Source organism: Oryctolagus cuniculus, chromosome 8 (assembly GCF_964237555.1).
Source record: "Oryctolagus cuniculus chromosome 8, mOryCun1.1, whole genome shotgun sequence".
In the NCBI taxonomy this organism is placed as follows: Eukaryota; Metazoa; Chordata; class Mammalia; order Lagomorpha; family Leporidae; genus Oryctolagus; species Oryctolagus cuniculus.
Window position 1 is genome coordinate 54,976,145 of NC_091439.1, and position 144,179 is coordinate 55,120,323.

Here is a 144,179-nt window from a genome sequence, read left to right on the forward strand (position 1 = left end):
ATGGGATGCTGGCATATTGTAAAACCTGACGCACCACAACACCAGTCCCTGCACATCCCATTTTTGTATATCCAAAATCTTGGCTCTTTGAATCCTCATAGCTTTAATAGCCACAAAATGTCTTCAAATGAATTGTTGTTGGTGTTTTATCTCATTTTTCTAATTTTCTTTTTTTTAAGTTTTTTTTTTTATTTGAAAGTCAGAGCTACACAGAGAGAGGAGAGGCAGAGAAAGAGAGAGAGAGAGAGAGAGAGAGAGAGAGAGGTCTTGCATCAGATGGTTCACTCCCCAGATGGCCACAACAGCCAGAGCTGCACTGATCCAAAGCCAGGAGCCAGGAACTTCTTCCAGGTCTCCCACGCGGGTGCAGGGGCCCAAGGACTTGGGCCATCTTCTACTGCCTTCCCAGGCCATAGCAGAGAGCTGGATTGGAAGAGGAGCAGCGAGGACTAGAACCGGCTTCCATATGGGATGCCAGAGCTTCAGGCCGGGGCGTTAACCTGCTGTGCCACAGCACTGGCCCCTCATTTTTCTAATTTTCTCAGCAAGAGGTTTCTGATAATTTAGACTTTCTGTTAGACCTTCCATATGGAATTTTAGAATCTGTTAGCAAAGTTTAAAAAAACGAGATTTTAATTAAAATGTTACTGAATATATATATATATGTGAGATATATATATATATGACAATTTTATAACATTAGGACTTCCAGTCTATTAACATGGTATACCTTATTTAAGGTCTTCTTTAATGTCTTTCCATTTTTTTTTTTACTGTAATGGGCTACCACATATATTCATGGTATTCCTGGTTACTTTACATTTATATTATTATTATTATTTATATACTTACATTTAATTGCATTTTATAGTTAATATTACTGATATATACATTTTGTTACTGCTTGCAATTTAACTACAATTTTGTGTTTTGTGGACAATTATATCATAAAAAATAATGTCACTTCCTTTTTAATCCTCACATATATTAAAAATCTATCCTTAGTGCTTAGTGTAATGTCAGATTATTAAGACTTCTACATTATGTTGAATATAAGTCACGACAATATGGCAGTCTTGTAGCCCTGATCTTAGGGCTAAAGGGAACGCTTTCAACATTTCATTATTAAGTATAAGGAATTTAACTTTTCTTTATATTTTGCTAATAAGTTTTCTTGTGAATCACTGGATATTATATCATAAGTAATTTATTATAGACATTAAATCTAACAGAATTACAAGAAGAGTTGGGAAAGTAAGGTCCAGAAATGGGATTTGGAGGATCAGAGAAAAGTCACTTATCAGCACACAACAGGATGCATGGAAAGGTTGGCATTGGCAGTGAAACTTACAAAGCCAGGCACTTCCAACTTCCCACATGGGAGCATGAAGTAGAATTGGCAAAGGCTATGAAAGGCAGTTACATCTGTGCCTGCTGATGGGACTGGCATCACTGGTGTGCATCACATCAACAGTCAGGAAAAACCAATGGGCAGTGTGGACAGTCTGCCACCTGATAGCAGCTCCTAGAGCAACAATGAGGATGATCTGTGTTAGCATCTGTATGTCACTGCGTCTAACCACCATGACCGACTGGATCACACACACACAAGGATGAGCTTCTGGGAGCTTCAGCTAGCCTCACTGTCACAATACAAGGCATGTAAAGCCAGTTGTTTTCCTTGTTGATAGCATATAGGCCTTAGTTACAGAAACCCTGTCAAGTTTACAACAGGACAGTACTCTGCTTCAGACTTGTCAGCAGCTGAAAAGCTCAGGATGAAACATTAGGGAACCAAAGCAAAGCCTAAAATCTTGCCTGTTACTGCTACTTAATTAAGCTGATGGCATTTTCTGTTTCTACCAGCCTCTTTTTATTTGAGGCTATAAGTTGTTTTTTTTTTTTTTTTTTTTTTTTAACGATTTATTGTATTTATTTGAAAGGCAGAGTTACGGGTTGAGGAGGGGAGGGAGGAGGAGGAAAGAATCTTTGATCCACTGGTTCACTCCCCAAAAGTTGAAATGGCAAGGGCTGTGCCAGACCAAAGCCAGGAGCTTCTTCTGGGTCTCCCAGGTAGGATCAGGGGCCCAAGGACTTGGGCCATCTTCAGCTGCTTTCCCAGGCCATTAGCAAGAAGTAGGGCAGCAAGGATTCAAACCAGTGCCCTTATAGGACACCGGTATCACAGGCATCAACTTTACCTGCTACGCCACAATGCCAGCCCCTAGCTATAAGATTTTTAAAGAATTTATTATTTACTGCTGCTATCACATTTTCAATTATCACACAATAATCATTTATTCACATGAAAACTACATCAGTTGAAAATCAAGGTTAATGGGCAGAGGTGAAATCACATGATTTCAAAAGAATTCAATGTTCAAAGCTTTCATTGGGTTCTAGAAAAGAGGGAAGAATGCTCATTTTTCTATGTAGAAGGTGACATTTAGTCAAAGAGAATTTCGATCAGGCATCGTGCACAAGAGCCCTGAGAGTTGGGAAACATGATCAGTCTGGAAAACATGGAAATCAAATACCTTAGTTGAAAATGTTCTTTGTAAACCTAGACTTTTAAAAAAGGAAAACATTTCTGATAGAGAGGTGAAGTTGTATGAAGGGGAGATGCCTCTTCATGGTGACTTGTCAACTAAAGACTACAAGATGTCTTTTTCCTTCAATCTGACCAGGGAGCTAGTGGGATAGTCTGAGCAAGGACTTAACACGGTGCCACTATCTATGGTGTCCCAGTCATCAAAAAGCTCAAAGGACACAGGGGATTTCTGGTTCAAAGATAATGGTACATTATGAGTTCTTGTGGTCTCATATAATTTATGTGGTGATTTTCAAAATCCTAAGAGAAAGACGTGCTAAAACACTAAAATGTAATCTAAACCCTTAGAGTTTTAGTTCACTCACCAGAAATAAAAGACAGGTCTTCTAATCTTCCAAGATATCAACTATCAATTATAGCAAAACAGAATAAAGAAAAGTCTAAGTTAGCTGGCCCACTGATTTAACAGCCATAAACCTCAAGTCATCATCCCCATTGCCACTGCCAAATCTTTAGCGCCATTTCTATAAAGCATTCACTAGATACCATGTGCTTCAATTCCTTTTTATTTTGTTTTCTTATGTAACCAGAGTCCAAGGAGTTGAGGAAAAGTAAAAGATAAAGGCAAGCAAAGGGACTATTTAATGTATAAACAAGGCAATCCCAAGTCTCAAACAATCCAAAATTATGAAATTGGCAAGTTGTGTTATCTGTAGAAGCAATGCCTTTGCTGCAAGAAAAATACTGAATTAAAACACCAGGTGAAATTTTACTTTATGAAGCTATAATTTTCAATTGAAAAAAAATTACAATAGCAAGCCTGACAGATTATTTTGGTTTAAGTTTGACACCTCTTTGGATTATAATTGCTTAACCAAGTATACAATAAAATGTTTATGTTTTATGTTGACTTTATCTTAATAATTAAAGAAATTACTGCAATCCAAGATAAAAAAATAAATCAGCAATTTGCTTACAATTTCATATATTAGGAGACAGGTAAAAATTCCACAGAAACACACCAAAAGAGAATTTAGCATTGTCATTGGGGAAAATGCAGTTGGGGGGAGGACAGGAATAACTATGAAACACAATGTTTTCAAAATTAAATCTTTTCAAAGATTATAAAATAGGAAAAAAAGGCCACTTAATTCTGAAGAAATCAGGTTCTAAGTTATCAGATTCTTCATTGATTTAATCACAATTCGTTCTGCAAAATTACTAGCATGGACCACATCAATGTGCAGTTAAAGCTCACGAAGTATCTTAACAGTAATTATAATAATCCAACAATTTCATCAAATGGAGTTAAATGTTCTGTACAGATCAAAAACGGACTTTATGACTGACCAAACCACTGTGATTTCCTGTTCTAACTCCACATTTCTTCTGAGGCTGCAGGAAGGAAAAAAAAAATCTATCTCTTGACTGTTGAAGACAACACAGTTACGAAGCACTAGCATTCCCCATTTTGGCTACTAATGAGTTACCGAGTGGTTCTCCCGGTTACTTTTATTTGAATACCTGCAGTGGGATTGCTTGAAGGAAGAAACAAAAGCCTAACTACACATCTGTCTCCAGGTGATCTATTGTAGAGATTAAGGAACCAAAATCTGGAGTTTTCCTCTACCTTTTGAAAGGAATCATGTAGTCCATAGACATGTTTTGTTCCTTTTGACCTTCCTTTTAATTCCAGTTCTCAGTGATTTGGCTCAATTTGGTGTGGGGAATCTGGGGCCCTTTGCTGCTATGATGGATTAGCAGACAAGAGAAAATGGGGCTTTTCAATTCCCACAGCAAGAGGCTGTGCCCCGTAAGATGGTCGATGAAAGCTTCGCTCCATTAGCTGGGGGCCAGACCCCTTATCACTTGATGGTGGAGTCGAGTGGTCTTGCTCCATGCCTACTCCATGTATCTGGGGCTCCTTCCTCCATGGAGTCATTTGCAGGGACTCTATACAAGAGAAAAAAGGAAATTGAGCATTCACATCATTCACCGTGACCAGCAAGAAAGATCCTAATAGTGGTGGTTAGAGAATAGGTCTGGAATGAAAGACACAAAAGCAACCCATTTTCAAACTATTCTAAACCCAATTTTTAAAAAATTCAAATTAGTCTTGACTGGTAGAGATGATTCAAAGAACTACACTATCTGACAAGACTCTTTATCTTTCCCTATGTAACTCCTATCTTCCCACCTGAACCATAGGTGACTTAAGAACAGAACTCTAGTTTTAAATGCATTTGTGGGAGCCAGGGTAGTGATATAGTGGGTTATACCATTGTTTGCAACACCAGTAACCCATATCCAAGTTCTGGTTTGAGTCTTTGCTGTTCCACTTCTGATCCAGTTTCCTGCCAATGCCCCCTGGTAAGGCAGCAGAAGATGGCCCAAGTGCTTGGGCACCTGCCAATCATGTGGGAGACAAGGAAGGCATTACTGGCCCCTGGATTCAGCATGGCCCAAACCTGGCTATTGTGGCTATTTGGGGAGTGAACCAGCAGATGAAAGATTTCTCCTTCTTCTTCTTCTTTTTTTTTTTTTTTTTTTTTTTTGACAGGCAGAGTTAGTGAGAGAGAGAGAGAGAAAAAGAGAAAGGTCTTCTTTCCGTTGGTTCACCCCCAAAATGGCTGCCATGGCCGGCACACTGCACAGATCCGAAGCCAGGAGTCAGGTGCTTCCTCCTGGTCTCCCATGGGATGCAGGGCCCAAGCACTTGGGCCATCCTCCACTGCCTTCCCGGGCCACAGCAGAGAGCTGGACTGGAAGAGGAGCAACCGGGACAGAACCAGCCCCCCAACTGGGACTAAAACCTGGTGTGCCAGTGTGGGGAGCAATCCGGACTAGACTAAGTTACTCGAATTAAGACTTATTCTATGCATCTGCTCTCCCACAATATGGCGCTGGGAGAGAAGTAAACAGCTTCCGCACAGCTGCCTCCAGTTCAACCAATTAACTGTAGGACTTGCTCCTGATTGGAGAGCAGCGTACTCAGCCGAGTTGGGATTGGCGGAGGAGGACTATAAAGGAGGAGAGAGACGGCATGCACCGGGAACATCTATGGGGAACATCTAAGGGAACCCGTGCAGCCCCCGAAAGAGCCGGCCGGCGGTGTGCCGCTCCCCTGCGGAAGTGGGGAATGCGGCCAGGGGGAACTGCCCTTCCACGGAGGTGGAAGGGAGAGTAGCCAACCCGGGAAGAACCAGCAGCAAACCCGGGGAGGGCCGAGCAGACGAAAGAACAGCGCAGGGTCCTGTGTCGTTCCTCCGCGAAGAGGGGGAGCGACATAATGGTGCCGTGACTCGGATATGAAGCCTAGGCAGGGCTTAGTGTCGTTCCTCCACGAAGAGGGGGAGCGACATAATGGTGCCGTGACTCGGATATGAAGCCTAGGCAGGGCTTAGTGTCGTTCCTCCACGAAGAGGGGGAGCGACATAATGGTGCCGTGACTCGGATAGGAAACCTAGCTCGGATAGCAAACTTAGGAGGGAAAGAAACGGGAAGAATTGGGAAAATATCGAAGAGAGAGACTAGCAAACAGCCTAGGGAAAAGCCGGCCGAAAAAGGTGCCGGAAGAAGCTATTGAAAGCCTAGGCATAGACTCAGATACGGACTACGGACTACGGGGGGAAGCTGGGAGAAATCTCTAAGGTCGAAAGCGAAAGTGAAAGCTAGAACAAACAGACTCGGACGCGGACTGTGGGGAGAGGCCAGGAGAAATGAGGGAGGAATATCGTTGGAGGAAAGCTTGGGGAAACATACCGGGTAGAGAAAAATGTTAGGGAAATTGAAGCCGCGGGGGGCAGGCCGAGGCGGAAACGAAAGCCACTTTGGGGTTCTCAAGTTAGCCCGGGAATAGGGGGCGAAAAGTTGAAACCAGAAGCTGAGACGTAAGCCAGATTGGGATCCGTCTGATTAGCCCGGGGAGCAAAGGACGGGAAGCCAAATCGTGGGGCGGAGACGTACGCTGGGTTGAATTCGCCAGGCTAGCCCGGGGAACTTAGATTGAATCCTAGTGGCGGAGACGCAAGCTACGCTGTGTTACTCGCGGAAGCCGCCGCGTGCAGAGAGAGCACGGGGCGTGAGTAGATAGGGAACGCTGGCGTAGGCCGTGGTTCAGACGCGAAAGGGTTAAGCGTGGAGACCGCGGAGCGCGCAAAGCCGGGAAGCTGCGCAGATGAGAGAGGCGCGCGGGCTGAAGCGGCGCAGAGCCGGGAACCCGCCGGCGGGGCGAGGTGCCGGAAAGCTGCGGGGATAAGAGAAACAGAAGTTTAGAAGTAAAGTGAGAGAAATAGGAATGCTGGCAGACAGAAGTAAAATGGGAGAAATAGAAATGCCCGGAGATAGAGAAATAGAGAAAAATAAGGCTTCCCCACAATGCAACAATTAGGAGGCTTGGATTCGGTCTGCCTGATTTAAGGCGGTAAGCGCCAGCAAAGCTCGACCAGAGTATGAGCTGCAGGTCACCGAAGATAGGCACAAACCAACACTAATAAGTCTCCCCCACAATACGGCAATGAGAAGGCTTGGATTCGGTTTGCCTGATAGGTTTTGTAAACACCTGCAGGCAGTTCTAGCAGAGCAGAGTATGCGCTGCAGGGCACCGAACACAGGCACGCATCAGCGCCTAAAAACCTCCTCACAACATGGCGAAGAGAGGACCCGGATTCGGTTTGCCTGATGGATAGGACTTGTAAGAGCCTGTGGCAACTCTAGCAAGTACAGCAGAGTGTGTGCTGCGGGACACCGAAGACAGGCGCGTATCAACGCCAAAAAATAAAAAGAAAGGGGGATCTGTGGGGAGCAATCCGGACTAGACTAAGTTACTCGAATTAAGACTTATTCTATGCATCTGCTCTCCCACAATATGGCGCTGGGAGAGAAGTAAACAGCTTCCGCACAGCTGCCTCCAGTTCAACCAATTAACTGTAGGACTTGCTCCTGATTGGAGAGCAGCGTACTCAGCCGAGTTGGGATTGGCGGAGGAGGACTATAAAGGAGGAGAGAGACGGCATGCACCGGGAACATCTATGGGGAACATCTAAGGGAACCCGTGCAGCCCCCGAAAGAGCCGGCCGGCGGTGTGCCGCTCCCCTGCGGAAGTGGGGAATGCGGCCAGGGGGAACTGCCCTTCCACGGAGGTGGAAGGGAGAGTAGCCAACCCGGGAAGAACCAGCAGCAAACCCGGGGAGGGCCGAGCAGACGAAAGAACAGCGCAGGGTCCTGTGTCGTTCCTCCGCGAAGAGGGGGAGCGACATGCCAGCGCCGCAGGTGGAGGATTAGCCTAGTGAGCCGTGGCGCCGGCCAGATTTCTCCTTCTCTCTCTCTCCCTCTTTGTTGTTCTGCCTTTCAAATAAATGAATAACTCTTTAAACACACCTGCACTTGTATTCCGGTTCCCTAGCATAATCCTCAGCCCTGAGTGGGGTGCTCTCCCCTTTCCTGTACCAGTCGATGGTAGCAGAGCTCAGTTATGATGGTTCTATGGATCTACCACCACCACTTTGTTCTAACATACTTTCCAAGAGCAAAAAAGCTATTGGCTCAAAACCAAACTTGCATTTTATTTTATTCCGCATTCTACTTCCCCACCCAATCTCTACCTGTACTTTCACCCCAGGCATTTCTAGCATACAGGACCTGATGGGGATGTGATCACTTGTCCGGAGGCAGATACATGAGAGGGCTCCAAAAAGTTCATTATAAATGCTAATTATGAAAAAAACTACACATAGATTTCAAATTATTTTTATGCCCAAATAAATGTATCTTTTAATTCCATTTTCCACAACATCTTTGAAGTATACTCATAAGAATGGCCTACAGAGAGCATCAAATTGTTTGCAGTAGAGTGAGAAGGAAGGAAAAAAGGAAGGAAGGGAGGGAGAGAGAGAGATAAACATTCTATTCTCTTCATGAATACTTGGCCGACTATCATAAGTCCTTAGTTATTTTCTGAGTTTAACTATAATCTTACACAGAAACCACTGTGCTATTGATTAACTTGCAAAATTATATATACCTCTAAAGTGGATTATCTTTATAAGACTTATGTGCTTTCAGTTGCTCAAGGTAAAGTAGTATGTAACTACAAGCTATTCTAGCACTTTTTTTCCATTTTCAATTCTCTTTATATACAGAAGATCAGTTTAGCATATATTAATTTCAACAGTTTGCACACACATAGAAACACAAAGTGAACAATACTGTGAGTACTAGTTATAGCATTAAATCACAATGTACAGCACATTAAGGACAGAGATCCTACATGAGTAGTAAGTGCACAGTGACTCCTGTTGTTGACTTAACAAATCGACACTATTGTTTATGGCATCAGTAATCACCCTAGGCTCTTGTCATGAGTTGCCAAGGCTATGGAGGCCTTTTGAGTTCACCGACTCTGATCATATTTAGACAAGGTCATAGTCAAAGTGGAAGTTCTCTCCTCCCTTCAGAGGAAGGTACCTCCTTCTTTGAAGACCTGTTCTTTCCACTGGGAACTCACTCACAGAGATCTTTCATTTAGGTTGTTTTTTTTTTTTTTTTTTGCCAGAGTGTCTTGGCTTTCCATGCCTGAAATACTCTCATGGGCTTTTCAGCCGGATCCACATGCCTTAAGGGCTGATTCTGAGGCCAGAGTGCTGTTTAGGACATCTGCCATTCTATGAGTCTGCTGTGTATACCACTTCCCATGTTGGATCGTTCTCTCCCTTTTTTATTCTATTGGTTAGTTTTTGCAGACACTAGTCTTGTTTATGTGATCCCTTTGACTCTTAGTCCTATCATTCTGATCAATTGTGAACTGAAATTGATCACTTGGACTAGTGAGATGGCATTGGTACATGCCACCTTGATGGGATTGAATTGGAATCCCCTGGTATGTTTCTACCTCTACTGTTTGGGGCAAGTCAGCTTGAGCATGTCCCGAATTGCACATCTCTTCCCTCTCTTATTCCCATTCTTATATTTAACAGCGATCACTTTTCAGTTAAGTTTCAACACTTAAGAATAACTGTGTATTGATTACAGTATTCAACCAAAAGTATTAAGTAGAACAAACAAAAAAATACTAAGAGGGATAACGTATTAAGTTGTTCATCAACAGTCAGGGCAAGGGCTGATCAAGTCACCATTTCTCATAGTGTTCATTTCACTTTAACGGGTTTCCTTTTTGATTCTCGGTTAGTTGTCACTGATCAGGGAGAACATATGATATTTGTCCCTTTGGGACTGGCTTATTTCACTCAGCATAATGTTTTCCAAATTCCTAACAGGGATAACTTTTCAGTTAAAATTTAAACACCTAAGAATAATTGTGTGTTAATTACAGAGTTCAACCAATGATACCAGAACAAAAAAAATACTAAAATGGATAAAGTATTACATTGTACGTCAACCATCAGGACAAGAGCTGATCAAGTCACTATTTCTCATAGTGTCCATTTCACTTCAACAGGTTTCCCCTTTGGTGCTCAGTTAGTTGTCGCTGATCAGGGAGAACATATGATATTTGTCCCTTTGGGACTGGCTTAATTCACTCAGCATAATGTTTTCCAGATTCCTCCATCTTGTTGCAAATGACCGGGTTTCATTGTTTTTGACTGCTGTATAGTATTCTATAGAGTACATGTCCCATAATTTCTTTATCCAGTCTACTGTTGATGGGCATTTGGATTGGTTCCAGGTCTTAGCTATTGTGAATTGAGGTGCAATAAACATTAATGTGCACACAGCTTTTTTGTTTGCAGAGTTGGAGAGAGAGAGAGAGAGAGAGAGAGCTTTCATCCACTAGTTCACTCCCCAAATGGCTGCAGTGGCTGGGACTGGGCGAGGCTGAAGCCAGAAATGACAAACTCCATCCAGTCTCCCAGTTTGGTTTAGGGGCCCCAGCACTTGGACATCTTTCCTCGCTTTCTCAGGAACATGAGTAGGGAGCCTGATCAGAAGTGAAGCAGCTAGGACTTGAACCAGTGACCATATGGGATACCAGCATTACAGGCAGAGACTTAATCTGTTGCACCAAAACACAGGCCCTGCTGTTGCATTCTAATAGTACTACCATTAACACCACCACCATCGGCAACTTTTCAAAGTGTTGAATGTTTCATTATTCAGGAAAAAGTTTTATATATATATATAGTTATATATTAATCCTTATTATTTAGGAAACTATATAAATATACATACACACATATATTTAATCCTTAAGTAGACCCTAATATTCAGGCCTCTCTCATACTAGGCAATAAAATTCTATTGAATTCAATATTTTGGATTGCATGGTAACTTATTTATGAGAGAGGAGTTTAGAATGAATTTTGCAACACAAGAAGCCCATGTTCTGTCTACAAAGAAATCGGAGAAGAGGTGGTAATAATCACATTGATGAATGATAAATATCAGAAAATAGAAGTGGAGTTGACATTTAATTAGCTCCCATCTTTAGCAGAGGAACTGTTTTTGTTGGCTCAAAGTTTATCTAAATCATACCAAAGGTTTCTGATACAAACCATGTTCAAAAATATCCTCTGGGTTGTGAAATAAAACTATGATATCTGAGAACCAACCCAAGAGGTTTATCATAACCCAACTCTTGGCAAAGGTATTACGTCAAAGGTTATCTAACTCCATTTCTACCTGTAGAAGACCGAGTTCCAGAACAGTCTGAGAATCTAGGCAGATTTTATGGTCTCTCCCTGAGTGGCTTGGCTGGACTTCACAGATAGCTAGGAGTCCGGCTAAGGCCTAGTCTCTGAGAAGACCTGAATAGTCGGGAATCCCAGATCAATTCCCAGAACAACTTAAATTCACAGGCACCCTTCCTGCTAGAACACGGAACATGTTTTCTTAGAGCTATTTACAATTTCACCAGAACCACACTTAAAGCTGCCAGTATAGAACCCCTAAGCCCGCAGAATGATCTCAAAACCTTATCTAATTCAAAATAAAGAGTCACTCGGTGCTCAAAGTGACACAGAAGATTGCTATAGGACTGGAGTTTTGAGTCAACATGGTAACCTCATATAAGACATAAATCCACTCCAAATCTATTTTTCTAAAGCTCTATGGCATTCCAATACAGCCCAGCTGCTCCCATAGCTTATACAATTTAACTATTGCTTTTCTAGTTACATAAGACTTTTCACTGGAAAACATTCAGGATCTAGGTAAAGATAACCACTCACCAGGCCTCAGGGAGGAAAAGTGCCCAGCATCTGCTGCCTGGCCATCCTGGCTCACCACAGGCTGACTCCCATTGCCGATGTCTTGTTCTTTTACAATGACAAACTGCAGAAAACAAAAGAGAAAGGAAGGATATTGTTATACTTCACCAATTATCTCAATATATGTTACATAAAAAACTACAGTTTTATCATGTTCATCTTGTGGAAGTTGTTAGAGGAAAGGCCCTGTCAAATGTGTCTCTTCGGCTAATAAGAGATTCCATTTTCAGTTAAGAAGTTTACATTATATTCTATTAAAGCAACTAGACACTATCAGTATCTTTACTAAAGAACTGCTTCTAATTCTGGAATCTCAACTTTTGGGTCATGGATCCCTGGGGATTCCTGTTGTACTCTAAACAACCCAAGACACCATAAGCATTCTAAGCATTGCCCATAAACCAGACATTTTGGGGCCAGTGTTGTGGCATAATGAATAAAGCCACCTCCTGTGAGGCCAGCATCCTAAATGGACACTGGTTCAAGTCCTGGCTGCTCTACTTCCAATCCAGCTCCCTGCTAACGTGTCTGGGAAAGCAGCAGAAGATGCCCAAAGAGCTTGGTGCCCTGCACCCACGTGGGAGACCCAGAAGAAGCTCCTGACTTCAGATTGGACCAGCTACAGCTGTTGCAGCCATTTTGGGAGTGAACCAGGAGATGGAAGTGCTCTTGCTCTCTCTGTCTCTCTCTCTCTCTCTCCTTCACTCTCTCTCTAACTGTGCCTTTCAAATAAATAAAAATAATTTTTTAAACAACCAGACATTTAAAATAATATTTCATATGCATGTATGCTACGGCTTTAAAAATATATGTATATATTTTAGGTAACAAGACTCATTTCCATGTACCACCAAGTTCTGAATAATCTGACCATGAATAAGCACTCAGAGGGCGCTGATAGTACAATCACTATTTTGTAGGCATCCGCCACTTGCTTTCTCGTGGTTGAACAGCTCTGGAAGCAGAATTCTGAAAGGGAGCCCTAGAAAATAACATTATTTCTCTTTGGTCAACAAAGTGATTATTTTTGTCATCATTTCTATGTCCAAAATTGATTGGGCAGGCTGACCACAGTTCACTAGCTCACACTCACCCTAGAGATATTAGGTATAAACATAATCAGTGATAAATGTAAAGAAAGGACTCCATGCTCCAGGATAAAGGACACAGTTTGGTGAGGTCCTTCCTTGTCAATCAGTAACCCAGCAACAGGACTGCCCCACAGTTTTGGCTGATGGAGCCAAATTCAGAATTTGATTCAGAAATGAGCTCTGCACAAGAAGGAGCCCACAACTCAGAAACAACACAAGGAAAAGAAAAGAGAAAAAAAATCCCTTTGCCTACGATTCTCCTTGAGCAAAGTGTAGGACGGGATGAGTGGATTAGGAGAGAGGGAGGGAAACATTTGTAATTGAAAGGTGAATCCCATGAACATGTTTTCATTTTCTGATTTTCCACATTAATCACCTTTCACATCTCCTCCTCATTATAGGCCTCCCTGCAGCACCACATGGCAAAATCAATGCAAGACCCACGGCTTAAGGGCACATGGCCGTTATTTCCAGCTCAAGTCAAAATCCAGCCCTCTGCACTGCAAATTGTCCAGTCATGTTACTGTCTGCCAGAAGAACACGGCTCTCACAATGCTGGGCTGGGGTGGGGAAGGCAGCTGCCAGGGCCAGCTTTGTTTCTGCTGCTTCCCTTCCCAGTCTGGGTGCTCAGCTCTGGCCTACTCTTGTTGCGCTCTGCTGCAGCAGCCGCTGTGCATGATGGTTAGGATGGCTGGGAGTGTGAAGCTCAGCAGCCCGGGGTCTTCTAACAGTTCCGACAAGCTGAGATGAGTTAAATCTGCTAACCACGCTGGAATTAAACACCTTGTAGACTAACACATGCAACCTGGGTAATTTGGAAGTCCACAAAGTTAGGAGGCCTCGGTGGAGACAGCACATTCTATAGCTATTTAAAACACACACTTAAGAATTTACAGAGAAAGAAAGGATCTTAGAAATCATCTGATCCACAGCCTTTGTTGTGCTGAAGAGGCAGCAGAGATATGCAGAGGTTAAAGGATTTGCTGAAGAGGAGGGTGGCAATTTTTGAGAGGAAAAGGCTAGAACTCACACTTCTTATTTTACTTCTATACTCAAATTCAACCAAAAAATAAGTTAACACCAAATGCCTGTAACAGGTAAGAACATATAATCGCTTGTTAGTCAGAAGCACACCAGCAGGAAAGCTATTCTCTGGTAGGGTTCCTAGGAGTGGGTGAAGTGATTCCAGAAGGACCCCAAACACTGCCTTTGCCCCTCTTTAACCCCTCCCCAGTAACTCTTCTTAAGGTTTCAGTTCCCCATGGATCTGTCAGATATTCAGGTCTCTTCCACAATAGATACCATAGACAATACCAATACCACACAATAAATCAATCAAGTTACCTCTCTGACAGAGTTCTGGAAATAGAAATTCCCTTAAGAATTTCAAGAGAACTTAGCTTGTCCCAAGTCTGCCCCCTAGTGTTCCATTATCAGTTACTGAAGAGTGAGCTATGAAGCATTTTGACTTTCTCCATCCACTGAACTTTAAAAAAAAAAAAGTTTCCCAGATAAAATACAGAAAAGCCAGTTAAATCTGAATTCGAATTTAAACTTGAAATTTCATTATAACTATTAATTTAAGAAAGAACTCTGCATTTTTATTTGCTGAATCTAATAACTATTTTACTATAGGAGGTTAAGGACTGAAAATGTATGTGAGAAAAGTCAACCCTTAATATCCATGGGTTTTGTGTCCATAGATTCAACTACGAACAGAAAATGTAGTTAGGTCTATGAGGGTTATATCTGTATTGAACAAATATAGACTTCTTTTTCTTATCATTACTCCCTAGAAAACAAGCACAACAATTTTCCTATCATTGACAATGTATGAGGTATTATATATAATCTACAGTTGATTTAAAGTATATTGAGGAGGATAGGAATGAATTATATGTAGTACTATGCCATTTTATGTAAGGTACTGGAGCATTCAAGGACTTTGGTATCAACAAATTGGAGAGGTCCTGGAACCAGTCCCCCTCAGATACCAAGGAAGGATTATATTAAGAAAATCAGAAGTGTTATATATTTTTAAGACATTCATCTGCATTGGCTTTTAAGACATTCACCTGAGAATAGGAGTTGGGAAAAACTCTTCATATAAAATACAAAAATCTAAGTTTTAGGAAGAAGCTGGTAACAGGGGAAAAAATCCATAAATTTCTTGCACCATTAAATTATGGTGCTACTTTCACTTGTCTGATGCCCTTAAAGACATGGTTCCCCCATCCTCCCAACTAGGACCTCCCCAGCTGATATGCTGGCCAATACTGTTACCAGTTGGAGGCTATAGTAGATTCCAGTTACTGTTACTCAGTGAAGAATGAGAAAAAATGGATTCAGGTTAATAGCAAGTCAGTTCCTTGGTTCATCTACTTTGGATGCATTACCCAAGGTTGAGGGCAAGAAGATATCCCAGCCTCGCCATCAGTAGGCCTGCTGTTGCTCACATTTCTGCTCGACTCTTCATAAGGATTCTTTGGATGCTTCAATAACAGCTTCTGAGTCCTGCAATAAAGCCAAAATTTGAGACAATCTCAAAACACTCTCTTCACTCAGTGATGGTCAGGAACAACTACCTTGTCAGAAACAAGCAATCCTCCATGCAAAGGTAATCAAACACATAGCTGAAACTTTCCAGTAGGGTAAGAATTGTTAGGGAAGATACTTTAGATGGGGGCCAGTATTGTGGCGTGGCAGGTTCATACTGGAATGCCTGATCAAGCTGGCTGCTCTGCTTCCAATCCAGCTTCCTGCTAATGTACCTGGGAAAGCCCAAATATTTGGGCCCCTGCCACCCGTGTGGGAAACCTGGATGGAGCCACCAGCTCCTGGCTTACCCTGGCCCAGCCCTGGCCACTGCAGCCATCTGGGGAGTGAACCAGCAGATGGAAGATCTATCTTTCCCTCTCTCTCTGTCTCTCTGCCTTCCAAATAAATATATCTTTAAAGAAAAAAACATACTGCAGATTCACTTATAAGCAGTTTTACTATTCTGATTGCATTTCAGCAAAAAGAAAGGGTTCTGCTGAGCTTTCTTTTTGAAGAAATAATGCTAGTCACAGTCAATTTTTGCCATATGGTAGTAAGAACATGAAGATGTTCCTACTGGTATGTGATGCCTATAGTCATCCTTCTGAAGAGAAGGTCTTTGAAATTCAAGACAAAAATCTCACAACTCACCATTCCCTTTCAAACCAGATCTCTGAAAAATTTCAATAGAACACATCAAAATTTTGTAATATTTAATGCTATAATTTATGTCTATATTAATAATTTTATACACATAAACTTAAATGTATTGCTCCCATGTGTTTCCACACGATTTGCCAAGCATCTACCTTTCATTTGGCATTCTGAACAATGGGATCAATCACTAATTATTCAATATTCTTTTTTTAATATTCTTTATACAAATATCTAACATACTGAAAGCCAGGCTAAAAAAAAACTAATTGTTAATGATAGACCACTAAATTAAATTTTTAAGTTTGTGCATGAGAATACAGTCTCTCAGGAGGCAGCAAAAGAGAGCTTGGAGTATATGACACATTTTGGAAAGATTACAGTTCATAGAAAATCGTAGTCATAACAACAGATGACTTTTGTTAAATACTACATGACAGACCTACACTAAACCTTTTACTGAGATGAACTCAACTTATCTCAGTACTTTTCTCATCCCTCTTTAATAGCAAAAGAAACTAATGAATACAGAGGATAAGAAACATGTCTGATGGCATTTAGACACCAAGTAGGATTTGAACCTGTGCACTCTGATTCCAGAGCTCAGGCTCTTAACCACTACATCAGGATATAGCAGGATTTCAGACAAGTACAGCTTGGCTGATATGTTGGATTTTCCAGAGTACAGGACTGCTGCCACTTGAGTGGTTGTGTAGCACCTGTAAACGTGCTTGTATTTTCATCTGCAGGTAGGGGGTATTCTGTACATTCCCAGAGAACTGCGGCATACTTAGTAATGTGGGTCATAGGTTCTTCAGCCATAGGATGATGAGACTGAACTAGATAATTCTATAAAGTCCCCTACAGCCCAGAAATTTTACGACTCTCAGATTTTGTACTATAAGAGTAGATAAAATGTTTTTTGGATCTAGCACTGTGGGGTAGTGGGTAAAGTCACCGCCTGCAGTGTCGACATCCCACAGGGGTGCTGCTTTGAGTCCCAGCTGCTCCACTTCCAATCCCGCTCTCTGTTGTGGCCTGGGAAAACAGTGGAAGATGGCCCCTGCACACATGTGAGAGACCAGGAAGAAGTTGCTGGCTCCTGGCTTCGGATCGGCTCAGCTCCGGCCGTTGTGGCCATCTGGGGAGTGAACCAGCGGATGAAAGACCTCTCTCTCTCTCTCTCTCTCTCTCTCTCTCTCTCTGTAACTCTCTCTTTCAAATAAAATAAATAAATCTTTTTTTAAATGTCTTTTTAATATTGATAAGTAGAGAACACTATCCTACTTCTTAAGAAAATGGAAAATAGGCAAAATAGTGTGATATCCATACTATTACCCTAATGTTGAGTTATTTAAAAAATTAAACATAAAAATGTTATTGTTCTACAACTTTTAACTGATAACTTGAAATGACTGAAAACATAAAATTCAAGGATCAGAAACTTCCTTTTAAGTTGGAGAAAATAATGATTTTCTTTAAAATTTTCTCTAAGATTTTCTTGTCAGAAATCAACAGAAAGTAACCATGAAAAGAATACAGTTATGCTGATTAGGAGTGGAACAGTAAGAAATGCTAAAACAAGAAAGTAGAATGCAACGATGCATTATGTTAACTAACAACCACATTTACCACACAGGTGCATAGAAAAGATTAGAACAGGGAAATAAAAGCACTAATAAATTAGTGCAAGGATAGCTTAGGTCTTTTTTAAAAAGCTATTTTTGCACTTTTAAAAATTTAGTATTATTTATTTATTTGAAAAGCAGAGAGAGAGAGAGAGAGAAACTCCTAGTCTAACCTCTGGTTCACTCCCTAAACACCCACAATGGCTGGGGCTTTGCCAGGATCCAGGAATTCAATCCGGGACTCCCACGTGGGTGGCAGAGATCCAATCACTTGAGCCATCACCTGCTGCCTCCAAGAAGCTGGAATGGAGAGCCACAGGCAGGACTCAAATCCAGGTACTCCAATACGAGATGCGGGCATCTGAACCACTGACCCAAACGCCTGCTCCTATTCATCTTTTTAAATGTAGTAAGGGCACAGAAGTTCATCTCAAGGAGGCAGGTGTTCCCCTAGAGAGGGGTTTAATGTACCAACAGAAAGAAAGGGTCACCTGTAGGAGTGAGCCCCCCACAGGCCCAGGAGGAGCAGTAGGACCAGCACCACCACACAGACAGCCACCACAGTGATGTCCCGCTGCCGTCCACGGCCAGTGTGGCGCAGTTCCCACCACTTCAAGTCTCGATGCTGACAGCGCTCCCCGACGTAGCCAACCACACAGCTGTGACAACACACAAACACAGGTCATCAGACTGCTGGTCAAACACACTTGATATTTTTCAGACTCAGGCATCTTTCAACCTTGGCATTTTCAGACTCAGCTCTATGGAAGTACATGGAAAAGTCCATCAGGGATCAGTTGAAAGCAGTGTGATTTACAAGTTCCTGTGGCATGGTCTTCCCACTTCGGTCTATTTACACTGGGAGGGAAGGGGGACTATTTGCATACTGCCTCTACAAGGCATTACCAGACATTGATTAAAGATCAATTTCTGCTAGGCTAAAACTCCTAAGGAGCCGCTACCTTTTAAAACCAACAAAGTGATTCTGCCCTAAGAGCCCAGGGAATTCAGGAAGCAAATGTTTACAGTTAAGAATAGGTCAAGGGGTTGGTGCTGTGGCATAACAGGTAAAGCCATCACCTGCAGTGCCAGCATCCCATATGGGCACTGGTTCAAGTCCCGGCTGCTCTACTTCCAACCTAGCTCTCTGCTATGGCCTGGGAAAGCAGTAGAAGATGGCCCAAGTGCTTGGGCCCCTGTACCCATATGGGAGAACCAGAAGAAGCTCCTGGCTTCTGGCTTTGGATCAGTGCAGGTAGCCATCTGGGGCATGAACAGCAGATGGAAGACCTCCTTTCTCTCTCTCTCTCTCTCTCTCTCCCCCCTCCCCTCCCCTCTCCCCTCTTTTTCTCTCTCTCTCTGCCTGTGCCTCTCTTTAACTCTGCCTTTCAAATAAACAAATAGATCTTTTTTTTTTTTTTTGGGAAAAAAAAAAAAAAAAAACAGTAGGTCAAAGGAAAGAAAAATCTTGAGAGCAGAGTCTCTCACTCAAAACCAGGCTGTGCAAGAAGAATGTTGTCAGGTCCCTGAACAGGAAGCACAACCCAGCCTGTGAAAGAAGGACTTTTCCCACTTATCACTACTGGCCAGGCGAAAGAGGTCTCAGTGGTGACACAGGCATTTTGCAGTTTTCTTCAAAGCAGGGAAAACTCTATGGAGGAAAAAGGGGCATTCACGTACAAACACTCAGCCGTCTAATAAATGACATTGATACTTGAATTGTTAGGGACCGATTTATTGTTGAACCTTTAAAGTCAATGAAACAATGCTGCCATCTACTGGGAATGCTCATTTCTAAAAACTACCAGGAAGTTGGTTGACAATTGTGTCCTGTGATTCTTTGCGAAAGCACTGACTCTAGAAACACCATATTAACACTTTGCGGTGCTTGCTTATCAGGAATTCCCTGGCCCTGAAACAGCTATCTGTCCATCTAGATCCCCTGCTTATTCCAAAAGGACTTGACGGAACGAGTACAGAGAATGGATACCAGCTCCTGTGGGAGAAGCAGCAGCACAGAGAAAACACTGGAAAAGCTCCAGAAGATCCGGGTTTAAGTCCCAGTTCCGTTAGCTTGTCATGGGAGTTTTGGAGGAAGCAGGAAAATGAATGAACATTTGTCATGTATGTTGTGTGTCTGACACCATGCTAGGGACGTTCACTTCAGTGTCACAGTCCCATTTTACAGATGAGAAAACAGGCTTGAGGAGGTAAGTAAGGTCACACAGCTAACGAACAACAGGTTTCATTCAAATGATTCTTCATTGTCAAAGCCCATGCTCTTTCTACTACACTGTGCTGCTTCTGAAAACGGATTACAGGGCTATTCACCTCTGAAAAGTTGTTCTTCTAGAAGTGAGCATGCAAGAGATGGCTGGATCTGAGTGTAGACATATGGGACTATCAGGTTGTTCAAGACTTTCCTGGGCGTTGTCTTAATTCTAGCTACCTTTGGTTATGGCCACTTCCCATCAATGCCTAGCAACCATTCTTAAACTGCTGGATGTTAATGGACCACACCTCTGATACTCTCAGAAATTTAGAGATCTTGTGGGGTAGGTCAGTCACGTGTCTAAGAGTCCTCAGGAGCAAAGCCAAGCTGCAACAGTACAGCCTCTCTGTATATTATGGGAGAGAACCTCAAGTTCTTTGGATTGTTAATTAGTTGTTCTGTTAAATCAAACCAAAGATTCCCTGACCAAATGTGTTTGACTTTCCATAGTCAAGTAAGCTAAATAATGGTAAATAAGACTTGTTAATGTGTTACAGTGCACCATGCATCAAGAACTGAAGGCTAGAGTATACGGCATTTCTCAAACTGATACAACCACACAACATGGGTTGGGGGATCTTGGTCTAAACACCTTCCCAGAGAACTGTTTGACTCAAAGCCAAAGTAGATGGTACAAGGACCTCTTCTGAGCTCGAGAAGTCTGGAGTCAGCTGAGATGCTGCACACCAGGAAACCTCCAAGAAACATATTGGGCATGTAGAATTCCTGGTCCTAATTCCTCCATCTCTCAGGGAAAGTCTGGGGTTCCACGGATTTGAGGGTAATGTCCATTGCCTCCAAGCTGATTAGACCACTCTGTAGAGAATGTGCCTGGGATGTATTTCTAAAAAAAAAAAAAAAAAAAAAAAAAAACCTGGACTCATAAGCACTCCCTAGAGGTTTGTTGTTTGGGAATTAAAAAGGCATAAGGTGAGGTCACCAGGGCAGGGGAAGGACGAACTGAATACTTGATTAAATCACTTGCATTAAATGCGCAATTCAAAAACAAAGTTACTTGATTAAATCACTTGCATTAAATGCGCAATTCAAAAACAAAGTTACGATCCCTATTGTAAACTGATGTTATTTTAAATATTGCTTTAGACTAATGGTCCTTGGATTTGAAGGCAACCTCCAGTTTAATTATCACTTTGTAGCAATTTGTGTTTAAAATATTAGCAAGTACATATGATATTTTCATCAGGATTTAATGACAGGAAGAAAAGCAATGTGCTAACGAGCTCATCAATCATTAAGGGAATCACTTCTATCGGATCCGCATGAAAAGACTGTGCCAAATACAGTATAGAATCCTGCACTACCCTCTGTTTATTACACTGATTTTTATAATTGAAATTTAAGGTATCAAGGAAGAAAACAATCCTGACCTAATAAACTATAACACTTGTTTTTGAAATTTTATTGTTTGTGATGATGAGAAACAATGAACAGATAAAAAACTGGTTGTTAATATTAAAGCTAAAGATAACTATTGTAAGTATTAGATCTATCTTAGACTAGAAAACTACAGCCCGTAAATATGTATGTGAAAGCAGAATTCCACTAGAAGTCAGTCGGTCCTACTAATTCTTCAGGTCATTTCCCTGACTTGTGTCATATGAACATGGTTTCTAATGCAAAGCCATACACTTGGAGAATACAGCTTACTCTAATTTTCGTTTAGACTATAATTCTGCTCATTATCACTGATAACATCATAAAATCTGTTCTACTTATAACTTCAATTTGTGAGAGTCAGATTATTCTGTGACTCGTTATTCCAGGCACAAAGTATCAAGGAGTCAGGACTCTAACCCCCAGAGACCTATTTATTTTTACCCTCAGTTTCTTCCTATGGCTTTGAAAATATGAAATTAATTCAGGGAAAAAATCTGATACATATCCAGATACTGTCGGTTCGAGTCTTATTAAGGTCTCCATGGAAAGGTCTTCCAAGTGAGCACAGTGAGGGCACCCCATAATTTCAAACCTCCCTCAGATCTCCTTTTCAGGTTGACGCTACCCATGGGGAAACGCCTTGGCCCAAAAAGAGCAAAAATGGGAGTTGCAGAATCTGGTAATTGTCACTAAACAGCAAAAATGCAAAGTCAACTGTTAGGAAGTGAAGTGAAGAAATGTGTGTGTGTGTGTGTGTGTGTGTTTAAAATCCAAGGCAAGAAACCCAGTGTGAATATGTACAACTTTTTGTAAATCTAGACACATACTGTGGATTGTGAATGCTTTCCACATATTTGGCAGGAAATAAATCACAGTTTCAAAGAATTCTCTCACACACCTACGTTTTCCAACCAGAAAGAGAAGTGTAATCCCCAGACTTTACTAGTAATAATGTCAAGGTATTTAAGTAAAACGAAAATAACCACCAATTCTTTACATTTATATTTAAGCATTGGTGGTTGTGTAGGGTAGGGTGTTGTGACACATAAGGAGGATGCAACGTGGCATGCACATGGGTGTGTGGTACACAAACACACAATTTATGCGTGTGTATATTTTCCTAAGGATAAATCTAATTGTAGAAAAATTTCTTTACAGTAAATTTCACAAGTTTTTTAAAAGTTATGGACTGCAAGACAGTGACTTACTTGCAGGCATAGTTGTCTACTGCTTCAATATACATGCACACGCCACCATGGAGGCAGTACCCGTCATGTGACGGGGGGCATCCCGGGAAACTATTTCTGCCTGGAGAGGGCTCATCTTCCTTGAGCTGAAATGGCGGAACAGAATCTAGAAGAATCAAAGACATCACTTTTATGTTTGGGAGTGATCCAGGTCTTTCAGGGACAAGTTTCTGTGAACAACTTGTGATACAGTATTCTTAGTAACAGTAGAACTACCAGGAGTGACAAAAGGTTGACTTTCCTTAACAGACCTTATGTCACCATGAAACTAGATATAAAGCACACTGGAGGCAAGTAAGAGGATGGCCAATCACAATATAAATCCAGTCAATGATTTCGTTATAAAAGCCAATCTATCACCAATAGAGGCATACTAACTCTGTGAAATGACTGCTAGCTTTAAGAAGTTCTCATTGAACCAACCGTTATCTTTGTATGGCTTAATAACTACCCACAAATACACAGCCTACTCCCCTCAATATCCTGAGAGTCTCAAAAATTTCTCTCATACAGTGCCTTCTTCTAAAAACTATTTAACGATCCTGGGAAACCTCAAACACAAGACTGTAGCAACTTGGACAGGAAGGAAAAGGGAATGGCAAAGTGATAAAGTCTCCTTTATTTGAATGGCTCACTGCTCTTTAAAACATTAGGGTGTAGCACTAGGCTAATCCTCCCCCCCTGCAGTGCCGGCACTCTGGGTTCTAGTCCCGGTCGGGGCGTCGGATTCTGTCCCGGTTGCTCCTCTTCCAGTCCAGCTCTCTGCTGTGGCCCGGGAGTGCAGTGGAGGATGGCCCAAGTTCTTGGACCCTGCAACCACATGGGAGACCAGTAGGAAGCACCTGGCTCCTGGCTTCAGATCAGTGCAGTGCGCAGGCCGTTAGTGGCCGTTTGGGGGGGTGAACCAACAGAAGAAAGACCTTTCTGTCTCTCTCTCACTGTCTAACTCTGCCTGTCAAATAAATAAATAAATAAATATAACACATTAGGGTGTATAGCTGATGATACAAGTATCAGTTGTTCAGTATCTTCAAGAACAACATTTTTTTTTTTTTTAGAATAATAACATGCTAAAAAGACAGAGACCAGGTAAACACAGAACTTTCCTTTCTCAGGGGTGGTGGGATGGAGCCCTGATTTTGGCTCCAGGGTCAAGATGAAACCAGCTTCCTTTCTGGGGTGCTGATGGTGAGAAGTTTTAAGAAGCACAAGGTGATTTTTATGAACATTTTAAAACAAAAAGAAGACCAGTGGAGTTCTAAATGAGATCAAGAAGTGCTGACTGTTTGAAGTAGTATTTTAAAATCCTTGAAGGCAATTGAAAATACTAGGAGTCCAGACATACTCATGACCTGCCTAGCCCTATAAAGTTTTTCTCCAGGAATCAATATTACATACTGGGAGGTTAGTTGCACAGTTAAAGAGAACCATCTGTGTTGCCACCTTTATTGAACTGTGAATAATAAAAAAGGATTTATTCCAGATACTATTCAATGAATGAAGCCTGGACCATTTCAAGTTCTCAAGCAGAGCATCAATACACTCAAAAAGTTCAGTTTTCCAGGCTGACCAAAAGAAATGATTTCTAGGCTAAAACACACACTGGGGTACAGAATTTCCCTAAACCAAGCGCTTCCCTCTCCATCCAGACCACCCACCCACCTACCAGGGCAAATGAGTCCAGGTTCAGAAACACTGCCAGCACACATGCAAGTGTAGCCTCCCTCCGTGTTTGTGCAGTTGGCATTCTCTCCACAGCTATGTATCCCCAAGTGGCACTCATCAATATCTGTCAGACAAGTGGGGTGCAGGGGAGGAAAGAGGGTTACACACCAAAATGTACAACATTCCAGAAGGGGTGCATCCTCAGCTTCAGTCATGCTGCATGTTCTTAGGAAGGGGAAGAGGGAGAGAGAGGAAGAGAAGGAGAGAGGGGAAGAGGGAGAGAGGGGGAGAGGAGGAGGGAGAGGGAGAGACTGGGCTCCTCAGGCGCATGCCATTCAGATGTGCCAAGCTTCTGATAAAAGGCTGCAAGTCTTTCTCCCGCTTGGAAGGAAAATAGACTTCCCCAAATCACAGACTGGAAAACTACTCTAGGCAAACATTTTAGCAGTACAGATACTAACAATTCATACTTCACTTTTGCGAATAGATACCCAGCCATTCACACACATGTTACATTGGACATAACATTTTTGGGATTTGAACTGCATAATTAAATCAACCTTTCTTTTCTATTTCCACCCACCTTTTCCTTTCTCAGTTACTTCTAGCCTAACAGTTCGTTCTTTCCTTCCTCTCAATTTGACATCACAACAAAAATAGCCTCATCCCATTCCTGCATCCCAGGTCTCCTCCCTCCAACGTAAACATCAGTAGCCAGGTGGTTCTCCCTGGATCACAGTGATGATTACACCATCACAAACTCAGATGCTGCCAATGGCTCTGTCTGGTCCCTACAGTTGTGCCGTCCCTGTAGCCATCACCATACGTATGAACCACCGGAAGTACATTAGTCCATACAAAGATGCACTTATGTATCAAGCACATACCAGATTCTGAAGACTTAGAATCACAATTATTAAGAATGTAAAATATCTCAATAATTGTTACACTGATTACATAGTAGATGTCAATATTTGAGAGACATTAGAATAAAAAAATTATGAAAATCACTTTCAGCTATTCTTTTTACTTCTTATAATGTGGTTACTAGAAAACTTAGGACAGCAGTGACCAGGAAAAGTAAAATCCCAATGACCGGCCCTCAGATTCCAGTCTTCAACAAGTCCTAATACAATGGGACTGATGTCCTGATAGAAGGGGAAGAAACCCAGAGTGTCGCTTGCTCTCTCTTTTCTCTCTTGTTCTCTAGCTGGCACACTCTCTATCACTCTCATTCTCTCCGGACGCTACAGATAAAAAGTTGTATAAGTTAACAGTGAAAAAGAGGCCATGTACAAGCTAGAAGAGGATACTTCAACAGAAACCAAACCAACTGGAATGTTCTCTGGGACTTGTAGACTCCAGAACTGTGAGGAAACAAATTTCTGTTGTCCAAGTCACTGGGTCTGTGGGACTTCGTTATGGCGTGTATCACCTCACCAGCCTCAGTTTCTGTCCTCTCTGTATATGACCTACACTTACTGCTCAGCTAAGCTACTGTCTATTCCCTGTGTAAGACACAGGGTTTGTTTATGCCTGGAGTACACTCTGCCCCTTCCCATTTCCACCTAATGAAAATGTACGCATCTCATGGTCCCCCCAAAATGACACTTCTTCTATGAAATCCTTCCTAACACCTCAGATATTTCTCCCAGTTCTGAACTTTCATTGTGGTTTTAACTTCTCTTTCATCACCACTGATCACAACTATATTTTTTTGGCAGCAAGGATTGCCTTTCCCATCTTGCATTCCCCACAATTCCTAGCACTGTGTCTAAAAGGGACTAATTAAATATTCATCCCAGTGAATCACTATTCTGAACGGCCCACATTAACTCCTTTATCTCAATGAACCATCACCTTGGTAGAGAAATAGATAGCTTTCCCAAAATGCAAAAACAAAGATGTATTCTTGGCCAAGAAATATAACTATTCTTGTAATAACAACAACTCTTTTATATAGCAGCTATTGTGTACAGCCCACAGTCCAAAGCATTATATCTATATATCTACAGGAAAAGAGAGAAAGAAGGAAGAGAGGAGAGAGAAAAAGAGAACAGGAATAGGGATGAACCCACTGTTTCAGTGGCAGCTCAAGGAACCTGTGCCAACTAGGCAGGCAGGGTCATGATCTTTTGTTGCATGTTTCACACTGGAAGGGCTAGGTTAGTAACAGAGAGCCCAGAGGCGAATGAGTTTAAACATCCACAAAAGGATATCTTCTCTCTCTTCAAAGGAAATTAAGAAATCTGTCTAATTATGAATGTGCTTGCTTAATTAGAGTAGTGACATTTTCCTGACTGACAGCCAAAATAGGTGCCTACAAGAACATTGCAGATGTCTGGACTATACAAAATGAATGAGATAAAGGGCTGATTCAAACCAACTCCATCTAGAAAAGTGATCATTTTTACTGATATTTCATCTTTCACCTTAACACATGGGAGAAAGCAATATCATCTGAATTTGTTATCAGGGCATGTGCATCTCAATGTGAAAACTTTTGTTCCCAGAAGAAGGAAAAGAAAATACAAAAAGAGAAAGTCTAAAGCTTTGTCAAACTGCAGATAACCCCTTGATTAGGCCATGGATAGCTTCAGGCAGGCCTGCACTTGCAGGGTGATGCTTTGCTGCAAACCTGGCAAGTTGCAGCCACCAGGTGAACTCCCAATCAACAGGCCAGAGCCAGCCTTGGCCAAGGATGGTGATTATGAAAGAGTTTTTAATCATTCTTTTCATTGGCACCTAAGTGCCAATGGCTTGAATCTCCCATCTGCTGAACTCATCAGAAACACCTGATGAGCCCCTCCACAGAACCAAGTCACCTTTTTGATCTGCTCATAGCAGTGACTTTCAACAATCCACATCAGCCCTGCATTCACCACATTTCAGTTGCCAAGCTCAGTGACAAAGAAGTGTTGACTGATTCCCCCATGACGGCTCAAATACGGAGTACTAATGAGACACTGGTGACACTGGAAGCCCAGAGAAAGGGCTAGAAAAGCATGGGTTGGTTGATCAAGCAGGGCAAGCACTCAGTGCTGACTGATGCAGCGAGAGCGCAAGGGCACAACCTGACTATTTACCAAGGACTGAAATGTGTCAGTCTTGACATGTGTGTCACCTCAGCTATATCCTGTCTTCTCTCAGCCAACCACACCCACATGTCATCTGCCCAGGGCTGGCCTCCACCCTCCTCCCTTACACACCCAGTCTCACCAAGACAGTGAATCCCATCTCCTTGGTAGCCTTCTGAGCAGTGGCAGACATAGCCACCTTCTGTATTGATGCACTTGGAGGAGACAGGAGGGCAAACTGTGATCCCCATCTCACATTCATCTATATCTGTGGGTAAAAGGTGAACTAGTGAGATATTCAGGCAATCCTGGTAGAAACAGAAATGATAGGAAACAATAAGCATAATCTTATATTCAGTTAATCAGCCAATTATAGGTACTGTTTGCAAAAGTAACGCAAACGTTTGCCTCACGAAGGTAAAGTTAATTTCTGATCCATTTTTAGAGTTCTCATCGTCTGAACAGCTAAGTAGGTATAACTAAATCAGCTTGCTAGAGTTTCAAACCACAAAGACTGAGACTTTTTCAGTAATTACTAACTTATTATTTCCAGGCTATCAATATAAAACAGAAACCTACTAATCTCAATCTATTTATTTAACTAATACTTAGACCCAAGTTTCTGGGGAAGAAAAAAAGTTGTATTTTCATCAGAATTGGTGAATTCATAAATTTGACCTGAACTCAAATTCATGCTTCTTAATTACAGTTCTTCCTCTTAATGCAAAAACAGTATAATGTTCACATTTATGTTTAAATACATGTCTCATATTTTCTATGTGTGCATCCATTATTTTTAACATCTAACAACTTATCCAAACCTGCTGATTACACAAATCCTCCTGAATATTTTGAGTTGGTATGAGAAAAAAGGTTTCTGGTTTATGATTTTCCAAATCTATGTGCTTGGCCTTTGCTCTTACCAGAACAGAGTCTTCCATCCCCAGAAAATCCTTTCAAACACTGGCACGTGGCAGCCTCTCCCTCAGAGACACACTGAGCACGCCCACCACATCCCACAGAAGCACAGTCATCTTGTTCTGCAAACAAGGAGAACCTCATGCCATTATTTCCAGAACTAAGAGGAGAAAATGGATTTTAATGTTCTGTATTCTACAGAACATCCCAGCATTTCCCTACTCAAGTTCTGTGACAGGTTAATTCCAGATAGAAACACTTCATTAACCTGTACGTTATGTTTGTAGTACAGGATCCATATACCAGGTGACTATTTACAAACTCACAACAAACTTCAATATCAGAGGATTATTTGGTATCCAACGAGCCTGGTGTGAACCTATTTATAACCTCTTCTAAAACATTTATAGCTTGACCTACAAAATTATTAAGAATAAACTTAATATAAAAATAATAAATAAAATAAATAATAAATTATTAAGAATAAACTCAAATTTCAAGAAGCTTTATAACTTATTTAAAAATTCCTAACCATTTGACATATATGAGGAATTGATCTCTTTTTACCTCCCACAAAGATGAATATGTAGTGGGTAGATCTGTTCACCAACATGGCCAAGAGATTCAACCATTAAAAGATTTACTGTCAATTTACTAATAGCATGTTTCAACTGTAATAGAATATAGATAATCAACTATGTATGTTATCAAGATTTATGCAGTGACTTGCAGACCTGCAGGCACTTTTACAAAGTCATGAACCATGTAAGTTAAATGCTGTAAATGGATCATTCCATTTCATACTCCATTGAAATGCAAATGCCCCAGGGGATGGAGTTAAATGCTGAGCCATAAACATGAGCAAGTTTTCTTTCTTTCTTTCTTTCTTTCTTTCTTTCTTTCTTTCTTTCTTTCTTTCTTTCTTTCTTTCTTTCTTTCTTTCTTTCTGTTTAGCTACTTACGTTTGTAATCATTTTTCAAATGCCACCCCTCTCCTACTTTCTTAAGAGTTTAGGGGCTCATACATATCACAGTAGGACATAAACTATCATCTGTATATTCACTGGAAAGTTTGCTCATCTGAGTGCAAAAGAGACAAAAGAAACCCTCCAAACCTGCCCATAAATTAAAGACAGCTAAATGATATAAGCAGGACTCAGGTGCCATGTGAATGCAGACACTGGATAACTGTGTTTGAGAAGATTTCTCTTGTGAGAACATATGCCTTTAATGCTTGCTTGATCATCTCCTGTCATTCACAACTCTTCAGAGTTGGGTAAGTTCAGACTAAATCAATTATTCATTTCATTCAGCATTTATTTGGAAGACTACTTCCCAAATCACAAGGCTACTCAGAGTGTAGGATTGACAGTATCGAATTACTCAAGACATTTTTAAGAACTTGCAGAATTACCTCAAATCAGAATATGATTCTGAATTTACTTGGCAACTTGTAAATCCTCATCAGCTTTGCACAATGAAATGTACATGGATATAAAGTTTTCTGTGGGGGCTTGGCTGTAGCCAAAGTTCTGTCTGCCACAAATATCTACACTTACATTTCTCTTCTCTGAAATATAGGTGACAATCTCAGCTAGGCATACGTCTCATGGTTATAAAGACTGGAAGAAAATGTGATTTTTTCTGGGGCTGGCATTGTGGCACATTGGGTTACTTTGTTGCCTGAGATGCTGTCATACCAATGCCCATCCAAGTCCCAGCTGCTCCACTTCCAATCCAGCTCCCTGTAAATGCTCCTAGGAAGCCAAGCAAGATGGTTCAAGTGCTTGGGACCCTGCCACCCACACGGGAGATCCAGATGAAGTTCCAGGCTCCTGGCTAAGGTCTGGCCCAGCCCTAGTGGTTGTGGCTATTTGGGAACTGAACCAGTGGATGGAAAAATCTGTCTCTCTGCCTTTCAAATACATAAAAATAAACAAATATTTTTAAAGTAAAATTTATTAAAAAGTACTCATCATGCATAAGGCCTTACTTAGGGCCAAAATACAATGGTGAAGGATGCAGGCAGGGGCTCTGCTATCTTGCCAAGTAACTGCTGAAGTACAGATAGTCTCTGATTTATGATGATTCAACTTATAGAATTTTCTAAAGCTATACATATCTAGAAGAAATCACATCCCAATTTTTATTTTTTCCCAGGCTAGCAAAATGAGGTACAACACACTTTTGCAATGTGGGACAGTGGCAGCAGTCATGACTACCAGTCAGCCCCACATTAAACTACAGGGCACTGTGTTGCTAAGCTATCATGTTAAGTAGGTGAGATGAATTCAATGCATTTTCAAGTTTGGATATTTTCAACTTCAATGGTCCTACAGGACACAGCCCCAATGTAAGTTGGGGAATATCTGTATAAGCATGATAAGTACAATCAAGGAACTGAACTTGATTCTAAGTTGTAATAGGCAACCTCGCCTGCTCAAAGGTCGGGCATTTAAACTGAGATCTAAAAAATAAACAAGAATTGAAATGGGTAAAAGAGCACTGTGTACTGGGAAAACAACATGTATGTGTTTCAGGCAAGGCTAGTATAACTGAAAAGGGCATAGAAAGCCCAGGACAGAAGGGCTGGTGAACCCTCTTTGAGGACTATGAAGTATCTAGATTTTATTATAAAATCCTAGGGTGGAGTTTTCCAACATTTTTTTTCTAGCCATAGACACTTAGATGACATGAAATTCCACTCAGCAATATAAATAAGACCTTTTTATGTTAACCAAGTCAGAATTAAACCTTCATAGGCTGGGACAAAACAGGTACAGAAAGATGAGATATTTTTCACCAACACAATCAGTTTCATCTGTTCTTCAGCAGGGGGATTATAGCCTCCAAGAATAAATCCAAACACAGCCTATTAAGTGTGGACTCACAAATCTTTGGTCACTTCATCACTCTCCCATTCCCACCATGTGCCTGATGTATTATCTGTCATTTACCCTAGCATTAGAGTCCTTCAAATATTAGTCTTTAGTCTATACCTTTGAACAAATGAAAAAAAGAAGAAAAATAAAAAAATGTCTGTGTGTATCAGTATTGCTGCAAATACAGCATTGCAAAACTTTGCTTTATACCTTTGTGAAACCAATGGCTAAGAATGGAACAGAACAGAAACTCCAGAAATAAATCTACATATCTACAACCAACTTATCTTTGACAGAGGAGCTAAAATCAATCCCTGGAGCAAGGAGTTTCTTCAACAAATAGTGCTGAAAAACTGGATCCCCACATGCAGAAGTATGAAACTAGACCCCTACTTTATACCTTATGTAAAAAATCCACTCAAAATGAATCAAGATGTAAATCTATGACCTGATACCATCAAAATAGTAGAGAACATTGGGGAAACTCTGCAAGACATTGGCATAACTTCTTGGAAAAGACCCCAGAAGCACAAAAATCAAAACCAAAATTGACAAATGGGATTACATCAAACTGAGAAGCTTCTGCACTGCAAAAGAAACACAGCAAAGTGAAGAGGCAACCAACAGAATGGGAGAAAATATTTGCAAACCATGCAATTGATAAAAGATTAACATCCAGAATCTATAAAGAGCTCAAAAAATTCAACAACAAAACAAACAATCCAGTTAAGATGTGGGCAAGGGCCAGTGCTGTGGCATAGTGGGTAAAGCCGCCATGATGTCATCCCAAATGGACACCAGTTTGAATCCTGGCTGCTCCTCTTCTGTTCCAGCTCTCTGCTGTGGCCTGGGAAAGCAGTGGAGATGGCCCAAGTGTTTGGGCCTCTGCATCCATGTGGGAGACCCAGAAGAAGCTCCTGGCTCCTGGCTGCAAATCAACTCAGTTCCAGACATTGAGGCCATCTGGGGAGTGAACCAGTGGATGAGACTTGGCTTTCTCTTTCTGCCTCTGCCTCTCTCTGTAACTCTCTCAAATAAATAAATAAATAAATAATTTTTTTAAAAGAAATGGGCAAAGGGGCTGGTGCTATGGTGTAGCAGGTTAAGCAGTGTTGGAATCCCATATGGGTGCCAGTTCCGGTCCTGGCTGCTCTACTTCCAACCCAGCTCCCTGCTAATGCACCTGGGAAAGCAGAGGAAGATGGTTCAAATCCTTGGGCCCTGAACCCACATGGGAGACCTGGAAGAAACTCCTGGCTCCTGGTTTTAGAACAACCCAGCTCTGGCCATTGCAGCCATTTGAGGAGTGGACCAGAAGACGGAAGATATTCTCTCATTCTCTCTCTCTCTCTCTCTCTCTCTCTCTCTGCCTCTCTATAATTCTGCCTTTCAAATTAATAAATAAATCTTTTGTAAAAATGAGCAAAAGACTTGGACAGGCATTTTTTAAGAAAGGAAATTCAAATGGCCAACACACACTTGAGAAAATGCTCGGGATCACTAGACATCAGGGAAATGCAAATCAAAACCACAATGAAGTTTCTCCTCACTCCAGTTACAATGGCTCTCATACGGAAATCAACAAACAACAAATGCTGGTGAGATATGGGAGAAAAAGGTATCTTAATCCACTTGTGGTGGGAATGTAAACTCGTGCAGCCACTGTGGAATACAGTATGGAGATACCTCAGAAATCTAAATACAGACCTACCATATGATCCAGCCATCCCACTCCTGGGAATTTACCAAACCAAAAGAAATCAGCATATGAAAGAGTTATCTGTACCCCCATGTTCACTGCAGCACAATTCATAATAGTTGAGACATGGAATCAACTCAGATTTCCATCAACTGTTGATTTATAAAGAAATTATGGTGTATATATATACCATGGAGTACTATTCAACTGTAAAAATTAATGAAATCCTATCTTTTGCAACAAGATGGACACAACTAGAAATGATTATACTTAGTAAAATAAGCCAGTCCCAAAAAAGACAGATACCATATGTTTTCCCTGATCCAAGGTAACTAATAGAGTACCTAAAATGTAATGTATTAGAATGAAATGAACATTGTGAGATTCAATGATTGTTTACAGCCCTTGTCTCTTCCATTGAGAAACTGTTTTTTTTTTCTTCATACTATTTTTTGAACTCTTTTACTTCACGTAGGGTTAATTTACAATCATTAAGTAAGCTGAAACTAGATCTTTGTAAAAATTAAGAGTGGGAATGGGAGAGGGAGGGTGGATAGGGTTGGCAGTATCATTATGTACCTGAATTTGTATATATGAAATACATGAAATTTATATAACTTAAATAAAATTTGAAAAAAGAAAAAAGAATGTTACAGTTTTAATTATCTGTGATTACTTTAAAATGTACTGTATATGGGTGAAATGGTTATTTTTCCATTCAATTATTATTTATAGCTAGTCTATTCCCAGTAAACTAGACTCTTTTTGCTTTTTATTTGTTAATTTCTTATTTGGTGAAGTATTAAGCCTTTCTACTGTAATATAAATTTAAAATATGTTATCTCAAAAACTAAAAAAAGAAAGAAAGGGAGCAGGAAGAAGAATGAAAGGGAAAGAGAGGAGGAGGGAGGAAGGGAATATAATTATGTCCTTAGAACTGTATCTACAAAGCACACTGAATCTGTTAAAACATTAATTAAAAATTAGGGACCAGGACTGTGGCATAGTGGGTGAAGTTCCACCTGTGGCACTTTGGTCCCAGCCACTCCACTTTCCATCCAGCTCCCTGCTGATAACCTGGGAAAGCAGTGGCAGACAGCCTAAGTGCTTGGGCCCCTGCACCCTCATGGGGGCCCCAGAAGAAGCTCCTAACGGTGGCTTCCATATGGTCCAGTCTTGGCCATTGAGGCCATTTGGGGAGTAAACCAGCAAATGGAAGACCTCTCTCTCTACAGACAAAATCTGGGGTGAAGCACTTGCTTAAATGTTTTAATGTGGGGTTTTCAGACTTTTTTTTTTAACCATAAATGTTTTGCTCAAACAAAATGTCACTTAGTGATATAACCAAAGAAAATGTTGCAAAGCATTGCTAATTCAAGGGCACCGACCTAGAAGGAAGGAGGGTGGGTACTGCAGAAGCTCTAGGGCTTAGCTAAACCCTAAACTCTCTTTGAAACCTACCGGCCTAGTTAGTGAATATGGACGAGTCTTCAAAATGTTCATGGAAATACATATTATGAAAACACTATGCATGAATAGCAACACTTTTTGAACCAAAATAAACTTATCTTTTAACTCATTTTCCACAAACTTTTTAAAGCACCATTGTAGAACATAAGAAAACATAAAAATCTTAGTTTCCCTAAACTTGTTGCATACAGAATGAACTGCTTATCATTTTGGATGAATGTGCAACAGAGAATTCCAACATTTGCTGTTTATGGACTTTCTGCAGCAGTAGAAGCAATCAACCTATATTTGCTTGTCAATTACTATCAGTTCTTCATCTTCATGGAAGTACAGCTTGATGAACCAAATTCCCCAAATGTTAGACATGGACAGGGATACATTTAAATCTACTATGTCCTATTTTCTACTTTTGTTTCCAAGCTATACTGGGATCTTAAAAAAGTTCATGGAAAATCTAAAGTATGAAAAGTTGCATGAACTTCAAAATTTTTTACACCAAAATAATCTTTTAATTCCATTTTCCTCAAACTGGTTAAAGTAGTCTTGTATCTCTTCAAAGAACATTCATTCTAAAAACTCTCAAGGTACACAGTTTTTATGTGTAGTCTAATATGGAGGCATCTCCCTCAGGCATCCTGTCCAAAGAGAAGGACTGGATTCTAAGGTTTGGTTTCATTAACTTTGTGTGGGTTTAGCCAACATTAAGAGAGAATACAGAATTTCTCATGTATCAGACAGAAACTGCTGGAACCAAGGCAGTGCTGCTCATACCTGACACCATGATCTCAGTCACCAGCATGTGTTGAGATTCTGTAACATTATCTTCTGAGGATCTACTCTTCAACAAGGTGTCCAATGGTGTTGCTTGGTTACTTGGATCTGCTTCACCACCTGCTGAAGGTTAACAGATTCAATTAGTTTGGCTTTCCTATTTCAAGGGACGTGTGTTTTAATTCATATTTATGGCTAATTCACTGATTGTCAGTTCAGACTCATTCTGGCATAAGAGGATTCCCGGAAACTGGCAGGGTCTGGGTGATTCAGGAAACCTCACTCTGCTATCCCATATCCTTCCAGTTTCACTCAATGCACCTAAATATTTGGAGGGTAGGGAGCAAGGAGGGAAAGAGGGTAGGGCTCTTTTAGCCTCTATCAAATACCAAATTCCTTATGAACACAGTTGATAATCCCAGGCTGCCTTTATTGATGACCTACTAGAGGGATGATCTCCCCAGCCTGTCTTCCATACACACGCCCTGACCTTTAAGTTGCTTTTATGTTTACATTAGCTTCATATTATCTGCATGTTAAAATATGAAAGGACATAAAGAAGCCATGATGTAATAGCGGCATGGGATTCCTGTATGCTCCTTCCCATTCACCCAAAAACATGGAGAAATGGATTCTCTAAGGCAGCAGTTCTCTAAATTGTGCTGTGTGGACCCTCGGAGGACCCAATGCACAAAGTTCATTTGGTCAAAACTGTGTATTAATAATTGGATGGTCTTTGCTTCTTTTCACTGTGTTCACTTGCATTGATACAGCCAAAGCACTAGTCAAAGCAATGACACCAAATTCTACACATTTTTTTAAATGTTTCGCAAGAAGATTGTACTTAAGAAATAAGAGTTATTAATTTGTAAAACTCTCAACCATTGACTGTATAGCTTTGCGATAGTCTGTTTTATAAAAGGAACAACACACATTATTAGTTTCCATGCATACTGAAGCAATGGCGGCTGTCGAGAGGAAAAGCACTTAAGCATTTAAGCAATTTTTTGGGGACTAGCCTCTTTTCCCTCCATGTGACATGATTTTTACTTTAAAAAATTGGCAGACAAATTGTGCTATTAAGACTTGGGTATTCGGCAAGCATTTTCTCAAAATGAATGAAGTGAGTCTGTCACTTCAAGGACAACAACTAACTGTGTTTGTTGTCACTGTCAAAATCCACATTGCCACTGAGCTTTAAGAGACTACTGGCTTTGGTACAGTATCAAAAGAACACTATTCAAAAAGACATTTAAAAGGGGATTAAATAGTATTCCCTTTTACAACCTCACATCAGTGAGAGGCCAGATTTTCTTTACTGATTAAAAAAAGAAAAACACAACAACAGACTGAACACAGAAGTGGCTATGAGAGTCCAGCTGTCCTCTATTAAGTCAGACATCAAAACCATGTATAAATGCAAAACAACACTGCTCTTCTCACTATAGGCCTTTTCATTTAAAAAATATACTTATTTCAGTTTTGTAAAAATGTACTTTTAATAGACAATGGATTTATGGTTGTAATTTCAATATAAATCTTTAAATTTTGTTTTAATTTTAATATCGTGAACATTGACAGATAGGCACAGATAAAAACTCTTTGTAGCTCTCAATTTTTAAGAGTTTATAAAGGGGTCAAAACTAAGAGTTTTGAAACTGTTGTCCTAAGCAGAGAAAGTAATAGAAAACTTTGAAAATCACCAAAATATCCAATTCTGTTCTATGGATAGATAAATCCATTTATTTGTTATCTATCTATATGTTGACTGTGCCTACTAGATAATCACAAAGTCTTTAAAAATGCTTTAATAAAATTTAAATTACTATTGACTCATTTTTGGTAGAAACATATCAAGAGGTGAGTCCAAAAATGCCTAAATTCTTTGGTACACACATTGAAGGGAGGCAAATCAGTACTACTGGTTACACATCACACTTGGTTTCCTTTTCATTTCTCTTCCTCAAAATCATATTTAGTTTGTTAAAAAGTGGATGAAAGCCTTCTCAGGTTAAATTTCTCACACTTTTCTTTTTTTAAATCAAAGACTTTAATTCTTTTTCTTTTTTTATTTGACAGATAGACAGTGAGAGAGGCAGAGAGAAAGGTCTTCCTTCTGTTGGTTCACCCCCCAAATGGCTGCTACAGCCAGAGCTATGCCGATCCGAAGCCAGGAGCCAGGTGCTTCCTCATGGTCTCCCATGTGGGTACAGGGGCCCAAGCACCTGGGCCATCCTCCACTGCCTTTCCATGCCACAGCAGAGAGCTGGACTGGAAGAGGAGTAACCGGGACTAGAACTGGTGCCGATATGGGATACCAGCGCTGCAGGCGAGGGATTAACTGAGTGAACCACAGTGCCAGCCCCAAGACTTTACTTCTTATATTAATACCTGCTTGTGGTTGAGGGGTTGTATATGACTACCTCTAAAATTGAGGACATAGAACTTCTAAACAATACATCTCTAAACATTTTTACAAATTTGAGAAAATGCATGGACCCACTCAACAGCAAATGGGAAAATGTTGGGATTACAACTTAAGACTTTTACAATTAGAGGCCAGTGTCTAAGGAACCCAAAACTTAGAAGGGAAGAACTCAAACATACTCTTAGCTTTCTTAAACACAGAAGTTTTTAGTAACAGAATTAGAAATCAGTAGAAGTACAGGGACAGTTGTACAGCTGTATTCCTGAGCCACAGCAGGGTACTTTAGCTACATAACTTATCAAGTTACCTGCCCACATCTGAACAGCATTTAGAGACAAGCACTTTTTCCCATCTGGGGATTTCATAAAACCTTCACGACACGAACACTGAGCAGTTCCAAATCTCCCTTCGCAAATATGTTCACAGCCTCCATTTTGATGTAAGCAGGGATCTGCTCCTAGTAGAGAAGAGAGGCAAATTCACAGATGGATTTGGAGATGAAAGGGATGTTGTTGATGCAAATCACAGTCTACAGCTTTTGGGAACGAAAACTGACAGAATCTAAACAGAGAGTGTGTTGAGAGCTGTTTCCGAAGAGTTCCCATAATGAGCTCCTGATTCTAAGAGAAGCTCCGAATGCCACTGCCTTCTGAGTATTTACTGAGTACAGACAGTGCTCTGGTTCAAGGAGCTCTTTAGTCAGATGTGATTCCTATTTGCTGACTCACCATCTAGCCAGACTGACAAAGGGCAATTCAGAAAGAAGAGCAACTGTAGGCAGTTGGGTGCCTTTTGCATTTGCCTACTCCTGGCTGACACTCACTCCCCAGCACTCTCAGGAGGAGGGCAAAGACCCAAGTGTGTGTGGAGGCTTCCAGGACAGGTATCTAAACTGCCTACCCTCAGTGCCTTTAACCCAAGGGTGTTGGGAATGTAGCCAGCATGTAAAATCTGTTCAGGAAAAAGAAAAGATATTGAAAGGATAAAGGCCCAAATTACCAAAATTACCAAATTGAGGATAAAGACTAAGTTACCAAACTACCAGACCGTCTTAGTTTAAATGAAGTCCAAATCTCAAAAAATGTTAATATCTCTGCAGATTACTCTGCCCCTGCTGCCCACCATCAATTAAAATAGTCACAGATTATGTAGCCAAGGAATGACTGCGTTACTTCTCCCGTGTACCTGGTTTTGCCAATGGATGGACCACAACCAGTGATGAGGGCTTCAGCATGCTGCCTCGCAGACGTACCCTGTTTTTGCCAGTCCTCTTGTTCATTCTTATTACCGATGGCATAGCCCAATCTGAGAACCACACATGATCCTCAAAAACAGCTACAGCAAATGGATGACCTGGAAATAATTCAGACCCATTAGGTATACCCTTATCTTGGTGATGAAAATTTACAAAAAGACAGGTTTGAAACTAACACAGTTCCAATACTAAAGCAGGACTTTGGCTGCTCAGATAAGGTACAAGCTATTGGTTTACAATCACGTAAAGGAGAACCCATAGAATAAAGGACCCCTCATTTGAGAATGGGAGCCTGGCCGTATGAAGTCCTAGGAAAGCCCATTATCATCCAACCTTCGGAAAGTGAGAGAATGTAGGCTGATTTAAATGCACCAAGAAGTAGGTAAGGTGGGCATTTACTGTGATCAGCACATCTGTCACTATTTACATATTAAGCTCCAGTGAGTTAATTTTATGCTATGCTCTTTGCCCTGGGTTCCTTGTCTTTTGAGTGGTAGTTACACACAGTAGACCAAATCCACAGGTTAAAAATGTTTCAAATATTTAAAACAATTAACAGTCTCCCCAAAGTCTCATGTCTATCAATACATTTTCCTGCATTAGTCCCCCTCAACACACACATGTCCCTTCTTCTCTCTCCTCTTATCTACCATTAGTCCACTGACACGTGCTCCTGCTGTCATCCTTCCTGCCTTCTCTATGCCCTTGATCCATCAATAATTACCATTTCACTCTTTCATACCACTAGCTACTATTCCTCAGTCTATTAATGTCCTACCTTCACCTCCTCATCCCCTCTGGCTTCTCCTTGTCTCTTTCCTTACCTTCCTAGTCAATTGATTTTTAATTTGAAAGGAATAGACAGAGAGAGAGAGAGCGAATCTTCAATCTGTAGGTTCACTCCCCAAAATGCCTGCAACAGAAGGGCTGTGCCAAGCCAAAGTCAGGAGTCTGAAACCCAATCTGGATCTCCCACATGGGTGGCAGGGACTCAAGTACTTGAGCCATCACCTCCCACTTCTCAGGGTGTACATTTTCAGGAAGCTGGGATTAAAAGTTGAGTAGAGACTGGAATCTAGGAAATGTGATATGGAATGCAGGCATTCCAAGTGGCATCTTAACTGCTCCCCCCAAATACCTGCCACAAAATCAAGCTTTTAAGAGTCATTTATTATCTACTGCCTCCATTTTCATGGCCCTTATTGAATCCTAAATGGGTTTCATTCCGAGCCTACCTTGACCAAACCCAGGTCAGGTCTTCACACCACTGAAACAGCTCTGATAATATATTCACGAACTTAATAAGCAGGGAAATGTTTTAACATGCTCTCTCAAACAGTTGGAAACTAAAATTAAACAGGCCCAAACTTGGAAGTTTGAGTCAAGTCCACTCACATTCCTGAGGTCAATATTTTTGCCTATGAACAAACGATTTGATGAATTAGAATGAATGTTTCCCTCTACTGGCAGCAAACTCAAATGACTTGTCTTAGTGACATCGAGTCTCTACTCATTATTGATCAGAATCATTAAGATTCATTTTATTCTTTAGCCTTTTGTCCCAAATTACAGCGGTCTCCCCCATCTATAGGAATTATCCAAGGTGTTCTGCAGACACTTGAAATCATTCGTAATACCAAACCTATATTCATATATTGTTTTTTTCCTGTATGAGAGACCTTCAAATAAATTCATGCAGCATACATATTATGAAAAAACTATGCAGGGATTTAAAAAACTTTTGGCACCAAAATCAACTTATCTTTTAATTCTATTTCCTACGAACTTTGAAGTATTCTCATACATACATTCATATAGTAAATTTTTTATATTAGGCACAGTGAAAGATTACAAATAATAATAGAACAATTATAACTACTTGCTATAACAAAAGCTATATAAAATTTATGAATTGCTAATTTCTGTCATTTTTCCATTTAATGTTTTCAGACTACAACTGACCATAGGTAGCTAAAACTATGGAAAGTAAAACCTTAGATGAGGGGGTCTTACTGTAAAACCATAAGAATAGCAACAAGATTTTTCATATATCTATACTTCTTTTCATTGTGGTACCACACAGTTTGCCATTTTAACCATTTCTAACTGAACCATTCAGGAGAGTAAGTACTAGTAAGTACATCCATAAACTGTTACACAATTGATCTCTAGACCTTTACATCTTGTAAGCCTGAAACTCTGAACCCATCAAACAGCTCTGCATTTCCTTCCCCTTCATCCTCTGGCAATCACCATTCTACTGTTTCCATAGTGTGACAGCTCCAGATATTTCCACTAAAGAGGAGCAGCAGCAGCTGTTACAGAAAGTGCTGGCAGCCACCGATCTGGACGCTGAGGAAGAGGTGGTTGCTGGAGAATTCGGCTCCAAGTCCAGCCAGGCATCACGCCGCTTCGGCACCATGAGTTCCATGTCCGGGGCCGATGACACGGTATACATGGAGTACCACTCATCCCGGAGCAAGGCCACCACGAAACACGTGCACCCCCTCTTCAAGCGCTTCAGGAAGTGACGCCCTCGCGGCCTAGCTGGCTGAACCCCGACCCCTGGCGCCTGCACTGGGCAGGGATCTTGAATGCGTATCCACGTGCTGTTGTGCAGTGAGCCCAGCTGAGCCAACCCGGGTCTGCCACCTGCTGTGTGTTCTGCCGTGTGCTCATCAGGGTTTAAAAACTAAGCAGACTGTTTAGACAAATGAGGGCGTGGGTCTTTCCTGTATATTAAAATTTGTAATATGTAAGGTATATTTATCTTCATGTTCTCCTAAAGCATAAACGGAACATTTTACCAAAAAAAAAAAAAAAATAGGCAGAATTGTACAGCACTTGTCTCTCTGTGACTGGTTTATTTCACTTAGCATAATGTACCCAAAGTTCATCCACGTTGAGGCACATGTTAGAATTAGCTATATGACTTTAACTCATAACAAAGGCTGAACTGTGTTTTTTCCTGCTGCCTGGGGAACTGCCAGTGTGACTACCTGCACAGCACCTAGGTGAAGATGTTTGAGTGGCATCTGACATGTTGAATGGTTGCTGAGAGTGTGCTGCAAACCCAAATGTGCAATCTGCATGGTTTATCAGGGGTACTTTTTATGACTGTGCAGCCAAAGTTTTATTTCTTTTAAAATCAACTCTGGAGAGTTTTGTTCGCAGTTTTCCTCCCATTTAGGCTAAACTCAACCCATATCTTTCCTGGAAATAAGGAGGGCATCTTATCTTCCCAGAAGAGGTTATTGTTCCTTACTGACTCCCCTTTTCCCTTAAATTCTTACTAAACCTGGTATTTCTATTATTTTAAAAAAAATTAGCTATAGTGTTTCAACAGATACCCCAAACTAGACATAATCTTCCTTATTTTTTAAATACAAGAGGCACAATCAGTTGCATTTTAAAATTAAGAATGAATTACTTCAACCTTTCCTTTAAAAATCCTGGCAGTAGGTATTCAATCTAGCAGTTAAATGTTTATATCTACGTCAGTGTACCTGAGTTTGATTCCAGGCTGTGGCTCCTCATTCCAGCTTACCAACTAATGCAAATTCTGGGAGACAGAAGCAATGGCTCCAGTAATCAGATTCCTGCCACCCATTGGGAAGATGTGGATTGCATTCCCATCTGCCAGATTTGGCCATGATCTAGCTCAGGCTGTTGCAGATGCTTGGGTAATGAACTAGTGGTTGGGAGTACACTCTCTTTTCTCCTCTTATCCCAATAAATAAAATAATGAATTAGAGTTGACAGGTGTCAGTAGATGGCAGTTGACAGTGCCAGTAGATGGCACTATAATGATGAGAATGGTTAGATTATTTAATACAAAATTATTTGAAAATGCCCATCAATAGAAAGTCATTAGTTATAGATTACAGTAAAAACACATATCATTCACAAAATATCTGATATGCTTTTTTTTTAAAAGAATATGGTGTCTTTATATTCTGGTTAGGAATTTTCAAATCCCATTCTACCCTTTTATACCAAAGCTATAGGTTTACATTTACAAATATTTAAGCAATGTATTTTTAAAAATACTGTATGTAGGGGTTGCTACTGTTTGCAGTGGGTTAAAGCCCCAGCCTGCAATGCCAACATCCCATATGGGTACCAGTTCAAGTCCTGGCTACACCTATTCCAATCCAGCTCTCTGCCATGGCCTGGGAAAGCAGTAGAAGATGGCCCAAGTCCTTGGGTCCATGCACCCTTGTGGGAGACCTGGAAGAAGTTCCTGGCTCCTAGCTTCAGATCAGCTCAACTCCGGACATTGCAGTCATCTGGGGAGTGAACCAGCAGATGGAAGATATCTCTTTCTTTCTCTCTCTCTCTCTCTCTCTTTCCCTCCCTCCCTCCCTCTCCCTCTTTGGCTCTACCTCTCTCTTTAACTCTGCCTTTCAAACAAATAAAATAAATCTTAAAAAATACTGTATATATTCCACCATTATCCATGATTTCATAAAAATCACACAGGCTCCACTGTATCTCTACTTCCTATTTAGAATCAATAAATATTTTTTAAAGAGCATGAGTGGATAAAGTTGAAGATTGTATACAAGTTTATTATTTACTGTAAGCATTTAATTTTTAAAGAATCTTAGAATTCTATAAAATTTTAAATTAATTTATTTTGTTCTATTTCATGTATAATGAAAATATAGACATTTATGACCTCTAAAACTAAAGAGGAGTGAGAATCCTGTGCAGTGGCTAGAACATCACGAGGCTCCCCTCCTCTTATTGGAGTGCCTGGACTCAAGTGCTGGCCCCACTCCTGATTCCAGTTTCCTACCAATTTGTACCCTCAGAGACAGCAAGTAATGGCGCAAGTGGCTGGCTCCCTGCAACCTACATGGGACGTCCTGACTCAGTTCCTGGCTTCTGACTTCAGCCTGGCCGAGTTCTGGCTGTTGCAGGTACTTAGGGAGTGAATCAGCAGATAATGTTCTCACTCTCCCTCTTTCTCTGTCTGCCTTTCAGTAAGTAAAAATAAACATTTCTAAACTTTTTAAACCAAAGGAATAAGCAAAAATATATCTTTTGCAAATTATTAATTTGTTAGATTATTCCTAAACAAGAAACCATGTTTTTTCATCTTCCCAACCAAATAATGTCTAAATCTCCAAATCATCTTTAACACCTCCCTGGCTCTCTTGTTCTATATCCAATCTGTTACCAAATCCTCTCAATTTCTCATTCACAAACACCTTTAATAGCCTTCAATTCACTTTTAAATAACAATGTTCTAGGTCAGGCCTTCATTAACTCTTGCATGGACACCCATGTAGCCTCTTAACTGATTTCCGTTCTCCAAATTCCAACCTACCCTTTATCCTGTTTCATAAGTGATTGGTTATCCTAAGATACCATCTGCTGAAGAATATTCAATAGCTCCCTAGTAAATTCAGAATAAATTTCAGTCAATATATCCTAGCAGTACCAACATATTAAGACCAAGCTCTTGGCCGGCGCCGTGGCTCACTAGGCTAATCCTCCGCCTTGCGGCGCCGGCACACCGGGTTCTAGTCCCGGTCAGGGCGCCGGATTCTGTCCCAGTAGCCCTTCTTCCAGGCCAGCTCTCTGCTGTGGCCAGGGAGTGCAGTGGAGGATGGCCTGAGTACTTGGGCCCTGCACCCCATGGGAGACCAGGAGAAGCACCTGGCTCCTGCCATCGGATCAGCGCAGTGCGCGGGCCGCAACGTGCCAGCCGCGGCGGCCATTGGAGGGTGAACCAACGGCAAAAAAGGAAGACCTTTCTCTCTGTCTCTCTCTCTCACTGTGCACTCTGCCTGTCAAAAAAAAAAAAAAAAAAAAAAAGACCAAGCTCTACCATCTATTTGCCACATGGCCAAATTCAAATGTTCTCTTTGCTGATTTCCTGAGTCAAAATGAATCTCCTACTGCTTATATAACCTCATGGCCATTTGCACTCATCTTTTACTAGTAAGCATAGGCTATAATGTTTTAAAGTTTATGAAAATGCACAACACACCATGCAAACTCTCAAAATACCATAGGGAAGAAAATATTATTCTTCATACATGATATCAATTGACTGATATTCATTAATACCTAAAAGTGAGATTACCACTTTTGTGAAATGATATTTTCTTTTTTTTTCCCCAAATAAGTCTTTCATTTAATGAGTACAAATTTCATAAGTACAACTTTAGGAATATACTGATTCTTCCCACCATACCTGCCCTCCCACCCCTACTCTCACCCCACTTCCTCCTCCCTCTCCCATACCCAGTCGCATTTTCCATTAAGATTCAGTTGCAATTAACTTTATACATGGAAGACCAACTCTATACTAAGTAAAGATGTCAACAACTTGCACACACACATAGACACACACACACACACACACACTGTTTGAGAACAAGTATTACAGTTAATTCTCATAATAAAACTCATTGAGGATAGAAGTCCTGCATGGGAAGTAAGTGCCCACTGACTCCTGCTGTTAATTTAACAACTAACACTCTTATGTATGATGTCAGTGATCACCTGAGGCTCTTGATATGAGCTGCCAAGGCTACAGAAGCCTTTTGAATTCACAATCTATCAGTATTTAGACAAGGCCATAAGCATAGTGGACGTTCTCTCCTCCCTTCAGAGAAAAGTACATCCTTCTTTGATGGCCACTTCTTTCCACTGAGCCCTCACTCACAGAGATCCTTCATATAGGAAATGTTTTTGTTTTCCATGCCTGAAATGCTCTCATGGGCTTTTCAGCCAGACCAGAATGCCTTAAGGGCTGATTCTGAGGTCAGAGAGCTATTTAAAGCAATTGTCATTCTATGAGTCTGCTGTGTGGGCTACTTCCCATGTTGGAACATTCTCTCCTTTTTAATTCTATTATTATTACCAGACACTTGATCTTCTTTATATGATCCCTTTAACACTTAATCCTATCTATATGGTCATTTTAACACTTAAAATGGTCACTTTAACACTTAAGATGACATTTTTACCACCTAGCTTAATGGAATTTTGGGTCCCATGGCAAGTTTTTAAACTGTACCCTTAGATGTAAGTCCATAGGAATGTACGCAGAACTACATAGATTTAAAGTTATAAACCTATGCCTCCCTATCTTATTTCCACTCATTTTTTACTGAGATCTATTTTAAACTGACTTTATTATATAAGATTAACTCTATGTTAAGTAAAGAGTTCAACAAATAGTATGAAGAAGAGGGGAAAAAACAACACTGTTCCTTGACAGTCAAGACAAGGGCTGTTCAAATAATTGCTTCTCAAAGTGTCAATTCCACTTCTACAGATTTCCTTTTAGGTGCTCTGTTAGTTATCACGGATCAGGGAGAACATATGGTATTTGTCCCTTTGGGACTGGCTTATTTCACTAAGTATGATGTTTTTCATATTCTTTCATTTTGTTGCAAATGACCATATTTCATTTTTTTTAACCACTGTGTAGTATTCCATAGAATACATATGCCATAATTTCTTTATCCAGTCTTTAGTTGACAGGCATTTAGGTTGACTCCATGTCCTAGCTATTATGAACTGAGCTGCAATAAACATGGGGTGCAGATAACTCTTTTATTTGTTGATTTCATTTCCCTTGGGTAAATTTCCAGCAGTGGGATGGCAGGGGCATATGGTAGGTCTATGTTCAGATTTCTGAAGCATCTCCAAAAGGTCTTCCATAATGGCTTTACCAGTTTACATTCCCATCAACACTGGATTAGGTTACCTTTCCCTGCATCCTCACCAGCATTTGTTTGTTGATTTCTGTATGAAAGCCATTCTAACTGTGGTGAGGTAAAACTCATTGTGGTTTTGATTCGCATTTCCCTGACAGCTACTGATACTGAACATTTTTTCATGCGCCTGTTGACATTTGGATTTCCTCTTTTGAAAAATGTCTGGAGCCAGCACTGTGGCATATCAGGTAAAGCTGCTGCCTGCAGGAATGGCATCCCATATGGATGCTGGTTCAAGTCCCGGCTGCCCTACTTTCAATCCAGCTCTCTGCTACGGCCTAGGAAAGCAGTGAAAATGGCCCAAGTCCGTGGCCCCCTGCACCCACGTGGGAAGACCCAGAGGAAGCTTCTCAATCCTGGCATAGCTCCAGCCATTGCAGCCAACTGGGAAGTGAACCAGCAGATGAAAAACCTCTCTTTCTCTGCCTCTCCATCTCTCTCTGTGCAACTCTGACTTTCAAATTAATAAATCTTTTAAAAAGAAAAGAAAACTGTCTACTTAAGTCTTTGGCCCATTTCTAACTGGGTTGGTTGTTTTGTTTTGTGAATTTTCTTGATCTCTCTCTATATTCTGGTTATTAATCCTTTATCAGTTGCATAGTTTGCAAATAATTTCTCTCATTCTGTTGGTTGCCTCTTCACTTTCCTGAGTTTTCTTTTGCAGTACAGAAGTTTCTCAATTTGATGTAATCTCATTTGTTAATTTTGGCTTTGATTGCCTGTGCCTCTGGGTCTTTCACAAGAACTCTTTGCCTCTGTGAATGTCTTGCAGGGTTTCCCAAATGTTCTCTAATTTTTTTTTAAGATTTATTTATTTATTTGAAAGTCAGAGTTACAGAGAGGCAGAGGCAGAGGTAAAGAGAGAGAGAAGTCTTACATCCATTAGCTCAACACACAAATGGCCGCAACAGCTAGAGCTGCGCTGATCCAAAGCCAGGAGCCGGGAGCTTCCTCCAGGTCACCCATGTGGGTGCAGGGGCCCAAGCACTTGGCCATCCTGTACTGCCTTCCCAAGCCATAGCAGAGAGCTGGATCAGAAGTATAGCAGCCAGGTCTCGAACTGGTGCCCACATGGGATGCCAGCATGCAGGCGGCAGCTTTACCCGCTACACCACAGTGCCAGATCCCACAATGTTCTTTAATAATTTGATGGCATCAGGTCATAGATTTAGGTCTTTAATCCATTTTGAATGGATTTTTGTGTAAGGTGTAAGGTAGGGGTCCTGCTAATATTTCTGCATGAGGAAATCCAGTTTTCCCAGTTTTTCACCATTTGTTGAAGAGATTGTCCTTGCTCCAGGGATTGGTTTTGGCTCCTTTGTCAAATATAAGTTGGTTGTAGATACTGGGATTGATTTCTGGCATTTCTATTCTGTTCCACTGGTCTGTCCATCTGTTTTGTACCAGTACCAGGCTGTTTTGATTATAACTGGCTTGTAGCATGTGTTGAAATTGGATATTGTGATGCCTCAGCTTTGTTTTTGTTGTGTAAGAATGCTTTAGCTATTAAAGGTCTCCTGTGTTTCTATATGAATTTTAGCATCATTTTTTCTAGATTTGAGAAGAATGTCTTTGGTATTTTGATTGTTATCACATTGAATATGTAATTTGATTTAGGAAGAATGGATAGTATGATGATATTGATTCTTCCAATCCATTAACAGGAAGATTTTCCCATTTTTTGGTATCTTCTTCTATTTCTTTTTTTGATGTTTTGTAATTCTCATCATAGAGATCTTTGACATCCTTGGTTAAATTTATTCCAAGTTATTTTAATTTTTCTGTAGCTATTTTGAATGAGATTGATCTTAGTTCTTTCTCAGCCATGGCATTATCTGTGCATACAAAAGCTGTTGATTTTGTGTGTTGATTTTATATCCTGCTACATTATCAAACTCTTCTATGAGTTCCAATAGTCTCTTGGTAGAGTCTTTTGGATCCCCTATATAATCATATCATCTGAAAATGGGGATAATTTGACTTTCTCTTTCCCAACTTATATCTCTCTGATTTCTTTTTCCTGCCTAATGGTTCTGGTTAAAACTTTCAGGGCTATACTGAATAGTAATGGTGAGAGTGGGCATCCCTGTCTGGTTCCAGATCTCAGTGGGAATGCTTCCAACTTTTCCCCATTCAATAGGATGCTGGCTGTGAGTCTGTCATAAATTGCCTTGTGTTGAGGAATTTTCCTTCTATATCCAATTTGTTTACAGTTTTCAACATGAAAGGGTGCTGTACTTTATCAAATGCTTTCTCTTCATCTATTAAGATAATCATATGATTTTTATTCTTCAGTTTGTTAATGTGATGTATCACATTAATTGATTTGCAAATGTTAAACCATCCCTGCATACCAGAGATAAATCCCACTTGGTCTGGGTGGATGATCTTTCTAATGTGTTGATGGATTCTATTGTCCAGAATTTTGTTGAGGATTTTGCATCTATGTTCATCAGGGAAATTGGTCTGTCATCAGAGAACTCGGTCTGTCATTCTCTTTCTCTGTTGCATCTTTCTGAGGTTTAGGAATTCAGGTTATGCTGGTTTCATAGAAAGAATTTTGGAAGATTCCCTCCTTTTCAATTGTATTGAATGACTTGAGAAAAATTGGAGTTAGTTCTTCTTCAAATGTCTGGCAGAATTCAGAAGTGAAGCCATCTGGTCCTGGACTTTTCTTTGTTGGGAGGGTCTTTATTACTGATTCAATTTCCTTCTTGGTAATTGGTTTGTTTATGTTTTCTACATCTTCATGGCTCAATTTAGGGAGGTTGTATGTGTCCAGGAATCTATCTGCTTCTTTCAGGTTTCCCAGTTTATTGCCATACAGCTCTTTTTAGTAATTTCTGATGATTCTTTTTATTTCTGTGATGTCTGTTGCTACATTTCCTTTTTAATCTCTAATTTTATTGATTTGGGTCTTCTCTCTCCTTTTTTTGGTTACCTAGCAAATGGTGTGTCAATTTTGTTTATTTTTTCAAAAAACCAGCTCTTCGTTTTGCTGATCTTTTGTATTGATTTTGTTGTTGTTGTTGTTTCAATTTTGTTCATTTCTTCTCTAGTTTTAATTATTTCTTTTCCCTACAAGTCTGGGGTTGGTTTGCTCTTATTTGTCTAGATCCATGAGATGCATTGATAGCTCATTTATTTCGTGCCTTTCCAATTTCTTAATGTAGGCATCAATTGTTATAAACTTTCTTCTTAACACAATTTTGCTGTATCCCATACATTTTGATACATTGTATTGTCATCTTCCTTTGTTTCCAGAAATTTTTTTATTTCTCTTTTCATTTCTACTATGACCCACTGTTCATTCTGGAGCATGTTGTTCAGTCTCCATGTGTTTGCATATGTTCTAGAGATTTCTGACTTGCTGATTTACAGCTTCATTCCATTATGATCCAAGAAGATTCATGGTATGATTTTGATTTTTTTTAATTGGCTGAGACTTACTTTATGGCCTAGAATGTGGTCAATCCTAGAGAAAGTTCAATGCACTGCTGAGGAGAATATATTCTGCAACTGTAGGAAGAAAAGTTCTGTAGATATCTGTAAGGTCCATTTAGTTCATAGTGTCGATTAATTCTGTTGTTTCCTTGCTGATTTTCTATCTAGCTGATCTGTCCATTGCTGAAAGTGAGTATTGAAATCCCCCATTACTATTGTATTTGAATCTATGTCTCTCTGGAGATCCTTTAACATTTCTTTTAAATAGCCTAGTGTTCTGTAATTAGGTGCATATACGTTTATAACAGTCACATCTTCCTGTTGAGTGGATCCCTTAATCATCACATAGTGCCCTTTTTTTGTCTCTTTTAACAGTTTTTGTGTTAAAGTTTATTTTGTCTGATATTAGGATGGCTACATCAGCTCCTTTTTGGTTTCTGCTACATAGGATATCTTTTTCCATCCTTTCACTTTCACTCTGCTTGCATCTTTGTTGGTGAGATATGTTTCTTGTAGGCAGCAAATAGATGGATTTTGTTTTTTAATCCATTCTGCTCTCCATCAGCTTGTTACAGGATGTCATTGCAGAGTGATGGGGGAGAGAGAAAACATAATCCCCTTTTGTTTTTTCTCCTCTAGTTTGGCAGGGACACTATTCCCCATGGGACCCCAAGCTAGATTCCCTCCAGGCTCTTCCTTCAGCTTTTTTGCCAGTGGCTTGGGCTGCTTCAATCTGGTCTCACCTCACACCCCAATGCTGTTGTGGAGGCTCCCAGCTGTTATGGTCCTCAGTTGTAAGTGTCTTCACCCACCTCAAAGGTCCACCTTGTCCCTCCAATTTGCATAGTGTTTCCCCTGCTGTTTTCTCCCCAACTCTTCCCTGAGACTACACTCTTTCTAAATTATATTCTCCTAGACTAGAGCAGCAAGCTCTCTCTCTACTCTTCCATCTTAACCCAATCCTGAAATGACATTTTCTAAAACATAACAAAAGGTAATAACTAATTAAGTTCTTATTCCTAAAGAAATTTAGAAAATGTTAATATTTTCATTCTGACTTTGGAAACTATTGGAAAAGAGAAATGATTTCCTGGAGAAGGCTGTCTTTCTCACTATATTTTAAGGATGTGTGTGTGTGAATGTTGTGTGTGTGCGTGTGTGTATATATATATATATATATATGTAAATGTACTTTGAATTTAACATTCATGAACATTTAGCAAGATGAAGAAATCACCCACTCCAAAGCCTCACCTACATCATTCTGGGCAAGCCTTTGGCGTTTTGAACCATCCAGATTGGCCATTTCAATCGTCGACTTCTCGGCATCGCACCAATACAATTTGTCAGTCAAGTAGTCAATCGTGATTCCACTGGGCCCAATCAGATCAGAGCTGGCTATGATCAGTCGGTCAGAGCCTTGAAGGGAAGAACTTTCAATCCGTGGACTGATCCCCAAATCAGTCCAGAATAATCTCCTTTAATCAAGGAAGCATACAACAGATAAACTCTGCATGAAAAATTCTTCCATTCTTTCAGCAATGAAAATATTAAGGTAAATCACTTCAGAATCTACCAAAATAGGACAGCAAGGAATATAGAAGGAAAAAAATATATAGCACTAGCACTATTTGTTGGACAAATAACTTTGAAAAACAAAATAATTAGCTCTTGTTTATGTAAAGTATCTTGGATAAGAAATGCTGAAATAAGGCTCAGATCATTAGATCAAAGGAATTACTACTAGTATTAATTGAAAGTGTGCTTGAGTGAATATTATTAAATTAGCATTGTATGCTACAAATTGCAAAGAAATCCTGCAGCCTATTCTTGTTACACATATGTAAAACTAATTGCACATGAAAAGCCACAAAATAAAGGGATAATATTTGTTTGTCATCTAGTTCTGTATAGTGTATTAACTCAATTTTAATTTGAAATTGCATAAATCAGGTGCTGAGCACAGTTTTTGGAAGTCAGTATGGCTTATTATCTTTCTGTTAGCCTGTTAAGAGACTATTACATTCTCAGCATTTTATCATGGCTCACTCCAAATCAATTATTAATTAACTACCAATATATTATCTCTCATAGGTCATCATGAAATTTCCATCATAAATAAAATAAGGTTGGGTTTTATCCTTGCTTTTTAACAAATTAGGGAGTGATCCTTTATTCTCCTGAATTCCAACCTTTAAATGAAAATTTGTCAATAATTTCATAATTAACATCATCTTTTAATCTTTCATAATCCCTGTTTCTTCTTACCTAAATCTAGGAATGATCTATCATTTGAGGTCATCTTATAATTTTTCTCAATGTAATTCATAAGTAATACAATCCAAATATGGTTTACTACAATGGTTTATATAATAATGTAGATTTTATTTTATTCTTAAAAACTTATTTTTTTTATGAATTTGAAAGGTAAAGCAACAAAGAAAGAAGGAAAGACAAAAAAAGAGAGAGAGAGATTCTATCCACTGGTTCTCTCCCCAGATGGCCACAATAGCCAGAGCTGAGCCAGACTGAAGCCAAGAGCCAGAAACTCCAACAAGGTCTCCCAATGGGTTTGCAGGGGCCCAAACGCTTGGGCTATCCTCCGCTGCCTTCCTAGGTGCATTAGCAGGAAGCTAGATTGGAAGTGGAGCAGCTGAGACTCAAATGGGTACTCTGGTATGGAATGATAGGGCTGTAAGTGGTATCTTAACCCACTGTGCCACAAGGCTGGCCTCCTAGTTTTTTGTTTTGTTTTGTTTTAAGAAAGTAGGTAATTGGCTTAAGTCTAAGTAGTGAATGAATTAAGCCTATATCTTTTCAAAAAGGAATTGAATTCATTTAAAATAGAACAGTATTTTTAAAAAATTATTATTCAACAATAGAAGTCAAAAGATATTAGAAGGTGGCTTGTATGTGGTGTAGCAGGTAAAGCTGCCACCTGCAAAGCCAGCATCCCATATGGGCGCAGGTTTGAATCTCAGCTGCTCCACCTCCAATCCAGCAGCCTGGGCCTGGGGAAGCAGTGGAAAATGGCCATGTAGGACACCTTCAAGAAGCTCCTGGCTTCTGGCTTCAGACTGGCCTACCTCCAGCTATTGTGGCCATTAGCAGAGTGAACCAGTGGGAGGAAGAACCGTCTGTCTCTGTCTCTCCCTCTCTCTCTCTGTAACTCTCTCTTTCAAAAATAAATAAATAAATAAGTCTTTTAAAAAAGGATATTAAAAGGATGAGAAATGCAGGCTGGCCCTATTTGACCACTCGTTTATCAAACATGAGCTGACACATGATCCTTATACAAGGTGTCTCGTCTTCATAACTACCTACTTGGCCACTGGATGAACAGCAATTCCTCGTGGTTGGGAAATGTTCTTCTTTATGATTATTTCACGATGCTTTCCACTTAGATTACTCCCTTCAATGACAGATTTCCTAAAATGTATGCAATATAAAGGGGTTTGTTATAACAACCTTACTTTTCAATAAAAATATTCTTTTTCCCTGCTCCTGACAATGCAAAGATAGGCACTCTAAGCTACTACCCATCTCTCTTTTGCTTTCTCTCTGTCAAACTCCACCTCCCACCCCATACACACACTAGTTAGCTCCAACAAGCCCACAAATTCTATTTTCTTAAAAGCTTTTAATTAGCATCTGAATATTCATCCCAAGCAATTAAAAAACACAGTGACAGAATAAGGTAAAAAGGGACTGTGTCAGATGCCTGGTAGAGACAGAGCCAAGGTATGAATATCACTATCTCTTTCTCCTCACAAACTCTAATCTCCCAATGGAATAAGAGAGGCCAGAGGCAAAAGAGGCATCAACCTCTTAGGTCACAGATCCTGGGAAGGAGGGAGACAAATCAGCCCAGGACAGTAGAGGAGATTTATGTTGGCTTGCATTTCTTCCATACGATTGTGAGACAAGTGTGAGCACTGAAACATTATTTGCTGCTTATTACATTAAAAAAATAATAACTCAGGAGGAGCATTTAGCCTGGTGGTTAGGAAGCCAATTAAGACAGCCACGTCCCAAATCAAAGTGCCTGTGCTTTATGCCTGGCTCTGACTCTCAACTCCAGCTTCCTGCTAGTGTAAACCCTGGGGGTCAGCAAGAAATAGATCAAGTGGTTGGGTCCCTGCCACCCACATGGCAGACCTGGACTGAGTTCCAATCTCCCAGCTTTGGCTTAGCCTAGCTCCAGCTATTGTGCCATATGGGGAGTACAGCAAAGAATGGGAGAGCTTTCTTGCTTTCTCGCTTTCTCTCTCTCTCTCTCACTCATTCACTCACTCTCACTCTGCCTTCAAACAAATACATTTTGTTTTTAAAGGAGCTAGTAAGGGCTTCTGAAGAGTTCCCTAGAGCATGTGGGAAGGCAGGCAGAGGGGACACAGGACAAAGAAGAGCCTCCTACACCCATCTCCATGTGCTTCCTGCTTGCCCTGTATCTTTTACAAACTAGAAAATGCAACCACATCGATTTCATTCAACAAACACCATAAGGGCCTAACCACCTTGTTCTTGTGGGCAAAGTCGGCAGGAAACAGGCATGCCCAGAAACACGGAGCAGGCCCACTTCCTGCTCCTTGTTCCACAAAATGTCAAGGAGACCTTCTCCAGGAGGCATATCTGAGGCTAACCTTAGCTTCAGCACAAGGAACAAGGCTTGACGTGCATTCTTCCTCAGAGGCTAGACACAGAGGAGGCAGGGGGCAAACAGGCTCAGGGCCTATGCTGGGTCATGACTGCTTTGCTCACTGACAACTCAGGGCAAGATACACCTAAAAACCATTTATACCCTAATGCCACGTTTCAGATAATTTTGTCCCCAGATGAAGTGGTCATAGCATGAACTCTTCTTCATCGAAGATATTTTTGAACTCAATGTGTCAAATGTGTCAAATTCTGTCCTCACTTGGACACTTCTCCCTTGGTGGGATGGAAGGAATTCTGAAGCCACTTGCTTGTGACCAGAGGAGATGAAACTGTCAGTTCCAATCTCAGTGTGACATCATCTCTAAATTCTCAAGCAGGGGTTAGATGATGCAAAAGAAGTATGACATAAACACTAACTGGAGCTGTCTCAAAACAAGATTGCTGGAAGTTAGCTTTTCAGGCCCCCCCAAGGTGTTCACATAGTAATACATTTCTACTGGATTCAGCCAGAAAGCAAACCTCAAACTTCAGTGTTGGTAATGAGAAGCCAAGACCAGCAAGGACATTGGGTTCACACAAGTTCAGGCATTCCTCTTAATCTAGAGTGCAATGTCCTTCTCTTTATACCCATCATCTAAGGGTCCCTGTGGCAAAGGGATCCTCTTAGAGCAAGGATGGAGGATGTCCGTGGGTCATATAAGGCCTGTGAAACCATTTGGTCTGGCCTTGCCAAGGCAACCATAGGCAGAACTCCAAATTTAATAAATCTATCCCAAGTTAATTTTTAAGTTGATACTTATGTATGGTCCTCAGCAGAAAAAAAGTTGCCCACTCCTGTCTTAGAGGAACATGCACCCTACTCTGAGGAAAAGTGTTGTCCAACAAGAATCCCAGAAGAATGACTTTTACCTTATCGGAGTTTTTGTAACCTCAAAAGATTACACGGGGCCAGCACTGTGGCACAGCAGGTTAATGCCCTGGCCTGAAGCGTCGGTTCAAGACCCGGCTGCTCCTCTTCCAATCCAGCTCTCTGCTATGGCCTGGGAAAGCAGTAGAAGGTGGCCCAAGTCTATGGGCCCCTGCACCCATGTGGGAGACCTGGAAGAAGCTCTTGGCTCCTGGATTCGGATTGGCACAGCTCCAGCCATTGCAGCCAACTGGGGAGTGAACTATTGGATAGAAGACCTCTCTCTCCCTCTCTCTCTCTCTCTGCCTCTCTTCTCTCTGTGTAACTCTGACTTTCAAATAAATAAATAAATCTTTAAAAAAAAAAAAGACTGCATGAACAGATGTCTTAATTTTTAGCCCCTTCATTCTTTGTCACTAGCAATTGACTTCAGGACTCAGGATTCCTTCATACTAAATAATAGTGTTGCCAGTGGAATTGTCAATGAACTTTCTTCCTACCATTTGAGTCAATCATTTGAGTCTGTCTTTTCCTCAACCACTACGGAGTGCAACTACCCTACTTGAGATCTTTTAATTGCGTAAGTTACCAGGTAATTTAATATCATGACATTGGAATCTCAGTTTTTTAAATCCAATTTCTAGCTAATATCAAGGTTTTCAAACTACGAATCTCTCATTTCCAGACAATTTAAAGGTTCTCTTCTAGCAGATGCCTTTAGAGGGAAGAAGCCTTAAAAGGGGCTCATTACCAAAGTCAACAAACTAGGGAATCTGAGGTCCGATTCTCCAAGCCAGGCCTGTCCCATCTCCTGAAGGAACTGCCCCCATGGTAGGAACTGTGGTGCTATTATTCAAGGACTGTTACAACTAGAGGGGCCTTGGGAATATGGGAAAATATGAGAAGACCCACCATCCATAGAGGGCCTAAGAACAGTTGGCATCTGTCATCCTGCTCCAAGCTTATTCTAAGAACAGCCATATACAAGCTCTGTTACTATGCACAGGTGACACTTAAAATGTCCTTTTAAGTAGGTTCAACACAGAGGAGGCCATTATGATTTTCATAATTATTACAACTGAATTCAGTTTTAATTTGTTACATGATTCTGCATTGAGCATATTTTACATCAGCTCTAGTAAGAAAGGCAGTAAATCTTCTTGATTTTTATGAGGGTAAGCTTTGGAAATGAACACCTTTGAGTTCCAATTATAACTACTTGTTGATGCTTGGCTTTGGGAAAGTTATTTTACATTTGATGACCAATTTTCTTAATATCTTAATTGGAGAAATGAAAATTTACCTTTATGGATTTTGAGAGAGATAAAACTCTCATCCACTAGTTCGCTCCCCAAATATCTATAATACCCCTCCTCCTTTCTGGTGTCAAAGCCAGGAGCCAGGAACTCAACTATTTGAGTCATCACTGCTGTCTTCCAGGGCCCACTTCAGCAGGAAGCTAGAATCAGGAGCTGGATCTGGGGATCAAACCTAGATACTCTGATGTGGGACACGGGCATCCTATCTGTGTCTTAACTTCCAGGCCAAACACCTGCCTCACCCTTTGAGGATTTAATGCTATTATGGATACATAGTTCCTTCATTGGTGCATTGCTGTTATTCAATTAATAAATACCCAAATAATAAGGTAATGAAGGTATGGCTAAACTAATAAATAAATGAATGAATGAGTGAAAGAAAATATGCTAGCCCTGGAGAGAGAAGGGCCATTGATAATTGCATACCACATCATACATCTGGCTCACTTTAAAAAATCCTTTTGTTAGCCATTATTACTCCAGACCAAAAGAGATTTTCTTGTACACAAAATGCCTATCCCCAATCATGCAAACCATTTCCTGGGACTCTGTGTTGGAACAGCTGATTTCACAGAGGTAAAGCCTTAGTTACTTCTCCCTTTTACTTCAGTGTGGTTGCATAGGTACCAGATGTGCAGACTGGCCACTTTACGGCTTTTAGTTACTCTCAGAAAATATCCTGTAGCACACAGCATCTCTAATATTATCCTGTCAGGGACTCTAAGGTTAGTGGCTTCTCTCACAAAAGCAAGAGTGAGTTCTCGTTAGCACAGATAAGGGACACAGCTGCTTCCTTCCTTCTCCTCCCTCATCCTGTTTGTGGGCTCACATTTAAGTCCAACAGTCCTCCTGGTGCCCAGAGCACAGAACAACCACAACTTCACTCTGCTCTGTTCCCCACCAAAGCAAGGGTATTGTCCTGGCATCTCATGAACTTTCCTCCCAACTCCAGCAGGAGGCTCTCACTCCCTCCTTCACGCTTACCTACCAGGGAGCCCGCATGTGGATTGTGGTCCAAGACTAGTCACTGGCGTGTTGTGTGACTTTGAATAACTCACTTAGACTCCTGATCCTTATATTCCTCACCTTGTAAAATGAAGAAGTTGGGCTAGCTGATCCCTGAAACCCCTCCATTCCCTTTGAGAGTATGCATCTTTCAGTTGGCAATTACTTATATGAGGTCTTATGACATTTCTTGTATTCTATTTAGACCAATCATTCAGCTGTATTAATTTTTTTGGCTGGGGAAATATGCCTTATTCCCCCAGATAATCTAAGGGCCAACGGAAAATATGGTGCCTATCTCATTCTCGTGCTCCTTCCATGAAGTCTAGAAGACAACCTTATCTGTAGCAGATGTGTAATGATTTCTAATCATAATCAGACAGATCTTGGGTTTCTCTACTAACAACAGGCTGAACCACAAAAACACATGTTACTTTATTGGCCCTAGATATCCTGCCACAGATGCACATCCAATTTCTTAAAAGTTTTATTTGGGTATTTTTATTTATTTGAAGAAAAACATGCACTGGTTCTTTTCCCAAATGTCCATAATAGCTAGGGCTGGGCCAGGCCAAAGTCAGGTGTCCAGAACTCAATCCAAGTGTCCCACATGGGTGGCAGAGACTCAACTACTTGAGCCAATACCTGCTGCCTCCCAGGTTGCAAATTAACAGGAAACTGGAATCAGAAGTGGAACCAGAACTCCAACCCAGACACCTGGAGCCAGCACTGGGGCATAGTAGGTAAAGCTGCTGCTAAAGCACCAGCATAGGGGTACTATATGGGTGCCAGTTTGTGTCCCGGCTCCTCCACTTCCAATCCAGCTTCCTGCTAATGCGCCTGGCAGAGCAGTGGAAGATGGCCCAAATGCTTGGACTCCTGCACTCATGCCAAAGACCCAGATGAAGCTCCTGGCTCCTGGCTACAGTCTGGCCCAGCCCTGGCCATTGTGGCCATTTGGGAGTGAAGCAGCAAATGGAAGACACATCTCTCTCTCTCTCTCTCTCTCTCTCTCTCTCTAACTCTTTCAAATAAACAAATAAATCTTTTTTTAAAAAAAAAAAGACATTCCAGTAAGGAATCCCCCAAGTGGCATTTTGATCACAAATACCAAATGCCTGTTCTCCTGCATTTTAAAAACATTTTTACAGATCTAATTTTGATAAAAAGGGAGACTATCTTGTTTGGTGGTGAGGAGGGAGTAGAATAAGTATGGTCATCAATGAGGGCTTTTTTTCCTCCAATCCCACCCATCTACCCAACAATATATTTTTATGGGCAAAGTGGAGAATGAGGTCAGCGATATTACCTATCCCATCACTCCTGTCACTTGTAACTTAACAAACCAAAGCAGGAAACATACCCTCTGTCTGTCCAGTAGAATCGACGGCCAATCCAGTCCACAGCAAGTCCTTCTGGCAAGTCTACTCCATCTTCAATTAGCCTTTCTCGTTGGGAACCATCCACATTAGCTCTCTCTATCCACTTCAGGGCTGTATGGGCAAAGTATATCTAAAAAAAGAGAATATAGGCATTTCTTATTTATTTCTGGGAAGAAATATGGAATGGATCCAAAAGTTAGTAAGTCTTCAGGTGATACAGAGTAATTGTTAAGAGCTTGACCTTGAGCCGGCGCTGCAGCTCACTAGGCTAATCCTCCGCCTTGCGGTGCCAGCACACCGGGTTCTAGTCCCGGGCAGGGCTCCGGATTCTGTCCCAGTTGCCCCTCTTCCAGGCCAGCTCTCTGCTGTGGCCAGGGAGTGCAGTGGAGGATGGCCCAGGTGCTTGGGCCCTGCACCCCATGGGAGACCAGGAGAAGCACCTGGCTTCTGCCATCAGATCAGCGCGGTGCACTGGCTGCACCACCCCGGCCTCGGCAGCCATTGGAGGGTGAACCAACAGCAAAAGGAAGACCTTTCTGTCTCTCTCTCTCTCACTGTCCACTCTGCCTGTAAAAAAAAAAAAAAAAAAAAAAAGTCCACACATACAAAAGGACTTCAAAAAGTTCATGGAAATGCCTATTATGAAAAAAATTATTCAGGTATTTTAAAATTTTTAAAAACCAAAATCGATTTATCTTTTGATTCCATTTTTCCATGAACTTTTTGAAGTACCCTCATATATGTTCAGAAACCCATAATCAGTGATGGACATTTCCTAAAAAGATAACTTCTTATGGGTTATTCTTCTTTCTAGATAAACTAGAAAGGTTGTATTTCATAAATAGAAATATTAATACTTCTCATATTTACAGACACTACATTAAGGCCATGCTTCTCAGGTACTAGAGTGCATGGAATCAACTGACAGTCTTGTTAAACAGCAAATTCTGATTTGGTGGTCAAGAGCAGGGCCTAGGACTTTGTACTTGTAATAAGCTCCAGGTGATATTGTTGTTGCTGGTTCAAAGACCACAGTTTGAGTAGCAAGAAAATGAGAAGACTGATCAGAGAGATGCAAAGGAGCTACCTGATATAAAGTTCATTCTAGATCTCCTATTTATCTTGTTGTAAAAATGCTGACTGTAGCGGGGGGGAACTAATTTGATAATAAATAAATCTGAACTCATCTTTTCCATTTTTATTAATGTAATCAATTGTTCTTTGGAGCAATATAAATTCAGTTCAGGTAGAAGAAAAAAAACCTGTTTCCTAGTATTTAAGTATAAAACTTCTATTTGCACAAATTGGCTATCAATCCATACCTATTATAGCTAGAATTAATTTGCTTCACTCTGTCCCTTTTAGCCATTTACCAGATTGCTTCAAATCAGGAAGAAACAAAAACACAAAGTTTAAAATCCTAGGAATTCAAGCACCATCTGGAAACAGCTAAATAGTTATGGAGCAGGATTAGTAACATGTAAATTTATCATTTTGGGTGATTAATCTCCAAAAGACCCCATGATGTCAATTCAAGCACATTCTAACCTAGCACAAATACAACTAAGTAACTAAAGACCAAATGGCCAGCTGACTGGGTTGATAATACAGAAATTCTTAGTTACACCAAAAGTTTTATGTAAATTATATACATAAGTTATGAGTTAGGCTACCATTCCCATATGAGCCATAAAACTTAAGTTTCCTGATTTTAATGGTAAAGACGTCACTGAATCCTCCCTCCCCTCCCACCAACAATATATCTTAAATGTAAATTATTAACCCCTACTAGGGTTACTATGTCCCAAACTTCAACTCCTCCAACTACTAAAAATAATCAAAATAATCATAAATCTATTTATGGAGCACCTTCTATGTGCACAGAACTATGCTAGACCTGTCTATTATATCTTCAGCTCCAAAGAAGGAAACTAAACTGAAGATCCTGCATGATCATTCCCAGTAAAATGACTAAACCACAGCCAGAATTAGGGTAGGGTACGATAGCCAGAAAGCACCTAAAATATCTCAAAGGATGCACCAAGGTATATTTTTAAATTGTTCCATACCTGACTGTCCTGAGTTTAGCTGAGGATTTTCATGTAGCCCAGGTCATTTGTTGGGATAAAATCCTCTACTTGGTCCTTAAAGTGAGCATATTCACAACTGTTCAAGCAACAAAACCATACCTTATTTTCCACAGGGTCATGATCTAGGGCAAAAACCATTCCCATCTGCTGGATAAGCAGGGTTTCATAATCTGTTCCATCAAAATGCATGTGTCGAATATCTTGAGAATTGGCAAACAGCAAAAATGGTGGTGGTCCTGTTAATCAAATTTCAAATATGGTTGCATTTAAAACATGCCTTAGAACTCTAGAGGCACTTCTGATTCTAACTTTCATGGTGCCTTCTTTAATTTGGGCAGTACTTGTTTTTGTAATTTCCCACAATGTGGTGCAGGCGTAGACAGGCAAGACTCTCTCTTCCCGTCATTGCCAAAATTTCATCATAAGGTTCTTGCCTCTCTTGGTGTCTGTTTTTAAAATGCAAATTACTTAAAGAAAGGACCAGCATTCAAAAAACTAACACCAGGGCTAAATAACGCAAGTCTTAGGGCTGTAATTTCCTTCATTTACACACGGAGCAACACATTAAAATTAGCAGATTATGTACATTGATACTGAATAACTAACCTTCCCCGTCCTTGGTATTTCTGAAAAGAAGGTATGATTATCTGAGTTAATACTAAGACCCTTGATCATTTTCAGGACACAATCTGATGCAATGTGAATTAAGACCTCGAGAAATTAACACTATTAGGTCTGACTAAAGTGAGCTGTTTAGAAGCATCATTGTGATGGCCTAGATTAAAGTATAATGAACCTGCAGGAGAAATAAGATTAATCTAGGATACCCAGGGCTGCTGAGAGACATAAGAAATGTAATATCAGAAGATAGAAAGATAGCTGAGGCATACAACTTCATATTAAATACTGACACACTAAGGACAGAATCTGTCAAAGTATTATGATTATTATATTCACTAGAGAGATGAAAATCAAATCAATCAACAAATATTTATTAAATACTTTCCAAATATGAAGTGTTTTAAGGCTATTCTAGGCAGGACTTTCTCATCTACTGCAAATATCATACCGGCAAATCTTTGCAGGATGCTAATTAACTTAGAAATGTTCTTTAAAACTACAGTTATCATTTATATTGTTATTATTTATTCATATTTACAGTATGATTTGTTTTCCATTTCGAATAATTAAAAATTAGACTTTCAACCCAGAAGACAAAAGAAATTCAACTTTCCATCTTTCTAAATGAAATGTTGTTTTCATGTCATCTTTTTGCAGGGCCATACTTTCAGATGGCCTCAGCACTGACCTGCAGCTGCACAGCTTTTCCGATCCAGTTGTAGGTCATACCCAGGCAGACAACCACATTCCCAGGATACCGGACTGAGAGGAACGCAGAGCTGGCTACACCCACCATTATCAGGTGATGAACAGCCTACAAAGCACAATCACTTGGTAAGGCTGCTATGTCATTCAAAATAGAACAATTTTTAATCAAAATATCTAGATGGCCCAACTATATGTTGATTTTTAGAACCATGTCCATAGTCATTTGTACTGCTACAATCAGGTGTATTTTTCAGAGGTCAGGAGCAAATATCATAGTATCCTCCTTTCATATAGCCCAACATATTGGTAGTTATCTTTTCCAATCCCGTGGCCCTTGTCCTCTTGTTCTACCACTAAGTTCAAGAACAAGTACCCCAGCAGCTGGCTGGAATAAAAAATACATTTTTTAAAGATTTATTTATTTATTTGAAAGGCAGAGCTACAGAGAGGCAGAGGGAGAGACAGACAGAGGTCTTCCATCACTGGTTCACTTCCCAGTTGGCCGCAATGGCTGGAGCTGCGTCAATCCAAAGCCAGAAGCCAGGAGCTTCTTCCAGGTCTCCCACATGGATGCAGGGGCCCAGAGACTTGGACCATCTTCTACTGCTTTCCAGGCCATAGCAGAGAGCAGGATAGAAAGTGGAGCAGCCGGGACTCAAACTGGCACCTATATGGGATGCCAGCACTGCAGGCAGCAGTTTTACCCACTACACCACAGCACCAGGAAGAGTTATACCAGATGCCAAACTCTTCAAATACATTTTTCACTCACCACATTTTTGGACTCTTCAATTCTTTTTCTTTCTTCATTAAAAAAAAAAATCAAAAGACATTAAGATGTCTGCCTCCCACATCAGAGTACCTGCATTTGACTGCCAGTTCTGATTCATGACTTCAGCTTCCTACCAATGCAGACCCTGGAAGGCAGTGGTGATGACTCAACTTAATGGATCCCTGTCACTCACAGGGGAGAATGGGTTGTATTCCCAGGTCCCAGCTCCAATTCCTAGCAAGCCCTAGCTAACCACTGCGGGCATCTGAAGAGTGAGCCAATGAATGGGAGCCTCTCTCTCCCCCAAAATTTTTTTAATCAAAAAGTCATATGGAACTCTTCCATTAACTTTGAGTTACTTCCAGGTTTCTATATACTGAAGTTTCTATGGACATAAAAATATACAAGTATTTACTAGGTATAAGGATTAAGCTAGGCACTCTGCTTCTGTCATCTTGTTTAAGTAACAGTACCTCTACTGATGAGGAAACAAGACTAAGAGAGAATAAATAACTAGTCCAAAATCACACTGCTACTATCTGGTAAAGCTACTACAAGGCCATTTAACTTTTTTTTTTAAGATTTTATTTATTTATTTGAGAAGTAGAGTTACAGAGAGAGAGAGAGACAGAGAAAAGGTCTTCCATCCACTGGTTCACTCCCCAGATGTCCCCAATGGCCAGAGCTGAGCCAATCCGAAGCCAGGAGCCAGGAGCTTCCTTCAGGACCCCTACATGGGTGTAGGGGCCCAAGGACTTGGGCCATCCTCTACTGCTTTTCTAAGCCATAGCAGAGAGCTGGACCAGAAGAGGAGCAGCTGAGACACCAACAGGTGTCCATATGAGATGCCAGCACCACAGGTGGAGGTTTAGCCTACTGTGCCACACCAGTCCCAAAGCCATATAACTTCTAAGTCCTTGCTCATAACTACTGCACTATGCTGTCAAAAAAAAAAAATAAAGAAAAAATAATGAAAAAATTATTACAGTAATTTAAGTCTGTATATTAATAATCCTTTACATAAACATCTTTCAGTGTGTGACATTAGGGGGCTGGGACCGTGGCATAGCAGGTAAAGCCACCACCTGCTGCACCAGCATCCTATATGGGTGCTGGTTCATGCCTTGACTGCTCCTCTTCTGATCCAGCTCTCTGCTTATGGCCTGGGAAAGCAGTGGAAGATGGCCCAAGTGCTTGCATCCCTGCACCCATGTGGGAGACCAGAAGAAGCTGCTAGCTCCTGGGTTTGGATCAGCTCAGCTCCAGCCATTGGGGCCATTTAGGGAGTGAAATGGGATGGAAGACCTTTCTCTCTCTCTCTTTCTCTCTCTCTCTCTCTGTAACTCTCCCTCTCAGATAAATAAATAAAACCTTGAAAAAATGTGTGATATTGGAAAATCTATTCTCTTTTGGCAATAAGATCAAATTTCAGGTGTCACTTAGAAAATTCACATTTTCAAACAAGCAAAAGTTAAATGGACTCACCACTACATGTTTTTCCATCTGTCTCAAGCACAGAGCCTTCAGGACAGAAACAAAGAGGACCATCTGATGTCAGAACACAGCCATGGCTGCACTTAGATGCATTACTTGGACAGGAAACTAATTCTAGTTTTTATAAAGAACAAAGCAAAATTAGTGTTTCTGAAAACAGACTGGATAGTAAATAATAGAGTGGAGAATTAGTTAGATACAAAAACACATCATTATTGTTTTCTACACACTCATCTTTTGGAGATATCAAATAAAATAAAAGGCAACATGGATAGACACAGGAAAGTGCATATATTTGTTTCCCAATCCTTTTCAATTTAATCAGACTATTCCAGTCATCCTTATTTTTAAAAACAAAGCAATAGAAAATTCCAAGATAATTCTGATACACACTGCTGACTGATGAGCACCAACCCAGATCATTATGGAAACATTATGGACAATAATGGCAATAAATACTAGTTGCTGTGACTTACGATGACACCGTTTCCCATCAGGAAGCAGAACAAATCCTACTGGGCATGTGCAATAATAGGATCCAGGGGTGTTTTCACATCCAAGAGAACAGCCATGATTCCAAAAGGAACATTCATTTACATCTGCACAGTAACAGCAGCAAAATACAGATGCATTAAAAAAAAAAAAAAACAGGCTGTTTTCATTAATGTCAGTGCAGAGTGAGGGCACCTCATACTTCTCTATGCTATAACTGACCATTGAAATGCTGGGTGTTTGTACTTGCAGTAAAAAGGGAAAGAAGTCAGCTTAGTAATGATGGAAGTCTTTTCTGTCATGGTATGTACTTTCAAATAGATTTTCATACTAAAATGACCCTGGGGGAAAAAAGCAGTATTATTTCCCTTGAAAGGACACAACATTCTATTTAAGTTAGGGACAGCTCAAAGTTCTCTACCAATTTAGGACATTTCCTGCTGGCAGGAGGGAACTTTCCCTTAAATGTGGGACGACTCTCCAGGAACCTTGCTCTGGGAAGCCCTGGCCTTTGCCCCTACTTGTCTGAGCCACGGCTTTTGCCCCTGGTCCCAGGTAAGCAGAGGACTACAATTAACAGGCATATGCTAGATTTACCTGTACTATCAGCCCACAGTCCATTCCACAAAAGGTGTACTGCAGCCACTCTATTCTTTCCGTCAATTGCTTCACCCTCCAGGTGGAAGAACACAGTCTTTTTCCCAGATACATTAAATTAGGCCTCAACTAGGCAGAGCCCTAAATAAGCAGCCTGGTTCAGTTTTCCCAAGGTTCCTGTCAGACCTTTCTGGAAGATGTGAAAGTTAACCACATTCATGGAATCTTAGGATACGCTGGCTCCACTCCCCTACAAATACCAACACATACTGAAATATGCACAGACACACCGGGGTGCACAGAGTCCGCTCAAAGAACCCCCATCTTCTTTCAGTCCCTGCGCAGCCTGGGCATTTTATCTTCCAACACAAGATAGAAAGATCGGAAAATATTACAAGGACTTTAACAATTGAACATAGTTAGATAAATAAATAGCCTTTCTGGGAAACAAAAGGGGAGCGGGGGCCGGACTTTCCCAGGGAGGCTCGCTAAGGCCCCAGAAATCAAGACGCCGCCCCGACACCCCGTCCGCCTCCCGCTGGCCACGCGCGCCTTACCTTCGCAAGACTTCCGGTCTCGGCTCAAAGTGTAGCCCTCCGCACATGCGCACTGGCGGAAGTTGGGGCCGGCTCCACACTCGCCGCGTCTGCACTTTTCTTTCCTCAGTTTGCAAAGGTTGTGCTCTGAAAGAGAAATTGGAGGAATGGCAGCGGAGCTGTGTTTTGACAGGCGGCAATGCTTGATCTCTTCCTGGATAAGTGGAATCTCTCACAGCGGGGGCGCTGCTCTTACCTCAGACAGCATCTGAAGCCCATAGAGTCTCTAATTACATTGCTCCTAGGCAGCTGTCAGTTCGGGGCGTTCTAATTAGCTGGAGCTGTCATTCCCTAGGCTGCGAATACTAAGCACAATTTATTCATTTTTTTATCCAGATTTATTGATTTTTTAAAAAGGCACTGAAAATTGTGAAAATGAAATTTTAAAAAGCTTCCAACCTAAAAACATCTTAATATTTGTAATCCAGATCTATATGATACTGTTTTTACAGTCATTTTTTTAAAGAACATCTTTTAGGCTAATATATACATACCATTGCCATATGCCTTACTCCCATTTCTGAGTTTATTGACTGTGTTACAACATCTCCCAGGGTAAATATAAAATTAGATCAGTGAGGTGGCTGATTGGATTGAATTGGCAACCAGACTGAACAACAAATGGCCAACTTGGTGCCTTTGGTTTTCAGAGCCGGCGTCAACAGCTCCTCTCCTTTTTGGAAATACTGTGATTTTCCTCTCTTTTTTTCCAAGTTTTAACAATGATAAGACTTTTGTAAAATGCTAAAGAGATACAGAGGTCAGTATGAGTATGAGGGCAGATGCCCATGACTTGGGGAAGATAAAGGCCAGAGAGATCTTAGAAGAGGTAAATATCAGGGAAGGAGACTGGGGTATGCGCCCTGGAGTCAGCCACAGTAAGATCAATTAGAGACTGTGTATAATGAGAGCCGAGGACCTGAGAAACGTTCTGAAAATAGCTACAGTGCCATAAGACACAAGAATCAAAGCCACTGGCCGGCCTTGTGGTGCAGCGGGTAAAGCCGCTGTCCATAGTGCCGCGCCAGCATACCATATGGTGGTCGGTTTGAGACCAGGCTGCTCCACTTCCGATCCAGCTCCCTATTGTGGCCTGGGAAAGCAGTAGAAGATGCCCCAGCAACCATGTGGGAGACCCAGAAGAATCTCCAGGCTCCTGGCTTCAAATCAGCCCGGCTCCAGCCTTTGCAGCCATTTGGGGAGTGAACCAGTAGGTGCAAGATCTCTCTTTCTCTCTGTGTCTCTGCCTCTGCCTCTGCCTCTCTGTAACTTTGCCTTTCAAATAAATAAAGAAATCTTAAAAAAGAAAAATCAAAGCAGCAAGTGTCTGAGCAGAGCAGTCTGAGGGCCAGAGACAGTTCTGCATGTACATTTGTATTTCTAATCTCTGTCTGCTTATAAATATGTCTCCTCCATCAGACTTGACTCATTTCCTTCTGTTTCACGCTACCGCCAAAGATAAAATTTCAACAATGATCTAGTTTGTTTTAATTTGGGATTCAAGAATCAGAACAGGCTCAAGAATCTGCATTTTTATGGAATCTGGAGTGGTTCTGATTCGGGAGCTTTCACGTCACACTTTGAGACACACTGACCGAATGACTGTATTAATGAAATATTCAAACTTCATCTTAGTTACGATAACTACTTTTAGGTAACCTGTGTTATTTCCTAAGTTTTTTGAATGTACTTTTTCAAATCTCTTGACATAATTAAGCATGAAGTCAATCTTGCCAACTCTCAATACCATAGCAACATTACCTACCAAAGCAACTAAGATCACATTAAATAGTCTCTTGGGTATTGACTCCAAAGTATGGCTGCTTGTTTATAGTTTTTATGCCAATTGTGCATGTGTAGTCACTTTATTTTTTCATGTTTCTACATGCTTCACTTAAATTATCCCAGTTTGGGGACAGGTATGTGACACAGTGGATTAAACCACCACTTGTGAATCCTGCATCTCATACCACAGTGCCTGGTTCAAGTCCCAAATACCCGCTTCTGGTGCAGCTTCCTGCTAATGCGCCTGGAAGGCAGCAGATTATGGCCCTAGTACCTGGATTCCAGCCACCCATATGGGTAATCCAGGTGGAGTTCCTGACTCCTGGTTTCAGCCTAACCAGTCTCCAGTGTTATGAGCATTTAGGGAGTGAATTAGTGGAGGGAACTTTCTCTCTCTCTCTGTTTCTCATCTCTCCCCCATCCCCACACACACCCAGCACTCTGCTTTTCAAATAAATTAAGTAAATTTAAAAAGTCATTAATAAAATTTTTTAAAGACTACCAAAATTTTAATTAAGGCAAAATAAAAATGAAATGACCCAATTTTTTTGAAAAATTAATGAGTAAAATTAGAAGCTTGTGAATTTATTGGAGACAAAATACACCCACTTCAAATTCCTTTTTTTAAAAAAATGGAAAGATGATTACTGATTATGACTCAAAAAAACTGATTTCTGCTTTGGTTCTACCTTCTACAACAAATCACATTATCTCTTTGACTTTAGTTTCCTAGTCTGTGAAATAAAACTGTAGAAGTAGATAGTCTCTGAAATAGCTCCTTTAAAAAATTCTATGGCTTTAAATAGAATTAAATATTTTTGGTAAATTCCTGTAATTTTATACCGCTAAAGATTTTAAACCTTAGTTACTGCTTATAATAAAGTATTGAAGAACCAAACTGACAAAAGAAGAAAGCAGTTGGTGTCTAGGTATACCAAGTGCTGCGTTCTCATTCTAGAACCAGTATTATTTTTTTTCTGGTCCCTTTCTGCTACCTCTCATCTGGAGTTCCTTGTGTTCCTATCATCATCATTACTGTCACCATCACAATTACATACATACATCTTTTTTCCATTATTGATAAGTTTCTGAAGCTAAGGCATGTACGCTGTTCACATCTGGAGTCCCAATTGCATCTAGAATGATGTCTTTCACAAAGCAAGTGTGCAGCAAGCATCTGCAATACATGCATAAAAACCTGTGCTCATGTCACCTGCACCCTAACTCGTTCACTGAGTTTTCTCTTAAATTTGTGGAAGGCTTTAGAGATAGCATTCCAACAGATTGTCAGGCTATGACAGTCTAGTCCTCTTTCCACTACACTGGCTGCTGAGGGCTTTAGTGAAATGTTAATGATATGCATCACTCTTCACTCATGGACATAGGGAGGCAAGTAATTGTTAGTCTTCCTTGCATGGCTATGCTGCTGATGTGACCTGAATTCAGACACTAACCAGTTTAAAAGGTCGTTTTAGGAAGGGATCAAACAGGAGATTGAGGGTTATGTTTTTGTTTAATCTTCTTAACCTTCTGGTGTTCTTTAGCTTCAAAATAGGCCAAAGCTAGCATTCAGAATGCTGCTGCTGACCTCAAATAACACCCGTCTCAGCTCAGCAGGGGGGCTTAATTACCCGTGAGATCAATTAAAGCTCCTAATCATGGAGTTTAATGTCCACTGCCAGCTTCACCTCCAATCACTTGTCTGTCGAACACACGAGCACTGGTAAGCTTCAACAGAGCCAAGGAAATCTGTGGATTTTACTCTGGCCCAGTTCTGAAACAGCACACATGGCATTTTCTACTTAGCTTTTTTTCCACCTATCACATTGTTTGTTTCTACCTCTAATTCTGTGCAAGACCCACAGCATCAACAAAGCCTTTCCCGTCTCTCCCATTCACTTGAATCATCTTTGTAATTAAATATTTGGCATCTCCAACATTTGAATAACACTTTATAAGGTGTCTACATTGTCAATTTAATTTCTGTAATAAGTCCCTGTGCTGTTATTTTTTAAAAAAATTATCTTTCCTTTTACAGAGTAGAAAATAGTGGCTTGTCAAGGAACACTTGGGTAATTGGGGAGAACTGGTACTCAGCCCCAAACCCTCTGATTGTAGACCCCACCTCTTCACCATTATGTGTGTGTGTGTGTATTCACTGTGTGTGTGGTTATATAAACATATATATGGAAAAAGTATTATGAAAAAAACTACACCAATTTCAGAATTTTTACAGCAAACCAAACATCTTTTAATTTCATTTTCCATCAACTTTTTGAAGTATCCTTATATAAATAAATATATATACACTATATGTACACACATATAAGTATATTTACATATATGTGTAAAATAATAGCTGTGAGTTTTATGAAATATCTATAAAAACCCAGCTGCATTTTAGCTCCATCTGCTTATTGTTTTTCTTATTAGTGAATTCTTATTAAATGAAGGCCTTAACTTTCTTTTAAAAAAAAACCTCCCATACTATGCAGATAGTTTATTCTTCTCTGTTCATAGACACACAAGGAAGAATATACAAGAACGTCAACACTTAGAACTGTAATTTTAAAAATGGCTCTAAGGAACAATAATCAATAACTTCTAAAACCATTCTAGAAAAAACTGGTGGGAAACTTGACAGAGGATGGACAACTCTGGCAGCCCCTGAACTGCTAATTAACCTTGAACATCACAAAAAGGATGCCCAGCCCCTGTGGCCTCCTAGTGTAGTACAATAGGAAGTCTACAGCACCACTGCAGTACGCACAGAAAGCATTCCTACAAAAAAACCTGTGATCAGGCTTGTAGACCTAAACTGTCAGTTTACAGGAATTACAGAGACAGCAGAGAAACATGTTCATGGTAAACAACACCATGGTGATACCATCTGCAAGATCCAGAAGTGGAAATGTCTGCAGGACAAACAACTTGTTCCTGAACAAACAAATGGCAAGAAAAACCTTCAGACAGAGTAGAAAAGAAATAGACTCCACGGCCAGGCTTGCAGAAACTAGCAATATGTGAGAGTTACCAGCAAGAAAGAAAACACTAAAGAAGAGGAAGAGGAGGAGGAAGAAGTGGGGGGGGGGGGACAGGAAGGAAAAGGAGGAGAGGAAGAGGCAGAAGGGGAAGAGGAGGAGGAGAAGAAATAACCCCAAGAATGTAAAGGGCATTTCAAATAGCTGCCACTTGGTGTTAGTGTAGACCTGTATTATAAGCCCCACTTTGCCAAACCAGTCCTATGCTTGTCCCAAAGGCAGGTATCCTTATAAATGTGACTTGAGTCCCTAAACAAACGTAAATAACTATAAATACTGTTAGGAAAAAATAGCAAACCATGGCTTACAAAGATTGCTATGACGATACAGAGCTTCACATGCTTTAACTGGTAATGAATTATAAAAAAGAAAAATACTCATCTCTTAAGGATGATTCTTTTCCAGAGGTTTCCAAATAACCAAGGTTTTATAGTAAGCATGCCAGCAACAAAATAATCAGAATGAACCAAAGTCCCACCTGGGCAGTTTGAAATATACTACTCACATCCAGAAGCCAGTACATTTCCAGGCAATTACCCCTCATGAACTCACGGAATTAAAGAAACTCAGCGGTATTTGTGTGCATGAAATGAATGAAGGTATTTTACATAGCATTGATGATAGATTCTCTTTATTTTCCAAAGAATATACTTTTGAAATTCTCTTACAAGCTTCAAACTGAAATCTGTACTTAAAGAATACAGGAGAAAGAAAGAATATGTAGACCTTTTACAAAATAATATCTGGGAACAGTAAACTGACTGCAAAATGCCCAGAAGTTGGGCTTGAAATGATGTTATTAACAGTAATGTGTGAAGAAGTTCCCAAATTGATGTTGAGATCCTTGAAATAGCATGGGTGTCAGGGCAGCCAGGAGAGGTGGTTGAAAGTTTAGTCATGCCAAGGAAACTGTGAGAGCAATTCTGTTTCCAGATAGCCAGAGAAAAGAAGAGTGGGAAGGGAGACAAAAGATTTTTCTGAGTTTCTGAAATTGAAAAGGGAGAGAAATAATGCTTTGGCCCCATGATCTGTGAAAGCTGAAGTATGTGAACCACCAAGAGGTCATGGATAGACAAAGATATGCCAAATTACAGGTTTTCCCCAAACTAGACGAGTCCAAGAAATTAAATGATGGGTCATAGTGGGGAAAATATAGTTGGGAGGCAGCATGGTATCAGTTTGCCTGGATTCAAACCCCAATTCCACCTTCAGCAGCTACTGTGACATCTCTCAACTCAAATTTTGGCTATATAAAATGCTATTAATAAACAGACCTAGGGCTATTTTGAAAATTAAATGAGATGATGTAGGGAAAAACTCAGAGCAGGTAACTCTATACCGAATAATTATGGCTTTTTCTATCAGTCAGGAGGCCACATGACCTTAGAATATATCTTTTTTAAAATTGTTTCTGATGGAATTATTCAGGAGAGAGTGGCAAAGGATCCTTTCTTCTTATTTTCAGCTCAAGTTTATGAAAGTTCTCTAGGCATTGGGAATACAATGAAGAGCTATATTCCCTGTACTCCTAGGACTAAGAGATTTAGGAAGACAGACAATTTCACCAAAGCACAGTAAGGGCCATGTGACTGGGGCTGTTCTCTGAGAACATATTTTCTGAGAATACAGAGCTGGAACAGCTAATGCAGGCTCACCGTGGAACTGGTGCAGTAGCACTGGGCTGTTTCCCAGAGGCTGAGGAGAGACAGCCAGTGAGAAAAAGGAGGAAGAGCCTTCCTGCGCATGCTGGCAGGTGATTGCAGCAGACACTGTGAAACAGAGATGGGGATGATGCTGAGAAAGGAGCACAGGGTCTTGTGGCTGAGATGAAGGGACCATGCTTTAAGAAATGCCAATTAAAGGCCGGCGCCGCGGCTCACTAGGCTAATCCTCCACCTAGTGCCAGCACACCGGGTTCTAGTCCCGGTCGGGGTGCCGGATTCTATCCCGGTTGCCCCTCTTCCAGGCCAGCTCTCTGCTGTGGCCCGGGAGTGCAGTGGAGGATGGCCCAAGTCCTTGGGCCCTGCACCCCATGGGAGACCAGGAGAAGCACCTGACTCCTGTCTTCGGATCAGCGCAATGCACCGGCCGCAGTGTGCCAGCCGCGTGGCGGCCATTGGAGGGTGAACCAACGGCAAAAGGAAGACCTTTCTCTCTGTCTCTCTCAATGTCCACTCTGCCTGTCAAAAAAAAAAAAAAAAAAAAGAATTGCCAATTAAAAGTGGTCAGTGGGTTTTTACCACGGAATAACATGATTGGGTTCTGATTTGTAAAGGGTTATGTTTCCCGCAGCATAGACAAAGAGGCAGGGAGAGCCATCAGGAGGCTCCTGGGGAGCTGCAAGGAGGAGCATAGATTGTTAGAATGCAGAGGGATAGAATCATTAGGACTTGGAGATTGATTTCATGAGATGCAGGTGAGAAAGTGAGAGGACAGTCCTGTGAATTAGGTTGCCTACTCCATCTCTGTCTTGGGAGACAGAGTGAGCAATGTGTCATTCACTGAGCAGCCCAGGACGAAGCTCCTCTAGAATCAGTCAGTCTGAATGGTGGATTCAAGGACTTGCTTAAGCCAACAAAGCAGTTTCTCTTGGGAGGCTTTGTATTTGTTTATGTAAGTCCCATCCTTGCCTTGGTGGGTCAGACGGTATTCCCTTGGGCTGCTTCATTTAGTATAACATGACTAAACCCCAGTGTTTTACATCAATTTCATCTGCAGTAGATCTTTGCAGCCAGACACTCATTATGCCTCAGAATCTGTTCTTTTTAATTCCTAGAACTCTTTTTGAGTCCTCTTACCCAAAAAAGAGGCCTAGGCTAGCAATATTAGATTCAAGAGTTATGTGAGTTATTGCATAGGAAATAAACTAGGAAAATTCTATGTGTGGTAGTCATCCTAATGAGTAATAATACACATAAACATTCCAATGGTTCTAGAGATCCCACTTGATAAACAGCCAACCAGACGAGCTTGGTTGAATCTGACTATTCTAGATCACTTTAAAGGATTTCCCCAAAAAATAACATGATTAATTTCCACATAATTAAAATTTTGTAGAATGTGCATCAAAAAATAATATCCACCAGGTTATATGATCCTTCTGTTATCTCATCAAAGTAGCTTCACTACTAAATGCCTTGTAAACCAAAGTGCCACTGTCCACCTCACCAGAGAGGCTGCAATTGCAGGCATAATGTCCATGAGAAACCAACCAGCTTCTAGAGACATGTGGCTTTAAATGTGAAGGAAATCAGACACATTGAAAACCTGATGAAAGTGATCCATCATCTTCCCATGGGAATAATTGCATATTTTTATTTACACATAAAATCAAGAGATTTAAAGTCTCTAAATCTCAAAAAATTCTTGGTCTCTAAAGCACTAAAGCAATTTAGCCAAATTAATGATGGCCAAAGTAACAGTTTGAAATCAAAAGCCCTTTGCACATGGTGTGTATGTGAAGCCCATCCTGGGAGTACGAGAAGCCAATCTCTAAGACCAGTTGTCTGTTAGATTCCAGGTTGGCCTATGGCTCTGCAGCTGGCAGTGACTTTCTGAACCCTATTACATACCACATTGTTTGATGCTGCTGTTTAATGAATCATCAAAGATTTTCTCCTTCTGAAATTCAGGCTCTCAATTATCTGATTTGAATTCCATATCAAAGAGCTTGAGTAATAGTGAAGGAATCTGAAGAAAGAATGTGTTTATGGTAGAAAGAACACTAAACCAAGAGACTGATGGTCAGGAATTTTTTTCCAAAATTCATTCTTAATTAGCTATGTAATCCTACAAAAGTTACTCTGTTTCTTTGGATTTCTCAACTACAGAATGAGTATAATTATTCCTTCTCTCTTTGTCTCACAGTGTTGCTCTGTTGAATCCATAAGAAAATGCCAGTGAAAATACTTTGGAAATTATGAGCTTATCTATAAATGAGAGAGATGGTGATAATGATGGCAGACCTAGCTATAACTACTGTGGATGAGACTCAGGGACTTATTCACATGTCTTTGGCACTGTGATTCATCACTCAGAAAATGAGTTGTATTTGCAGACAGCTTGAGTCAACATTTCCTACAGGGAGGATGTCATAATGGGGAGAGGGCAGGCTGTCTGTGGTCCACTGGGAGCCTTGGATCTCCTGCAGTTTTGCAGCACACTGATAACTATGGACTCTAAGATGGCCTTCATTTAAAGAAACTCATGGACCACTTATGGACAAAAACATGAATCAGCGTGTAGGGTGGCATTCAAATCCTAGCAATGTGGGAGAGCATCAAGTACCAAGTTTTTTAAAACAATAGCCTATCATCATTGCACATTCAAGATTTGAGTTTGAATAACCTCATCAAGACTTAGATCCTCTTCAAAAGCTTCAAGTGTCATCTACATTAAACCCTCTCACAAAAGTCAAAGCTTAAAGGGACTGAAACCCATGAATAACTTCCATTTTATACCTCTTTCTCTGATCTCTCTTCAATTTCCTTGACCGTTGAGATCTTCCCTATTACTTATGTTCCATTAGACTAGAGTCAAAACAGCTCTGTTATCTAAACACATATATGCTCTGTGGCCATCAGTGTCCAAGGTAGAGAAGCATAAGCTTGGCATAAGTTTCAAGTTAAATCTTTTGTTGTGTCTTCTATAAAGTTGAACCAATCGTGAGAGACAAAAGGAGGAAATGATAAAAATACTTTAGGTTAGATTATACTCTAAGAAACTATATGGTTTAGAGAAAGGGGCCCTCAACCTAAATATTAATGATCCTTGTTTTACTCTGCCTTCTACAACATATACAATAACTGGGAAAGTTACTTAACCTCACTGAACCTCAACTTCATTATCTGTAGAGTAAATCAGACAATATTCTCCCTGCCTACCTCACAGGGTTGTTTGGGGATCAAATGAGATCAAATTTTATATCAAATGTGGAACAGACATAAGGCCCTATTATACAGTTGCATGTCATGACCCAGTCCAGCCTGAGTACACAGTATCAAGGCTATGTGAAGTTTTCCTCTCTCTGAGTAAGGAAAAATATTTTGAGCTAATTCTAAGAAGGAAGAAGACTGTAAATTACTGCTGATAATTCTCTAGACCAGTTATGGATTCTGACATATTAATGATTTGTAAAATTTATTTACTTAATTGTGACTAACTCTTTTAAAATGCAAGAACAAGAGCAGAACACTTTACAATGCATTCCACTTGGTGAGAGTAAATATTGTTTTAGTTACACATGTGAATATGTGTGTGTACTTGGTCATTAAATAAAATGCATTTTTTCCTATGGAAAAAAAATTTCCTACAGAGGTATCTGACATTCATGGCCTTTATGTGTGGACTCTATTTACCACTTGATTTATAGTGTTGCCGTCAGGTTGATGCTACATAATGTAGTGGCACAACTCATAGTTAAATTGCTTCCCACAACTCTTTGTAAATTCAAGTAAATCAATTAGAGTAACTTATTGGGGCCAACACTGTGTCTCACTTGGCTAATCCTCCACCTGCAGTGCTGGCATCCCATATGGGCACTGGGTTCTAGTCCCAGTTGCTCCTCTTCCAGTCCAGCTCTCTGCTGTGGCACGGGAAGGCAGTGGAGGATGGCCCAAGTGCTTGGGCCACTGCACCCGCATGGGAGACCAGGAAGAAGCACCTGGCTCCTGGCTTTGGATTGGCGCAGCGCTGGCCATAGCAGCCATTTGGGGAGTGAACCAATGGAAGGAAGACCTTTCTCTCTGTCTCTCTGTCTATAACGCTACCTGTCACATTAAAAAAAAAAAAAAAAAGAGTAACTTATTGCATCAATTGCTTCATCTCTGGGAATTTTTTGATTCTTTGCAGTTCCTGTTTCCTTGCATGGAAAGCAATGTCATTACAAAAGTTAAATTGCAGCTTCTAGCTAGGTTTTTAAAGAAATTAGAGGAAAAGCATCATCATTATTAGTTTCCTTCCTAAGGATACAAGAAAGAACTTGGATTCCCCCTTAACTCCAGCTTCCCTTGCACAACCTCAGGCCTGTCCTCCTGTTCTGTCTCTACAGCTCCTTTCAGGAGCTGTGTCCAGGGCAAGTGTGAACATATTTATACATTAGTTATGGCAGGGACCTCTCATCTGTAATGTTTTCCACACTATCAGCAAACCCAAATGACATCCAACAGGAAGTATGTAGAGGAAGCAAACAATTCCATCTCCGTTTCTATACTTCAGAGGGTCATTTGGGAACAAAATTAAATATATTTTTAAACCTTCTTGAAATAAAGTTCTTCCAAAGGGTGATATGTTGGTGTAGCATAATTTATGTTGCATCTAAGCCATATTGAGCAAGCTAACCACTGTAAAAATATCTAAAAACCTAACACATTTTTCAAAATCCAAATAATTATATGCTAAAGAATTTAAACAGGGGTTTAGCTGCTGGTAAAGCTGCTGCCTGCAGTGCTGGCATCCCATATGGGTGCTGGTTCATGTCCTGGCTGCTCCACTTCCGATCCAGCTCCCTACTAGTGGCCTGGGAATAGCAGCAGAAGACAGCCCAAGTCTCCTGGCTTTGGTCTGGCCCGGACTTACTCTTGTAGTCATTCCAGGAGTGAACCAGCAGATGGAAGGTCTCTCTCTCTCTCTTTCAAATAAGTAAATAAATCTTTAAAAAAACATTTAAAATTATACCTGAAAGTAGAAATTAGGAACTGTAACTAGCTTTAGTTATTCTACTAGCATTTGTTACTTAAAATGTATTTATTTATAAACAGCCAGTACATATATATGTGTATATATATATATATAAAAGATATTATTCCCATCTGCACAGCATTTGTATTCAAGTGGGAAAGAGAATCAAAACTGGATGTAAATTGATATGTAATTATACCTTATGATGAGTTTAATGAAGGATGCATGAGAGAAGAGTAGGAGGTGAAAGGGTCTACTTTGGCTGATCAGGGGAGGGCGATCTGAGGACATGGCATTTAAGCTTGGAGCTCAAGAGAAGTCTAGGCCAAGGGAGGCGTGTCTGAAAAAGGATAAATGCAGGAAGGAGCTTAACATGTAAGAAGACTTTGGTTACATACTAAGCAGGAAAGTGAGTGGATGAGAGTCATTATTTAATGGTAATAGAGGCAAAAAGAAAGATCAGCTAGTGGCTACTGTAATAGACAAGAAATACTAGCTGTTTGAAACAGGTTGGTGGAAGTAGAGGAGGGAAGTAGACAGTGGAGAGATGCATTTAGGAGGCAGACTAGGTAGATTTGGTGGAAGATTGGAAATTGGGGGTGAGGCAATGGGAGAAATCAGAGATGACATTATGCCGCCTCAAAATAAGGAATGTTGAATTGTAGATAATTAAGAGGCAGTGTGGGATAACAGTAAACTATAGCTTTACAAAGATAAAATGCATCCTCTTTCCCTCTCTGCCAGGGAGAATAAATGCTAACCACTGGAGACAATTCTAGACTCTTATGGCCTAGAGATCATTCTGGAGCAATCTACATTAACAAACTCTACTAACTAGCCTAGAGTTGCTGTTTATTTGTCCTTCCCCAAGTTGCCACCAGCAGAGACTCCAAATCCTTTTTCTTTGTCTTGTCACTTCTCCATAAATGCACTGTTCTTTATTGAACATACTCTACAAGCTGGAATTCAAAGCCACTTCTTTGAGAGCTGTTCATTCCCTGGGTATCTGCCATGTATATATGAAATACACATTAATAAATTTCTATTGGTTTTTCACTTGTTAATCAATCTTCTATTATCAGGTTCCAACTGAGAATTTATGAAAGCTGAAGAAAAAAATTATTTTTCTTACTCTACATCCCCTGTCTGGCTTGGGCAAGCAGAGAGTGAGGACCATGCACCAGGCCCCAGGTGAGGTCAAAGGTGACTCACCAGACTCCCAGGCATCGTCCACTGCCTTGGGCTGTAAGAGTGGATGCACTACTTTAAGTGCACCAGGTGGTACAAATGACGTGTTGAGGTGAATTCTAACCATTTCCTTCCCAGTGTGTTTGTTTGCTATCCAAATTGTCCTCTTTTTCCATGTTGAATAGAAGATACGGTCACCAAAAAGGGACATTGCAAATAAATTGTGCCTAAAAAACAACCAGAAAAAAAATAAAATAGCAAAATATTTGTCCCTTGGCTTATTAAATTCTCACTCCACTTGAATTTATTGGCTGAATTTAATCACCTACTTTGCAATTATTTCTCATTTAGGTTTAGAAAATTATATTAACTTTAACATTTCATTAGTGTCATCATTACCTGAACTAATTGGATGTCATTCTAGCTCCAGCCCCATTGTCTCATCCTTCTGCTAGCTACCATCACAGAAGTGTGATGAACATGGGGAAGAAAATTGTAACAGGGTAAAAATGATTCTGGCTTCATCAATTTCACACTTCTGTCTCTTGCCACACAAGTTAGACAGACCATTGCTACTGTGACAGCAAATCATATGAAACATGGGTGCATAAAAAATATGACATTAATTCCAAAAAGAATAATTATGACTAACATGTGAGAACTTATTGTATGGCAAATTCTGTTATTTTTCTGCATTTATTTAGTATTCAAAATAATCCCAAGAAATTATTATCCCCACATTAACAAAACCTGAATATAAAAAAAGTTATGGAAACTATGCAAAGTCACTTGTCTAACAAATGATAAATCTGGGAACTGAAATCCAGTTTTCTGGACTCCAAAATCTACATGTCAAATAATTATACCAGGTCAGCTAACAAAAGTAAAGTTAATTCATCACACTAACTTCAAATGATGGCTGTTTCATCTGACACCAAAAGCAAAACTTACTGTGCTTGATGTTTGCTACAGTGGACAGAGCCCCCATCATAATCACAAGAGCACATACGAGCACTGCTTCCATCTGTGTTGTGCCCAATCCAAAAGAGTCGCTTATCAAACACATCCAAGGATGCAGCTGCTATTCCTTCTGGTATCTCCAACAGAGTCTTCACTTTCACACCATTGAGATCGGCTCTGTGAAGGCTGCCGGCCAACTCTGAAGACCAAAATATAAACCTAAAAGCAAGCACATGACATGGACCAATAACTGAGGGCATGATCAGTCACCGAAACAGCCAGCTCACTCAGTGTTCAGCAGCTCCTAGCTTCTGCAGAAGATGAGTTTGACTATTTTGAATGAAAATTCAATTCAACAAGTATGTATTACTCTTTTGTGGAAATTCAACATGACTTCACGTTAGACGAGGTATGCTTCTATAGCAGAAAGCTATGGTAGTTAGCAATGTTTGTAGAGGGAGCCTGCTTTGGTTGAAATCCAGGCAACTTCCCTGTTGAAACTGCTGTTTGGGCACTAGAAAAGAGGACAGTGGGCTCAATGAGAAGGTCCCCTGAGTTCAAAATGTTATGACTCTACAAATGTTTCATTAGATTTTGAAATATATTTCCGTGTCTGAAAACAGAATTTACCTTTCTACTGGATCAACTGCTATATGTGCAGGATATTTTAAGGTGCTTAAAAGAACGTAGGAATTGTTTCCTTTCATATCTGTTACTGTAATGATTCCTTCCTGTTGATTTAACCAAATAATTTCTTCATTTATCCAATTTATTGCCATTCCAGAAACATTTTTCTCTATATTGCACACTCTCTGTAAAATCAGATTTTAGAATTGTTGTTAGTATTTCCCATTCACAGTAAAATAGTTTATTGTTATATATAAAAAGTCTACTATTTTAAGTACTCTTCATTTCTACATAGCCCCAAATTGTTTAAATGATAAAATAGTCACAGATGCTGTGCCTTTGTTTTGCTGCAGCAAAATTAATTGCCTTCATATGAATACTACTGGGCCTAGTACTTCTATCAGAGCTGGAAATTATACACTACTGAAATTAGGCAATCAATTATAAGATATTGATAACTTCAACTATTGTATCAGTGGAATTTCAATGCCACTTGTAAGATAGTTTATTCAACTCCCTTTGCTGATAGTATTTTCTAGATCCTTCCCTGGACTCAGGGTCAAGCTTTGCCAAAGCAGTGATATGAAGTCAACGAATCTCTTTTTGGAATCCATATTTTTCTTCTGGATCCTCCTCTTCCATCAGGTTCCTCCCCTCTACTATCCCTGGTCTCTCATCCTGTAAGCATTTCAGAGCTTATCTTTTACTCTCCTTGGGTTGTGTTCCCCACTCTCTCATGATAGAAACAACCAAACAAAATCTCTCTTATTTCCTAACTCCAACCATGGGCAGGCAAACCAGTCTTCTTGGGACACAGAGGGTGCAGGGTAGACAGGGGCCCTGATTTGTACCATTGGTGATTTCCATGGTGGAAATAGTCCCACCTTCTGGAGTTCCAGCTACCCACACAACATCATGGAACTTGGGAGCTGGACAGAGATTGCACAGTCTCATGAGCCCATTCTATGCCTGCATCACACAAAGTAATCTAGCCAAACCATTTTACAAATTGCTGATGTATCTATTAGCTCATCCAGGAAAATTAAATTTTAATGGTTATCCTTTATAAGCAACATTTTATCCCAAAGTGAGACAGGGAAGTAGAGGAATCAGTCGAGTCACCTGGGGGTAGCGCCCATTATCTCGAGGCCTACAGGATATAGGTTTGGTTGTTCTTGCCCTGAAGACAAGCAGATCCCATTCCTGGACCAGATTTGTAACAGTTTAGAGGGTTAAGATTGATCTGGATTCTCCTCCATCTCATTATATGCTCACTGTCATAGATTAGCTTGCCAAATAACACACCTACAGCCACCACGACAGGAATCACCAGACCATTTAAGGAGTGAAAAGCAGCAGTAGCTAGATTCTGGGAAATCTTTATCTGCTTCCTAGAAAATCCATGAATATTCCTCCCTTTATTAGAATGTATCACCGTTTTCATTAAACAACCCATATGATGCTAAACACAGTTCAGAGACAGGCTGCTTCTCTTGGAGTGAGGTCACATTCTAACTATAGTGTATGTATTTTCACTCTCTCAAAAAAACGCTTGCTGTTTGCAGTTTACTGCTCTCTGACTCAAGTATGACTCCTTTCTTGTGGTGAAGTCAAGGCACCCTCACTACTGCGCACCAAAGGGAAGAAATACAATAGTGGGATTTTAGACATTAGGACAATGCTTTCATAGGACTGAATGCAAGTTCACAACGGACTGACATTTTTTCTCTTCCTGTGTCAGATTTTTAGACTCAAAATTTTGAACTGTGTACCAGATGGCTGGAGAATAATGAGTAGCCACCCTTGTTAAAAGTGAGATTAGCAAGTATTAGAGATGTGATGAGATGGCTTAGCACCTAATTGGAGATTTTATGAATAATTGGAAGGAAAAAGGTTTGGTTTTGGGGGAAAAAAACAATGAGCACTTTATGTTGGGAATAAATGCTTAAGATTTCTCATGTCACACACTCTTTAATCCATCTCCAGTGAATTGAGAGAACACTCCTGGGTTTCATGTAAAGGTTCCACCAGTTAAAAAGAAAGATAAAGGACCCTTTGTATGTACTTAAAATGAAATACTTTATATCTGTCACTTGCTTTTTTTCCAGAGTGCAAACACCTTGAGAACAAAAAGAAAAACATTTTTTCTTCCTAAATATTAAGTGTTGAAACACCTGACAGACATTTTCTAAGGATAAACAGGGCTTCTCGGCCTCAGCTGACATCTCACACCAGCTCATTCTTCATCGGGGGCTGCCCCAAGGTTTGCAGGATGGTTGGCAGCATGCCCGGCCTCCACGCGCTAGAGGCCAGCCACATGTCCACCCCCCAACCACATCCAGGTATGACAGCCAAAACTGTTTTCAGGAACTACCAGATGTAGCCTGAAAGGAAACTCATTTCCAGCTGAAAACCACTGGGACAGAAAATAATCATGCTAATTATCTGTTTTAACTATAATATGATAGTCTGGCTTAATAAACTTAGTAATATTCAAAATTCTACTCATAGCCTTATTTTCTCCTTTGGGGGGTTTCTAAATATCAACTGGGGAGCTTATTTAACAATATGGTACTATAAATGCAGATTAATGAAAAATCTGCATTTGCCAGACACACATTTAAACCATAATACACTCTTCATTTATCTGTATGGTAAGAGTACAGTAGATCCTATAAGCCTGTACAAAAATTCCTCACTTACTGTGGGTAATGGGACCTTACCTCTTGCCTTGAGCCATTCAGAAAAACTCTTTGTAAAAATTGCCTTTCCAAATCCACCCAATAGATTCTTTCCTCTTTGTAATGAAAATCCATGATCACTGAGACACCAGCATCCACTACCAATTCTTCATGATTTGTTCCTTCTGGGTCAATCCTAAAGATGCTATTTCCATGTGAGAAAATTAAGAAAGGTGCAGGACCTGAGTAGGGAACAAAAAATCAAGCTGTATATTTTCAATGATACATTATCTGCTTTAGAGAAAATATTTCCCTAAGACAACCAACAACATAATTAATTTTTAATTCCTGATTTTATATTTTAAATAAAAATTCTTGTAGGTAAAATAAGATGTTCACAATTAATTTTGTAAAGCATCTTCTCCACAAGGTGACTATTAGAAATGAGCATGCCAATTTGTGAAAAATGAACTATTTGAAGAAAAAGGCATTTTTTACTCTCATCTATAAAATGCCTCTTAATGTTCAAAAAGAAACCACCTTTTGTGCTCTATTGAGATAAGGGGCTGCCTGAATGTAGGTTTCAATTGAGTAAATTGGAAATGAAATTGCAGATATCATCATTTTGGAGATGATCCTTGCTTTCCTCTAACCTTACCTTATGACCACAGCCTTCAGGGTGATGACATAAAAGATGGTGAAAATGAGAGATCTCAAGAGAAAAAAGGAAAGATATGAATGCTGCTCTGTGAAAGTTCTGGAATACTTTGACTTGGTTAGGATTTCCACTTAAAATCCAAGATACCCAGTTAATTTTGAACCACATATCCAAGTAGAGCATCTATGATCCAAAAATCCAAAATTCAAAGTGTTCCAAGATCAGTGCACATGTAGCAGTTGATCTAGTAGATGTCTGCATCATCGCACGTGGAATATTCCACACCTGACCCCAGATGATGGGTCACAGTCAAAACTCAGGCATGCTATGGGGTGGATGTGTGGCCTAGCAATTAAGACAACTGCATATGGAATACCTGGGTTCAGTTCCAGCTCTGGTTCCCAATTCTAGCTTCCTGCCAATATCCTGGGAGGCAGTAGATAGCTCAGATAGTTGGATTCCTGCCACCTACATGAGAAACCTGGATTCAGTTCCTGACTCCTGGGTGTAGTTGTGAGTATTTGGGAAATGAATCAGCAGCAGGGAAGTCTCTCTCTCTCTCTCTCTCTCTCTCTCTCTCTCTCTCCCCCTTTTTGGCATGTTCTCTCTCTGCCTCTCAAACAAAACAATTGTTTTTAAAAGAGAAAATGTGTACAAAAACTTTGTATAACATTACCTTCAAGTTATGTGTATAAGGTGCATATGAAACATAAATTATTTTCATGTTTATTCTTGGGTTCCAGCCCCAAGATATCTCAGCAAGCATATGCAAATATTCCAGGATGCAACATATTCTGATCTCAGGCATTTTGAAGAATGAATACTCAAATCTATTTTTGCATGGGACATACAATAAAATGTTATTATCTATTGACTTGAAATCCAAATTTAACTGGTGGTAGACCTCACTGGATGACTTGGTTCTTGCAGGGCCTTCTTCTGCAGCGTAACCCTGGACCAGGGGTTCTATGTTGCTCAAGGGGATGGCATTGTGGTATAGTGGGTAAAGCCACTTTCTGCAGTGCTGGCATCCCATAGGGGTGCTGGTTCAAGTCCCAGCTGCTCCACTTTCAGTCCAGTTCTCTGCTATGGCCTGGGTAGGCAGTAGAAAATGGCCCAGGTCCTTGGGCCCCTATACCCGTGTGGGAATACCTGGAAGAAGTTCCTGGCTCCTGGCTTCGGATTGGCATGGCTCTGGCCATTGTGGTCAATTGGGGAGTGAACCAGTGGATGGGAAGACCTCTCTCTCTCTCTCTCTCTCTCTCTCTCTCTGCCTCTCCTTCTCTCTCTGTGTGTAACTCTGACTTTCAAATAAACAAATAAGTCTTAAAAAAAAAAAGGAGGGGGGATGGTTGAAGTATCCACTCTGACTCCCTAGTCATCAACATCTGCTTGGGATACTGATTCCTTCTATGGGGGTCTCAGCACCAATTACTGAGTGACTCCATGCTGAACTTGACTTAGATGCTCTGAAGTGACTGAGCTCCATCACCTGAACCAAGGATGAGGAGGCTAAAGCCATTGGAGTAGGAAGGAGACTGGAGGAGACTCAGGCTTGGTAAAACAGTCATTAGTCTGTACTATGCCTGAAATGACAGATAAGTTCATGGTTTTTCAGACTTATCAAGGACTCTATAAACACCATTGTGCAGTACAATCTGTGGGTGTGAATATCAGCAGAGTGCACATGTTTGTACAGCTTAAGCTTTCCCACGTCAAAACCTACGGCATTTATTTTGGGTGTAGTTAAGTAAGAGGAAGAAACTAGAAAATCAAACATCATTTCTAAGGGACACAAACCCAAAGACAGCAAACAGTTCAGAGCAAATCAATTGGAACCTCTGACTTCTCAACTTGGGCATTAGCAGGAGATTTTCAGGCATTAGAAAGTAGTCCAGAATGTTTGGAGCTTTTATTAGTGACTACAAAGAACGGAGGTCTCCATGGAACTGAAGATCAGTTACAAACAGCAGGTCTGGATTGATGGGGTAGGTGGTGCAGACACATAACATTTCCCTACCTGCAACTCTTCATCCCCATGAGTCTATGAGAGGACCCTGAACAGGTAAGTGAGAGGAGAAACTGACTGTCTCTGTATGCCTCAGGAGCAAGGGTTCATGGGAACTGGTGAATACACATATGTGAGAGCCAGCTTGACAAGGCACTCTTTGGCCAACACTGCCACCTGCCCTCACCCTACCACAGATTTCTCGTCCTAAATCTGTAGACAAACCAAACACTCACAGGACAAAGAAGGGTAAAAAGGGAGTTCCTGGACCTTCAAGATTCCATGACACCAAGAGAAGAGTATGGCCCCGTAGGATGATGGGCCCCTGTAGGAAAGCCTCACGCTGCTGGATCTTGGCTAGGGGGCCTTGAGGACCACTCCCTGCGGACTGGCTTGCATAACAGCTTGGGTTGTACAAAGTGCACCAAGTTTCATTTCCTTCTGAAAGATCACCTCGTCTCCTTTTTTCAGCCATGTGACTTAAAAAGGCACAAATGCTGTCCTCTCAACTTATTCATTAAAGTCAAAATTCAGGGCAGGTGAAAGAGAGAGGTCAGGTGACTGAGAAACAGTGCACGCACGCAGAGAGAGAGGTCAGTGGATTTGAATTTGAGTCTGAGTTCTGGAAAGAACACTCTGAGGCACCATTTTGCTTCCAGAAAAATGCAAATGATAAGTTGCCTTCTTAGACCTTGAGTAGTGGTAGAAATGTGTTATCCAGAGCAGAAAACAGCCCTTAGCCCACCGCCAAAATCATTCACTTTCAATTGAAAAGGTTTATTTCCAGCTTCCGAGTCGTGAATGGAGGCTAGAAGGGTCTGCAAAGTTAACAGAACTTCCCAGAGTCAGGTGTTTCAATGCTCCAAGAAGGTGGGTGAAGAATGTCATCAGAATAATAATAGCAAATTTATTATCTGGTATCTCTGAGGCAGCACATGAAATGCATTATTTTATTTAATTGGATAATACTTGGAAGTAAATTATTATTTCCATTTTACAGAAGAAACTGCAGTTTAGAACTGTGCATGTGCCTCAAGTCACAAGGCCAATAAACAACCTAGGTCTTTTTCAGCACAGATTTCAGCTTTTAAAAACCAAGCTCAGCTACTTATCCCACAGAATGCAAAAGTATATTGTAGGGACCAGTGCTGTGGCGTAGCTTACCGGTAAAGCCACCGCCTACAGTCAGGGCATCCCATATGGGCACTGGTTTGAGTCCTGGCTGCTCCACTTCCAATCCAGCTCTCTGCTATGGCCTGGGAAAACAATGCAAGACAGCCCAAATCCTTGGGCCCCTACACCCGCATGGGAGACCTGGAAGAAGCTCCTGGCTCCTGGCTTAGGATTGGCCCAGCTCCAGACTTTACGGCCATTTGGGAAGTGAACCAGCGGATAGAAGACCTCTCTCTCTCTCTCTCTCTCTCTCCCTCCCCCCCTCCCTCTCTCTGCCTCTGCCTCCCTGTAACTCTGCCTCTTTGTAACTCTGCCTTTCTAATAAATAAATAAATCAAAAAAAAAAAAAAAAGGAAAGAAAGTGAATGTTAAAAAAAAAAAAAGAAGCATAATGTATTTCAGTTGTGTCAAGGCAGCCACTCCAGGAAATACTGTTCTAGAGAAGTTTACCATAGGGCTGGGTTCTCCACACCCATGTTCCAGGAACTCAATATCAAGTAGGTCCATTTAAATAAATTTCTACAATAACATCACCTTGATCATTTTAAATCTAATTCCATATTATACTGCATTCCCTATCTGATGCTTTCTTCGTGTTCTTTGGCCCTGGGTGCCTTTCTCCATGTTCAAAGCTTCAATCTCTCTACAACCAACTCCTTCCTTCTCCTTTGACAGTATCGCTTCCTTCTTATGAGGTCCAAGGGTAATTGTCCCATCTCAAGATCATACCTTCAGGGCCGGTGCCTCGGCTCACTAGGCTAATCCTCTGCCTGCGGCACTGCATTCTGGGTTCTAGTCCCAGTTGGGGCGCCGGTTCTGTCCCGGTTGCTCCTCTTCCAGTCCAGCTCTCTGCTGTGGCCCAGGAAGGCAGTGGAGGATGGCCCAAGTGCGTACAGTCCATTTAGGGGGTGAAGCAATGGAAGGAAGACCTTTCTCTCTGTCTCTCTGTCTCTCTCTCTGTCTAACTCTGCCTGTCAAAAAAAAATCATACCTGCGGCCGGCGCCGTGGCTCAATAGGCTAATCCTCCACCTTGCGGCGCCGGCACACCGGGTTCTAGTCCCGGTTGGGGCGCCGGATTCTGTCCCGGTTGCCCCTCTTCCAGGCCAGCTCTCTGCTATGGCCAGGGAGTGCAGTGGAGGATGGCCCAGATGCTTGGGCCCTGCACCCCATGGGAGACCAGGAAAAGCACCTGGATCCTGGCTCCTGCCATCGGATCAGCGCGGTGCGCCGGCTGCAGCGGCGGCCATTGGAGGGTGAACCAACGGCAAAGGAAGACCTTTCTCTCTCTCTCTCTCTCACTGTCGACTCTGCCTGTCAAAAAAAAAAAAAAAAAAATCATACCTGCAAAGTCCCTTTTGCCTATAAGGTGACGTGCATAGATTCTAGCAGTTGAGACAGATGTATTTGGGGGCCACACGCAGCCTACAGTGGTTGACGATGTTGAACATCTTTTCATTGACATATTTACCATCCCTACATCCTTTTTGATATAATGTCTATTTAAGCCCTTTGCTCTTTTTTTTTAAAGATAATATTTATTTATTTATTTATTTATTTGAAAGTCAGGGTTACAGAGACAGAGGGAGAGGGATCCCCAATCTGCTGGTTCACTCCCCAGATGGCTACAATCGTCAGGGCTGGGCCAGACCTAAGTCAGAAGCCAGCAGCCAGGAGCTTCATCTGGGTCTCCCACGTGGGTAGCAGAGGCCCAAGCACTTGAGCCATCTTCCGTTGCTTTTCCCAGGTGTAGCAGCAGGGAGCATGACTGGAAGTGCAGCAGCCAGGACATGAACCGCTGCCTGTACGGGATGCAAGCTTTGCAGGCAGAAGATTTACTTACTACGCCACAATGCCAGCCCCACCTTTGCTCATTTTTAAATTTGGTTACCTGTTTTCTTTATTGTTGCATTTGAAAGCAATTTATAAATTAATGTTGGATGTTCATCTTTTGTCAGCTGTATGATCACCAAAGTGTTTTCCAGCATGAGTTTCTTTTTGATCCTCTTGTCACTATCTTTGGCAGAGTCAGAGATTTCAGTTTGGATAAAGTTCAGTTTATCACCTTTTTTCTTTTTTATTTGAGAGGCAGAGAGACAGAGAGAAAGAGAGATCTCCCATCTGCTAGTTCATTCCCTAAATGCTTGGAACTGGGAACTCAATCCAGACCTCCCACATGGATGACAGGAACCTGATTAGTTGAGTCATTACCGCTGCTTCCCAGGTCTGCACTGGCAGGAGGCTGGAGCCAGAGTTGGGACTTGAACCCAGGCACTCCAAGGTGGAATACATTAGGTCAAATGCCCACCCCCTATCTTTTCTTTTATTGATGGTGCTTTTGGTGTAATTTGTAAGATGCCTTCACAGGACTTGTGCTTTGGCACAGTGGGTTAACGCCCTGGCCTGAAGTGCTGGCATCCCATATGGGTGCCGGTTCATGACCTGGCTGCTCCTCTTCCAATCCAGCTCTCTGCAATGGCCAGGGAAAACAGTAGAAGATGGCCCAAGTCCTTGGGGCCCTGCACCCACGTGGGAGACCTGGAAGAAGCTCCTGGCTCCTGGCTTCAGATCAGCGCAGCTCCAGCCGTTGTGGTCAATTGGGGAGTAAACCAATGGATGGAAGACCTCTCTCTCTTTCTCTGCCTCTCCTCTCTCTGCGTAACTCTGACGTTCAAATAAATAAATAAATCTAAAAAAAAAAAAAATAAAGATCTCTTCACTTAAACCCTGGACACAAAGATTTCTTCCATGTTTTCCTTTAAGTTTTTTTTTTTTTTAGCTTTACATCTCTAATGTAACATCAACTCAATTCCTACCCTGCCTACATTATGAAATTTAATTATTTCCTTATTACTAATATTTTTGTAAAGAGGCCCAAACTGTTGATAAGTTCCTGTATAAATGTTACTCACTGAGGGGCCAGCATTGTGGTATAATGGGTTAAGCTGCTGCCTGCAATGCCAGCATCCTACATGAGCAATGATTCCAAGCCAGCTCCCTGCTAATGGTTTGGAGAAAACAGCAGGAGATGGCCCAAGTGTTCACCCACATGGGAGACTCAGATGAAGCTTCTGGCTCCCAGCTTCAGCCTGGCCCAGCACTAACTATTGCAGCCATTTGGAAAGTGAACCAATGAATGGAAGATTCTCTTTCTCCTTCTCTCTCTCTCCCTCTCTCCCTCTCTGTCTCCTCTTTTCAAATAAGTAAACAAATAACTTAAAATGGATCCTTTTCTCAAAAACAGTATTTCATCCTGTCCCTTAGAAGCAATAAAACCTGGTAATTTCAAATGCATCAACATGGCTTATTTTAAAGAGAATATCCATGTAGTGTGTTCCTGTTTATCTTTCTGTCTCAGGGAATAATATATCAATATTAAAAGACAATCACTGGGGCTGGCACCATGGCTCACTTGGTTAATCCTCCGCCTGCAGTGCCAGCATCCCATACAGGCGCTGGGTTCTAGTCCCGGTTGCTCCTCTTCCAGTCTAGCTCTCTGCTGTGGTCCAGGAAGGCAGTGGAGGATGGCCCAAGTGCTTGGGCCCCTGCACTTGCATGGGAGACCAGGAGGAAGCACCTGGCTCCTGACTTCAGATCGGCGTAGCTCCAGCCGTGGCGGCCATTTGGGGGGGTGAACCAATGGAAGGAAGACCTTTCTTTCTGCCTCTCTCTCACACTGTCTGTAACTACCTGTCAAATAAAAAAATCCCCCCCCCCCAAAAAAAAGGCAATCACTTATTGTCCTCTAGTGGACATGGTGTGGCACTCTTTAAATACATTGAGATTCCAGGTAGAAATTCTTCTTCTTTTTTTTTTTTTTTTTAATTTATTTGACAGGTAGAGCTATAGACAGTGAGAGAGAGAGACAGAGAGAAAGGTCTTCCCTCTGTTGGTTCACTCCCTAAATGGCCGCCATGGCTGGCGCTGTGCTGATCCGAAGCCAGGAGCCAGGTGCTTCCTCTTGTTCTCCCATGTGGGTGCAGGGCCCAAGCACTTGGGCCATCCTCTAGGTGGAAATTTTTCTTTTTTTTTTTTTTTTGACAGGCAGAGTGGACAGTGAGAGAGAGAGACAGAGAGAAAGGTCTTCCTTTGCCGTTGGTTTACCCTCCAATGGCCGCCGCGGCCGGCGCGCTGCGGCCAGCGCACCGCGCTGATCCGATGGCAGGAGCCAGGAGCCAGGTGCTTTTCCTGGTCTCCCATGGGGTGCAGGGCCCAAGCACCTGGGCCATCCTCCACTGCACTCCCTGGCCACAGCAGAGGGCTGGCCTGGAAGAGGGGCAACCGGGACAGAATCCGGCGCCCCGACCGGGACTAGAACCCGGTGTGCCGGCGCCGCTAGGCGGAGGATTAGCCTAGTGAGCCGCGGCGCCGGCCCTAGGTGGAAATTTTTCTTTCGCAGACTAATTTTTTTTCCTCTTACATGAAATCTTTGCCATGATTCAAATTTGACTTCCAAAATATAATACATTTTTTCATGTGCTTAGAGCATTTAAAATTCTAAACAATATTGCTGAAATTTAAGAGATAAATATTTCCCTATATGGAATAAATTAACATTAGTTACAGTAATCTTTGCAATTTCCCTGCCCATCAAGGAGATGCTAAATTCCTTTGGGTTGAAAACCCCATAGTTAATAAGTGTGTGCTTGGGAGGGAGGGAGAAAACACGAGAAGATCCTTGTCAGCTTCTGCCTGTGTGATAAGTTTAAACCTCATACAGGAAGGATCCACAGTGAAAGAGTTGCTATCCATGACACATTATGACAAGGTTGAGGGTGATCATCTTCTACCTTGAGCTATTCACACAGGAATGGAGACCATGGAAAAAGAAAGAATCTTCTTCAAGTTTTTGGTTTTTTAAACAGAAACATGTTTAAGTAAATGACATAAAGCACCATTTCTCAACTGGCATACCATGTGCCAAAGGTCAATGCAGCTGCCATGATGCTGCTGTGACTGTATCCTAGCAACCTTCTACCCACAGAAAGAAGCACCTCCTCAATGAAATCCACGGATAGCCTGTTCTGAATGGCAGGGGGAGGCAGTGCTTTCCTGTGAAAGGCCTTTTCTTTCCTAGCACTGGGGAGGGGCTTTGCAAATAAATCAATGCCTATCATGAACTACCATCACAGTAGACAGTTGGGTCACAGATGCCTTCACACTCACACAAATTCCAGCATCCTAAGTATCCCAGGAATACTTGAGAAATCCAGATGCTGAGAGAATTAGCATGTTTGGGAAAGTTTGGGAGAATCAGAAAATCAATGTCGGAAGTGAAAAGAGATGCACATACCAATTCAAACGCCAGGCTTAGAAAGATGGTGAACAGGTAAAGGGAGTCTTGGATTCCTATCTTGGATTTGGCTAAATCAAGTGAAGTTTCTTTGTGTTTGTTAATTCCCAGGGTTGAAAGAAATGCTTTGAAATATGGCATGAAGGAATAAAACAACTCCTAGAGAAAAACATATATTCATGCTTTAATCTACACTCTTCCTGGGAGGTTAGTGAGGTTGGGTACATAAAACAAAAGAGAAATTAATTTTCAGATATAGCAAGAGCATTTAAGAAGTGCAGAAGTCCTGCCTGTTTAATGTATTTCTCTTCTTCTTCTGCACTTGGCAAAATATGTTACTCATTCTTTCAAGCTTGACTCCCAGTCATCTTCCTTGCATGGGCCCAGTAGACACGACAGCTGGGAAGGGACTGGAACACTGGTGTGCAAAGCTACCCTGGGGTTAACAAAGATTCTCTACAAACTGGAGCAGTATTCTTAGTTCTCCTGAGAGCCTGGTTATCCTTCCTAGTGAGTAGTATTAGCGCTCTGGATGAAAATGCTGAGCCATAGGCAAGAAGTAAGTAGGCAGGGGCTTGTTCTGTGGTGTGGAAGGTTAAGCCTCTACCTGCAGTGCCGGCATCCCCTATGGGCACCAATTCAAGTCCTGGCTGCTCCATTTCTAATCCTGCTCAGTGCTGGTATGCCAGGGAAAGCAGTGGAGGATGGTCCAAGTGCTTGGACCCTGTACCCACATGGGGGACCTGGAGGAGCTCCTGGCTCCTGGCTTTGGATTGGCTAGCTCCATTCATTACAGCCATTAGGGAGTGGACCAGCAGATGAAAGATCTCTCTCTCTCTCTCTCTCTCTCTCTCTCTCTCTCTCTCTCTGAGTGTGTGTGTGTGTGTGTGTGTGCATCTGCCTTTCAGATGAATAGATAAATCTTAAGGAAAAGAAGTAAATAGGCAATAGGGACAACTGCATCCCAACAGTCATAGTTTTTGCAGTTATTGGTGCTCTTCCTCATTCTTCCTTAAAATCAGTTCTAATTCTAACATTAGAAACTGCAATGAAACAATACTTCAATTTTATTCCCCAGCTCCAGGGTGACTCACATAATAATAACTCAACACTAAACTGCTTTATAGAATTTGGAAATTTCTTAAAAGTTTTAGGAATTCCCTGAAAGAAGTACATCCAAAAACTGACATGGATATTCTGAAAAAGCTTTCCAATCCAGTCATGTCTAGCTATTGAGGCTAGTTACTAAATCTTTAATTTTTTGGTTTATAACAAGTTTAAAACTACTTCAGTAAATGATCTTAAAACACAATTAGAAAGAAAAAAATCTAAAGTGATTTGCATGAGGAGGTAGATTATCTGAAGAGGCCTGAGGAGACTCAGAAGAGACTCAGGTGTGGGTCAGCACATCCCAGGAGACAGTGGGCCCTGCTCAAGTGGCAGCAGACTCCTGTCCAGGCACAGGAGACGCCTGGTAAACTCTCCCACAGACAGCAAAGGCTGTGCAACTTTTAAGAACAGGAATGATCCTCAGAAAACTAGAAGTAGATCATCTATATGACCCAGCTATCCCACTCCTGGAACTATACCCAAGGGAAATGAAATCAGCACAAGAAAGAGTTACCTGCACTCCCACGTATATAGTAACTCAAGTCACAGTTGCTAAGATGTAGAATCAACCTAATATCCATTGTGATGACTGGATAAAGAAAATGTGGTATACATATATGAGAGAATATTACTCAGCCATAAAATGAATGAGATCCCAACATCTGCAACAAAATGTATGCAACTGGAGATTATTATGCTAGGTGAAATAAGTCAGACTCAAAAAGAAAAAAATATCACATTTTCTTTTGTTTGTGGCAATTAATAGAGAGAGAATAAAAATTGTGTGGATTTCCGGTCATTTGGTATATAGTTATAAAAGTTGCTTCATTGAATCATATTATATAAATGTCAATATGCTCTTACTTCACTTGTTCCAAAAAAGAAATGAGAGGCGGGAATAGAGAGGACTCTTGGGATGCTAGTAATGCTTTGCTCTTAATTTGGGTATTGTTTAGGAGTCTGATCAGGTGACAAAAAAGTCATTAATCTGTTTACTTATGTGCAATTCTTGGTACATATACTGTATTTTAATGAAATTTTTTAAAGGAAGAGAAACCAAAAGACTTCAAAGAAAAAAAAAAGTAACAGGAATGAAAAGTGCTTTGTTTTCATTGTGTCAAGTGCTGGTCCAGGATGCAAGCAGGCCTTTGTTTGCAAGACTTCTCCTAACGTCTATGCTTCATGCTTCATGACACAGGTTCTTGCACAACGTAAGAGAAACGGTGGTGGCCAGCGTGGTGGTAGAGGATGGGAAAGAGTGTGCATGAGGAAAATGAGACACAGAAGGGATCAATAATTCAGTGGATGGATCAGAAGGGACCCTTAGCCTCATCACCAAACCCACCCAAAACAATCTTGTAGATAAAGGAGGGGGACACCTACTTTGGAGGGGATCAGTCAATGACTTTCTCTATGCTGAGCACAAGCAAATGATTCTCGCCCTCCAACTTATACATTCAATGTCAAATTTTTAGACAATTCCAAGTAGCCCCAAAATGTAAGCTGATTAAAGTAATTAATTTACCATTCCTTTACATGCCTTTAATAACTTTAAAAACCTTAGAGAAGAATGAGTGCTTGGCACAAGGGTTAAGATACCACATCTTGTATCAGAGAGCCAGGGATAGAGGCCCAGCTTTTCCACTGACAATTCAAGCTTTCTGCCCACTAAACATCCTGGGAAGCAGAAGGTGATGGCTTAAGTACTTGGATCCCTGACACCCATGTGCAAGACTTGGATTGAATTCCAGGTCCCTGACTTCAGTCCTTCCCATTCACGGCTGTTGCAGGTGTTTTGGGAGCAACCCAGTGGATGGAAGATCTCTCTCTAAATCTCTCTCTTTCTGCCTTTCAAAAATAAAATTGATGATTCAAGGTTTAAAAATAAATGAATTATCAAAATAAAAGAGAAATTGGTTCTTCAATGGGAGGGGAGATATGCAAAAAATTTTAAAAATCACTTACTTTCAAGTAGCTCATTTTTTCTATTGTTACCAGTAAAAACTTTAATAACCAGAATTCATTGACAGTGCATGGAGGCTGTGCTCAGTTGGTGTAATGGCAAGACCAATGGCAGAGCTGCAGTTCCTCAAGGGTACTCACTCAAATCAACTTGATTTTTTTCTTAATAAACAACTCTTCTGGTTACAGAAATACAAGTTATTTATGTTGAAAGTATTTTGAGTAAAATTTTTAATGTCATAAACTCTGGGTTTCTCAACATGACAGCTTTCCATGTATTAAAAAAATCAAGGATTATAAGAAAAACCAAGCCACATTTAGAAAATTATATTACCTTAAGCACCAATAAAGATAATTGCAACAATAATAAAAGTATTAATAGGGGTTAAGTCTTGCTGAATGCTTATTACATTATAGGCTCTGTTTTGTGCACTTTATATATATGAACTTAGTTGTTCAAAACCCAAAGTACAGGTTAGAATCACCAAAAGAGCAATAAAATAAAAAAATAGAGACCGGGTTCCACCCCAGAAAAGAGTAAGCTCTCCACTGACAGGGGTGCTGATCTTGACGTTGCTTATCCCGACGCACAGCGGGCATTGGAATGGAATCTATCAGCCCAATACTGACAACAGTTCTAGGAGGGTATAGTTATTTTACAATAAGAAAAATCAGACACACAGACACAAGCAGCAGGACTGAGATTTGAACTCAGGCTGATAGCCTGTCTACAAAATTTGTTATCTTAACCACTAAATTCTACCCCCCTCCAAACATCAAAAACCATTGGCTATTTGAGGAATGGTTTCATTTTGGTACAAAGAGGCTATTTCAGCAATTTTTCTGTAGTTAAATTTTTAAACACCTTTGCATAACTCTGGCTGCACAAACAAGATTCTGATCTAAGAATTACTCTGGTTTCCACATGACTGGGAAGCTGACCAAGCCTTAGCTGGAGCCGAAATCAGAGATTTCACTGTTCACTGCTAAAGTGATCTACCCAGTTGGCAACCTTCAAGCCACCCCAGGATCTCTCATGCAGCCAGCTCTCTGAGGCTCAACTTCTTCCTCCACCCTATATTTACCAAGAAAGTTCATATAAATAATGCAAGGACAGACGTGAAAGCAGGAACAGTTCCTCTTACAGCTGATATTTGTCCTCAAGGGCAAATAGGCTTCCAAGTTCAGAACCCACTTGCCAGAGGTTTTCTTTACTGATCTCTTCATCTGTAGCTCAAATAGAAACTAACAGAATACTCATTCAATTTCTTTAAAGGGGGTGGGGGAGGAGAACGGAAACAAAACCTTCCTGTGTTGCTACCATTTGATCTACCTGGCTAGCAGTCACTTGAGTATACCAAAATCTTGTCAGACCATGAAGCAGTGTTCTTGCGATTCAGACTGGTTGCAGAAGTGGTCTGTCTCAACACCAAGGGCAAGATATAAGACAGGTAGAATTTCAATGAGGGAAAGACAGATGATGGCACCATATTTATTTAGAGAGGAGAAACACCATCCTCTGAAATGCCAGGAGTAGCAGGATGTGACCCAGGCCGTTAACAGCTAATAGGAGACATGGAGGATGAAGAAGGGGATTTAAGCCAGAAAAAGTGGCAGTCAGAAAGTGGGCATCCAAGCACTCCATTGATCCAAGAGGTTTAGCCAAGACCTTAGCCCAAGAGAACATTTACTCCACCTACTCTGCTAGTCACTGTGTAAGGTACCTCTCGCGGATTATTTCAGGTGATCCCCAGTAGGCTGACAGTAGGCTATTATTTCCCAATGATATTTTTTTAAGATTTATTTATTATTTATTAGAAAGTCAGAGTTACACAGAGAGACAGAGAGAGAGACATCTTCCAACTGCTGGTCCACACCCCAAGACCCCAGATGACAGCAACATTCCTCCAGGCCTCCCACATGGGTGGCAGGGGCCCAAGCACTTGGGCCATTCTCTGCTGCTTTTCCCAGGTGCTTTAGCAGCGAGAGCTGGATTGGAAGTAGAGCAGCCAGGACAAGAACACTGGTGCCCATATGGGATGCTGAGAGTGCAGGTGGCACTTGACTCTCGAGGTCACAATGCCAGTCCCTCCCTGCAATATTCTAAAGTCACTCAACTATTAAGTCGGTAACATGGATTTGAAATGATGTTGGTTTGCTTCTAAAACCGGAGTCCCCTCCACTCTATGACACAAATCCTCTCCACCCTGGCTTCATGTTTATTTGGTACAACTCTTCTCTGCAAAGGCATTTCTGACCCACCAGCAGGGTGGCAAGAAATACAAGGCATAGGCTTGCTGGCTAGCAGGAATCAGACCCTAGAGTTAGACAATTTCAGTTCTGTCATTTCTTCCCTTCCCTGGGCTCTGCTTCAAAAATCTAGGTTCTTCTTCCCTCGCCACTGGCTGCCTCATTGGCTCCTACCCTACTCCTCACAAGCTAGGCAGTTGGCAATGTCTGACCTAGGTGATTTGCCAACTACTCTAGGGAAATTCTCCCACCCGAGAAGGTTCCAGTCCACGTGATGTAACTGTGGGGAAGTTTTTACATCTGTCTCCTACAGCTGAGTGAGAGGTTCATAGAGTCCTTTTTGTCTTGTGTTGCTCATCTCCAGGACTCTGTGATTAGCAAGTCAGGGGAAAGACCCCAATCATTCATCAAGAAACTGTTGAAATCTTACTTAATATATACTAACTTGATCTTCTGTATATAAAGATAATTGAAAATGACTCTTGATGTGAATGGAATGGGAGAGGGAGCAGGAGATGCGAGGTTTGCGAGTGGGAGGGAAGTTATTGGGGGGGGGGGGGAAGGAGCTGCTGTAATCCAAAAGCTGTACTTTGGAAATTTATATTTATTAAATAAAAGTTAAAAAAAGAACCCACTGAATACATACGACAAAAGTGGGAAAGTTCACTAGGTGCTGGGGACATAAAGATAATTAGCATGCAGTCTGCCCTTCAAATACCCTGGGATTCTGTGCACCTGTTACAAAAAGTTCTGCCTGGTTTGTCGCCAGGCAGTTTGTCAGTCCTGAGACTGGGAGAGAGAGCACCTGATTTCCTCATTGGTAACTTCCTTAATGGAGAGCCAGGTCAGCAGCCCAGCTCCTGCAGCTGGGCTCAGCTCAGCTCTCTTTACTCTTAGTGTCTTGTTAGCTTCTAGAGGTTTCTCTCCCAGACACTGTACTGTGTATCCTTTAATCTACCTCCTTTTGGAAGTCAGACTTCATCTCAGAAGGACAAGATGACTAGACAGAAATGCCAGGGCAGCTCAGGAGGTGGAAATAGCTTCTTGTTTGGAAAGCAGTCTGGAGACCCTCCCAGGATGAAAGAAATGAATCAACAGTGAAAGAGGATCTTTTTTTAGGTAAGATACGTGGGCAAGATTATAATTTGTAGTCATTAAAATCTTCATTTCCTCTGGGTTAAAAATTCATTTACTGTGAGAGGGGTTAATTCGTCCGTTGCTGTTTCTTAGCTGTTCTCAAAGTTACAGGGCACCTGTTGCTAAAAAGCCGGAGCTGTGTCGGAGCTGTGTCAGGGGCCAGAGAGGAGAAAGCGAAGGAGGCTGCTGAGCTGGAAACGGGGGGGTTAATTTCCACAAGGACAGAATCACCTTTGTTCACAATTCCCTCCCCATTCCCCACTGACTTTCAGCACCCTCTGAGCTCTTACCCACAGTTATCAGAAGGAAGGATTTTTTTTTCCCTTAGAGCTTAAGTAGAAAGTTTTCAAAATCCAAAAATCCCTGTGTCTCTTCAGTTTCCAATACAAAACTGATCACCAAATGTTAGTGACTCTTCACGCCAGAATCAACACCGGGGTTTCTGTGTAAAGCTACGTCCAGCTGATTTGAGATGAGGTCTCTTTACTCACACACGGAAGCACAGCTTGAAAGCCGTGAACTTTTGTAGTTGGTAGCAGATGAGCTCTCAACAGCCAGTAAGGAAATAAAGCAGGCATCAGAAAATACAAAGTAAGCAAATATACACCCCCAGAGATGACTCGGGAGAACAAAGGCCCAGAATACAGAAGTAATGAGCAGGTCTCAGGGCAGTTTCCGGGGGCGCACGAGGCTCCGCTCATTGGGTGACTTACCCAGGCAAGGAGAGTGCCCATGTCCCTCCGGGCGGCCTTCAGGACAGCTCCCGGGCTGCAGCGCTGCGAGACTCACACAGCTGAATTTAAAAACTACTGGCAACAGAATAAGTAAGAGCAGCATAATCTCAGCGAGGTGGAGCTTTCAACAGAAAACAACCTGAGTGCGGGAGAGCCGGAGCACAGTGGGTCAGTGGGACCCCCGCGGTGTCCCCGCAGGTGGGCCCTCAGCCTGGGGCATCTTTCACTCTGCTGTTTCCTTGCTGTCTTCCTCCAGCTCAAGGCGGCCTGAAGGGACACTCCAGGGACGCTTTCTTTATCTATCTGAGTTGCTCTTAGGAGCGAGGAAGAAACATCTGACACCCGTCTGACAAATCTCACCCAGTTGAACAGCCACACTCTGGAGGCCTTGGGCAGCCTTGACTGTGACAGGCAGGACGAGGCAAAGGCTTAGAAAGAATTGACGGAAAGTTCCAACCACGACCCTTGGGTGAGACTGAAGACAGAAATATGTAGATGGGATTCCTCCCAAGCCCAAGCGCAGTTCTTTTTTAAAAGAGTGGATGACTCCCCTTTCTCTTTTAAGGCTCCGTGGCTCCGCCCCCTCTCCTTTAGTGACACTTAAGTGAGCCTGGCTTTGAAACGGGAATGTGGGCAACTCTGTGCTGCAGGAAATCAGGGCCAGCTGCCAGAGATAACTGGCTACTACTCACCATAAATATTCAGGCAGACCAGAGGAGGAGCGATTAGGGGCTGTGCAGGAACTAATGGCGCCTCGGAGAGACCTGCTGCATATTGGTTATGCTTGATTATCTTGAAGGATAGAGACCAAACTAAGCCAATGCAGTATAAATCAATGGCAAGCAATACTCATGGTAATTCAGATTTATAGTAACTGATCATTCACATGAGCAACACTAAAGATAATTCACCCTCAGCTCATTATAGGCAAAATGAACAAAATGTCAACACCAGCACACATTCCTGGAGCTTACTTTCTCTCTCCTCTGTCTCCTGGATATTTTATAGCGGAATCTGCAATTATTCTTTCCAAATCAAAGGGAAATCCCTGCAGCCAAATGCAGAGATAGAGCGCACACTGACACCTTTTCTTTCAGCATGAACAGAATAAAACAGCATGTGGGGGCCAGGAGTGCAGGGAAAGGAGTGGATGTTATCACAGAGCGCATTGGAAAAACTCACCCAATAGTGCAAACGCTGGGAAGCACTGGAGACCCAGCACAGGGCCAGGCTCTTCCTTTGCAGGTACTATGGGCTCTTTTCAGATCTCAGTGGTAGGAAACAAAACTTGACCCATCCTTTAGTTGCCACCTCAACACTCTGTACCTGAAGCGACAGCAATTACTCCTTCAGGAGAGTGCCCAGGGCCCAGAAATAGCCAGTTTAGGCAAACCATCTATCTATGCCAGATCTGATGAACAAGGGCAATTTCTGCCAAATTACTCCATCCTGGGAAACAGATGTTCCTTTAAGATGCCCCAAGGTAGTGTTCCAAACGGGAATCAAAACGGCGATAAAGCAAGGGTCACAAGAACAACAGTCACAGCAGTGAACACCTGTGATGGAGGACAGAGCACCCCAAGCATTTTATTTGCATCCACTTGTGTCCAGAATATTCCTCGGAGACTCGGACACTTGTCCAAAACAGTTGAGGCTAGGATTTCTCCGATCTCAGCCAGCCTCTGCCAGCAGTTCTAACCCCTTATAGGAGAAACAGACCTCGGGGTGGGAAGAGCACCCAGAAGTCATGTGGGTTTATATGGAATATTCCATGGCTTTCTGGACTCACTCAGACTCAGGATTCAGAACGAACATCCTACAAATCACCTGTACTGACTGTTCAAGTTCCCTTGTTAATAAGCTTCCCCTTCAGCAAACACATTGTCTCTGTCACAGACAACAGCAACAGAAGTAGCTTAGAGGACAGTCACGCTGTGTTTGTGGAAAGAGTAGAGAGAATATTATGAGCACAAATATGAAATAGTCTACGTAACTACATTCTACTTGGATTTGGAATCTCTTACATTATTTCTGATTGTAGAAATATTCACTTTCAGAGCAGGCATTTGGCCTAGTGGTTAAGACCCTGCTTGGGCTGCCCACATCCCATTTCTGAATGATTGGGTTTAAGTCCTGGCTTTGCTCCTGATTCCAGTTCCTGCTAACGTGTGCTCTGAGAGACAGCAGATAATGACTCAAGTAGTCGAGTCCCTACTACTCACATGAGAGAACAGAGCTGAGTTACCGGCTCCTGGTTTTGGCCCCAGATCAGCCCCAGTTGTTGTGAGTGTTTGGGGAGTAAATCAGTAAGTGGAAGTACTTGCTCTCGCATGCTTGCTCGCTTGCTCGCTCGCTCTCTCTCCCTGCCTGCCTTTCAAAAAATAAATAAATAAAAATTAAGAAAATTGTTCTAACTACATGTCACTTGGGCTAGTGTTGCTATTAAGGTTATATATAAGCCTCTTAGGAGATAATGGAGTCCATAGGGGTACAGTGGATGCCAGCACTGGTGCCTGATGATGAATATCAATCCCAGCTACTCCACAATCTGACATTGCCCATTCAGCAAAATCAAAGGACAGAGTTGTCCAATTAGAAAGGGATATTTAGTAAGTCCATATTCTTGCTTCTAGGTAAGATTCAACATTTCCAGGGCAAATGAATATGCTCTTTATTTTAAAGTTAACCAGGAGTCCATTGTATCTGTTTGGGTTAAGGCTGCCAAGTATGTTTCATATCTGCGATTGAGTCCAAATGTACTAATATGTCGATGAATCATGCAGCTATATGTGATGTGAATGGAGGTCAAGGAATAGAAGCCATAATCTATAGCTTCAACAGCTTGCTGAGGTTGATGAACAACAACAGGTTATGTGACTATAAGCCAATAAATGGCCAGTCGCCTAATGTTCTGTAGGTGTCAGGATAAGAAGAGGGAGCTGCAAAGAACTCCGTGGACTGAAGCACACATTGATGCTATGTGGAATTATTAGGAAGCCTCAGATGGGCATGGAAAAGGAGAAAAGTTCTGCTGATGAGAGAGTGTGAAATAGGAATGGACAAAGAAAACAACTGCTTGTTTATTAGATCCTTAGCTGCTAAGGGGACAAAGCTGGAAGGGCAGAAATCCTACAGGCAAGAAAAGTAGGAGTTAGACATGGATAGCAAGGAGAAAACTGAATGCTTTTAAGTGTGAGAAGACAGCAGTGCCTAAGAGAAAGGAGGCTTCTGAGAGACACATCAGTGTGTTAGTCATTATTCTTTTCCAGTAAAATGGCCTCATCAAAACACAAACTACCTAATTCTCTAGAGTTTACATATGTGCTGTACTAAACGGTAATACTTAGTACTCATCATCTCTCCCACACCATTAACAGATTGTTCCCTCTGTGGCAGGCGATAGGAGGCAGATGGGTTACTCACATCATCTCAAATCCTCAACGTCACCTTGCAAGCTGGACATTATCAGGCCCATTGCACAAACAAGGACACTGAAGATTAGAAAATCTGAGTAACTTGTCCAAGAGCACACATAGTTTATGGAGGATAGGAACTCTGAAGTCATCTCTTCTCCTTAGGCAGAGTCTCTGATTGGAATGAATAGATAGGGGCATCATCAAAGTGAAGAACAAAATTCATTCTACACAGTGGATGTGATTGCAGAAACAAGTAGCATGATGCAGTATGTTTTGATTATTTGAGTTAACACCCCCCTGAAGAAACAGTACGAAAGCTATTTCAGGACCAGCCCTACCAACAAGTTTCAGTATATCAGGGAAACTCCAAGAATTGAAACAATTTTCTCCTTTTTCAGAAAGAAAGTGGTTGATGTGCATCTATTATTCTGTGTGATTTATGTATGGCAAAACTGAAATGATATTAAAGAAAAGGAATTGGAAGAAGCACAGGCATTAACCATAAAATGCAAAATACCATTTTCAAAATATGAATAACATATATAAATTTTTATTTTAAAAAGGGTAATTTAATATTTACCTGAACAAATTGAAAAGTTAGGTCCACATAAAAAGACCTGCTAGGAGTGTTTATAGCAGCTTTATTCATAATTGCAAAAATTTGGACACAACCAAGATGTTCTTCAATGATGAACGGATAAACAAACTGTAGTACATCCATTCAACGAGATGTCACTCAGTGATAAATGAAAAGACGTGGAGGAACCATAAAGGCATATTGCTCAGTGAAAGAACCTAATTCCAAAAGCTACACACTATATAAATCCAATCACGTCATGTTCTGGAAAAGGCAAAACTATGGCAGCAGTAAAAAGATGGTGTCCACAATTGATAGAGAAGATGAATGTATAATTGGAGCTCAAGGGATTTTTAGGGCCGTGAGACTACTCTGTGTGTAATGATGAACATACGTCCATATGCATTTATCAAAACTCATAAATGTACAGGACAACAGGGAATCCTAATGTCAACTATGACTTTAGTTAATGATACTACATCGATATTGTCTCATCAGTTGCAACAAATGCAACTAATGCAAGATATTAACAATGAGGAGAACTGCAGGTGGGGTGGGTAAAGGGGTACACAAAAATTCTGTGTGCTCTCTGTTCAGTTTTCTGTCAATGTAAAAACTTTTAAAAGGTAAGTTTTTTTCAAATGAGAGTCATTAGACAAGTAAAATGACACAAATTAAATAATGCCATGTCCCTACCTAATGACATCACATATTTAAAAATCCTTACACAAGCAGAATCCAGCCATTATTTCACTTAACAAGTAAGTCCACCCCAACCATCAAGGAAATTTCCACATACCAAGAGGAACAAACAAGCCTCCCCAAGCTGAATATACAAAAAGGAAAGATATAATAGCCCATGATACATAATCATAATCCTAGGCAGAAGTACCACAACTTAAATCTAAAGAATAAAGTGCTCACGTTGAATTGCATTGCATTTGTTTACATAATCTCAAGCTGCCCCCTTTATCATTATCCCAGGTACTTTGACTTCTAAAAATGAAAAGGTTTAGGGATATAACTTGAGCATTTCTTTGCTTTTTTTAAATATATATTTATTTATTTATTTGAAAGGCAGAGTTAGAGAGAGAGAGAGAGAGGCAGAGGCAGAGAAAAGGAGAGAAAGAGAGAGAGACAGAGAGTCAGAGAGAATCTCCTATCTGCTGGTTCACTCCCCAAATGGCCACAATGACCGGAGCTGGGCCCATCTGAAGCCAGGATACAGGAGCTTCTCCTGGGTCTCCCACATGGGTGCAGGGGCCCAAGCACCTGGGCCATCTTCTACTGCTTTCCCAGGCCGTAGTAGAGAGCTGGATCGGAAGTGGAGCAGCTTGGACTTGAACCAGTGCCCATATGGGATGCTGGCACTACAGGTGGTGGCTTTACCTGCTACACCACAGTGCCAGCCCATAACTTGAGCTTTTCTATCATTCACAATACAATTTCCCCCAATGACTTTCCATTTTGTTCCATCTATATGAATTACATTATCATGATGTATAAAGCATTTGAAGTCCCAACAAGTGTACTAGAGGTATCATGAACTGCATATAATTAAATACTACTGTTGGAATCAAATGAAAATGAAAACTATTGCTTGTAGCTCTTTTTTGCTCTTACATTTATAAACTGAATCACTACATTTTTTCCCTTCCTCTATTTCCAGAGGCAGAAATTACTTTGGTGAAAATAATCATGGTTTGCTACTCAAGACTGGAAAGAAGCAGAAAATAGGGGGTAGAGAGAAAATATTTGAATGCTGTATTTTTAAAATTCCAAATTCTAGACTAGAGAAACGAAATTAATTAAATGAAGTTGTTTTCAATTGAGAGGTATCGACTTTTAAATTTTTATTCACGTGGAGTTTACACAAAGTGAACAGATCTTCAATCTTATATGTATGATCTGATGAGTCCTGGCAAATATTATCTACATACTCAACCAAGATACAAAACATTTCCTTTATTGTTAAAATTTCCCTTGTACTCCTTTTAGTGAACTCCACCCATAAACAACCATTGTTCTTATTTCTGTCATCAAAGGTTTAATTTTGTCTATTCTTGACCCTCATATTACTAAAATTACACGGTATATTTGATTTTATGGTTAGCTTTTTTTGTTTAACATTGTGTTTTTCTGACTTACCTAGATTATGTGTATCAGTGCTTCATTCTTGTTTCATTTCTGTTAGGTAATACCATGTATGAATATAACACAATTTGTTTATCCATTCTTGTGTTGTTGAACCTTTGGATTGATTCCAGGTTTGGCTCAATGAATGTTTTCATTCCCTTTCAGTTAATACCTAATTTCTGGTTCAGAGGGTAGGTGTATGGTTAACTTCATAAGAAACAGCCAAACATTTCTTCAAAGTGGCTGTTCCATTTTATACTCTGACCAGCAATGTATGTGAGTTCCAGTCATTCCAAATCTTCACTCACATTTAGTCTTTTGTATGAGTGATATAATATCACGTTGCAATTTTAATTTGTCTTTCCTCAGTGACTACAGCATTGACCACATTTTCATGTTTATTATTATATATTATATTATGTGAGACATTTATTCAACCCTCTGTCTGTGGGGTCTGTTTCTAGACTTTATGCTATGGTTGTTTTTCTGTCCTTGTGCCAAAAGCACATTATCTTGATTACTGTTACTTTATAATGTCTTAAAATATGTTAGGGAACATCTTCCAACTTTGTTTTCTTTTTCAGGGTTTTTTCTTTGGATAGTTGTTATTCTTTGCATTTCTATATAAATCTTAGAATTAACTTGGAAGTTTCTACCACAGGAAAAAAGTTCTGTTGTGATGTTAATTGTGATTTTCAATGTCACTAAATATGTAGCCCAATTTGGAAAGAACTGACATTCTAACTTCATTAAGCCTCCCAGTCTATGAACATAGTACATTCTTCCACTTATTTAGACCTTCTTGAACTTTTTCATCAATGTCTTAGGATGCTCAGTGTTGAGCTTTACATACCTTTTATTAAAATTATTTTATATTTTTATAAATGAAATATTTCTAGCAATTTTATTTTCCAATGTTCTGCTGGTCCTTTATGTCAATAAAATTAAATGTTCATGTGGGATTTGTCTTTTCCTGCCTTGCCAAATCTGTCATTATGTCTGGAGTTTGTTTAGTGAGTACAAGATCTGATATTTCCCCTACAGCACCATAGGTAGGATAACACATAAAAGGATGAAAAGTCTCATTCATTTTTTTCAAAGGTCAGCCACCATTGTTTACCATCATTCAGGGTCCATCACCAGGAAGACTAAGTCAGGAAAACTTCTATCTGCCCTTTTGGAAAGTAAGCATTGATCTCGTCCAAAGTCTCACCATGTTAGGTGATTGAAATGGCGCAAAAGCCCACATCTCTCTCTAGAGCATCTGCCCAAGCCCCACTTTGCAGGACTCCTCTTCCTTCCCTGCGGATGCCAAGAGGAGCACTCATCTCCCACGCATGCGCCGGAGACCAGGCCACCAGCAGGAAGCATGGGCTTCTCATCCTTTCTTCCAGCGTCTGCCAACTCCAGTGTGTCCCCCACACCCGAAATCCCACCTGCACGATTGCTCTGGCTGCTGGTGAAAGCCATAATCTACACTGCCTAAGAAATGAAGCGGTCTTCTTCAGTGATCCGTGAAGATGTGCCTGGAGATGGTAAGAAAAAGAGACTGGGTACCCTGATCTTCAAGGAAATTTATGTCAGTACGTAAAACAGGGAAATCAAATGAAAATACATGAAAGCAGCCTCAAGAATGAATCAGAGTGAATGTCTTGCTTGTGGAATAACCAATAAATGGTGTTATTCCAAATTCTACACAAAGACTTCAAGTATATTTCAGAGAGAAGGCAGAAAGGGATTTAACTACTTTTGCTGCATCTAGAAGACATCCGGGGACAATTTTTAAAACACCAGATCTCAGGTCCTGTGATTGCTCACGTAATTTAAATCTGTGTCTTGGAAAGGATCCATCCTCTTTTAGGCCGCCTGTGGCTCCAGTTTCCCTGGCTGCATTCAGGTAATCATTGTAGCCCTTTCATGAAATATATCTGTTAAACCAACAATAACAGAATAATACAACCCTGGCATTGTGCGGATGAAACCTCCTGTGTACAGTGTTTTTAAAACTATATATCAGATTCTGACTGCTTTGTTTATTAAGAGAAAAATTTCATTGCTTCTAGGGTTGCTTCTGGGAATAAGTTTTAATCTTCTTCATTCCTAAACTCTTCCAATGCAGGATACTATTAAATAAAATGGGAGCCTACACACACACACACACACACACACACACACGGGGGGGGGGGGAGAGAACTATAGCCCCAGCCCTTCTCATGCACTCTGTGGCAAAAGGAAGCATTAGGGTGATCATACGGCCAGCGCCGCGGCTCTCTGCTATGCCCCGGGAGGGCAGTGGAGGATGGCCCAAGTGTTTGGGCCCTGCACCCACATGGGAGACCAGGAGGAAGTACCTGGCTCCTGGCTTTGGATTGGCTTAACGCGCCGGCCGTAGCAACCATTTGGGGGGTAAACCAACGGAAGGAAGACCTTTTTCTCTGTCTCTCTCTCTCTCACTAACTCTGCCTGTAAAAAAAAAAAAAAAAAAAAAAAGATCATACCTGAGGGTCGGGCCGTGGTTTATCCAAAAGGTCACATTGAGAAGAGGAAATATACTTTAAAATCCTGACCAAAGTGAACAGGCCTGGCACATTCCTAGCATGACAAACTTTGGCACAATTCCTAGATTATATTCTTATTCTATTAAGAAGTGACATACTCTGTTTCTCACCAGTCAAGTAGTTCATTTAATATAACACATATCTTGATCTTATATCAAAAGAAGTCTGACCTTTAAAAGCTAACTTGCAATTGGTACTACCCTTTCAGTAAGTAATTTGGCAACCCATTCAGAGTCATAAAAATACTCACAGGCAGTGACCCTGTAATCTCACTCCTGACAATTTTTCCCTGAAGGAACAATCTCTCCACTAAAAGAAGAAGTTGTAATCATACAAAAATACATTGTATTATTATTCATGGTAGCAAAAATTAGAAACCGTTTTCATTTACAGTTACAGAAATGCTTAAAAATTGTTAGAAGAACATGATATAGGCCTTAAAATGGCAGCATTCACCACAGTATTAATAGAAAAAATATGAAATGCTATCTACCCTATGATTACAGTATTTTTTATTTTATAAAAAGAAAAAGCCCTCCAAAATAGAAATAGTTAATTTAAATAGGTAATCGGACTGTGGGTTTTCTCCTTTTTAACTTTATCTTTGTTGCATAAAGTTATAATTTTAGATTTTTAAAAAAGATTTATTTTAGTTTACTTGAAAAGTAGAATTACATACAGAGAAAGAGAGAGAGAGGGCAATTTCATCTGCAAGTTTACTCCCCAAATGGCCGCAATGACGGGTCTGGGCCAGTCTGAAGCCAGGAACTAAGAGTTCCATCTGGGACTCCCACAGGGGTGCAGAGGTCCAGGAACTTGGGCCATCCTCCGCTGCTTTCCCAGGTGCACTCACAGGGAGTTGTATCAGAAGTGGAGCAGCTGGGGCTTGTACTTCTGCCCATATGGGATGCCAGCATTGCAGGTGGTGGCTTAACCTGTTACACCACACACTGGCCCCTAGATTTGTTACTTAAAAACAAATCTGAGATGCAGAGACAAAGGGAGCTCCCATCTACTAGTTTACTTCCCAATTGCCCATAACACCCAGGGATGTGCCGGGGCTGAAGCCAGGATCCAAGAACCCAGTCCAGGTCTCCCATGTGAGTGGCAGGGACCCAACTATTTGAGTCATCACTGCTGACTCCCAGGGTGTGCATAAGCAGGAAGCTGGAATCGGGAGCCAGGCCAGGAAACCAGCTCAAGCACTCCAATATGGTACATAGGCATGCTAGTATAGCAGGTGTCTCTACCATTCTCCCCCCTAAAGTTGTAATCTTAAAGGAGACTTACCAAACTGGCCATTCATCCTCAGGTGAAGAGCATTGTGATTAGTTTTTGTCTAACCTAAAAGTCATGCCCTCAAGTCTGCTGTCCATGATAGCACTCTCCTTCCCTCTATTGTCTGATTCGGTAATTCTCAGTTTTTTCAGAACCAGTTCCCCCCAAAACCCCAAAATGACATCAACAGATAATATTCTCTCCACCCACATATTGTTCAAATTAGCATAATTATTAATGGCATTATAAATAAGAAGAAAGAAAACTTAAGTGTTTCTATCAATATATAAGTGTCTGGATATGATTATATTAAGGGATGCCTATTGAAGCTGCCAAAAACTTATCCACACAGGTGAATCATGAATGCAAAAGCTACCAAAACAGACAGATTAAATTAGTACCTCAAATACCATGACTGGTATTATTATCAGCGGCTAGGTCTTCCAAAGTGGTGAACAATTCTTGGGACAGTTCTAAACAAGTCAAAGCATAGTCTTCAATTTACACGTTGCCATAGTCTTAAAAGATGTGTTGTATGTAAAATCATGAAAAAAAATACTTTGTGTTTATTTGTAAAAAAGAGTAGGCTCTAGGCAAGTGATTGTTAAGCAGGATAGTACATTAAGACTACCTGGGGTTGGCCAGCGCCGTGGCTTAATAGGCTAATCCTCCGCCTTGCGGCACCGGCACACCAGGTTCTAGTCCTGGTCGGGGCGCCAGATTCTGTTCCGGTTGCCCCTCTTCCAGTCCAGCTCTCTGCTGTGGCCAGGGAGTGCAGTGGAGGATGGCCCAAGTCCTTAGGCCCTGCACCCACATGGGAGACCAGGAGAAGCACCTGGCTCCTGGCTTCGGATCAGCGCGATGCACTGGCTGCAGCGCGCCAGCCGTGGTGGCCATTGGAGGGTGAACCAACGGCAAAAAAAAGGAAGACCTTTCTCTCTGTCTCTCTCTCTCTCTCTCACTGTCTACTCTGCCTGTCAAAAATAAAAATAAAAAAAATAAAATAAAAAAAGACTACCTGGGAGACCTTAAAGCTCCTGGTGCCCAGGTCTCACCTCTGACAGTAAATTCTGAACCTCAAGAGGAAGCCCAGGCACCTGAATCTTTGCATCACCTGAAGCTTGTAAGAACACAGCCTCTCAGACCTCCTGAATTAGAACCTGCAGTACACAAAGATCCCCAAGTGATTCATTACACCTATTAAAGTTTGAGAAACACAGGCATAGGCTCAGATGATTACTTAAAAAGAGAGAGAGAGAGTATCCCACCAACTTCATCAGCTTGGCTTGTCCAGCAGAACACTCTCAATGGCTGTCTGAGTTTTGAAAAGTTCTTTTTGGTATAGGACTTTCTAGGGGCTGGCTCTGTGGCTCAGTGGGTTGGAGCTGTGGCCTACAGTGCTGGCACCCCATATGGGCATCCGTTTGAGTCCCAGTTGCTCCACTTCCAATCCAGATCCCTGCTAATGTGCTTGGGAAAGCAGCAGAAGATGGCCCAATTCCTTGGGCCCCTGTACCCTTGTGGGAGACTTGGAAGAAGCTTCTGGCTGCTGACTTTGGCCTGGCCCAGCCCCGGTCATTGCAGCCATCTGTGGAGTGAACCAGCAAATAGATTTCAGTCTCTCTCTCTCCTTTGCTCTGTGTGTAACTCTGCCTCTCAAATAAATAAACAAGTCTTTAAAAAATTTTTTCTGATATTCTGACACATCTCGCATCTCTGTCTCCCTCCCAATAAATACTAGTGTCTTAGTTCATTTTCTGTTGCTGTAACTGAATATCATAGACTGGGCAATTTCTAAGGTAAAGAGATGTATTTCTTACAGTTCTGAAGGCCGGGAAGCCGAGGGGCATGGCACCAGCATGTGGGGAGGGCCTTCCTGCTGCATGGCAGGACATGGCAGAGGGCACCATGGGAGGACAGCACAAGCTTGCTCTCTTCCTCTCCTCACATAGCCAACATGGCCACCTGGGAGCCCCACCCTCATGACCTCATCTCAACACTAATTCTCTCCCAAAGGCTCACCTCTAAGTACCATTAACATATGAATTTGAGGATTACATTTCCAACACATGAACTTCAGCAGCCACTTAAACCACCAATCATTTTGACATGTGAAAGCACCCCAAAACTTCCTATGGGTTGAAGTATTAGCCTAGGAAGAATTAACCTTATTTTTTGAAAAGTTACATTTACTCTTTTTTTAAGCTGATTTTTTTTATTTGACAGATAGAGTTAGACAGTGAGAGAGAGAGACAGAGAGAAAGGTCTTCCTTCCGTTGGTTCACCCCCCAAATGGCTGCTACGTCCGGAGCTACGCCAATCCGAAGCCAGGAGCCAGGTGCTTTCTCCTGGTCTCCCATGCAAGTGCAGGAGCCCAAGCACTTGGGCCATCCTGCACTGCCTTCCCGGGCCCCAGCAGAGAGCTGGCTTGGAAAAGGAGCAACTGGGACTAGAACCCAGCACCCGTATGGGATGCCGGCACCACAGATGGAGGATTAACCAAGTGAGCCATGGCACTGGCCCCAGCAACATGTGATTTCTAATTAGCAACATGTGATAACACAAGATAAATGTGTTCAAGAAGTCTGAGAATTTTCCTTGTATAGAAAATAAATTTCAAGTAAACAAATATGACTACTGCAAATGTTTTCATACTTAATTTGCTTAACAAAACTTCTTTATAAATACTGCAACATTAAAAAATCACTCTTGTCAAAGAAAAGGGTTTTAATTATGGAACCCAGATTAATAAAATCTGCTTTATTCTAGCTTTAGAGCTCTGGTGATGATTATACAGCTATCCCATCCAGAACACACCTGATTTCATATAGAGCTCTGATAAATTATTAATTTGTAAGCATCAAGAACTTGAATAGTGATCACCAAACTAGTAGAAAAAAATTTAGGGAAGACTTCTTGAAGCGTTTTCCTGTCCTCCAACAAAGCTACATCTAAACTGCTAAAAATTCCAACCAGGGTTCAACAATTCATCTGCAAGGATGCTATAACCAACCTAGTCCTGATAGTTTATGTCAAAAGCATTGAGTCAAGACATATATTCTGTTGGCCGGCGGCACGGCTCAATAGGCTAATCCTCCGCCTGTGGCGCCGGCACCCCAGGTTTTAGTCCCGGTTGCCCCTCTTCCAAGCTAGTTTTCTGCTGTGGTCCGGGAGTGCAGTGGAGGATGGCCCAAGTCCTTGGGCCCTGCACCCCATGGGAGACCAGGAGAAGCACCTGGCTCCTGCCTTCAGATCAGCGCAGTGCACTGGCCGCAGCACGCCGGCCACGGTGGCCATTGGAGGGTGAACCAACGGCAAAGGAAGACCTTTCTCTCTGTTTCTCTCTCTCACTGTCCACTCTGCCTGTCAAATATATATATATATATATATATATATTCTGTTTAAACCTTGAAATATCAATTAAGATAAAATGATTCTCCAAAGGATACATGATCTAAAATTTCAAATCTCTATATTTTCCCATTGTCAACAAATTAATTGTTATCCAACACATTACATATTTCCAGCATGGGAAGAGAAACACTAGTAAAGTAGATGTTTACCCGACATGATAATTGAAATGAAGCATGTGTTGGTGAATACATGTGCTTAATCAACACTGTTTTACTTGTTAATTTCCACCTTTCTTCAATAGTTTATTTTTTGTGTATGTGTTCATTATTTTTAGAAAAATTTTAAAAGTTTCCTTATTTGATGTCTTCTACTTTAAAGGACAAGTGACAAAGAGAAAGATAAAGAGATTTTCCATTCTCTGATTCACTCCCCAAATTCCTTTAATAGCCAAGATCCAGGAACTCCATTCAGGTCTCCCCTTTAGGTTGCAGGGGCCCAAGCACTTGAGCCATCATGTACTGCTTCCCAGGCATATTAGCAGAAAGCTGGACCAAAAGCAGAGTAGCCAGGACTCCAGCTGGCACTCTGGTAAGGACTGCAGGCACCCCAAGTGACAGCTTAAACTGCTATGTTTAAGCTAGCCCTGTATAGATTCATTAAGGCATTTCCCTTAAAACTCTTTTTTTTAAGATTTATTTATTTATTTGACAGAGTTAAAGAAAGAGAGAGAGAGAAATACCTTCTATCTGCTGGTTCACTCCCCAAATGGCCCCAGGTCTCCCAGGCGGGTGCAGGGGCCCAAGCACTTGGGGCATCCTCTACTGCTTTCCCAGGCCATAGCAGAGAGCTGGATCAGCAGAGGAGCAGCCAGGATTCAAACAGGTGCCCATATGGGATGTCGGCGCTGCAGGCCGCGGCTTTACCTGCTACGCTATGGTGCCAGCCCTTAAAACTCCTTCTGAGAGTATGTGGAGTTGGACCATCGTCTCTCTTTAGGATGAGACTGTCTACACTTGTCACAAGCTCATTTATTTTACAGCATGACATAGTTCTCATTTCTTCAAATAAGTGTCAAAGAAACATGTAAGGGATTGTGAATGTTTCAGAGTGGAATGTTTCATGTGTAGGAAGCATTACACGTACAGTATCTTCTCCATATCTGACTCTTCAGTGAGAGTCATCAGTGGTGTCATCGAGTTCCCATTCGTTGAGGACAACACAAATGCTGAGTCCCAAGAGGGTGGTCAAATCTGGGTAAAACTAGCAAAAGAACAGAGTGTCAAAAGCAGGGCTTGGAGCTGTACATGGAAGATTTTTGCTCATGGAGAAAAATCTAATTTTTTATCTGCCACATTTACCAAAAAATACCAAACCATAGAATTAAAAGTTAGAAATAATTTTTGACATATCACTAATCATCCATACTCATATATGAAAGGTACGGAAACTTCTGGATTCAAAAAGCACTTAAAATAGCTGTGACACTGATCAGAAGGGATTGGTGGAGTTGGAACCATTCTAACAATATTACAGGAATCAGGTTCTGATTCCCGAGCCAGAGAGCTCCTTAACTCCGAGGAAAACATCAACTACATCGTTAACTCATGATCACATAACTAAGAAAGCTTGTGCTAGGAATAGAACCTGGATGTTAGAAATTTCCCATTTCCTTTTTTGGGGTTCCTAAAATATATAACTGCTTGATGACCAGCTAAGCTTTATTTAAAGTCATTTATCTCAGAGAAAGCTCCTCCAAAGTGCTCCTACCAGATTCCCAAATCACAAGACCAACCATACATCTTGTTAATCCAGACAGTACCTGGAACGCAACAAACAAGCAATCTACTGATTCGCCAAGTGAATAAATGAATGGCAGTTGGTGAAAAGTAATAAGCAGACAAAAACATCTTGCAGTGTGTGTGTGTGTGTGTGTGTACACTAATAATATGACTCAAAAACCGACCCACAGTCAAATAGTTTGCAAAAACCCAGTAACAGCCAAATCCTCCGTGAGACTATGGTTACATAAACTGCTTTCCCTTGTGGGAATTATCCAAAAATCACAGCATCAACTAAGGGTAAAACCCCACCTGATCATTTGGAAACGCCTAAGGAATCCCCAAGAGGGGAGAGAAATGCATTGCTTCTACCCTAGAAGGAAATGAAGCCACTAGGAAAGAGAAGCAAGAAGCACTGTGACCCCATACAACCTCCCAGCTGCCCAGGGAGCAAAGCCAATGTGCGGATCTCAACCTCAAATGTCACGATGAGAGAGAATCCAGAGAGTGGCATGTGAGTCCCACAGCCAGAAACACACCCTGATTTCAAGCACAGCTGTCCATGCTCTTCTTGGGTGGGAGGGACCAGGAGGAGGCCAAGTGAAAGCAGAGTCACAGGACTTTGGCTAAGGTCGTGGGAGTGAATTTGGTAGCTGGACTCGCACAAAAGCTGAACAAACCGATCTTGGCTAGAACTAATCCATTTTAAACTGGAACTTCCTTTGACAGCTCCTTATTCTCACTTTTTCCAGCATGCCACAGGGCTTGGGGCAATTCACACTTATTGACCCTGTACTTAACATTCAACTGGAAGTTACTGATTATAAGGTAATCAAAACAAGAGTTAGAGAACATCCAGCTCACCTAAAACCAATAATGGGCTTTATTTGGTTTGCTGTCAACATTCTGTTTATTCTGAAATGAACAAAGAAAAATTTTCAACACTTTGCAGTCTATTTCACATGATTTTTTATGCTCCTAAATACCCAATTAATTGCATTCCTGAGACGTTTCTGGGGCATAGAAAGAATGGTATTCACAGCTTTTCCCCAGTCACATTTCCTACCTGGTGCCAAGAATGTCCAGTTGATGCTCCAGGGAATTCGTCTCACCTGATATCCCCTTGAATTGCATGCATGTGTTTCATGCTGATTATGTTGAGCCAAGTTCCGTTGGGCACTTAGTCCAGCGACTTTTGAGCCAATTTTGTTCTCCTAAATAACACATGGCTTTAAGTAATGCACCTGCATGAAAATGAGGAAACCAGTGTGCCAATAGTGATTTTTTAATACCCACAAGTGGTATTTTTTACATTGCTTTATCAAAAAAGGAAATTGAGAAAATGACCACATCTAGGCTAAAATTTTCTCTTGCAAAACTTTTACAAAAGTTCTCCATTATGAATCTACCAAAGAAATCATAATAGAGGGGGTGAGTGTTTGGCATATCAGCTAAAATGTCTTTGGTTGGGACACCCACATCCCATTTTGGAGTGGTTGGCTTCATGTCCTGACTCCTGTGGGGAGCAATCCGGACTAGACTAAGTTACTCGAATTAGGACTTATTCTATGCATCTGCTCTCCCACAATATGGCGCTGGGAGAGAAGTAAACAGCTTCCGCACAGCTGCCTCCAGTTCAACTAATAAACTGTAGGACTTGCTCCTGATTGGAGGAGAGCAGCGTACTCGGCGTGTGGGCAGCCGAGTTAGGATTGGTGGAGGAGGACTATAAAGGAGGAGAGAGACGGCATGCACCAGGAACATCTATGGGGAACGTCTAAGGGGAACACCTGTGCAGCCCCCGAGAAGAGCCGGCCGGCGGTGTGCCGCTCCCCTGCGGAAGTGGGGAATGCGGCCAGGGGGAACTGCCCTTCCACGGAGGTGGAAGGGATAGTAGCCAACCCGGGAAGAACCAGCAGCAAACCCGGGGAGGACCGAGCAGACGAAAGAACAGCGCAGGGTCCTGTGTCGTTCCTCCGCGAAGAGGGGGAGCGACAAAATGGTGCCGTGACTCGGATATGAAGCCTAGGCAGGGCTTAGTGTCGTTCCTCCACGAAGAGGGGGAGCGACATAATGGTGCCGTGACTCGGATATGAAGCCTAGGCAGGGCTTAGTGTCGTTCCTCCACGAAGAGGGGGAGCGACACAATGGTGCCGTGACTCGGATAAGAAACCTGACTTGGATAGGAAACCTAGGACGGATAGGAAACTTAGGAGGGAAGAAACGGGAAGAACTGGGAAAATATCGGAGAGAGAGACTAGCAAACAGCCTAGGGAAAAGCCGGACGAAAGAGGTGCCGGAGGAAGCTGTTGAAAGCCTAGGCATAGATTCGGATACGGACTACGGGGGGAAGCTGGGAGAAATCTCTAAGGTCGAAAGCGAAAGTGAAAGCTAGAACAAACAGACTCGGACGCGGACTGTGGGGAGAGGCCAGGAGAAATGAGGGAGGAATATCGTTGGAGGAAAGTTTGGGGAAACATACCGGGTAGAGAAAAATGTTAGGGAAATTGAAGCCGCGGGGGGCAGGCCAAGGCGGACACGAAAGCCACTTTGGGATTCTCAAGTTAGCCCGGGAATAGGGGGCGAAAAGTTGAAACCAGAAGCTGAAACGTGAGCCTGGTTGGGATCCGTCTGATTAGCCCGGGGAGCAAAGGACGGGAAGCCAAACCGTGGGGCGGAGACGTACGCTGGGTTGAATTCGCCAGGCTAGCCCGGGGAACTTAGATTGAATGCTAGTGGCGGACACGTAAGCTACGCTGTGTTACTCGCGGAAGCCGCCGCGTGCAGAGAGAGCACGGGGCGTGAGTAGATAGGGAACGGGGCTGGCGAGGCCGTGGTTCAGACGCGAAAGGGTTAAGTGCGAGACCGCGGAGCGCGCAAAGCCGGGAAGCCGCGCAAAGCCGGGAAGCTGCGCAGATGAGAGAGGCGCGCGGGCTGAAGCGGCGCAGAGCCGGGAACCCGCCGGCGGGGCGAGGTGCCGGGAAGCCGCGGGGATAAGAGAAACAGAAGTTTAGAAGTAAAAGAAATAGGAATGCTGGAAGATAGAAGTAAAATGGGAGAAATAGGAATGCCCGGAGATAGAGAAATAGAGAAATAGAAAGGCCTCCCTACAACACTGCAATTAGAAGGCTTGGATTCGGTCTGCCCGATTAGTGAGGCGATGAGCACCTGGGCGGCTAGCAGCTTATGCGCCGCAGGTCACTGAAGACAGGCACGAATTAACATCAGTAAGGCTTCCCCACAATACAACCATTAGGAGGCTTGGATTCGGTCTGCCTAATTAAGGCGGTAAGCGCCAGCAAGCAGCTCGACCAGAGTATGAGCTGCAGGTCACCGAAGATAGGCACAAACCAACACTAATAAGTCTCCCCCACAATACGGCAATGAGAAGGCTTGGATTCGGTTTGCCTGATAGGTTTTGTAAACACCTGCAGGCAGTTCTAGCAGAGCAGAGCATGCGCTGCAGGGCACCGAACACAGGCACGCATCAGCGCCTAAAAACCTCCTCACAACATGGCGAAGAGAGGACCCGGATTCGGTTTGCCTGATAGGACTTGTAAGAGCCTGTGGCAACTCTAGCAAGTAGAGCAGAATGTGTGCCGTGGGACACCGAAGACAGGCGCGTATCAACGCTAAAAAATAAAAAGAAAGGGGGATCTGTGGGGAGCAATCCGGACTAGACTAAGTTACTCGAATTAGGACTTATTCTATGCATCTGCTCTCCCACAATATGGCGCTGGGAGAGAAGTAAACAGCTTCCGCACAGCTGCCTCCAGTTCAACTAATAAACTGTAGGACTTGCTCCTGATTGGAGGAGAGCAGCGTACTCGGCGTGTGGGCAGCCGAGTTAGGATTGGTGGAGGAGGACTATAAAGGAGGAGAGAGACGGCATGCACCAGGAACATCTATGGGGAACATCTAAGGGGAACACCTGTGCAGCCCCCGAGAAGAGCCGGCCGGCGGTGTGCCGCTCCCCTGCGGAAGTGGGGAATGCGGCCAGGGGGAACTGCCCTTCCACGGAGGTGGAAGGGATAGTAGCCAACCCGGGAAGAACCAGCAGCAAACCCGGGGAGGACCGAGCAGACGAAAGAACAGCGCAGGGTCCTGTGTCGTTCCTCCGCGAAGACGGGGAGCGACAACTCCAGTCCTAATTTCAGCTTCCTACTAATGTACACCCTAGGAAGCAGTAGATTATAGCTCAAGAAGTTGGATTCCTGCCACCCACATGGTAGACCTGGATTCTGGTTTCTGCCTAGCTCAATCCTTGGCTGTTATAGGCATTTGGGGAGTAAACCAAGAGATGGGACCTACTCTAAGTGTTAATTAATATGATTTTTAAAAATCATGGTAGAAAGTAATACTCCTAAGTTAAAACAACAAATCCATCTTCATGGGAAGATGTTACATATAAACTAATTAAGTTATATTTAAATGTAACAGTCTTGGGCCAGCACTGTGGCATATTGGGTAAAGTTGCCACCTGCAGTACAGGCATCCCATATGGACACCAGTTCGAGTCCCAGCTGCTCTCTGCTGTGGCCTGGGAAAGCAGTAGAGATGGCCCTCCTGCACCCACGTGGGAGATCCAGAGGAAGCTCCTGGCCCAGCTCCAGCCATTGTGGCTATTTGGAGATTGAACCAGCCGGTTTAAGACCTCTCAAGCACTCTCTCTCTCTCTCTCTCTCTCTCTCTGCCTCCCTGTAATTCTGCCTTTCAAATAAATAAATCTTTTTTAAAAAAAGAAAAGACTAAATGTAACAGTCTTTAAAGTTAAATACAAACTAAAAAGTTGTTATCTTTGTGGGATCAGATGGAACAAGCAAGACCTTTTATTTTGGACAACTGTGTATTTCTATTACTAAAACTATTACTGTGTATTTCCAAGTTGTTTGAAAAAAGTTTTATAATCATCAAACACAATAAAACTGTTTCCATTTGGGAAAATCAAAGTAAAACAAATACCTTTCCGTGTCATGTCTAGCCCACATGCCTCTTCTTGCACACTCTCAAGAATACTTGAGTGGGGCCGGCACTGTGGCATAGTAAGCTAAGCCTCTGCCTGCAGTACCAGCATCCCACATGGGCACATGTTCATGTCCCAGCTGTTCCACTTCCAATCCAGCTCTCTGCTATGGCCTGAGAAAGCAGTGGAAGATGGCCCAAGTCCTTGGGCCTTGCACTCGTGTGGGAGACCCAGAAGAAGCTCCTGGCTCCTGGCTCTGGATGGGCCCAGCTCTGGCCATTGCAGCCATTTGAGGAGTGAACCAGTGAATGGAAGACCTTTCTCTCTGTCTGTCCCTCTCTCTGTCTGTAATTCTAAATCTCAAATAAATAAATAAATTTAAATAAAAAAATACTTGAGTATCTTGAAAAGGATTAGACACTGCCACCAGCTTCACCCAAAAATCAATGCCTGAGCCTGATAGAGACTGAAAAATTTTATGAGATTAAACTAAACAAAGAATTTTTGAGCTCCTTTTGTATGCTCCTTTTCAGTGTTCAGTGTGGTTGAGTCATTGAAAAGTGATTATTATTAATATTTGCATTACAATAAACGAGGTGTTTGTGATTAGCTTAGAAGGGAGCCCATTATTTTTTTCTGCTTTTATCCTCCAGTAACTACAAATACATTAAGTGTCTCCCCAGGGATTAAGTGAATGAATGAATGAACAAATGGAAAACAATGTACACTGATTTATAATGCGGCCTAATTCTCTTTGTGGGGAAATCACTGATCTGTTTGAATCTTATTATAATTTTTTTCTGCCACCAAATAAAAACATAATAATTTGTTTCAGGCTACTTAAATACACTAGTGAATATCTGGGCCATAAAGCTTATGCTCTCCAAAAAAGTTTTCTTGGCTCTTGTGATAACACAGATTTCACAGCTATATGTTGGTTTGGTGATTGCCAGAATGGCTTCCTTTTGAGAGTTTGGTTTCCAAAACATGACAGCAGTTAATACTGTTGTGGTCATACATCAAGAAGTTTATTTGAACTCCAAGAGAGAATGGGGGGAGTGCAGTTTATCAAGGAGCAGATGCCTTACCTGCACATGACATATGTGTATTTAAAGAAGTCATGGAGCTGAGACACACCCCTGAGCAATGCTTTGAAAATAAAAACCAGAGGTGCTCAACTTTGCAAATGTGCAAGTTGCTAGAGTGAAACAAGATTCTGCTAAGAGTAAATAGAGATCAGAATTGGCAGGGGTGTTTGGGAAAGGGGGGTGGGTGGGTAGAGGGAGTCCCAAGTAAAGAGGATTCCATGAATGTTGAGTTCATAAGTATTTTGCAGAGCTAAAGAAATTACTCCATTTGCCCAGAAGAAAGAATCAGCTGCTCTCTTTGGACACTGACTACTAAATGGCATGGATCGATCATTTGTTTAAACAAATTCCTGCCAGTTTCTTGGTTTAATTTTTTTTTTTTTTTGACAGGCAGAGTGGAACAGTGAGAGAGAGAGACAGAGAGAAAGGTCATCCTTTTTCCGTTGGTTCACCCTCCAACGGCCGCCACAGCCGGCGCACCGCGCTGATCCGAAACCAGGAGCCAGGTGCTTCTCCTGGTCTCCCATGCGAGTGCAGGGCCCAAGCACTTGAGCCATCCTCCACTGCACTCCCTGGCCACACAGAGAGCTGGCCTGGAAGAGGAGCAACCGGGACAGAATCCAGCGCCTGGACCGGGACTAGAACCTGGTGTGCCAGCGCCGCTAGGCAGAGGATTAGCCTATTGAGCCGCGGCGCCAACCAAAGTTCTGTTTTTTATCTCTCATATTAGAGATAAAATTACTTTTCCCAACATTACAGTCATAGAGTATTTTGAACATGACTCTTACTTGTGCCACTGAGTTTTATGTTTTCATGTGTTCTGTACTATTAATCAGCAGCCTTCCATTTTAAGTTAATAAATTCCTTTTAGCAGTTCTTGTATGGCAAAACCTATGGTGATGAACTCCATTAGTTTTTATTTGTTTTAGAAATTTTTTCTCTCTCCCATTTCTTTAGGAGAACTTCTCCCAGTAAAATATTCTTGGTTGGCAGTTTTTCCTTCAGTAGTTTTGGATTTATTATATCTTTTTCTCCTGACCTGTGGGGTTTCTGCTGAGAAATCTCCTAGTAGCAGTAGTAGAACCGTATTAACACATTTCTTATCTCTTGCTTCTCTCAGTTTTTGTTTTCCTTTGATTTTTGATAGTCTGGTTGTTATGTGTCCTAACAAACACTTTTTGAGATTGAGATTAATTAGTAATGCCTGCATTTCTGGTACCTGGATATTGGCATCATTCTTCAGATTTGAGAAGGTTTTGGCTATTATTTCTTTAAATATGCTTTCTGGCCACATTTCTCCTTTTTTTTTTTTTTTTGTAACTCCTATTATATGAATGTTGATTCTGCTAATAGTGTCCCATAATTTCTGTAGGCTTTCTTCATTCTATTTTTTTTCTCTTCTCATTGGATAATTTCTTTTTTAAAAAAGATTTATTTTATTTATTTGAAAGAGTTACAGAGAGTGGTAGAGACAGAGAGAGAGGTCTTCCATCTGCTGGTTCACTCCCCAGATGGCCGATCTGAAGCCAGGTGCCAGCAGCTTCCTCCAGGTCCCCCATGCAGGTGCAGGGGCCCAAGGACTTGGGCCAACCTCCACCGCTTTCCCAGCCCACAGCAGAGAGCTGGATTGGAAGAGGAGCATCCAGGACTAGAACTGGCACCCACATGGGATGCTGGCACTTCAGGCCAAGGTTTCAACCCACTGCACCCAGTGCCGGCACCTCATTGGATAATTTCAAATGTTCTGTCTTTGATCTCACTGATTCTTTTTTTTCTGCTTGATGGAGCCTACTGTTGAAGCTTTCTATTGGTTCATTTAGTATATTCTTCACCTCTAGGATTTCTACCTGGTTTGTCAAACTCCTTATTTGTTCACGTATTTTTTTCCAAATTTTCATTTTCTATTTGTATACTCTTAGAGTTCATTGAACTCCTTGAAGGGGGATTATTTTGATTTATTTGTAATTCGTTTTATAGATTTCTATTTGTTTAAGTTAATTATTAGAGCTTTATTGGTGTTCTCCGGAGGTATAATGAGTCCCTCATTCTTCATAAACCTTGTGTCCTTGCTTTGGTGCATTTACATTTGAGGAGATAGCCATCTCTCTGAATTTCACAGATGTTCTTTGGCAGAGACAGACCTTCACTATTTAGTGGATCCTGTGACTCTGGGTGGGCCAATTGGTAATAACCACAGGTATGCAGAGCTTACTGGTGAGTTCTCTAATTGGCCTCTCATCTTAGATCAGGTGGGTTCCATTATCCAGTGAGACCACTGGCTGGGCTCTGCTTTCAGGTGGAGCCGCTGATTGGACCCCGTGACACATATGTTGCGACCCTGGCTGAGTCACAAGGTACATTCCTTGGCTGGGTGATACTGCCAGGGAGCTTCAGCTACTAAGCAGGGTTACACGCTAGCTTTGATGTCAAGCAGAACTGCTGTTCAAGACGGGTGAGGCCGGATTACGTTCTGCAAAATATGTGATTGAGTCCTGCTTCCCTGACGGGGCAGAAACTGGCAGTGGTCTCTAGGTGGGGTCCAAGCCACTGTTCAGTCTTCTGTGTCAGGCTGCACTAGTTCCTCTACACTTCAGAAACACACTGCTGGGTCTCCTGGCCTGGGCAGGACCTGGAGTGTGCTCTGAGGCCAGACATGGGGATTAGCCGTCTAGGTAATCAACCCAGATTGGAACGTCCCACCATGTGTCTGTGACAAATCAGCTTGGCTTTGCAGATAGGTTATGGCTTTGGCTGGTAGCTCGGATTAGGTGCCACTGGTGGCTGAAAAGCAAAGCTACCACCAATGATCCATGTATGTATTGGTCACTATGTGCTCCACTTTCTCTTTTTGTTTCTACTTAACTACAGAAAGTTGAACCCTGTCTATACCCCAGTGTTTCCTTCAAGGCAAGACTACAGTGGACTTCCTGGGAAGTATCTTGGAATGCTAGGGAACCTGGATGTCTGCCTGTGGTCTCCCTTCCCATTCGTGTTAGTCCATTTTCTGTTGCTAGTAACACAATAGCACATACTGTGCATATTTTTTTAAGAGGTTTATATTGGCTCAAAGTTCTGGAGGTCCATGGTCAAGGGGCCACATCTGGTGACAGGCTTCATGTTGGCAGAGTCCATGGAGGTGCAGGGCATCACCGGGCAAGGGACAGGGAGCATATGTCTGGGATTGTGTCTTCTGGTCTCTCTCTTCCTACAGAGTCACCAGTTTTCAACCGCAGGAGCTCTGCTGTGATGACCTTATCTGATCCCAATGACTCCCCTCCGAGTGTCCACCTTCTAACATCTCACAGCAGTGATCAAACTTCAATATGAGTTTCAGAAGGGAAAACCAATACTCAAACCAAAGCACCATTGTGGAAACCATGGGCCCCAGGGAAATACTGTCTGTGTAGCACTGTGCCAACCCGTGGGATAGGAAGAGGCAATGAAGTAAAACACTGTTCCTTCTACCCCTCCAATGTAGTTTTCATTTAGTTCTGTAATCCATGCTAGTTCTGAATGCCCAACTTTGGAAATTTTCATAATGCTATTTTGTGTGTAGATAGTTGCTAGTTAGAATTTCTGTTTGGAGGAAGAGTAAAACCTGGGACTTCTATTCCACCATCTTTCTTTTGTCTCTCTTCTCTTATTCTTTTTGATTAAAAAAACTTATAGTTCCTTCAGGTCCTTTAGAAAAAGACCCTTGGGCCAGCGCTGTGGCTCACTAGGCTAATCCTCTGCCTGTGGCGCCAGCACCCCGAGTTCTAGTCCCGGTTGGGGCGCCGGATTCTGTCCTGGTTGCTCCTCGTCCAGTCCAGCTCTCTGCTGTGGCCCGAGAATATGGCCCAAATGCTTGGGCCCTGCACCCGCATGGGAGACCAGGAGGAAGCTCCTGGCTCTTGGCTTTGGATCGGTGCAGCGCTGGCTGTGGCGGCCATCTGGGGGATGAACCAACAAAAGGAAGACCTTTCTCTCTGTCTCTCTCTCACTGTCTAACTCTGCCTGTCAAAAAAAAAAAAAAAAAAGATCCTTAATGCATTAGAGACTTTACATTATGAAATATTTATAATAGATATTTATAATAGATTCGTTGTGTTTCTACATTCATCCTTTGCTATTTTTCCTTCATTATAACTTGCGTGAATGTCATTTGAAATTACCAGGTAATCATTCAACATTCCTGAGCTATCCCACATTTTCTTGGAATTATTTTATGATTATTCAGTTAGAAGTTTGAGAGTCTTTTTTAAAATTTCTTTCATTGATCATGATCTCTTTCTAAGATTCAGTCCATAGGTCAAAATTCTTTTCTCCTTTGAAATTTTTGCAAAAGTTTCCCTTTCCTAACTCCAATCAGGGTTCTCTTTTCTGTCATAAGGACATGGAGCTTTCAGCATTTTTTGTATCTCACCACATCCCTGCAAACTCAAATACATTTTTCCTGCAAGTAAAATATTGTAGTCATTTTGCATTACCACATATGTTGGCTTATATCAATTAGACTTGCTTTCCCAATGCTTCTAGTGACATTGTTAAACAAGCTATTTATTAATCATGTGGCAGTTCATGTCACATGCTTTAACAGTAATCTTTCTCCCATTCAAGAAAGCACACTTGCAAGAACATAAGAGCAGGGATATCATTGGGATAATTGTGACTACACTCAAATTTTTTTTTCTAAAGATTTATATCATCCACCTGAAAGACAGAGTTACCGAAAGAGGCAGAGACAGAGAGAGAGGTCTTCCATCCACTGGTTCACTCCTCAGATGGCCGTAATGGCCGGAGCTGCGCTGATCCAAAGCCAGGAGCCGGAGCTTCTTCTGTGGGTCTCCCACGTGGGTGCAGGGGCCCGAGGCCTTGGGCCATCTTCCATGGCTATTCCAGGCCTTAGCAGAGAGCTGGATCGGAAGAGGAGCAACCGGAACTAGAACCAACGCCCATATGGAACGCAGGTGCTCAGGCCAGGGCTTCAACCCACTGTGCCACAGCACCGGCCCCCACACTCAAATATATTGCAATTTAAGACTGTCACTATTAGTGATATATCACCTGCAACATACCGTAGGCCAAAACTAAGCTGAGGGGCAACAAAAGTGCTTTCCCACGAGTGCCTATCCTCCTCCACACCACCAGCTGGATTGTCCTCATTGGTCAAAATGCAGTCAGGCTTCACTTGCTGCTTTTTCTTTTTCTTTTTTCTTTTTTTTTTTTTTTTTGACAGGCAGAGTGAACAGTGAGAGAGGGAGAGAAAGGTCTTCCTTTGCTGTTGGTTCACCCTCCAATGGTTGCCGTGGCCGGAGCATTGTGGCCGGCGCACCGTGCTGATCCAAAGCCAGGAGCCAGGTGCTTCTCCTGGTCTCCCATGGGGTACAGGGCCCAAGCACTTGGGCCATCCTCCACTGCACTCCCGGGCCACAGCAGAGAGCTGGCCTGAAGGTGCAACCGGGACAGAATCTGGTGCCCAACCAGGACTAGAATCCGGTGTGCCAGCACCGCAGGCGGAAGATTAGCCTAGTGAGCTGTGGCGCTGGTCAATTTGGTCAATTTATTTATTTATTTATTTATTTGAAAGGCGAAGTTACAAAGAAGTAGAGGCAGAGAGAGAGCGAGAGCGAGAGAGAGAGAGAGAGAGATCTTCCATCCACTGGTTCACTCCCCAGATGGCTGCAATGGCCAGAGCTGCACCGATCTGAAGCCAGGAATCAGGAGCTTCCTCCAGGTCTCCCACAGGGGTGTAGGGACACAAGGTCTTGGGTCATCTTCTACTGCTCTCCCAGCTTCTCTTTTCCAGAGAGCTGGATCGGAAGTGGAGTAGCCAAGACTCAAACCGGCACCAGATGCCATCATTGTAGGTGGTGGCTTTACCCACTACACCACAGCACCAGCTCCCAAATATTGTATTTTTTAAGAACCTGCTCCTTAGAATATTTCAGGACTCCTTAAGAAATATAATCTGTACTCCAAATCTTCAATGTAAAGAAAATATAGTCTTTAGTAAGATGGCTGCCACAACCACCTGTGCTGAGCGCTTGTGGTGTGAAGGAGGGACAGGGGAGTGGAGACACAGAACATTAGCAGAATTCACAGTTGTACCAGAGTACAGGTGAGGGAATCCAAGAAGGCAGTAGGTAAATCTGTAGGTAAACAGGGAGAAAAAAACTCATAATTTGGTGGAGATTGAACTGCATTGGCAGAGAAGGCATAGTAAGTCTAGGATCCAGTTAAGTGATTAGGAAAAATAGTAATAGCTGTGGATCTGGGACAGCCTCGCCAATGGCAAGGGAAGAGCAATTGACAGTAACCAGAGCTTAGTAGTAAAGAAGTAGAAAAGTGGCCAAGGGTTTGTGAAAACATGCTCAGCAAGTCGGAAGTTTGGCCACCTCTGGGTGTCTAAAATGACGTGCTCGTGACTATCAGTGACCTCAGTGCCAAGTAACTGGTGAATAGGTCTGGAGAAGCCACAAATGGATGTGGAATGTCAGACCACCTGGAGCAGAGAAAGACAGTGGACAACCTGGGGCTTGGGAATGTGGTCACAGGGAAATGGATGTCCGTGGCGACCGCAGTCTCAGAGCTGCTTTCTTGTAGAGCAGTGGCAGACTGGAGTAGGGCAGGAGGACATAGAGGGCTCAGGAGTGAGCAGCAAGGTCTGCAGACACTGTGTGTGCTGGAGGTGCTGTCATGCATGCAAAAGCTTGGTCTTGGGAGTGGCCCAACCATGTCAAAGTTACAACTCTTTTCCAATGCCTGTCAAGTGCAACTGAGGCCCCAAGTGTTTCTAAGAGGTTCAGGCCTTGGACAATTGGTGGAGGCGACCTAAGAGACTGCTGGATAAATAATACCCCAGAGGGGTCTTGCCAGACAGGGACATGCTCAGAGTTGGTGGGACAGTCTGCATTTTTTTTTTTTTGTCATAAAAATGCGCCCAGGACAGACAGTCAAGGGCGAAGGTGTCTTCCAGCAGATGAAAAAGTCAATATTCATTGGAACTGTATCCATGGAATCCATAAAGGCTGTTCTCTTTATATCAATAAAAAATTTAAATAAAATGTAATATAATCAGAAATTTCAGGGAAATAAATGTCACTGTTCTATCTAAGAGGGCCTGAAGAAGTCACCGCAGACATGACAGGGCAGAGGACGTCATAACCCTGAGAAAATGTGCACAGGCAACAACTAGTCCCAAAGTGAGTCTGGGAAGTGAAGGCACAGAGCTCCTTGTGCATGAGGCAGCTCCTCCCAGACTGGATAGACTTGAGCTGGGGTCAAGAACAGATGAATGTTACAAAACCCTTAGTCTCTTCGGAGGTTTCCCTGGTGCCACCGTCCCAAGGCAGTGACAGCTGTGCAAATCCGCTGGAGCATGCCTAAAACTCCCTTCCTTTCTCAGCTACACACCAGCCACTTCCAGCCCTTGTTGCCAGGCAGTTCAGGCAGGGTATGCTGTTCAGCAGGCCTTGAAGCTGAGCACAGCAGGCCCCTCTTACGCTTGGGGAGGGACTGCAAGACCTCCAGTGGATGCCTGCAACTGGACAGCACCAAAATCTATATACTATATACATTGTCTTTTTCCTATACATACATACCTGTGATAAAGTTTAATTTATAAATTAGTCAAATAAGAGACTAATAATAGAAATAGAACAATTATAACAATATAATAAAAGTTATATAAATGTGGTCCCTCCCTCTTTCTCTCTCTTTCTCTCTCCCTACCCCACAATATCTTATTGTACAATAGATCTTAACAACCTCAGCATACCATTTTTTTTCTTTTTTAATGTAAATTTTTAAAAAAATTTAATTAGTTTTTAACAGATTCAGTGTGATTTATAGATACAATTCTGAAAACATAGTATTTCCTTCTTCTCTCCTCCTCTCTTTTTTACTTTTTTCTCCCTTTCTCTCTTTTTGTTTAGTTTTTGAGATAACATATTTTAAATTTACATTACAGTAAAAAGGCTTATTATTTCACTGAATAAGAATTTTAACAAGTAAAAAGCAAAAAGACACTAGTTTAGTCTAAGGTCTAGTTTGGTGGAAATACATACAACAGCTATAAACAACAAGTAAATGGAAAAATGACCGTTTCACCCATATACAATAAATTTTAAAGTAATCACAGATCATTAAAATTATGGTAGTGTAATATTCTTAACCATTGATTTTGCAAGGTGTAAAATGAAGTTTTACAAAGCCATATTTGCAGCAATACTGATATACACAAACGTTTCTTTTTTCTTTTATGTTTCTTTTTAAAAATTTAACTCCCACATATAAGGGAGAACATGCAGTATTTGTCTTTCTGGGTCCAGCTCATTTCACTGAATACAATATCCTCCAGTGGTGTCCATTTTGCTGCAAATGGTAGAATTTTATTCTTTTTATAGATGAATAATATTCCATTTTGTATGTATATATACACCACATTTTCTTCATCCATTCATCTGATGGACACCTTGGTTGGTTCCAAATGTTGGCTATTGTGAACAGTACTGCTATAAACATGGTGGTGCACATATCTCTGATTCATTGTGTTCAAGTTTTTTTGCTATATACCAGTAGTGGGATTGCTAGATAATATGGCCATTCTATTTCTAGTTTTTTTTTTTTTTAAGAAATCTCCCTAAAATAGTAATTACAAAACATATGAAGTTTATAACTGTAAAGCTGTATAATTCTGCATACATTCCTACAGACTTACTTCTAAGGGTACAGTTTAAAAATGTGACGTGGGATCCCAAATCCCCTTAAGCTGAGTGGTAAAAACAGCATTTTAAGTGTAAAAGTGATCATAAAGATATGATTAAGTGTTAAAGTGACCATATAAATAGGAATAAGTGTTTGATAATAATAATAGAATTAAAAAAGAGCAAATGTTCCACCATAGGAAGCAATCCATACAGCAGGCTTATAGAATGACAATCGCTTTAAGCAGCACTCTGAGCTCAAAATCAGCCATTAAGGCATTCTGGTCTGGCTGAAAGGCCCACAAGAGCATTTCAGGCATGGAAAGCCAACACACTGTAGCAAAAAGTGTCCTACATGAAGGATCTCTGTAGATGAGACCCCAATGGAAAGAATTGGTCATCAAAGAAGGATGTACTTTTCTCTGAAGAGAGGAGAGAACTTCCACTTTGCTTATGGCCTTGTCTAAATACTGAAGGAGCTTGTGGATTCAAAAGGCTTCCATAGCCTAGGCAGCTCATGTCAAGAGCCTCATGTGGTCATTGACATCACACATAAGAGTGTTAGTTGTTAAATTAACAACAGGAGTCACTGTGCACTAACTCCCCATGCAAGATCTCTGTCCTCAAAGAGTTGTATTATGAGAGTTAATATTAAAACTTGTTCTAATAACTTATGAAGCATTATCCTAAAAATTATTTCTGTGGACATTCCCCTCACACAACAAAGATCAAGATTCCGTTTGGAAGTCCTGTGGCACTTTTTAAAAACACATTTAAAAGCACCCCATTTGTGATTTTCATATAGAATCTGAAAGTCTGCCCAAAATCCATTGAGAGGATCAGCTATACCCTCAGATCCTTAATTTGGAAGGCCATGTCCTCCTTGAGATGCAAAAGCTTAGCAATAATATACTGGCTTAAAATCCTCACTTTTAAAAGTGAGTTGAGAGTCCACACTTGACTTAGAACAAAGCAGTAATTTTTCTGTATCGTCTCTGTGCCTTCGTGTCCAGAGCTCACCTACACTTTGAGACCTGGGGGACAGCGTCTCAAATTGGATATAAGTCTCTTTTGATAAATCATCTTCCCAGAAAGAGTCTGATTTACATTGCAGCTTGCAAACTTTGTACAACAAGAAACAAATCAATGGCACAGCAACCACACAGGCAGTACTTGTCACCACAATAAGGAAAGACCACTGAGAATCACCTTCTTCTACAACTCTGTCAGTAGAAAAGGTGATACATTTGTCTCTTTGGGGAGGCACCCCTTTTGGACAGACACATGCCATGTATTGTCTACCGGGCTCCAGACCATCTATGGTTACTTGGTTCTTGCTGGAGTCTGCATTTAACAGGAGCAGGTCCTTGTCCCCATACTTGGAATACAGCACAGTCATTGCAGAGTTATGCATGGTGTTGATGGTGTTCCACTTCAAAGTCACACTCTCTTCCGTCTCACTGACCACCCTGAGGTTTTCTACTGTGGCATTCGTCTCCGTAGGTGTTGCTTGGTCCAGAAATGCCAACTCTTCTTTCTTGCTTGCACTGGCTGGAGGAAGCTTACTTCCACTCATCTCTACCTTTAAATTTCTTCTGCCATCTGCATGGAGCTGAAGCGACTGCCTGCTGGCCATGGTGGGGCGTGCTGAAGCACCAGTGCTTAGAGTTGTGGTTGAAGAAATGATCGAAGAGAAGAAAGGAGACAAAGAGAAAGAAGTAGCAGGAGGTGACAAAGCCGAAGCAGAAACAGAAGTGGAAGAAGCAGGGAAGGACGAAGAGGAGGAAAGCGACTCAGGAGAAGATGATGACGTGGACATGGATGTTGGTCTTCCAAATCCTGGCTGGGCCTCTGGCTCCAGGTGATCTCCAGTTCTTCTTTCAGAAATATCTGATGAGATAGTTGTGGTGACAGTGCCAACCACTGTCACGGTAACCACAGCTTCTGACATCCCAGCCAGATTTTTGGCCTTGCATTTGTAGTCCCCAGCATCCTTGTGAGAAATGCCTGCCAAGCTGATTATGGACCACCTGACTCCTTCCCCTGGAGATTCCTGAATTACTAGAAGGAAACAAAGGTGCACTCTGTGAGCAAAAAAGGGAAAACTAGAGAAACCATGCCAAATGAGAAGGAAACTGCATCTGTTTTCATGTGTCCCCCTCACATAAGCCAAGAGGGAAATGGGCAGTGATGGGTCAGCGGATTGTTCAGGTAAGGCTGGAGGGTCTACCAGGTACCATGAAGTCTATATGAGGAATGATGATTTTCAAAACATAGGGATGGAAAACAAGGAGTTTGGGTTTAGTAAACTTTTGTTCACAAAGTACTATGTGATTTTTAGACAAGACAATTGGTGCCTTTAGTCCTCTGTCTCTGCATTTATAAAGTAAGGGTGTAGGACAAAGTGATCTCGAAGGTCCCTTCTAATTTTAACTGTGATGCTATAAAATGTTTATCATAAGATGCTCCTCTCAGGATAATTTTTGTTGCAATAAAATGCATCTGTCCATACAACCAAGAGGTACAGCAGATCATTTCTGGGCATGGAAGAGTCTTCATCTGTATTCATTTTATATCTAAGTTAGAAAAACTAGCAAATTATATTATTTTGCTTACAAAGCAACATATAGATTTTATAAAAATTGGAATTTTGCTTTCCTAAACACTAAAATTGCAACATATTTCCATCCTATCTTGTATTAGGAAACTGTCTAAAGAATAATTTTTGAGGAAGCATCCCAGGAGCCCAAAGCTTAACTCATTAAACTGTGGCCCATTTTCTACCTGTATGTAGGAATATTAGGATTTAAGGTGTATTAGTCCATCAGGTTTAATTCTTTTCCATCTCAATTTTAATTTAATTTTAAAGAATTTTAAAAAGTATATTCCTTGAAGAGTCAGAATGTCACTATGGAAACTGGAGCCCAAGCCCAGATTTGAAAGGGCTATATCATTGATATTTCTCAAAATTGTACTTTCTGTCTCATAATAAGGTTTCCATATACTTTATTATTTAAATAATCATTAAACATGAGAAATTTGCATAAAAGATCCTTTTTAAAAATTATAATGCTTGAACATTTTGAAGTGAGCTATATCCAAGATGATAGGGCATGCCAAATGCCTTGTCAGCAACCATCCATCCACCGGGTTATTTGATTTTCTACCTAAAGGAAAAAAAGACTAGATTGTCTAACTTTATCTAGGTACAAGTTGAGTATCCCTTATCCACAATGTTTGGGAAATGTTTCAGAATTTGGATATTTTTTAGATTTTGGCATATTGGCATATACATAATGAGACACCTGGGGAATAGAATAAAATCTAAACATGAAACTCATCAATGTTTTATACACACCTGAAGTTAACTTTATGCAATATGTTTAGTGCCCCTGCATTTTGACCGTGACCCATCACATGAGCTCAGCTCATCACATCATGCTCAGAATGTTTTGGATTTTGGAGTATTTCAGATTTCAGATTTTCTAGTTAGGGCTGCTTAACCTATAGTAGGATTACCTGAGGGAAATAACTAAGAAAATGTGCCTTTCAAATTCCTTGCATTCAACAACCTTGGTATACTTCATTAGAATTGATCAGCCAATTTCAAATCATACAAAGATGTGAAATTAGGTTCAGACTTTTGTAAACTCCTTGTTTCATAGGGCTGAATGAAGAAAATACCTGTATAATTCACTGGCAAGCTGTTGGACCTGGTCCACGTGAGCTGTGGGGTGGGGTAACCGGTGGCATCACACCGCAGCAGAACATTACTGCCAGGAGCAGATGTGATTTTGGTGGCTGAGGTCATCACCGATGGTTTCAGACACCGCTCCAACTCAGCTCGCTGAAACAAAACCCCTGTGAGGCGCTCAGGTTCACTGCAAATCATCAGTGGGTCAAGAAGCACAACAGCAGGGTCAGCGAACTTCGACAGCTCGATAATTTTGGAAATACGACAGTCACAGAACCAAGGGTTATCCTGCAGACCTAAAACAGAAGGGAGAAAAAGGTTGATACAGGCTATTCTGATGAATTCAGTTGACAGGTTCTCTTGGGAAAGGAGGTGTCTACACCATCTCCCTAAAAACAGAAGTGCTGTGGGAGATGAAATAGAGTCGCCTCTATTTTCCATTTGCCCTGCAAACCAGCAACCTGAATTAATATGTCATATCTAGATTCCAATGACGCTCCTGGCTTCTGGCTTCAGCCTGGTCCAGCCATTTGGGGGAGTGAACCAGCAAATGTAAGATCTGTGTCTGTGTGTGTGTCTCCCTCTCTCTCTCTAATTCTGACTTTCAAATAAATAAATCTTTTTCAAAAATATGTGCTTCTACTAGTTCAAATCACTAATATTCATAGTCAATATTTGTTGAACATTTACTTTGTGCTAGGTTTTGTTCTAAGCACTTACCTGTATTATGTCTTTTTTTTTTTTTTTTTTTTTTTTTTTTTTTTTGACAGGCAGAGTGGACAGTGAGAGAGAGAGACAGAGAGAAAGGTCTTCCTTTTGCCGTTGGTTCACCCTCCAATGGCCGGCGCGGCCGGCGCGCTGCGGCCGGCGCACCGCGCTGATCCGATGGCAGGAGCCAGGAGCCAGGTGCTTTTCCTGGTCTCCCATGGAGTGCAGGGCCCAAGCACCTGGGCCATCCTCCACTGCACTCCCTGGCCACAGCAGAGGGCTGGCTTGGAAGAGGGACAACCGGGACAGAATCCGGCGCCCCGACCGGGACTAGAACCCGGTGTGCCGGCGCCGCTAGGCGGAGGATTAGCCTAGTGAGCCGCGGCGCCGGCCCTATTATGTCTTTTAATCCCAACAATTCTATGAAAAAGATAGTGTTATTATCCACATTTTAAAGATGAAGAAGCTAAGATATAGAGAGGTCAAATAACTTCCCCAAAGTCACGTAGCAAATGTCAGAGCCAGGATTTGAATCCAAGTACCATAGAATGCCATAAATAAAGTGTCAAAGGTATTTCTAGGGTGTTGTGAAAATACTTGTGGTGATGTAAGTCTTTTTTAATGTGTATTTTTGATTTTTTTTAAGATTTATTTTATTTGAAAGTCAGAGTTACACAGAGGGAGAAGGAGAGGCAGAGAGAGAGGTCTTCCATCTGCTGGTTCACTCCCCAGTTGGCTGCAACTGCTGGAGCTGGGCTGATCTGAAACCAGGAGCCAGGAGCCTCTTCCAGGTCTCTCTTGTGAGTGGAGGGGACCAAAGACCTGGGCCATCTTCAACTGCTTTCCCAGGCCATAACAGAGTGCTGGATCATAAGTGCAGCAGCTGGGATTCGAACTAGTGCCCACATGGGATGCTGGCACTGCAGGTGGCAGTTTTACCTGCTAGACCCAGCGCCAGCCCTGTGATGTAAGTCTTATAAAGTGCTAAGAGGCATCTAACTCAATCAGGACTATGTCAAGGTTTTGGGCTGTTTGAAGACATATTGAGGTAATAAAAGTTTTGTGTAGCAAAAATATAGTGTGAGACACAGGCAATAGCAGGACATGAGACTGAAAAGATTGATATTAGCAGAAACACCACCCATCATGCTTGTCACATGTGGTAGCCATGGAGACACTTGGCTTACATCTGCCTTGAAGAGAGGCTCAGGTGCAAGAAATCCACTTCCTGTTGCAGGTGCCTTCAGAATCTGCCTCTGCTTTCAGAGTCATTAGAATTTGTTTGGGGGCCAGTGCTGTGGTGCAGTAGGTTAATCCTCCACCTGCCGCACCAGCATCCCATATGGGCACTGGTTCAAGTCCCAGATGCTCCTCTTCCCATCCAGCTCTCTGCTATGACCTCAGATGGCAGTAGAAGATGGCCCAACTCCATGGGCCCCTGCACCTGCATGAGAGACCCAGAAGAAGCTCCTGGTTCCTGGTTTCAGATCAGCTCAGCTCCGGCCGTTGAGGCCATCTGAGGAGTGAATCAGCAGATGGAAGACCTCTGTCTGTCTCTGCCTCTCACTGTCTGTAATTCTACCTCTCAAACAAATTAAGTAAAATCTTAAAATAAAAAAAAGAATTTGGCCCTTATAGAGACTTTCAGTGAAAGCTTAAAGTAGGAAAAATGTTACTGGAAACTGAAAGGGGATCCTTGCTGTGGAGTGGCAGAAAGATTAGCCACCCTGTGACCTATGGCAAACATAGAAAATTGAAAACACACTCAATGAGATGGGTGTTCTACCCAAGAATATTTCCACACAGAGTGTTGAAACCTGAACCTGGCATCTGCTTCATGTTTAAATGTAAAGGAGAGACAACAGGGGCTGGCACTGTGGTATCGTGGGCAAGCCATAGGTGCCAACATCCCTTATGGGAGCCCATGAGTCCTGGCTGCTCCACTTCCAATCCAACTCTCTGCTGTGAAAGCAGTGGAGCCTGTGAAAGCAGTGGAGGGTGGCCCTAATACTTGGTCCTCTGCACCCTTGTGGGAGACCCAAAAGAAGTTTTTGGCTTTGGATCAGCCCAGTTCCAGCCATTGCGGACCATTTGGGGAGTGAACCAAAGGATGGAAGATTCTTCTGTCTCTGCCTCTCTCTTTCTCTCTCTCTCTCTCTCTCTCTCTCTCTCTTTCTCTAACTCTGCCTTTCCAATAAGATAAATACATCTTAAAAGGGGGGGGGGGCGGGGGAGGAGACAACAGCTAAAGAAGAACTGTAACACTCAAAAGAAGCAAAACTTTATGAGTTCAATTACAAAGTTTTCTCACTCCCAGCCTCAAAATTCTCAAAGAAGGGAGTTCAGGGTAAAAATTCAACCCAATTGGGACTATAAATGTCTGCCAAAATCTCAGAAGGATCTAAGATTGTACTGCCACACTTTATGGCTGAAAACAAGTCCCTCCTAGGGCTTAAGGAGCCCTAGGGCTTTAAGGGCAACATCCCACAACTACTTCAACTAAAGCCCCATGTAGAAAGGGTTTTCTTTCAGAAATGCATAGATACGGATTTTTACTAATGGAGTGAATTGTAAATTGAGAAGAAAAGGCAGAATAACACTTTAAAGAATTCTAACCACGTTGGAAATTTAACCATTCACTCATTCAACAATTCTGTTCATGCGCATTTAATCTTGTACTTTAGAAATTTGTGCAGCAGGTTAAAGCCCTGGCCTGAAGTACGGGCATCCCATATGGGTGCTGGTTCTAATCCCAGCTGCTCCTCTTCCAATCCAGCTCTCTGCTATGGCCTGGAAAGCAGTAGAAGATGGCCCAAGTCCTTGGGCCCCTGCACCTACATGGGAGACCCAGAAGAAGCTCCTGGCTCCTGGCTTCAGATAGGCTCAGCTCCGGCCATTGCAGCCAATTGGGGAGTGAACCAACAGATGGAAGACCTCTCTCTCTACCTCTCTCTGTAACTCTGTCTTTCAAATAAATAAAATCAATCTTTAAAAACAATTTTGCTTTTCATCCATGAGTGGCTAATCTGGAACATTTCCCTCTTACATTTGGTCCTGTGAACCTGTGGCTTGTTCTCTAATTGATATTTGAATTCTGTTCTCTTAAGCGTTGGCTCTTTCACCCAACTTCGTCCCACAAGCAGACTTTCTAGTCCATTTTGCAATGACTAAGTGTGGCCTTTGAACCTAAAATTGGGGCTAAAATCTTGATTCTACCAAGCTCCACCACAGTAGTTAGGTATCTCTCTAAACCTCATCTATAAAATGTATATAATGGCAGCAATTCTTTCATAGAGTTGCATGAAACTTTAATTAAAGAATTCATATAAATTACTGTGGACAATGGCTTAATCATGGTAAAAAGCACTATAAACTTTAAGAGCTAAACATAGCTCTTAAAACTTCTGGTTAATAAAGTCAAAGTTTTAATATATAATAATAACAACATAAGTTAAAAGTTAATGTTTTGTACATGGCAAATACTGTACTTGTCAAGAACAATAAAGGTGCTAAAGGTTTACCTTGACATTAGGGTGACCAAAACATCCCAGTTGGTCTGGAGCATTCCTTCTTGTAGCACCAAAGAAGTATCCTGGAGAAGCTAGTCTGGACTAACTAGCCTAGATGAACTAGCCTGACAAACCACCTGGATAAACAGCAGGAATCAGCCTGCCATAGCAAGTAAGTTGAGATGTTGGTAGAACACCCAAGACTCCTGCTTGGAGTTGAAGGATGGTGTATTACTCATAGCACTGGAAGAAGACATTATCTTTATTACACTGGCTAGTAAGTATGCCAGCACTTTGTCTGGAAGTAGCTATATCTCTTCCTTTCAAACCTGTTCTCTAACAAACATCAAATCTGCTCACAGGACATGCAGAAATTTAAGAAACCATGGACTGCCTGGCTCAATACTCACAAAAGCATAAAGTAGGTAGCACTATTACCATCTTCATTGTAAAGAGAAAACCTGAGGCCCAGGGAGATTAAAAAACCAGCTCAAGGGCACACAACTGGACAGACAGGTTTTGACCTTCAGTGTCCTGATTTTTAATATCTCATTCCTCACTAGGCTATGTTTTACATCATCTTCCAATTTCACACCAAATCAAAGGGCAAAGTGATTACTACCTTGACTTCTAAGTACTTTAGAGTCCTATGTATAAGATTAGTTTTGTCCTCCAAATCTAATACTCTTTCCACCATAACTCATCTCTTTGTGATCTAAAATCTGCAGGTAGAATGCAAGCTCTAAGAGCTGTTGTCTAGAAATAAAACATGTCAAAGCAGCAATATCTGGAACATACACGTCTATATGCAGAAAGACTTGATAGCTATAACATTAACAGTTTCATTCACACTTTGAAATTTTTATAAAAATTGGTGAATGGTGAAGCCATATTAGTTAAAAATTATATGTAAACTAGGAGTAAATATTTTTAAATTCCTCAAAAATAAAACGTCTATTTTTTCCAGGTTTGAAATCACTAAGGTCAAAACACAATTTTTAAAGCCTGAATAAAAACAGTGATCCAAGAACTGAACACCTCCATCAATGTATTTTTATGCCTGGGGACAAAGGTACAAGAACTCTTTCTAAAGTTAAACTGTTACTTGCACTACATTCCTTCAAGGCAACATACCAACTATAATCACAGTAGTCTGCATTCATTAATTTATTTTATGTAACTATTCTTGCATGGGACAAGTGAACTTTGCTTTTGTTTTTATCCCTTTTTTAAATGGTAAAAGTTTCCATATATCAGAGTAGTTAACTTAAATGTTCTTTTTTAATGAAAAATTAACAATAAGTTCTTGCACAAAAGTTATTCTTCAGATTAGAAGCTCTTGAAGGTAGACAAGCATGCTGATTGGGAGGAGGAGGGTTGGCTGGGAAGGAGCAAAAGGAACTCGCTAGGTGAAAGAAATATTCTGCCTCTTGATGAGGGGGAGGGTTTCATGGGAGTACATATTTATCAGAATTTAACAAACTCTACACTAAAGATCCTTTATGTTACTGTAGGTAAATCCTTCGATGTAAGCAAAAGTTTAAAAAAAATGAGAGTGAGGTCTCTGGAAGTGGACTGTGCATCTGAAGCCTGATGCTGCCTCCTTACCAGACGGGAAATGAGGGTGATGACCATCACATCGCCTTGTGGGAATACTGAGGACATACAAGTGAGATCCTCAGAAGAGCACCTGGCAAGGTGACATCGTAACCACGTGGAATGTTCTTCATGCCCAGCAAAAGACAGGCCATATTGACAGAGGACAGTTAGTGTCTGTTGAACTAAATTTAATGTCATCTTAGAAAATTCTGTGTAATTCTGCTACTGTCTTTCAGACAATTTTCTTTCTGAATAAGGAAAGAGCCATGTTTATAACTAAGCAAATTTGAGTATCGGTAAAAAAATAAAAATAAAAATAAACACCCAAAAAGCATTGTATGCTTTTAGAATACAGAAAATGAAAATAGTTCCTTAATCTTGAGACAGAGACCATGGAAATTTACCTGTAATGCAAACCAAAAATCTAATTTCAAAGTTCTTAAATGCTTGCTAGTTTGTATTTTTATGGATACATATAAGGACAGTTTTACTAAGCTGATATTTTTACTAAGGAGAAGAGAATAACCAAAAATCCTCTCCCTGACTTTTTCTCTTTGTTATTAAATAAATGCATGACTTAAAGAGATCATTAAGGTAAAGCAGATGTGAGAAAAATAATGCTGACATTATCATATACATTGTATTATAAAGGAAAGGTGAAGTACATGGGTCCTGGACCCCAGTGGCCGGTATATCCAACCCCCAGATCCTTTATTATGTAGTGAGTGAATCTTATGCTTTGTTTTTTCTTTTATAAAATAGGGAGGAAACGGTGTGGACTACAAGAGGTACTTCAGGTTAAGTCTTTGTCTTGTGCTGTCTCACAGGCTGCACCATGGCTCCCCTCAAAGCTGGAAATTTGCAACTCTCAAGTTCTCCTTGTCTGCTGTGGCAGCTTCAACCCCACCTAAAGCCAGACATTCCACTCTCCACCTTGATAATTACTTTTACACTGATAATGATAGTGAAATAACAGAGTGTGGAACATGCTGTGATGTGGATGACAGCTAACCTCAGCAAAGCCATGTTTGCTGTGTTACAAAGGGGAAAAAAGGGGCTGGCGCTATGGCGTAGCAGGTAAAGCCACTGCCTGCAAAGCTGGCAACCCATATGGGCGCCAGTTCTAGTCCCAGCCACTCTTCCAATCCAGCTCTCTGCTATGGCCTGGGAAAGCAGTAGAAGATGGCCCAAGGGCCCCCTGCACCCGTGTGGGAGACCTGGAAGAAGTCATTGCAGCCATCTGGGGAGTGAATCAGCAGAAGGAAGACTTTCTCTCTCTCTCTCTCTCTCTCTCTCTCTCTCTCTCTCTCTTTCTCTCTCTCTCTCTGCCCCTGCCTCTCTGTAACTCTCTCTCTAACTTTTAAATAAATAAATAAATCTTAATAAAAAAAAAAAAAAAAAGAGGTGGGTGGGGGGGAGAAATGCTGCCCTCTGAGGTCAGGCCTAAAGGAGAACTTGCTTCATTTTGCTTGTAGACAAGGAGAACCATAGGAAACCAGTCAATTGCTTGCAGTTTGAGGACTGTAACAGCGATAATTTTGTCTTTACAACTGTACCTCTAAACTATAAACCCAGAACAACACCAGTGGAGTTCGAACAAGACAAACAAAAATCTAACTTGAAGTATTTCTAGAAAGAAGACGCCAAAGTCCAAGAGAAAACCCCAAAAGGATGGCTTTAGGGGACAAGCTCTACTAGAGAGATGCAGAAGTTGCACCTGCTGTATCAGTGAAGGAGCTTCAGCAGTCAGCACGGACATGCAGAAGTGTCAACAGAAAAGCACGGAAAACCACGGCAGTAGTGAAACAGAAATGAAGTATCTCCTCAGATCTCTAATCGCAGTGAGGTCAGGGATTATCTAGATGTGAATGGAATCACTGAGGAAGATAGGAAGACGGTTCTCATGGGGCTGATGGGAAACAAACACAGCATCTCCACCTGGACTGCAGCAGAGGAAGATTCTGCTGAAAGGAAGTGACGGCAACAACTCTAACGACACTGAGCCAGATTTTGCAACCAGTGAAGATTCTGCAGATGGTTCTCATCGTGGAGAGAGTGAAGATGATGATGAAGCCTTTTGCTATGAGAAAAAGTAAAGTTAAAAAAAATAAAAAAGAAAGAAGTGAAGGTAAAATCCTCAGTAGAAAGGAAGAAGAAATCAAAATGCAAATATAGTGCTTTGGTGAGTTCAGCGGACTCTGATCCATCTGCGGTCAGATCAGAACCACTGTCCACATCAAGAAAGATTGATCTTAATTTAGAGGCCACTAGGAAATCATTACAAATACACAGTCCTTCAACTCTGAGCAGGAAGCTTCAGTGGGTCCTCCCAGTCAGCTCCCTGGCAGGAGTAACTGTTTTGTCTCCCAATCAGAGTCCAAATCCACCTTGGCTAGTCCAGATTAGCATGAATTATAAACCCTTGCTTCCAAGTGTCATTAATAACTGCGGGTGGTAGCAAAGATCCACCTTGGCTAGTCCAGATTAGCATGAGTTATAAACCCTTGTTTCCAAGTGTCATTAATAACTGCGGGTGGTAGCAAAGAAATGTTTGGTTGCGAGGATCAGTTTTGCAAATATGTTTATGTTTATGTTTGGCTTCTGCTTGTATTTTGTATTTGAGGAGGGCAATGTAATATGCAACATGTCATGTCATCAAAATGGTCTCTACCCATTTCACTTGGTGAATCTGTTCACTCTTCTTGATGACTTCGGTAACTGATTTGTTTGTAAGAATTATCTTCTCACGCCATTTTCCTTTGAAAGGCATGCTCTGTCTTCCTTTGGCATCATAAGTCATTGTCATTGGGTGGTTGTCATTGTGACAGGAAGTCCCTGCCACATGCTATTCAAGCAATGTGGTGTTCTTTTCTGGCTTTGTCAAGTTTATGACACCTTAAGTTTAGAGTTTATCTGGCCACAGGAAACATTCCCGTTGCATTCAGGAGACATTTCTGAAATCATACAAGTTACTTAATATACATTGTCAGTTTTAGTGCAAAGATACTTCATATTTTAGATAAATCATTTTGTAGTAAGAATTCAGAATTATTTTACATGTCAAAATGGTTAGCATATTTTTCTTCTACTTGGAAATAGATGATTACTATATATCAGATAGAATTTAATAACATTTTCTGAAGTCTTCATTGTCAAAACCTTTAACAAAACTGAAAATTTTCTTTTCTTTGATAAAAACAAAAAAGAAACTATCATGATCACCACAGATCATCTCAAAACTATTCTAAAAGATGAAAAGATGCCCCACCACCCAAAAATAAGTTAGCCAGTTAATGTATTTTTCAGTCTCTTTCTTTGCACCTTTTAAATAGCTATGATAATGCTTTATACACAATTACACACCTGCTTTTTAAGTTTAGTATTTTGTCTAACATGTTTTCACATTATACTTTTTTTTTTTTTTTTTTTGGACAGGCAGAGTGGATAGTGAGAGAGAGAGACAGAGAGAAAGGTCTTCCTTTGCCGTTGGTTCACCCTCCAATGACCGCCACGGCCGGCGCGCTGCGGCCGGCGCACCGCGCTGATCCGATGGCAGGAGCCAGGAGCCAGGTGCTTTTCCTGGTCTCCCATGGGGTGCAGGGCCCAAGCACTTGGGCCATCCTCCACTGCACTCCCTGGCCACAGCAGAGGGCTGGCCTGGAAGAGGGGCAACCGGGACTAGAACCCGGTGTGCCGGCTCCGCTAGGCGGAGGATTAGCCTAGTGAGCCGCGGCGCCGGCCTTCACATTATACTTTTAAAGAACCCAGGTCCTAAAATGCATATGAAGATGCTTGGATAACTCTTCATGGATACTGAAATATAATAGCCCTTTCCACTTGATCTCTAAATTCTCTTCAAGATTTAACTCCCAAAGGAAAATATTGTTATGCAAATTTTTTCTTCATAGTAATGTTAACAACTAATCATTAGACAGATAGTAATAGCAATTTAGTAACTGAGTTTTATATTCTACTTTATATCTTTTCTTTGGGTAATTCTATTAAAGCCAAGAATTACTTTCCAAGAAACTTAGAAATATAATTACTTTCCAAGAAGCAGAGAAATATAATCTCACTGCTTAAATTAAGACAATTTCTAGCTGTTTGCCTTACTTGTAAGGATCAAATAAAGTAAGGAGTGAGCATTTGGCCGAGCAGTTAAATTGCCCATATCCCATATTGGAGTACTGAGGTTCAGTTTCAGTCTCTGGCTTCTGACTCCAGCTTCCTGCCAACGTGGGCCCTGGGAGGCCAGCAGGGATGGCTCAAGTGAATCAGTTACTGTTACTCATATGGAAGACTTGGATTAGGTTCCCAGCTCCTGACTTCACCTGGCCCAGCCCCAGCTGATGTGGGTATTTGAGGCATGAACCAATTGACAGGAACTGTCTCTCTCTCTTCTTGCCTCTCAAGTAAATAAATATTTTCTTTAAAAAAAAAAAAAATACTGCAGTAGGAGTTGACATGGTGTTTACCAGTGTACAGCCTTCTCAAATATCTGTTAAATTATTGTGCTTTTTTTAACCCATCCTGCAATAATTATTTTATTCTCTAATCAAAAAAGTTTGACATTTGCAAGACTACATAAACAGTGGGTAAAACATGAAATGCAAAATAAGAAAAGCTTATGGGGGGGGGGGAGCTATTGTAATCCATAAGCTGTACTTTGGAAATTTATGTTCATTAAATAAAATTTAAAAAAAGAAAAATAAGAAAAGCTTACACGAGTATTCTTCCATCCATTTGGTTCTTTTCACCCTTATTCTCAGTCATAAGCACCAAACACAGTTACATTTCAGCAACAGCAATGCTAAAGTCATGTCAATGCCACCATAGCATTTTCATTTTTACCCCCCAAAACCTCAAATATATCTTTTGTTTAATTTATACTCGGCAACTATTTGAGGATGTGATATGGGTTAGACAGACACAAATGTAACATCTAAGTCACCTCT

At 41.5% G+C, this 144,179-nt stretch overlaps 2 protein-coding genes, 1 long non-coding RNA gene and 1 pseudogene across 7 annotated transcripts in view; 2 read left to right on the forward strand and 2 right to left on the reverse strand.

The window, feature by feature from the left end:
* Positions 1-3,099: 3,099 nt before the first annotated feature.
* On the reverse strand, positions 3,100-100,471 carry EGF (epidermal growth factor). 4 transcript variants are annotated; one of them, XM_070047749.1, is made up of 24 exons: positions 99,859-100,411; positions 83,599-83,798; positions 80,879-81,060; positions 80,240-80,467; positions 79,313-79,515; positions 66,558-66,683; positions 65,388-65,510; positions 64,903-65,025; positions 62,626-62,751; positions 61,416-61,552; positions 59,208-59,356; positions 53,279-53,383; positions 51,209-51,432; positions 38,699-38,866; positions 37,821-37,970; positions 35,086-35,205; positions 28,269-28,385; positions 27,488-27,613; positions 24,270-24,392; positions 22,565-22,709; positions 18,178-18,345; positions 15,263-15,380; positions 11,737-11,839; positions 3,100-4,504 (listed from the first exon to the last, which is right to left on the reverse strand). In XM_070047749.1, exons 1-24 carry the CDS (start codon positions 99,980-99,982, stop codon positions 4,299-4,301), a joined length of 3,594 nt encoding a protein of 1,197 aa, XP_069903850.1. In that variant the 5' UTR covers positions 99,983-100,411; the 3' UTR covers positions 3,100-4,298. The 4 variants fall into 4 exon arrangements, with proteins under 4 accessions (XP_069903850.1, XP_017202838.1, XP_069903851.1 ...); XM_017347349.3 differs by having other exon boundaries at positions 35,086-35,208; XM_070047750.1 differs by lacking the exon at positions 80,879-81,060 and having other exon boundaries at positions 35,086-35,208; positions 99,859-100,471.
* LOC138843514 (uncharacterized) lies at positions 98,898-106,952 on the forward strand. Its single transcript, XR_011378309.1, has 2 exons — positions 98,898-99,127; positions 103,276-106,952. It is a non-coding gene; the product is annotated as an uncharacterized lncRNA (long non-coding RNA).
* A 21,831-nt stretch (positions 106,953-128,783) lies between these two features.
* The window catches only part of LRIT3 (leucine rich repeat, Ig-like and transmembrane domains 3), a 22,670-nt gene continuing 7,274 nt past the window's right edge, over positions 128,784-144,179 (reverse strand). Inside the window, exons 3-4 of one of the 2 annotated variants that reach the window (XM_070047752.1) lie at positions 133,399-133,704; positions 128,784-131,775 (exon numbers count right to left, since the gene is read on the reverse strand). In XM_070047752.1, the coding sequence (XP_069903853.1) occupies positions 130,613-131,775; positions 133,399-133,704 (1,469 nt within the window). In that variant the 3' untranslated portion in view covers positions 128,784-130,612. The remainder of the gene's footprint in view (positions 131,776-133,398; positions 133,705-144,179) is intronic. The other variant, XM_002717185.5, reaches the window with a different exon arrangement.
* LOC103350804 (RAD51-associated protein 1 pseudogene) lies at positions 140,290-141,451 on the forward strand (annotated as a pseudogene).

Coding starts and splice junctions, on each gene's coding strand:
- EGF (XM_017347349.3), bottom strand. CDS start 99,982: ATGCTGCTCTTACTTATTCTGTTGCCAGTAGTTTTTAAATTCAGCTGT. Junction 79,516..80,239: donor TGTAGCAAACATCAAGCACA/GTAAGTTTTGCT, acceptor GTTGTTTTTTAG/GCACAATTTATTTGCAATGT. Junction 24,393..27,487: donor AGATGGGATTCACTGTCTTG/GTGAGACTGGGT, acceptor CTTGTCTGACAG/ATATTGATGAGTGCCACTTG.